This window comes from Lissotriton helveticus, chromosome 12 (genome assembly GCF_964261635.1).
Source record: "Lissotriton helveticus chromosome 12, aLisHel1.1, whole genome shotgun sequence".
Classification (NCBI taxonomy): Eukaryota; Metazoa; Chordata; class Amphibia; order Caudata; family Salamandridae; genus Lissotriton; species Lissotriton helveticus.
Genome location: NC_136073.1, coordinates 88,296,876 through 88,407,206, shown reverse-complemented (window position 1 = coordinate 88,407,206; position 110,331 = coordinate 88,296,876). Strand labels below are relative to the sequence as shown.

The 110,331-nt window shown below is 43.8% G+C and overlaps 1 protein-coding gene across 1 annotated transcript; it reads left to right on the top strand.

Moving 5' to 3' along the window:
• The first annotated feature begins 33,264 nt into the window (after positions 1-33,264).
• On the top strand, positions 33,265-106,063 carry LOC144797897 (extracellular calcium-sensing receptor-like). The gene is given in 6 exon segments (XM_078668699.1): positions 33,265-33,551; positions 51,550-51,841; positions 60,029-60,850; positions 63,114-63,341; positions 77,335-77,458; positions 105,123-106,063. Coding segments are annotated over 6 exon segments (2,694 nt in total).
• The last annotated feature ends 4,268 nt before the right edge of the window (positions 106,064-110,331 follow it).

Below are 110,331 nucleotides of genomic sequence, written 5' to 3'. Positions count from 1 at the left end.
GACCTCACACATCACATCACTCATGAAATGTTCTTTGACATCATAAATAACATTTATTTTATTTTATTTTATTTTACTGGCTTGTATAGCGCTGGTCTCGACTCCCTAGGGAGCATCTCCGCGCTTTTGACATCCGCCACATTTGGAAAGGGAGCACGTATGCTGTCTATTGGCTGAAAAGAAAGGTCTTTAGCATTTTCCTGAATGGAAGATATTCTGTACACAGCCTACATAACAGCTGTACATAACTAATGACATCTGAAGTGACATCATTGATGACAATTCTGTGAATGGCTGGGGTACTAATGCACCTACTGCAAGGATCTGTTTTTTACCTCATTGAGACTCGTTCAAATCCCAGCTGATCCACTTAGCCCTTCAGTGTTTTTAGGTTTATAAGTTGAGCACCAATAAACATCTATTATTTCTGTGCCAAGATACACTTAAAATGTTTTAATAATGTGCATGTATTGTTATGTCTAAAGATTCCTGTCTGCCGGTCTAAGATGGATCTCTGTCTCAAGCAAACCACCTTGTTGAGATAATCTCTTCTGCATTCTGTTTTGTTCTGCAGAAGGAAAGCCCTAAAGCAAGGGCTTTCTTTCTGAATACCAAAATAATCAAAGTGTCCCTGATGGCAGAGACATTATACACTTTTCCTACTATGGCTCAAAATGCATTTCCGTGCTGGAAAATCAGTGGCAGATGTTCCATTTCAATACTGGATGAATTTAAGCCACCAGCAGGGGTGTGGTAAACAAGCTGCCAGTTCAACTTTTTCAGCTTATGAACACAGAGGTTGGTCTACAGGCATAAATCATGGTTTTATAATGGTACATAAAGTGGCATTGTGGCGCCTGCCACAGAGTTGTTAATGGGAAATGGGCATTGGATTCCCTGTAAACACTGGAGCATTATTTATTTTTTATTCAGGGGCAATATTTGCTTTCATTCAGAATTCAAGACTTCCTTTCATTTGATGTATGGCAAACAGCAGGGGTGACTGAAGTTCTAAATTGAATGGGGAAGTTGGGAGAAGACGACAATGTTTGCAATTTATGAAGTTCAAAGTTGGCATACTTCTTGTCACAGCGATGCTGGCAATACTTGGTGTGCTACAAAGGAACATTTACCTTTATGAGAGTGTTTGCAGACATTGTCTATAAACCCACAAGCGTTATTTAGAGATGTTTACAGCTTGTAAAGTTCACAAACTCTTTTCTGAGCAAAACCGCCATTTTTGCCACGTTCTTCTGACTTCTCTCACAAATTACTCAAGGATGAGGCAACTAATGTTAGGAGTCGGACTGATTGGGGTTCTGGCAGTTTAATTAGTCAATTAACTTAAGGAGTGCGCTGTCCTTGTGCTGTATGCTATATTTTGCATGTAAAGATGACACTTATCCAAATTGTTAGGAATCCTCTGGTATATCTACAGTACAACAGCAGAGACAGACGAGAACGTCTAAAATGGCACAGGAGATCCACAAAACTCACACTGGTTTAAAACATTGCACCATCACATTCCATAGCAGAACATTATATTAACCAATAGCAGAACACAAGAGAACTACATCACACACCGAAAGAAAGTAAGGACATCCACAGCAGCAGATGCCACAGTTCCTTGTACATCTCCCACCAACCTAAGAAAGAGGAGGCAATTATTGTGAGGAGCTAATTTGGCTCATGGCAGTTTAATTTGTTAATTAACGTCAGCTGTGCGCTGTCTGGGGCTGTACACTAAGGGTCAGATTTACAAGCCCCTTGCGCCACCTTTGCGTCACTTTTAACATGGCAAAAGTGACGCAAAAGTGGTGCAAGGGGCTTATAAATCTACCCTTATGTGTTAAATATGTCGACTTAGCTGCACTCTTTAAGAATTTTTACAGCATTTCAATTACTTGTTTCATTTGCTGAGTCATTATTTTAAGCAAGCCTTAACATGACTTTCCACGTAATAATCTTTGAGTTATAAAACCATATACACTTCAAAGTATTTTGAGATTTTTTTACCCTTCACCAGGAAGATAGGTTTCTCGGAATTTAAAAATATTCTGCAGTTCAATGACCACAATTGTATGTCTCAACTGTAGTGATTAGAAGTCTCTTCTGTAAATCGGCTGTAGTTCGAAGTTGCCCGGTGAAGCCAGAAGAAAGTTGATGTACATGAACAAATGCCATTAAAAACACCTGTCATGTTACAGCTTGCATCAATACCATGACCTGGCTGCCCATAGCTTAGCAACTTGATTTCCTAAACTAACGAATGTAAAAACCCCATAAAGCTGGCACTACTAACTTCTCAAGAAACAGACAATGCGTATGCCATTTGTGTGTAAAAGGTTCCCTAAATTTTAAAGTTACAAGTGGGTCTCAATGCTCGTCTCCTTCGTCTGTTCTTTGCCTTCACTGTTCAAAGTGAAGGATTGTGTCATCTTTATTTTGTCTACATTATTTGGTGATGGAAGCTCTGTATGCAGGCTCAGCAAGACTGCTCTCCAGTTTCTCTACAAGCATTCCCCATTGTCTCACAAGATCTTCAAGGCTATGGATGTTCTGTAAATTCTTCACTTCATGGGGCTCCAAAAGTGTCCAACCTTTGATGGAAGTCTTGTTATGCAATGGCCCATGCACTCAAGTTGCCAGAAGGCTTCTCACAATTCAGTCCTATCCAGAGCAAATTGTCCAGGCGCAACCTACTCTACGGTTTCCTTGACAGCAGCTCCAACGCCCTCACTCTACAGGGGCTTCTACATTTCCCAGACATACTTGAGATGTTTTGAAAAAGCTTGCAGAAGAAATGTCTAGTAAAAACTGGTATTTTCGGGTAGATACAGCTTCCTTTGTCTCCAGGATATTGTCCACTCTCTTGCCATGTGAGAAAAGCTCTAACAAGTAAGAAGGTTCCCCTTGAGAGGACTTGGGGCCCCCTTGTACAGCAGCAAAATCATATTTAATCATCTCTTGCAACTGGTCAGTCCTAGAAATGAAAGATAAAGCTAGGAACAATCATCTTCAGATATAAATATTTGAGTCAGCTCTCCCCATTGGAGTTTCATTACAATAGCTTTTGTAAGGCAAGCTCAGCTGTGATTGGCAACAACGCCTAAACAGAGCAAACTCTGAGTCTTGCAGTTTTCTGTTACATTTTCCAACAGTGTTACAAAGTTCATGTTTTCGAGAGATGTTTCATTGTAAAACCTATCTCAGTGGGCTTTGCCATCTATAACTCCAAAAAAGTAGAAAGGTGCTTCCCATAATCTCATTTCTAACTGTCCACTAACTTTACCCAATGGTCGACTAGTTGTGCCTTCAATTTACCTAAAAATATCCCGCAGAACACATCTTCTCCTAAACCATGCTGGGAAGGCAGGTGGGGGGTCCTTTTAGACAGTGAGATGAAGAACTATATCCCCTGTTAGGCCTGTCAGCCTTTGGGTGGTCTTCCCTGAAACCTTTGCCTTTACCCCTCAGACTTTTTTTATTCTTTTTTTTTAACCTTAGGACTCTGCACACTTTGCCACTGCTAACCAGTGCTAAAGTGTTTGTGCTCACTCCCTAAAACATGGTAAAATTGGCTTACACCTGATTGGCATATTTCATTTACTTGTAGGTCCCTAGTAAAATGGTATGCCGTCTATAGAGGTCTAGTCAATTAAATGTTACTTTTGGGCCTGCAGCACTCATCGCGCCACTCACTCAAGGAAATCCTTAAAACATGTTCCAGCTCTGAAAATGGCAGCCACCAATGTTTTAAATCAAAAATGTTTTTTCTTTTATTTTAAACACAGGTTAATAGCATTTTGCACCACATATGTGCAGTTTAGGCCGTGTTACCTTTTTTTGAGATAGAGGTGATGATAAAGCGCCTTTTTTTACATACATTTGTGCACTATACGGACAAACTGACTTGCAAAACAGACAACTATGTCAATTTATACCCTAATAGGTCTTTGAATTTAAGGCAGCACATTTAGTTTTTTTTATCAGCACCCAGTTGTGTAGCACTTAGCACCAAAGCCCAGAGTATGAGGGGACCAATGAATCCAAACTAGTGGCTATTTTTACTACAAAACAAGAGGATGGAGAACCCAATTTAATTTGTTGCCTTAGGGCCTATGGCACTTTTGAAGCAGCACTGGTTGCACAAGGCTCACATGGCTAGATGTTCAGAGCTCAAAAATCAAAACAGATTGGGGAGCAAGGACAAATGATGTACTCCATAAGGCTATTTAGTAGCCTGTGGCTAAGGCTGACTGCCTTTCAGACGGGCTTAGGTTCGAATTCAGACTTTAAGTGTCTGAGAGGATGGCATATATTACATTTAAAGGTGTAATATCACACGTTGAAGTTGAAGTTGAAAGGTTTTGTATAGCGCTCGATCACCATGCGGTTTCTTGGCGCTGCAGACGGACGGAACTGAGAAGAGCAGGAGGACTACTGTAGTGTGAATGCATGAGAAAAAGGTAAGTTTTGAGAGCTTTACGGAAATCCATGTAGATGGGAGTGGACCTGATAGCAAAGGGAAGGGCATTCCAAAAAGGGGGGGCAATGGTGGAAAACCTCATGCCTCCAATTTTTTCCTCCTAAAGCGGGGAACACTTAGGAGAACCTGAGTGGAAGAGCGCAGATCTCTATTGGGGACGTAAGCTCTGATCTTAGAGTTGATGAAGGCTGGGGCAGTGCCAGCCAAAGCCAAAAAGATCAGGCAGCCCACCTTGAATAGAGAACGCTCCAAGATGGGCAGCCAATGAAGAGTTTTTAACAGGGGGTAACATGATGAGACCTGGGGAGTCGATGGATTAGGCGGGCCGCCTGGTTTTGGATTAATTGCAGACGCCAGACGTTCTACAACAAAATGCATGCCACTGTTACATCTCATAGCAGGATGCCCGAGGTGCAGTATGTCACCTGGCCTTACATTATGTAAGAAAAATTTACTGCATTTTGTTTCTCATGCACTCTCTGTGGTGGAAGTTGTTTCCTTGCTCTACAAGGCTGGTATTTGTGTCCCTTCAGTTGTAGCATTACAGAACATGGAGAGCAGAACACAATTTGCAGAAGGCAGTTTGTGCAGTGTTAAGGCACGAGGGATATCTAACATGGGGTTCTTCTTCCTTCACCTACCATGTTGGCAAAACAGCATGACTAGCCTTATATCTATGCCTATCTTAGCTGGTCACCACTTCAATATTTCCGGCCTCAAGTGCCCAATTCAATTTGACAGCCTTTTTTCCTCTGATATCATTTCCTGCAGAGATCAGTTTTGGTCAGTTCCAGAGTCTGTTCAATACCACTCCCTGCCTAATGGGGGGCATACATCAAACCGGAGAAGTGCAGGAATGCTAGGTGGTATGATTTTGGCCAATGGCTGTCTGACTTTTTTGTCACAGAAATATGGAAGAAATAGCATTCTTTTAACTAATAGTGTTATATTTGCAGAACATTCTTGGTAAGAAAACATTCTAGGCACCACGTTGATGCTTTTAGGTTTATAGGTTTCAGAAATGTCCAGAATTGATAGGGCTCCTTGGTTGCTGGCTGAGCCAGATCCCTAACAATCCAGTCATTCTCCTTGCAAGTGAGTGGAAATTATGATTTTCCCCCTGTCTGCTGGTCCATTTGTCAAGATGTCCTGTTGCATGCCATGGGGATGCTTTAGACCACCAGTGGACTGCTGAGGCTTTTGGGATGGGGGTGCAGTTTCATGTAAGGATGGGCTGGGTCCCTCTCTATTACTTTCTAAAATATGCCCCGGATGTTTTACTATTCATACTTTCTCAGTAAAACTGTGCATTTGTTGGACAACATAAACATCAAATCTGTGCAAGGCTGATTCCACACACACCATCAGCATATGCTGGCCTGAGTCGTGGCTAGCACACAGTGCACCATCGCTATGCCTAACATAGCAAAGTAACAGATGGTATGTGCAACCTGAGAACATGACAATCCTGACTCCCCAAGGAAATTGTGGAAACAGATATCGAACCCTTTCGTTTGGTAACTCATGCTTGCCCAAAGATTGACAAAAGAAATACTCCAACAGGCATTACAATATTTATCGAAGCAATAGGATTTTTGTGTAAAATACGTGTGCTGCAATAATCAATAGAAGGAAGCAAAACAAAGTTATCAGTATCACAAGAATGGAAAAGAAATTGAACAATCCAACCATTGTGCTGTTACATAGAATATATGCTTGCACATGCGTGTAGTGATAGTTCTTTAGCCCACTCTGCAACCCCAGTTCAGACATGGCTATATTCAAATGTAAATGTAGCCGTACTTGTAAAGAGCACTGATACTCCTGAGTGTCCTGGCGCTGTACTCATACCGCTAGGGAACCCTTCCTGGTTTTTCCCCGTGAAATGTCCACTCCTGGGCATCCCCAGGGTGCAACCAGGCATCCCTAGCGCTGTAGGGGGCTGTTGTGGAGACTAAGCAAGCTGTTGCCCAGAGTTGCAGCGTGGGACCCATGCTTAGAGTAGGCACCGAGGCAAGAAATCAGGTCCGAGGAATTCTGAGCCCAAGATCTGCCGAGACCAGCCAAGGCAGGAATTGAACCATGGTCCCGGGCCAGACCTCTGCATCAGGGTCTGCCGCTCTAACCATTGAGCCACACTTCTCCACATAATCAGTCTGACCCTGTGCCTCATGGGAACAGTCCAGCCCGAACTGCCAAGCCATGCCTTCCCTGGACCGGAAACAAGCTTCCGAGGACCGGTTTCTGGCATTCCAGCCGTCTTCAGCCCGGCTTGCTTGAATCCAGTGGCAAAGTGAGCAAGGGACTCACGTCTGAGCATACCCTGCCACACTTATGGCGGCCAAAGCGGTACAAAAAGGGGTGGTGATGGACGGAGCATCAGAACCAATCAAACACTCACACCCAGTCAAAAGATCTGGGTTTGATCCATCACAGTTCTTTAGCCCACTCTGCCACTCCAGTTCAGACATGGCTATATGCAAATCAGTCTGACCCTGTGCCTCATGGGAACAGTCCAGCCCGAACTGCCAAGCCATGCCTTCCCTGGACCGGAAACAAGCTTCCGAGGAGCGGTTTCTGGCATTCCAGCCGTCTTCAGCCCGGCTTGCTTGAATCCAGTGGCAAAGTGAGCAAGGGACTCACGTCTGAGCATACCCTGCCACACTTATGGCGGCCAAAGCAGTACAAAAAGGGGTGGTGATGGACGGAGCATCAGAACCATTCAAACACTCACACCCAGTCAAAAGATCGGGGTTTGATCCATCACCGTTCTTTAGCTCACTCTGCCACCCCAGTTCAGACATGGCTATATGCAAATCAGTCTGACCCTGTCCCTCATGGGAACAGTCCAGCCCGAACTGCCAAGCCATGCCTTCCCTGGACCGGAAACAAGCTTCCGAGGACCGGTTTCTGGCATTCCAGCCATCTTCAGCCCAGCTTGCTTGAATCCAGTGGCAAAGTGAGCAAGGGACTCACGTCTGAGCATACCCTGCCACACTTATGGCGGCCAAAGCGGTACAAAAGGGGGTGGTGATGGACGGAGCATCAGAACCAATCAAACACTCACACCCAGTCAAACGATCTGGGTTTGATCCATCACCGTTCTTTAGCCCACTCTGCCACCCCAGTTCAGACATGGCTATATGCAAATCAGTCTCACCCTGTGCCTCATGGGAACAGTCCAGCCCGAACTGCCAAGCCATGCCTTCCCTGGACCGGAAACAAGCTTCCGAGGACCGGTTTCTGGCATTCCAGCCGTCTTCAGCCCGGCTTGCTTGAATCCAGTGGCAAAGTGAGCAAGGGACTCACGTCTGAGCATACCCTGCCACACTTATGGCGGCCAAAGCGGTACAAAAGGGGGTGGTGATGGACGGAGCATCAGAACCAATCAAACACTCACACCCAGTCAAAAGATCTGGGTTTGATCCATCACTGTTCTTTAGCCCACTCTGCCACCCCAGTTCAGACATGGCTATATGCAAATCAGTCTGACCCTGTGCCTCATGGGAACAGTCCAGCCCGAACTGCCAAGCCATGCCTTCCCTGGACCGGAAACAAGCTTCCGAGGACCGGTTTCTGGCATTCCAGCCGTCTTCAGCCCGGCTTGCTTGAATCCAGTGGCAAAGTGAGCACGGGACTCACGTCTGAGCATACCCTGCCACACTTATGGCGGCCAAAGCGGTAGAAAAGGGGGTGGTGATGGACGGAGCATCAGAACCAATCAAACACTCACACTCAGTCAAAAGATCTGGGTTTGATCCATCACCGTTCTTTAGCCCACTCTGCCACCCCAGTTCAGACATGGCTATATGCAAATCAGTCTGACCCTGTCCCTCATGGGAACAGTCCAGCCCGAACTGCCAAGCCATGCCTTCCCTGGACCGGAAACAAGCTTCCGAGGACCGGTTTCTGGCATTCCAGCCGTCTTCAGCCCAGCTTGCTTGAATCCAGTGGCAAAGTGAGCAAGGGACTCACGTCTGAGCATACCCTGCCACACTTATGGCGGCCAAAGCGGTACAAAAGGGGGTGGTGATGGACGGAGCATCAGAACCAATCAAACACTCACACCCAGTCAAAAGATCTGGGTTTGATCCATCACTGTTCTTTAGCCCACTCTGCCACCCCAGTTCAGACATGGCTATATGCAAATCAGTCTGACCCTGTGCCTCATGGGAACAGTCCAGCCCGAACTGCCAAGCCATGCCTTCCCTGGACCGGAAACAAGCTTCCGAGGACCGGTTTCTGGCATTCCAGCCGTCTTCAGCCCGGCTTGCTTGAATCCAGTGGCAAAGTGAGCACGGGACTCACGTCTGAGCATACCCTGCCACACTTATGGCGGCCAAAGCGGTAGAAAAGGGGGTGGTGATGGACGGAGCATCAGAACCAATCAAACACTCACACTCAGTCAAAAGATCTGGGTTTGATCCATCACCGTTCTTTAGCCCACTCTGCCACCCCAGTTCAGACATGGCTATATGCAAATCAGTCTGACCCTGTGCCTCATGGTAACAGTCCAGCCCGAACTGCCAAGCCATGCCTTCCCTGGACTGGAAACAAGCTTCCGAGGACCTGTTTCTGGCATTCCAGCCGTCTTCAGCCCGGCTTGCTTGAATCCAGTGGCAAAGTGAACAAGGGACTCACGTCTGAGCATACCCTGCCACACTTATGGCGGCCAAAGCGGTAGAAAAGGGGGTGGTGATGGACAGAGCATCAGAACCAATCAAACACTCACACCCAGTCAAAAGATCTGGGTTTGATCCATCACTGTTCTTTAGCCCACTCTGCCACCCCAGTTCAGACATGGCTATATGCAAATCAGTCTGACCCTGTGCCTCATGGGAACAGTCCAGCCCGAACTGCCAAGCCATGCCTTCCCTGGACCGGAAACAAGCTTCCGAGGACCGGTTTCTGGCATTCCAGCCGTCTTCAGCCCGGCTTGCTTGAATCCAGTGGCAAAGTGAGCAAGGGACTCACGTCTGAGCATACCCTGCCACACTTATGGCTCCTATCTAGTGTTCCTTATCCTAGTGTGCCTAAGATGGGTGAATCTACCAGAATCCCTGTAGGGTGATCTAACTCCCCAATTACCAGTGGGTATCTTTCATGTGGAGGCCATCTCAGTGAAGAACTGAACAGCATCATTCTAATGCGGTAACCGGATTCAGATGGTCTGGAAATCTGGCATGGGGCAACCTCAGCAGTGTCAGCAAAATCCTTCTCTAACTAGACAAAGGAGTGATGTTGGCTATATAATAAACTTCACCCATGTTGCCATGCCAATTTCCCAGTCAGGCTGTCATTATTGATTTCATCCTGTCAAAGCTGTCGCTGAGCAAATAATAATAAACAACAACATTTTGCACAGTGAAATTTAGCTTTTGTGCAGAATGTTCAAGGCTCTGATATTATACCAATGCAGAAGTGTAAATGTTAGCAAAGGTATTTCAATGAACGTTATTAATTCAAGCATGAAAAAAAAGGAAAATCCACACTTTTAACTACGCAGAAAACCTTCCAACTAGTGTTCTCTATCAGTAACTCTCCTACACCTGTCCATGAATTCTATACTACGATGCTGTTCATCCGTGACTGGATGAACGGCAGCCATCTGAAGTTAAATTCAGATAAGACGGAAGTGATTCTTACAGGAGGTCGCTAAAATCCCTGGAGTTCCCGGTTCGGGCCTGAAGAGCAGGGACAGCCTCCTACTCCTTCCATATCTGCCAAAACTTTGGGGGTCATAATTAATAATGATCACACAATGAAAACTCAAATAGGATCCGTAATCTCAACATGCTTTTTCCAACTAAGAAAAATAGGGAAAATTAGCATGTTCCTTACACAGGAAGCAAAAATACAGGCAGTACTTGCTATGGTGATATCCCATATAATTATGCCAATTCTCTAAACTTCGGCAGCCCCGCTTATCTTACTCACCATCTTCAACTAGTACAGAACCAGGCAGCCAGACTGATTCTTCAGGAGAACAGGCGTCCACATGTCACTCCTCTTCTAAAGAAGCTGCACTGGCTCCCCATAACTCAGAGATGTGCCTTCAAGGTGATATGCATTATCTTTAAGTCCCTAAATGGTAGAAATCCCAAATTCATCAACAGCCTTATTGAAAGATACATTCTGACTCACAATTTGCGATCTGCCCATATGCATTTTCGGACTATACCTCCCTTCAAACTGAAACGTTTTGGTGGAACATGGTTCTCCACACTAGGCCCCAGATTCTGGAACTCTCTGTCTCTAGAAATCAAACCCTGCACAGACCTCATGAGTTTTCGTGGACTCCTAAAAACATGGCTATTTAGACAGGCATACAAGTAACATCTCAGACCAGCACCCTTAGAGTAGCGCCATGAAACCAATCTGGTGTTGGGAAATTTAGCTCACTTCTGTACCTGGAGCTGGGTCGCATATGCCTCCCTTTACTTTATTTGACTTGGATGCACTCGGACCCGATTGCTAATTGCAGGACTGTTTGTAAATCACAATGCAGCGCCTCAGAGGCCTACTATGTCCATGTATCTGACAATTGAAGCATTACTGCAGCAATATAGTAGAGGAATATGTATGTGCATGGTGCCGTTTGCAGAAATGTAACGGGGAAAAAAATGCCAATAAACAGATTTGACGAAAATGAAACCAATCTGGTGTACATGCGCTCTATAAATAAAGTATAACATAACAGCAAATGTGTGTAAAATGTCAAAGTTCAAGAAAAGATGTCAACTCTGAACATTTGCATGTAAAATGGTGGTGTTTTTGCCCCGGCCTAATGTAACCATATGGTTCTCTTGCATCTAGTTTGTTTTATGCCCCTCCAAAGCCCAATTGGGGCTAAATCCGGCAAACTGCCTCCTGAGGGCACCCCGAAAAATTGTTGGGGCTTTAGGTGTGGGGCAAGGTCCATTGCCTGGGCAGGCTGCCCAGACCCCATTTTTTGCTTTCTTAAAAATATATATCCTTAAAGTCTTTTGGGCTGTCTTCCTCCCAACGGGGGCAGAAAAACTGTGGGTGCTTCTATGAGTGGGATCAGGCCCAAAGCCTGGTGGAGCACCCCATTGTTTTCAAACTAAAAAATATCTCTGGTGTCTTGTGGGTTTTCTCTGGGTGTGGGGTATGTTGGCACCCAAAGCACTGAGGGGCCATTTCAGGGGATAAACCTGATTTGTTTTAAAACATGGATCCAGTTGCGACTAATTAACTTTATCACTCCATATTTTGTTATGACCATTGGGCTTTCTGCCTCCCCCAAGGGAGCAGAAAGGCTGTTGTTGCTGCCAAATGCCCCTTCTTTTTTATTACCCAGATTTCCTTGGTGTCTAGTTAGTTTTCTCCCTCTCTTTGAGGCACCTGCAATTTACTCTTCAGCGTTGGAAAGACTGCTGTTGACTTTTTGGGATTGATGCATGCACGATGCCAGGGCAGGCAGCTACCATACCTTCTTTTTAAAAAAAAACAAATGCCATCACTGGAGCTTGCAAGCTTTCTGCCCCCAGGTGGTAAAAATAGGTATTTCTTGCCTATTGCCAACTGGGCATACACCCCCAAAAACAAAATCCCTTGTCACTTGTAGGGAGCCCTACTTGGGGATCACCCTTTGAGTATGATCACCATGCAGGGAACCACAATGGAGAGGTATTGGTGAAAGGGTGTACAGAACGCTTTAAAGTGACACCTCTTCCACACCGATCAATGTTTGAGGGCAGAGTTATCCCACCCTGTGCAACAATCAAATTTAAAGCAGGAGGAGATTAATGGCACTCTGCTGCTTTCACTGACACACTGTGATGTCAGCAGGTTGTGCACACGGATATGTCCAGTGACAATAAAACTGTTTAGGATGAGATGGAAGTTCTTCCCTCATGCTTTTGAGAAAGAAAATCCATCTGGCTTGCACAATAATCATTTTATTCTGCTATGCAGTGGACAAGCTGTTTGCAAACTCTTATTTGTGGAGGTAGTGTGGTGGATGTGAACTGTTCATCCACAGCGCTTAAGCGGTTTTGGAGATACTTGACACCTTTCGTATGTATAATACAGTGAAGGTGGTACAGTGGCTACTATCAAACATTTCCCTTTTGCCCGGCAATCAAGAAGGGAATTAGTGAGACCTTCACAGCATCCAGTTTTTGAGAGCCATGTAGCGTCTACTAGTTAACCAGATATCCAGGAATCACTAGTAGAAAAGTATCATACTTATCAGAAGCAATGTGTAAAATGGGTTCTATCCTCCCAACCGGCTTCTCCACAGAAGACAGGGTGTAATGGTCTGAAGTGCCAATTTTGTTCAATTTGTAGTGCCATTAATTACCTCCATGTCTAGTTTGACAGTTTAGTATCTTAGGTGTTATATAATTTATGAACGGCTTTTAAAGGTTCCAATAAAGTCCTTGGTAGGAAGTCACTGTTCTCTTGATCATTTACAAGTGCTTGCCTTCAACCATTAAAATAGTTGCAAATATGTTGGAAAAGTTGTGGAGTTGGATTTGTGGAATAAAAAGCATAGAATGTCACTGCTGTGTATATTGTTATGTGCTGACTGATAATCAGGCCTCTGAACTTTCCTGGGAATAAATATTTCTAAATCTAGATGACTTTTCTGTTTTTATGTTCAGATAATCGTTTGTCACTGCTATTTTGGCACCCAGGTATATTCTTTGTAAACATCCAAAATTAACAAAAATATACAAAGTTTCCATAGCTTAAATTATCACAATCTTTCTCAGGGAAGCAAAATAAAGTTGCTTACTCGAGCTTCTCCCTGGAAAAAGAAAATCTCCAAACATTGCACACGAAAACTGTGGGTAACCAAGATCAAAATTAGCTTCATAACTCATTTGGGATAAAACCCAACAGCAGCGGTAACAATGGAAGGAAGTACAAATTCTTGGAGGTAAAATGTTGGTGAGGGAAATGTAATTACCTCCAATAATTTTAGTGTAATGGGCAGTCCAAAGAGATATTTTAAGGAACAAAGGGGCATATTACCAAGGGCCTTATCGCCGCTTTAGCGGGAATTTTTCCCGCTAAAGCGGCGATAATTTAATCGCCCTATTATCTAGCTGTCGCTAACACCAGTTAGCGACAGCTAATAGGCGATAGCGGGCATTTAGGGTCCCACTTTGCATGTCAGCGATAATTATGGCTAATGACATGCAAAGTGGGTGTGCCAAGATGTTAGCGTCTGAAAACAGTCGCTAACATCGCTATCCCCTATTACCAACTTTTGGAAATAATCTCGGTAAGCGTGATTATCTCCAAAAGCTAACGCCTGCCCAGAGCAGTTCTTAGCCATGTTATCCAATGGTAGGTGGATAACATGGCTAAGAGCATTTGTTCGCTAATGCATGAATATCGCTGACTTTTCAGCGATATTCATGCATTTCGGCCGATTTTTATCTCTTAGGAGATAAACCATGATAATATCAAGGCTCCTAAGCGATAAAAATCGTTGGAGTGTGACGTTATAATTTTGCCCGCTAACCAATTTTAGCGATAATTATCGCTATAGCTTGGTAATATGCCCCAAAATACCTTGCAAATATTCATTATGGGGTAAATACTTCACCCTCCAAAAAATAGATTTTAGTTCATATTAAGACATGCATCAAAATCAGCGCTGAGTCTGCATTGGCATCCTAATCGAATGAATGGGATTATGGCAGGATCAACGTGTGAGCTAAAATATTAGGGTGTATTATATAGAATCATGACTCATGTGTCGATTTTGTTCGATGTGTAGTGCAAATAATTATCTCAATTTTTAGTTCCACATTTTAGTATCTGAAGTGTAATGTTATTAATGACCTAATGTCAAGGTTCCAAATAAGTCAGCAGTAGGCAGTTGTTCTATCAATTAGACATCCTTGCCTTGCAGCCATTAGAAATAGTCACAAATGTGTTGGAAGAGTTGCGGAGTTGGATTTGTAGCAGTACAAGCAAAGTGTTTCACCACTGTGTGCATTTTATGGGCTAGCATACTACCAGCCCTTTGAACTTTGCTGACAATAATGCATTCTAGGAGCTGATGCTGGAAAAGATCAACTCAAAAAAAGTGTTTTGTTCAGAGGATTAGCTAGGCAAAGCAGTTAACAAGGTAATGCATTCGCAAAATGGCCAGTGCAATGTATCGAGAACAAAATGCCAAATTTGTGGAACAATATTTGGAACTGCTTGTTGACTCACTCTTGGGAAACTCTGATGCTTAATTTGGTGCACAATTCCATTGTACATGTTTGCACATTAAAAACAGTATCAAAGAGATGATCCTGCAAAACATAAATGACATAAACACTAACACACCCCTCGTAACTGATATTAAAAAGGATGGCATTACGTGCACAAGAAAGTACGCGAAGATTATAACAAGGCAACGCTGCAAGTTAAAGGAACATGTTGTGGGCATTCATTAGAGTTCAACCCTAATAATGTTGAATTGAATGTGTTATCTACTATGGACTGTATTACTTTGGAAGAACTGTATGGAATTCATACCAATCTGAAACGTACAGAAAAAGAACAGTCAGGTAAGATTTTTCCCCTTATACTTTCATTAAAATAAATATAGGCCCAGGTGACATTTTTACTACGTGGGTGTAATCTCGTGTAGTTTGGGTAAAAATTGTGTTAAGCAAAATTCCCAAAATTAACCAATTACTCCATGTGAAGTAGTTAAGAAACACATGCTGAAAATATTTAGTGCAAACACACGGAATAACTTGAACAATCAGAACACAAGTGGATGCTGTATGCTGTGATTATTTTTTTCAGTTATTTTAGCACAAAATGCATCCTTTCATCCATAATGGACAAAGGACACATTTTGTGCTAATATACATCGACAAATGCCAGTTTTGCATTTTGTGTAATTATGCATAATTCCATGTAATTTTTCAGAAATTGTACTCTGCGCAGAGAGAGTAGTGAGAAGAAGAGGGACAGCATGAGAGGCACAAGAAGAAGAGGGCAGAATGAGAGAGAGGTAATGGATATCTGGTAAATCAAAGATTATGGGGTCCATTAGGATGGCGGGCGGACTTTGTCCACCCGCCACCCTAACGGAGATTGGGACCACCCGCCATAAGGGCGGGAGTCCCGTTGTGGGTATTAGGATGTGCCCGCCACAGTGGCGGGCACATCCTATATGTTTTACATTGAGGCGGGCGGTGCTCTCTGCACCACCCGCCACAATGCAAAACATATGTTGACGCTTTTCAAGATGCAAAGCGGCAGGCACCGCGCGGTGCCTGCCGCTTTGCATATGGGCATGTGGGGAGGTACCATAGGTACCCCCCCATGTGCCCCCCGATGGTGGTGGCAACCTGGGGGCCCTGCAGGGGGCCCCCGCAGCAATCTCCGCCTGCCTTTCCATGGCGGTATTGCCGCCGCGGAAAGGTCTCCTACTTTGTGCCATCGTAATATGGCTGGCGGTGTCCATTGGACACCGCCACCATATTAATCTATTACCGCCGCACGGTCTTTCCGTCCACCGCTGTCCCCTCCGCCATCCTAATCTGGTGGAGGGGAAAACAAGAGTGCTTGTCGGGCGGATTGCCTCCGCCAGGGTGGCGGTGGCCACCGCCACCCTGGCGGAGGCAATCCGCCCGACATCCTAATGGACCCCTATGTGTGGTAAGGAAGTGAGCAGGACTGACTTTAATTAGAAATGCACAACACAGTTTGAATCAATATGTGAGCTGATGCAAGACTAAAAAGACCTGGTCCACTGAACGTCCTTTGTAATGTCTCTAGAAGGATGCTTAATCTTCAACCACACTGGACATGTGACTATGAGAGAGGCACTCTTTCATGCAGTTATCCCAGACAATGGGATCACTGTGAACCATGTATTTTCCTATGGCCAATAGATCCAGAGAGCCTGGTTGACTTGGAGCAATGGATTTGTTGAACCTCAAGCTGACATTGCACTGAACATTGTACTGTTACTATAGGATGGCGAGAAGCTATCTCACACCTATGTGGTTCTCTCCTGGAATACGTGGGTTGCCCTCTTGCAGACCTGAAGGCAAAATGGGAGGAGATGTTACGGGAAGAAATAAGTGAACAAAATTGGGAACAGTATAATCGCACTCCTCGAGGAACAAAATATTTAATTATACAATTTAATTATCTTCACCAGACCTATTTCATACCCATCGTACTATAAAGGATATTTGGCACTAACTCCAACTGTTGCCACAGATGGCACACTGCAGACACCAGTTACATTCACATGGTACAGAACTGTCAACTTCGCCAGCGTATGTCAAGGAGTACAACTCAGGAATGACGGGGGAAGAACAGGCAGACCACAAGTGTCGACAATCAGGCATGTCAGACATATCGAAACGGAAAGGAGAAGCTCATCACTAGAATCAGGTGAAGAGGAAAAAGAAGAAAAGATGGAACGATTATATCACATGTCAGACGTCCACATAGAATCAACTGAAGGCGTCCACACAGAATCAACTGAAGAAAATGAAAATGAAGAAAGAACATGCCTGGCAGACAGAAGCAAAATGAAGAAGACAGATTCTGTGACCATAGGAGTAGGATCACACAAAACAAAGTTCGTCCTGGACAGCGGCACAACACGCAACATTATGTGCGTATCGGAATACGGAAAGATGAAGACAAAGCCGGCACTGAGGCTGTCCTGATTAGAAGTGTTCACTTGGGGGTCAAAGAAACCAGTGATTAACATGGGAAAATTCACAGATGAGATAGCATATAAGGACAAAAAGATAAAAGAGGACATTCATGTGCTGCAGGGTGACGTCCCAGCACCGTGCCTGCTGAGCAACATCACAACGTAAATGATGGGTCTCATGGCCATGACATACAACATGTCAGAGCATATTGAAGACAGGGCACAACATAAGTGAAAAGCTGGAAAAAGATGATGCCGCCACAAGCACCCCACTGAGGGAGCTAACAAACAAAGATAAAAGTTTCACATGGACCGAAGAGCACCACAAAGCATCAAAAGAGATCAGATTTGCTATGACGGCAGATGACGATCTAGTAAATGCAGGCCAGAGTCTGCACATGGAACTAAATTCAGATGGCAACCAAGTGGGATTGGAAGCAAGTTTGGCACAACACCAACAAGGAAAAGATCACAGAAGACAGGTGGTGGCACAAGAAAGCGGAAATGGAACGGTGATGAGGGAGTCAAGAAGAATGAGACTACCACACACAAGAAGGGTAGAAAGAGTGGAACAAGAAGACATTGCTGCAAGAGACCAAACAGCGAACGCAACACCAAAGGCCCATGAGAACCAAGGAAGACATGCGACAAACCGGAGAAGAAATAAAGGAGGCACCGCGATGGTCAAACAAGGACAAGTGAGGAAATATGGCAATGAGTTCCCCGGAGGCAAGTTGAGGATGACAAAGGCGGTAGTTTGGCCAGTGTCACATCACTGGGCACCTTTCGCATGTCAGAAAGGTTGAAGCAAGAGAAGCGGAGAGGCCAAAGCAAGAACTGTAGGAAGACACACAAAAGGAAGAAGCTCAAGCGGATATCAGAAAACAGCGACCACGAAGGAAACACATGGAAACAAAGAGACTAAGTGAGGAGATGTAAAATGAAGGGACCTATGGGCCAGCGTATATCATCAGCTCTCTCTCTCTCTCTCTCTCTCTCTCTCTCGATCTCTCTCTCTCTCTTTCTCTCTCTCTCTCTCTCTTTCTCTCTCTCTCTCTCTCTTTTAAAAAAATGTTTGTTTGCATCAAGGGGGGAGATGTCGTGCCCAGAACAAGGGCACTAGGACCCTGGGACAGGACAGAGGCGAGGGGACACCGGACACCACATCCGGTCAAGGGGTGGGGACAAGGGACACTCGGCTGCTGGACCTCGGGGCAAGAGGTCATGATATGTACATGCTGTGACAGTAAGAATAAAGAAGTACCTGGTAACCAAATCCTCGTTCTGTGTGGCTTTTTTGGGTCCAACGACACAACAACTTGTACATGCATAATGGACGAGAATAATGGAAGACATTAATGAAGCAATGATGGGTCACTTGACTAGGTTGCCCCAAATGTGCTTGCTGGGGAAATTCCTCTGCACTACAAAAAAGAATTCTGAAGGTAGATTCACAAACCTTCTTGCCTACTGACAAAAGGCAGGATAATGCTGGGGTGGAAAACGATACCCATCCCTTCCAGTTATCATTAGTGATCAGATATGATCCATTGGGCATCTGCCAAAAAAGCGTTCCTAATTGAAAAAGAGAAAGAAAGACATAAAAGGCTTACCCTTGGGATTTGGGAATTGTTCCTAGATATGTTTGACAACAAATCTGAGAATATGCCTCCATGAATCTATGGCCTCCTCCCTTCCACCCTCCAGTGTGATGAATAAGACGAGCCTCAGTGTACAATGTGTGGCACATCGAGATGCAGTGTCACAGTGCCAGGCGTAGACGTAATGGGCTCCTGAAGCCCATAATATCAGAGCTCCCATGAAAGATTAAGGTAAAGACAGCAATATAAAATGATTCACATTATGGGGATCCTTAATGTATTGATGAGATTAAGTGTAAACACCAGGGGATGACTTCCACCACTGTGCATGGGGCACCTGCTTCATACCCCTAGACTCTCAACACTAATCATAGACAATATAATTATACCATATCTCATATAGCCTCACTGCCCGCAAGAAGACATGGACCACCTGCAAACCTATTTATTGACATATAACCTTAGCAACATATTGTTGAATGGAATATATTGTTTATATGAGTGTTTTGATTATTTAAAAATAATGTGTATGTATTTGTGTTTAACTGAGCTGCTAATTTGTATTGCTGTTTCTTTGCTTGGTTGCTCTGAAATTCATTTTAAAGTAGCAGAATAAAATGCGGTTTTGAAAGTTTCAGTTTCTCTTCTGTGATTTCCATTTCATAAAATAGTAGAAATGGCTACTTTCTTGCACTGTATCTCTCCATGTGCCCTTTAGGACTCACTTGGCCATGAATCTGCCCATCTGCCCTTTCAATTCAATTCAATTCATAAAGCGTTATTTGGGTACATGATACATGACCATAAAAGCACACAGTGAACAACAAACAGATTTACAAATTTAAAAATAAACACATGATTCTAAATAACAGTAAAACAGATTTTAGTAGAGATACAGTCCATACGATTAAAAAAGCATATTCTTTCTAGCAAAAATGCATTTGTTTAAAAAAGAGGCAGTATAAAAACAAATATCAGCAGAATTCATGTTACACAACAGGCTCATGGCCTGGTTAACTGTACATGCACCATATTTCAAAAACATTGGTTTCAGATAGGCGATTCTAAAGTTCTTGTACAGTTTACAAAATACTAAAAAGTGCATAGTGCTCTGTTTGGACACACCATCACACGGGCATGGTCCTGTTGGGTGTTTTTTAAGAATTGGTAGGGCCACTAAATGGTGTGCTACTCCAAACCTCAATCTTGTCAGCACAAACTTGTGGGATGGCCTTGTCACCATTGATAGATAAGATGGTGAACCTTCCGAGACAATATATTTATTATAAAACCGCACCGTGGTCATAGAGCCTGCTGCTGACCACCGTTTCCTGGCTCTACTGGCCAAGAATTTACCTTTAAGTTCCGCTTTAGGAATCAGGCATGCGGCTCTGGGATTAAGCACAACATTTAGGTTGAAAATTTCAGAGTAACAGTCAATAACATAGTTTAACCAGGGAATTTTCTTGTAGTGATCCAATGATAAACAATCCTCAATAATTGTTCTATTCAATGCCTTCTCCTCCTGAAGCCAAATGGAGCGCCAGATCAGGAGTGGCCTTAAGGATAATAGATCACTTAGGTAATAAATATACAATTCCCGGTGGATCAACACAGTTGAGGCACTCTGGGGTAGACACAAAAGTTTTTTCAAGAAACAATTTTCCTCTGTTTGTAGGATTTGGGAATATCTATGACCCCACACACCTGCCCCATATAATGCTATTGTAGTACATCTTGCCTGGTAAATTTGTAGCATATCCTTGGTGCGCCTATCTCCAACTTTGGCCGCAAATCTGAAAACACCGTAGGCGTTTTTTGCCATTTTATTTCCTACGTTGCTAAATTCATTGTCCCATTTTCTATTACTTGAGAAGGTAATGCCAAGATAACAAATTTTTTTCCACATGAAGCACTTTTTCATGTTCAATAAAAAAGGCATTTGAAGATTTCTTACTAGCCCCACAGGTCATAGTGTGCGTTTTCCCCTTATTAATAGACAGTTTCCTGTCTTGGATAAACTTACAGAATCTGTCAATTAGGCGCTGTAGCCCTAGAGGAGTTCTTGAGAGCAAAACGGCGTCATCAGCATATAATAACACCGGAACGGAAACGCCATTCATCTGGGGGGCATCGGCCTTTACATTCTTTAAAATTGCATCAACCTCATTAATAAATAATATAAAAAGAAGAGGGGCCAGGACACAGCCCTGTCGAATCCCACGTTTCACATTGAATTTGGGGGTACACTCTCCTTTAGTGCCATATCGCACACAGGTTTCAAGCTTTTCATACAACCTGGCTAAGAAGAAAATTATACCCTCCGGGGCTCCTAACTTGAACAGAGTTGGCCATAAAATAGCATGGTTGACCATATCAAAAGCACTGCTTAGGTCAGCAAAACAGAGGTATAACGGACCAGGTTTTGCTTCAGTGTATTTACTAATCATTATGTCTAAGTTTAAACACTGGTCCATGGTACCCCTGCCCTTCCTAAAGCCATACTGGCTGTCAGCCAAGATGTTCTCTTGCTCAACCCATTCTTCTAATCTTATTAGCATTACTTTACTCATGATCTTTACAGAGGAGTCAAGAAGAGAAATAGGGCGGTAGTTTTTTGCATCCGCCCTACTGCCCTTCTTGTGGATTGGGATGATTATAGATTCTCCCCAAGTTTTAGGGGGCTCATTACAGACTGCGGCATTAAATGCAATAGTCAAGAGAGGGCTCTACAGCTCTGGGGCTGATTTATAAACATCAATAGGGACCCCTTACTAGCATGTATTTCCTGATCGACCTCTTGGACAGTGATGTGAAGTGGTAAAAGCGGCCAACTAGTATGATTCAAATCATCACAGTTATCCGGGCTAAAGATTTTGGAGTAATGTATAACCCAGTCATCACTGGTGACGTTAGAGGATAACTCCGGTAAATGATCTTCTTTAAGAAAGGGAGAGTTAACTGTAGCCCAAAAAAGAGTATTATTAGATGTCTCAGAAGCTTGGTTCAAAGAATCCCAAGCCTCCTGCTGTAACTCACTCTTCCTACGCTTCAATGCTAACTTATACAAAAGTCGGGATTTGATAATTTGGTCCGTGTCTCTAGGTCTTTTTGTAAGGGCACCTTTTAGTTCTGTTAGTAAGTTGGTGCATGCATGATCAAACCACCCTGGCCCATTACGATGCTGATCTCTACTAGGTCTGGTGAACCTAACATTAATTAATCTATTCATTTCATTAAAAGCAAATAAAACCTGTTCGGCGTTGGTAGTATTATCAAATATAAACGAAATGTCTGTCATGCAGTCCTTAACAATAGAGCTGGTTAAGTCCTTGGCTTTTTCTCCCTTCCATCTCATTCTAACACCGTTTGGTCTGTGAGGTTCAATATTAGCGATAGTTTTATCAGCTTCCTCGGTGCTTCCCTTCCACAATGTACATTCTAATAAAATACAATTATGGTCACTTAATGAGGTGACTTCAATCCTAGAGGAGACACAATAGGGGATAATATTGGTAGAAACTATAACATGATCAATAACTGAACTAGTAAAACGGTTCTTAAATGTAGGAATGATTTGACCATTTTCGTCTTTGGAGAAACCCAATATTTCTAGATCGTAACAGCTCATAAATTTATGCAGTGTTTCTCCATAAACATTATGTTTAAAGTGTAAGACATCTATACCACCATCATCTGTAACCCCACAGACTTTCTGGGTTGACAACTCACATAACGGGGTATTGAAATCACCCACCCAAATGAAATCGAAGACAACGTTCATTTCAGTGCTTAAAATTTCCAACACGCTGGCCAAGTTATTAACTACTACCGATCTAGAATTATCAAAAACATTATTATAGTAGTTTAACAACAAAATATTACGGCCCTGCTCATCAAGGAGCCAAAGAATTTGCGCGTACACACCCACAGTTGTATATTTTTTTACTGTAATTCGCCGATTGATGGAGACTAATGTTAAAAGACCACCTTTTGCTCTTCCTGACGCAGAAGCCTGCGCCTGTAAGTTATAAGACACAAACCCCGCATAGTTGATATCTTCCCTACACCAAGTTTCCTGGAAACAAAAAATATCATGAGTATTTATAAAACTTGCCCAGCCCAGAGCGTCACCCTTAGATTTTATTCCGGAGATATTCCAGCTGACGATGGTTATACCTTTGGAGCTTTTGGGACCCATCATGCCAGTTTTCTCCAATGGTACTGTTATAATTGGGCCATCTGCTAAACTTGTGTTTCTGTTTAAGGTCGCCCTGGTTTCCTTTATATTAGAGTGGACCGGCAGGTTTGGTTCCAGGACTAACGGTTTGTTGTTGGGCACTATATCCTCACAATTAGTAGTCTCACCCAGCTGGGGCCCTCCCAACCCAGGGAGTCAATCATTAGCGTCCAGATTGCTCAGGGCTTGATATCTGTTTACTATGGGGACATCAAAGACTGGGTGATACGTAGCTGTTAACGGTCTGGCTCTAAAATTATCTGGGGGTACCGTGCTAAGATGGCTATAGAAATACCCAAGTGGGCGAGTGCATATGCTGTTCTCATCCTGTTTTAGAGAGGCAGCTCTTAGCAGAACGGTCGCGACGTGTTGAGAGTGTTTAAAATTTACAATAACACAGTCGCCTCTACACTTCTTCCTAGCATTACCTATCCAAGTAACCCTCCTCGTAGCCAAAATTTGGTCAGAATAAGCCGGTGGGAAACCACACTGCTTATGCAACCAAGAGACTGTCTTGTTTTTAAGTGATGCATTTGACTCGAATTGGTGTCGATTCAGAGGGTTTTCTACTGGTGGTACATTGGTTAGGACCACTGTGTATGGAACACAGTCGGGGGGGAGATTAATAGACCCTCTATATCTCGATTCAGATGTGCCCTTATTGTTCGCTGAAGCTGGTACTGTTACTGCCTGTTTTTCTTGGCAGACTGATGGAACTTTAACAGGTATGGGGATTATCGGCATAGACACAGCCAAGCCTCCATGAGATGGTTCTGCTGCTTCTTTGCTAACTTCAGGGCCCTTTTCCACTACCCTAGGCCTCTCTGCCATTGCTATATGGGTATCTAGAAGACCACCTAATCTAGCCACTTCTGCTGTCATCATATCAAGTTTTGTGACCAGGGGTTGAATGATATTTTCGATCTTGGTATTGATGATACTAGTTAAAAGATCGAATTGCTCAGTGTTCATTCTGACCGCTCCCTGCTTCTCCCTTGGCTCTACCCCGGCCGTCGTGTTTTTGAGGGGTGATTCAGCCTTTTTGTTATTACGGATACTATGAGTGCCCCCTCGTTTGGCTTGAGCTTTCCTACATGCCCTCTGTGCTCTCTGGGCCGGCTGGCGCTGCACTGGCGAGTCACAGGGCACAATCTCAGTATTCTCAGTAATGTTCACTAGGTCGAGCTCACTTATAGGTGGGATTTCGGGGTTGTTTAGCATGCTACTATCATCGAGAGAGCTCAGTTGGTTAATTGGCGGAATAGCCTGTGGGGGTGAAGTAACTTGGGGAGTGTCACAACCTAAGGATAAACGTCGTTCTTTATTAATCTTATGAACCACTTTCACAAGATAATTGTCAAGTGTAGCTCCCGCCAACGTGGTGTTAACGGCTTTCTGTTTAGACATGGTTCAACCTAACAACCGTACAGTCGCAAATAAAATACCAGTAACAACAACTACAATAAAATAAATTAAGCTATCATGAATTGAACACACAATGATTATAAAATATTGGGGGCCTTATTACAGGCAGTACATACGCAATAGGTCTTACATCCTCGCTTTGGGGTTTTAAATGACTGGGCCAAGGTCCGTAGCCCTGCCCTGCCTCCTCCTGCCCCGGACGGCCACAGACGGCCCGCCCTTTGCCCGGGCTTCGCCCGGCACCGCCCGTGCGCATCCGCGACGCGGAGGGAGCGTCTTGTCTTTAAGCGCCTCCTGGCGCCAAAGTAGCAGGAAGTGGGCGGGGATGCCGCCGGGCGCCCTGGGACCTGTAGTGCTCCCGGTCCGTGGCCACGAGCTGAAAGCGGCAGTGAAGCGCCTGGAAAACGCCCGGTGTCCTTGTCCCCACCGTGGCGCTCAGGTAATGCCATGTTGTCCGTTGGTTTGCCCCCGCTCCACCGAGGGAGCGTCTTGTCTTTAAACGCCTCCTGGCGCCAAAGTAGCAGGAAGTGGGCGGGGATGCCGCCGGGCGCCCTGGGACCTGTAGTGCTCCCGGTCCGTGGCCGCGAGCTGAAAGCGGCAGTGAAGCGCCTGGAAAACGCCCGGTGTCCTTGTCCCCACCGTGGCACTCAGGTAATGCCCTGTTGTCCGGTAGTTTGCCCTTTCAATTTATTAGTGCAAAGCATCAGCATCTGTTTCTCTCCCATTTCATGTTTATTTATGAAATTACAACACAGTTTGAGCCAATATCTGAGCTGAGGCAAGACTAAATTGGCCGTCACTACTTAACTTCCTTTGCAATGTCCCTAGAAGGATGCATACTCCAACTTCATGGGACATTTCACTTTTTCATGTAGTGATCACTGTGAGACATGTATTTTCCTATGGCCAGTTGACCCAGGCAGCCTGACTGACTTGGAGCAATGGATTGTTAAACCTCAAGCTGACGTTGTGCTGAACATTGGGAGGAAGCAATGTTGAGATGCTCTTATGTGTTGCAATAATTAAGGCTGATGATGCCTGAGCCACAACTGTATTTATATTAATTTCAAAAACTTACTTATTGTTTAGTTGGCTTTAAGAGTGCACTTTCATTTCCCTTGTTTGTATAGTAAAGTTGATTATTATTTATCAATGATTTAGGCATTTCTTCTTTTTGTAGCATGATTTCTACCCTGTTGATTGGTTTATGTCGTGCACCTTTGTTAGTACACTGTGAGCTCTTTTTCACTTCTCTGAAACTATAAAATGCGCCTATTCTCAGATGTGTGCCAGACCTTCTACAAAGACAGACTCTATAGTTGCTTGCTTCTTTGATTTATAGAACGATCCTTGCTTTCTTTATGAGTTATCGTTATGCCTGACTGCTTTCACTGATGTATTAATACGACTCTCCAGTTACCTATGAACGAGTAGTTTTATGTCAGCTCATTACTGGGCTATATTTTGATTATGGATAATTTCCTTATGTTAAGACCTCTCATAATTGACTTTATTTTTTCAGCATTGTTGGTGCTGAGTTGAATCTTTTTTTTTTTTTTTTTTTTTTTTTTATTGAACATAGCAATGGTTAATCAGTGGTACAATGCATCTTTACAGTTTTAAATAAATAAATAAAGAAGAAAGACATCTATATACAGATATATATCAGACATGAGAATTAGGAAAAGGGGAAGAGATTCATCGAGCACAGCAAAAAGGGAATACAGATAACGATTTAATCTAGAAGGGACTGTGCAAAATCCGCAATTTATAAAGTGACGTTGTAAAAAAGTGCAAAAGCCTACAATAAAGTGCTACTGCATGTGCAAAAAACTATGATACAGCGATATCCAAAAAAAGTGCGAGTGCTTTTAATTGTACTAACCCTTTCTTTATCTTTATTCTTCCTTTGCTGCTCATCCCTCCTTCAGTTGAACCAAATCCCCAAAATATTTCCAATTCCTTTCAAATCTCTTAATAGAACCTACTCTGCCCGCATATGCTTTTTCAAAAAGACAGGTTCTCCTCATCTTATTGAACCACTTTATAAGTGATGGAATTTCCCTTGATTTCCAGTTTTGTAATATTAAAGAGCGGGCAATCGCACATGATATAAATATAAATACCTCCTCCGATTTGTTGATATTGCTTCTATCCTTGCTTATTCCAAACAAGACTACTTCTACCGTTGGCGGAAATGGTTTTCCAATGGCAAATTCAATTTGCGCGAATATCTCTTTCCAGAATGGCTCCAACATCGGGCAGGCAAAAAAAATATGATACCATCCCCCCTGGCCATGTGCTAAACATCTAAAACACTTATTTTCTGTTCCAGGAAAAAAAAATTCCAAAGCCTCTGGCGTATAATAGGCTAGCCAACGAGACAGAAAGGCCATCCTCTTATAGTTGGCAGCACGCAAGGATTTGTTTCCCAGTAAACAGAGAGCCTCCCAATCTTTGAAGGAAAAAAAGCACTGGGTCGAGAGACTTACTTTGTTCAGATGTTTAACAATGAGTGGGGATTGGCCAGAGCCATGGAGCAATTTATACCACTGCCCTATCCCGCTGCTCTTCCTACCATAAAGGTTGTTTAGTAAATTATCAGGGGTATTCAACAAGCCACTTCCTTCCTTTTTAATAAAATGAGTGATCTGAAGATATTCAAAAAAGGACAGTCGCCTTAAAATGTTGGATCTAGTTATCGCCTCTTGCCAACTAATAACCCTATTTTGGACTAGCAAGTCTCTCAATTCCCGAAACCCACACAATTCCCATTTTTTAATCTTCGAGAAACTTAACGGAAGTCCTATTTTACTACATTCAAACAAACTTAGATATTGGGAACCATCCGAACCATGTTTTTTAAAAAGCAGCAATAAGCGCGTAGTATATTCTTTCAGCGTCTTATACATCGATTTTTTGGGGAGTTTTGCGGTCTTTAAAAAAATAGGGATTTGAGACCCTGCTTCTTGGACCATCTTCTCCAAAAAGAAATTGTCTCTTGTCTGATACATCCTTAAAAGACCTGCCGCTATATCAAAGAATGCAGCTTCATAGTATGTTTTTAAGTGGGGTAGCGCTAGCCCTCCTTGATCTATTGTGAGTTGCACCACCGGGAGTTTAACTCTAGGAGTTTTATTACCCCAAATAAATCCTCTTAACATTGTTTCTAATTCTTTAAAGAAAGACACATTAATTTTTAACGGTACATTAGTAAACAAAAATATAAGTAGAGGCAGAACTGACATTTTAACCATTGACACCCTACCAATCACTGTCAGGGGTAACAAGAGCCATTTATCTAACATATGCTTGATTTTATTTTTCATTCTTATGTAGTTTAGTTCTAGAAGCTTATCATACTCTGCAGTTACAAAAATACCCAGATATCTTATTGGGTCTCTTTTTGCAGCTTGAGCTTGCAAGAAATTAGGGAGAAATCCTGTATCTGTATTTAAAGCAAGAACTTCAGTTTTTTTAGCATTTATCTTATATCCCCCTATCTTTTCATAAGCTTTAAACTCTTTCAATAAGTTCTCAACCACCCCCTTTTCAGGAGCAAGATAAAGAATAATGTCGTCAGCAAAAAGTTTTAGTTTAGACATGCCGAGGATGGGGGGTGTAATTGCTACATTATCCCTAATCCTTGCCACCAAGGGCTCAATGAAAAAAGTAAAAAGCAGGGGAGATAAAGGGCAGCCTTGCCTAGTGCCCCTGGTTACATTAATCCTGCCGGCCTGTTGTGCATTAATTATTACCTGAGCAGAGGCTCCAGAATATATATTATGTAACATCTTAATTATCTGAACCGGGAATCCAAATTGTCCAAGGGAATAAAATAGGGCGTCCCAATTTACCAAGTCGAATGCTTTTTCGGCATCAACCATTAAAATACAAGCTGGCAGCGAATTGGTGTTCAGATAGTCCAAGGCCTGAATTAGGTATTCCGTATTTGTGGCCATATAACGTCCTGCAATAAACCCGGTCTGGTCATGATGGATTACTTCCTGAGCTGCCAGAACAAATCTTTCTGCCCATATTTTCATAAGTATTTTGTAATCAGAGTTCAAGAGGCTAATTGGCCTGTATGAATTTACATCATCCTTTTTTTTATCTTTTTTTAAAAAGCATATAATTGTCGATTCTTTGAAAGCCCCAGGAACCGAACCTCCTAATTTTATATGGTTAAATAATTTTAATAGAGGTTGTTCTAATTCAGCAAGAAATACTTTGTAGAACTCTATAGGGTACCCATCCTGACCACAAGCCTTTCCCCCAGAGGTCGCCTTGATACTTGTACGAATTTCTAATACAGTTAATTCCCTATCTATTTGTATCTTCCGGGATTCCGAGATTTTAGGAATCTCTAAATTCGCAAAATATTCGTGAATCTTTTCTTCCTCTACCTGGTAGTTTGTGGAATAGATTCTCTCAAAGTGATCTAGGAAAATCCCAGAGATCTTCTCATTTTCCACCACTTCGATCCCACTCAGAGGATCCTGGATTTTAAGTATATGGGAAGATTCCTGTTTTTTTTTTGCAGAGTTGGCTAGTAATTTCCCAACCATCTGACTATCTTCATAGATTCTTTGCTGGAAAGTTTTTGAGTTATTTATTTCTTCGAGAGTAAAAAAATCCCTTAAACATGCTTTAGCTTGCTCCAAGTGGTTTGGTTGAGACTGGAGCTGTAATAAATACTGCTCCTCGACAGTAGATTGTAATTTAGCTATTTTTAGTTTCCTTTCCTTCGCCTGAGCACTTGTGAACGCGATTATCTTACCCCGTGCTGCTGCTTTAAACCCACCCCAAACTGAGAAGGGTTCAGCTGAGTCTTGATTTATTTCGAAATATTCCACAATCCATGATCTAAATCCAGATACCCAGGTTTGGTCCTGAAGCAAAGTGCGATCTAACTGCCATCTTGGGCGCACCCTATCGGTCCCTCCCAAAACAAGATCCAGTTCAATTCTGCCATGGTCGGAGAAAGGATTGCATCCAATTAGATTATTTGAGATCTGCAAAGATCTTGATATCAAGAAAAAATCTATTCTGGATGCAGTCCGGAAACGATGAGAATAGCATGTGAACAGCTCCCTCTCTACATTCTTGGAGCGCCAGGGATCCCGAAGTTGGTATTCATCTACAAAAGTTCCGAGAAAGCCTTTAGTTCTGGGCTTCAACTGTTTTTTATTTTTATTTGAAGTATCCCTTTTCAGATCTTGAATAAAGTTAAAATCCCCTCCACAAATAATTTGTCCTGGGACACCTCTTAACACCTCATGAATTTCTTTTAAAGAAGAAACATCGTCAAGAATTGGGCCGTAGTAGTTCACGAAGTTTAAGGGCTTCCCGTGAAGTTTAACTGTAACCCAAAGCCACCTTCCTTAGGAGTCCCTTCTGGTCTGAATAAACTCCCAGGGTAGATTCCTAGAGAAATAAATTGCTACCCCTCTCTGGGCAACTCCCGCAGATGAAAAAGCAGCTTGACTAAAGTATCTCGGAATAAATAAGTTAGGGTCGTTGGTTTTCAGATGTGTCTCTTGAAAGTATACTACTTGAGGATTTAGTGAGATTACCCACTTTAAGAGAGCCCCATACTTTTGTTTGTTCAGCATACCATTAGCATTGATTGACAGTATCTTACATAAATCATGATTCATTTAAACTGAAATATCTTATCCTTGTCAAGTAGCAAATACTGAGAAAATAACTATTACATCCATTGCTTATGTATCTTTTTACTGCGTTTCTCACCCCCTGCTCCCCCCCACCCCAGGAATGTGGCAACACCCCGCACTTCCATGCTGACCACATTCCTCCCTCCCTTCCTTTTCAACTGGGTGTCTTCTTCCTACACCCTGGGTGACCCGACTGACTGGACCCACCCTATTTTTTACCCAAGAAATGTGTTTTCCCCTTTTATAAAACGCTAGCTCACCCTTTTGCCCCCTCCTTCCCTACACGGAGCCCACAGGATTCCAAGAGAGGACAAAGAGAGAGAAAAACCATTGAGGTAGGAGGGGAAGGGGAAAAGAGAAAAAAAATAAAATAAAATAAATAAAAATAAAAATAAAAAAAAAACGCCAAAGAAAGAAGAAAGAAAGCAAATTCTTCTCGATCCATTTCACTCCCTACCCCCTGATATCTCTTTCAAGAGAGACTGTGCCTCATCTAAATCTGAAAATAAGAAAAACTTCCCCTTGACCAAAACTTTCAGCTTCGATTGCTGAGCAATCGAGGCTTGTGCCCCATTTGCTTTGAATAGCTGTAAAAGTTTTACAAATTCTTTCCTTCTTTTTGCAGCTGCCGCTGTCATATCGGAAAAGATCCTGCATTTTGTAGTCTCAGTCACTGCAAATTGGCGTTGCTGATAGGCCTTTGAAAGAATCCTTTCCTTGATCCTGTAGTCTGCAAAGTTCAGTAGAATAGTTCTTGGGAATGGTGAGTTTGCAAACCTCTGAGCTGGAACTCGATGGGCCCTAGTTATGGTCAGGTCTCCTTCAAAATCGGGTAGAACTGACTTCTGGATGAATGAGTTGACCCACTGGACAGTATCAGAGCCTTCTGTTCCTTCCGGAACTCCCACAATTCTCAGATTTGATCTTCGAGAGTGATTTTCAAGCTCCTCGAGCTTGTTCTCCATGATGATCCTCTTCTTTACTGCTTCCTTGGCACCCTCCGAGGCTAGATTCATACGATCCTCGAGGATAGAAATCCTCCCCTCTGCCTCTTGAATCCTGCTCGGGAGCACCATGTATAGCTCTTCAAATGTGCTGAGTTGAATCTGACTAACTACATTTGCCCCTTTGTAATGTTTCTTGATTTTGAATAGACATTTATGGATTTGACTTTATACATTGCCCTGTGAAGGTTTTCCTTATTTGCTCTCGGGCTCCAGTCCTTTGGGACTCACTTGTCCCTGGTCCTGCTCATTTGCCCTTTCAATTTATTAGTGCAAAGCGCCAGTATCACATTTCTCGCACATTTCATGTTTTTTTCTGAAATGGCAAACAATCATACAAATTGTGTTAAAATGAATAAAGATAGTACAACGCACAGAACATCTCAGTTATTAACAAGTAAATGAACAAGCCTTTTGAAGTTACCACCGTAGGTGCTGGTGTCTTTTGGTTTTGGGGAGGTATTTCATGGTGGACGACTTGTTGGCTGCTAGAGCGTACCCAGGATGCTGTAGCCCAGCTCAGACCATGTCTCAGAATCTTTGACAAATGTCCCACTCTTTTCCAGTGACAACGTAAGGCACATTCAAGGCCATGATTATAGTCCACAAGGTTCTCCGCCTTTCCCACCATCACACCACCAATCACATGCCTTCTAACAACAACTCTGAACTTTTGTCAGGAGGCTAGTGATTGACTTGCATTTCTGTAGAGTCAATTCTCTAAAAAGTAGGGGGCATATTACCAAGGGTGGCGATAGGCAATTATCGCCGGTTTAGCGGCCGTTTTCAGCCGCTAAGCGGCGATAATTCTATTGCTCTATTAGCAAGCTGTCGCCAACTGATGTTAGCGACAGCTTTTAGGCGATAGCGAGTGGTTTGGGGCCCGTTTTGCATGTCAGCGATATTTATCGCTAATGACATGCAAAGTGGGCGTACCCAACCTGTTAGCGACTGAAAGGAGTCGCTAACGTCGCTATCGCCTATTAGCAAGGCAGGCGTAGCGATGGAAATATTCCCGCTATCACCAAAAACCAACGCCTGCTCAGACCAGTTCTTAGCCATGTTATCCAATGGTAGGTGGATAACATGGCTAAGAGCATTTCATCGCTAATGCATGAATATCGCTGTTTTCTCAGCGATATTCACGCATTTCGCCGCTATCGCTGGATATTTTAGCACAATGGAGAAAAATGTTGCTAATAGCATGTTTTCTCCGCTAACATATCCAGCGATAGGCAGCGATAAAAAAATCGTCGCTAAGCCTATTTAGCGATAAATATCGCTACTTTTTGGTAATATGCCCCTAGGTTCCTTTTCTGAGACTCTCCCTACCACATGCATACCACTAAGACGTCTAATCAGGAAATTCCTGACTGCAGTTAAAGGGCACAAGCAGATGTTAGCCTTGTCAATAGTTTGTATTGGAATAACAATATTTAGGGCCAAAGAATTGAGCAAAAATCAGGCCCACATCGTACTGTGTCAGTGACTGTAAACTGTGTAGCAGGTTTCATGCTCCTAGTATCAAACAGTTTCAAAATTAAGGAAATACGAAACTGTGAAATGCACGAGGTGTGCAGGGATAGCCTGGATGCTTTGCTCTTGGCATTTTGGAGGGAATGGTTTCCGATTTGTTTCAGGTCCGGAGTGCTCATATATGACAGGGTGGACACACAAACCTTTTGCGTTAAGTTGATCCTAAGCAAAACGTAACAACTTGGACAAATGAGCATCTTTTGTCGCTGAAACTAAATGTAATTGAAAAATTGCAGGCAATTACTTTAATTAGAGCCTCCATCTGCATGCCACCCTCCTTTCTGCAAACACCGCAGGGGCAGATGCTTGGAGGCAGGAAAATCATATAAAGCCATCATCAAGGAGGCGCATTTATCAGCCAGATGTGGGCAACAGTAGGTCCCTTCTAGAGGGGCTGTGAAAGGCTCACGGATAGACAGTCATGACAGCTGTCTACTGCCCACGCGGAGGGCAGATCCCGAGGTCTCTCAGCCAATGTTGGGGGTTCACTCCTGAATAACACTCCTATTTCAAGTCTGCATTTTATTTGCACCTTTTCTGTTAAGATTCGGTCCTAGGCAGTGATTTGTCAGTTTTGTGTTCATGGTGGGAGGAGACAAGGTTCTGAAACCCTCTAGTTCTGGTGCCATGGAGCACGTCTTATTGGCAGCCATTGCAAGCCTCTCAATAGGACCATCCATCCCACCACCCTCCTACCACAAGGCTGCCTTATTCCTGGCTCTGTCGTGCCTGCTGCCGCCCTCGGTTGGCCATCTCACAACACCAGGGTGCCAGCTCCACCGACCAGCAGTCACTGGGTTCTCCAGAGGTGGTGATATCCTGGTGGGTGGAGTCTTCCCCGTCCACGTGTACCGGGTATATTCTGAAACAGCTCTGACTTTTACAGAACAGCCTGCACCGATCCGCTGTCAAAGGTAAGGGGGCGAGGGGGGTGATGGTCCTATTTCCTAAAGGCATTGCAAGCTGGTGGTCGTAGAGCTCACAAGTCAGTACACTTTGGCAAATTATTCATAGAATGTTTTAACCAATGATAGGTAATATGTTCAGAAAGCTTATAATAATGTTAAAACCCTATGTAAGTCATTCAAGAGAAGTCACTCTTTTAGAATTGTTTGGGTGCCCCATGAGATCCTCAGACCCCTCATTTTGTACATTGTATGTGTATGTACCTATGTAGCTAGAATGCAGCTGAGCACATGATAAGCCACACTACAGTTCACTAGTGAAACAGTATCTGCTGCTGTGAATGTGTGAGATGTTTCTTTGTGTGGATAAGACGTCCACTGGTGCAGCGGGGCTTTAGTTCCTTCCTGGAGCGGAGATGTGTAGATGCTACTTGGATTTTCATAGGGATGCAAGTCTGTGATGTAGTGATAGAAAGCTGCTCTTCTTGGTCCCTCCATGCTTAACTACTTGGACTCTGGATGCTCGTTTTCAAGTTAGAAGTGTGCTTGACTGTCCTCACGGGGTGGTCCACCTCAGAGGGTTGCGTGTTGGATGTAACTGCAAACGAGTTAGACCTTGAAGATGAGGCTGCTCGGCGGGGAGACCCTGTGGAATGATCCAGACCTTCAATGAGCCTGACAGCAATGTGCAGGGAGTTTTTTGTTGCCGTCTAAGATGCCAGGTGGCAGGGATGTTCTGCTGTCCCTGTGCCAGAGTGCCAGGGCATGAGTGGTAGTGCTGAAAGCTATGTCTCGCTTCTGTCAGGAGTGAGAGCGGGTGCCAGGCTGTCTGTGTCTCCTAAGCTGCGTGGCCCTTAAATGGGTGTTTTCTACCAAAGTGGGATTCTGGTGATTGCCTCCCGTTCATGAGTTGGGTGGGATTCTCTCATGGTGGAGCCCAGAGCCCCTGGAGCACCTGCGGGCATTCAGCATTCGCGATGGAAATGGACGCAGTGTTCAGTCTGTCCAGCTTCGAGTGTGCCCTTGGCCTCTTGGCCTGAATGATGAAGAGGTCATGTTTCAGGTGTTTGATGTACGTGCTCGATGGGTTCTTCAGATGTCGCTGCTGGCCATCAGTCTGCTGGTGCATAATTGCTCTCGTCAGCCTGGAGCGCGCCAGGAGGTTCCATGCAGAAAGTGAAGATGGATGAACAATGAAAGAGGAAATCCAGCACGGGACATTTCCGCATGAATAAATGTGATGCATCATTCGGTTACCACTGAATACTTTTTTTCCAGGGTCGTATATTTTTGCCACTGGCCAAGCACCTTTCCCCTCTAATGATTGACGGTGTCCCTTTCATTCCCCAACCAGAAAACACATGTAATCCTGCCTTTTCCAGGCGCCCGCCCTGCGAGATTTAATAGCACGTACATTTACACCATTGTTGAATAAATGCACATAAAGTATGCTATTTGATCACCTAAGTGTCATTTAGTTGAGCAAATAGAATAAATCGTGCCCGTAATCAAAATATATTCCAAGGAGCGCATTTATGAAGACGTCACGCAGTGCAGCGCTGCAAGTCAGGGGCAAGGGCAGGAATGCAGGGGCAGATTTATGAGGCCCTTGCGCCACGTTTACGCCGCTGTTGCGTCACGCAAGGCGGCGTAAACGTGGCGCATCCCTACGAACGATTTACAACGTGACGCATCTAGGCAGATGCGTCACGTTGTAAAGCCCTGCGCCGCTTGTGGGCGTTCCGGCGCAGGGTGGGCGTTCCGGGGCAGGTGCGCCTCGCAAAAGTGGCTGAGTGAAATCTATAAGATTTCACTCAGTCACTTTCAGGCCAATGCTGCGTCAAAAGCCTGCGCCTGCTTGAAGCAGGCGTAGGTCTTGATGCAGCATTGGTCAGATAGGGCACCCCCGAGCCTTGCTGGAGCTGCGTCGCGCTTGCGACGCAACTCCAGCAATGCGCCGCCTTTACGGCACAGATGCGTGACGCATCTGTGCCGTTTTTGCCCCATGGTGCGCCGCATTGTAAATGCGGCGCACCATGGGTGGCGGAGCTGTGGCGCACTGTGGCGCACATTAACTGGCGCATCCCTGGGGATGCGCCAGTTAACATAAATCTGCCCCTGCGCAATTTATTTGAGGCAATATGACACATTTCTGCCATTTCACTTGCATTGGCACTTTTTTAGCAGCCTAGTACCTATACAGGTACCCTTGCACCCGGGTACAAGGGTGCCTGAGTTGCATGCAGATTTGTTTTTGTACAGGAAGGCAGTGTTAGAAGTGGAGGGGATCGGAAGGGCACGCGTGCCCCTACTTTTTTAATTTAACTAAGTCCGTTCCCCTACTTTATTATTTTTAAAATGCGTCCCAGGACGGCGGGAATGGTCCGCACTTGAAAAATATTAGAGCCCTGTTTGGTGCACATTGAGAACGGCCTCGGCAGTTGTGGGGCCTCCTCCCCCTTCCCATCTGTGTCTGTGGGAAGGGGCCTGCCCAGCAACACTGTAGGAGCCGTCCAGCAGCATGAGCAAGTGGCTTCCAATGATGCCCCTGCTGCTGCAATGATTTACATCTCAATTAGACGATGCTACCTGCCTGCAAACCACTGTGACTAATACAATTTGTCACCTCAGGATGCATCGGCGGCCCGCCCTCACCCAGACTGACGACGCCAAAAGAAAAAGAAGACGACTCCAGGGTGGAATTTGTGGCAGACTGTTCCCTAACCTTGGTGCTTTAAAAAAAAAAAAAAAGCTGTAAAAAACGTTTAATGTCTTCCTTATTTTATCTGATAGATTGTGTACTGCTGCTCTGTTTTTAGTGATGTGGTAATTTTAAAAATACTGTTTACCATTTTTAAGGATACAACTTTAAAGCAACCCGAGGTGTCCTGTTCTGAGACACCCAAGCACCAGACCCCCTTGTGGACCCCATCCAGGGTCAGACTGTGAAAACAAATAGGCCCAGGCACCAAGGCCTGACTGGCTTAATGGGCATCAGGATGGAGGCTGGAGGAGTGGGAGGCTGGTTTTGTTACTGGGGCTGCAAAACTGTCCCCCAGTAACAAAACCAGCCGGGTGGTCCAGCACACTAAGGGGGAGATTTACAAAGATTTTGAACTGCGTTTGCATCACAAAAGTGACGCAATTTTTTTTTTCTCCCAAATTTACTTTTTAGCGCTAAACTTGCTTAGCGCTGTAAATAACAGAAAAGTTATGCGAAGCTGCGCATTGCGCTTCTTCGCATTACTTAGCACCATGGTTGCGTATCAAGGATGGAGCATGGGTGTTCACAGGCCTCCACCCAGGGTTTCTCACGCTACACCCAATTTACTAAATGAATTAGATTGGGTTTAGCTTGAGAAAACGGCGCCTTTTTCAAGTAGGCGTACGGAAGGAGAAATGCTTTAATTTCTCCCTCCTTTTCCGACTTTGTATGCGTGCTGCACTGTGCAGCACACATACAAAGTGGGAAAAAGGTTGCATGTGTCTTGGCATCGTATTTTGTACAGGAAGGGTACCCTTCCTGTACAAAACCTATGCTGCACTCACTCACACACCCTAGCGCTATGGTGCTAAGGTGTGTGTGTGGCGCAGGGCAGCTGTAATGAACGCCGGCGCAGGGGAAAGGGAAGGAGTGAGCCATATCTCAGAAAATATGGCGTTCTCTTGCTCCCTCCCTCTCGCGCAAAGCTACACTGTTATGAGAGGCGCTACATAAAACAAATTAAATACATGTGAGAGAGGCTATGGAGAGATGAGGGGCAGTGTTTGAGGGTGATAGTGAGGGAAACATTGAAGAGCCCCATCAAGATTGTCGTATCCTGGTTCACTGTAAGATTATCATTTACTGTGCTCTAAATGCCAATACAATTGAATATATAATAAAATGTGTTGTAGAATGCACACTTTATGTAATTTTTTCTAAATTTTCTTGGCTAGAGAACACACTCTTCCCCTGTCCCCTTTATAGTGGTCAGGCTCGCGACACACCGTACAGGGGATGGACAAAGTGCCAGGGCTGCTTTGGGTTCCCAGTTCAGCCTTGTGTGGCACCAAATTAAAAGTGCCCCATTTAACAAATGAGATATAAAAACAAGCAGTGGCAAAGCCAATTGGTCTTGTCTTTCGGACCTCTTTGCTAGGACTGCTTTGGGTTTCCAGTTCAGCCCTGTCTGGCACCAAATTAAAAGTGAAGAAAAACCAAAGGTGGTGATGGACGGAGCGTTGACAATACAAACACTCACCCCCAGTCAACTGATCTGGGTTTAATCCATCACCGTTCTTTAGCTCACTCCGCCACCCCAGTTCAGATATGGCCATGTGCAAAGCAGTCTGACCCTGTGCCTCATGGGAACAGTCCAGCCCGAACTGCCAAGCCATGTGTTCCCTGGACCGGAATCAAGCTTCCTGGGACCGGTTTCTGGCATTACAGCCGTCTTCAGCCGGGCTTGCTTGACTCCAGTGGCAAAGTGAGCAAGGGACTCACGTCTGAGCATACCCTGCCACACTTAGGAAGGTGACTTTCCAGTGCAAAAAGGAAACAAGGAGAACGAGATATTTCTCCTCGTTACACCCCCCTTGGGAAAGCGTAACTTGTTGGTGCATTTCCAGGTTTGCCAATTCTGAAAAATCTTTGAATGCGCTAAAAACCATGAGAGCTGCATGGGAACACCCAAGCAATGCCCACGGAATGCCTGCCAAGGGTAGAGTTCAACGCAGCGATTTGCACTGTTTCCTTAGTCCAGATTTATGAGGCCACTCAGGACCATACAAGGTAAATCTCATTTTGGGTTTGCATTGCTTTTGCACCACATTGTGTGGTGTGACTGCGACACAAACCCCTACATAAATATGCCCCTCAGTTTATATTTGTTAGAATTTTTCTGTACAATAAATGAGCTGTGATATCTTTTAGATCAGTGGTCTCCACGGCAGGTCCAGGAGAGCCAGCTGTTTGCTAGTCTTTAGTAAATGCAATGGGGTTGACTTAATGACTTGTGACTCTGCATTTGAGAGCAAGATCATCACCCTCACACTGGTGGCAGCGTTCCTTTCACAATCGGGATCTGTGGAAAGTGAAGGACCAGCCATGGGACCAGGTAGGGTTTCTGCAGCTTCAGGTAACATCTGTAAGCTGGGCCTAGTGCAGAGTTGGCTAAAGCGCCCCCTGTAGGAATCTGTGTTAGATCTAATTGTTGCGAGCTGGATTCTACTGCTCATCCATCAGGGATCTAAAAATGGAGTACCGTTGCGTTTGGTAAACATAAACATCTACTGTTCAGTGCCACACACCTGTTATCTGAAAGGAAGCAGTGGAGCGCGCCCCCTGCTCTATTATGCATTGTCTTCTACAAACCATATGCTTTAATAAGGATAGCATACAGGACACAAGTCGGGGTACACGTAAGTACACGGCGTCCACCCACTCTTTTCACAGGGTGGAGGCCGTCCCCCCTGCCAAGAAGTTGGGCTCCACAGAAATATGTTGAACTTGTCCCGGTGTAATTTTCAGACACCATGACACGTTCAGCAGCGCATGTACGTTGTCTGTTTTCGATTCCCAGCAGCAACGTACAGGCAGTGAGGGAGCTTTTTTTCACCTTCAGCTGGGCCAAAGTTAAGGGACCATCAGGCCTCCTTTTGTTTGAATATCCTGACTGGAGATGGCCTAGAACCTCACACTTACATGTAAATACCACAGAGGGGAAACAAAGGCACACAGCTTGTTATCCCTTCACAAGTACTTTAGAGAGGCATGATTTGCCTTTGTTCAGTCCCTGTATATAAGAGATGCATGCACTGTAGGATTGTTAGGTGTGTTGGTCTGTCCCAGTATTTACATAAATAACAATTTGCAACCCAATGCAGGGTGCAGACTAGAGCCCTTTACATAACATACACATTATACTTTGACAATAAATCATGTACATATGTAAATCAATGTATAAGATGAGTTGCATGAGACAGTGAGGGTTACAAGGTGTAGGAGTCACACGTCCTTCATACCTCACTGTGGTCTATTAGAAGGATTGCAATTTATGAACTGCAGGTAACAAAAGGATCCCTGTGTTAAAAGCAGTAACCCACTTTTTTTTTCAGAGTTTTATATAGCGTGAACTAGACCCAAGAAATTGGATAGCTTGAGCACCAGTTTCGTTACATGAGGTCACCTTCATTTATGTTAGGCACGGGGAGATTACGTGATTTGCCCAGAATCACAGAATGATAAGCGTTGTTGCCGAGACTCGAACCCAGTTCCCCAGCTTCGAGGTCAACCGCTCTAGGCATAAGGTAACATCCTCTCCCCACTTTACTATCTACATAAGGTAAAAGGCTGTCCTCTGCATGTTAGATGATGTGATTTGCAGGAGACACATTTACCTTCTCTACTACTTTGATTCAAATCTGGGACTTCACAAAACACAGATGCTTTAACCACCAGAGTTATCTCACCATTATTACGATGCCCTGAGATTTACTGGACACCTTCACAGCAGATGCCTTAACCCAATCAAATATTTTAAAATGTAGACTTTGCAACCAATTAAGCATAACTGATCTACTACCATGCTTTTCCTTGTTGCCAATTTCTTTGTGGCAGGTTTAAAAAATGTTATGTATTAGATGAGGTCCAGATATTGCGTCAGGATTGCACCACTTTTTTTTGGGCACAAACCCAACACCATGTCTCATTTGCATGTTCAGCACCTAACAATGGGAACAGGAGGTAAGCCTGGCACAGATGTGAGTGCTTCCACCTGAGAAGAGTGAATGTGCTTGAGCGTGCACCACACCACCCCCTGGGAGGCGCGTGAGAACATTTCTCACCAGTGACCAATGAGTGTGCTCAGTGCAGTTTCTTTATAACCTTTATGAGTTTCCAAATACACCAAAATGAAACTCATTTCCATTGTTAGTATTAGTTCTGAAACTCTGGCATCTACGTTGGACACTCTGGTTTCAATGGAGGTTTCATCCTCCCACCGGTATATGTTCAGCTGCCTGATTATGTCTCCAATGTCCACATTTTAAGCCGATCGCCCTGTTAGGCATCTTTAGTTCCCTGTCAGCCAAGTCACCCCTCAGGCACTACAGAAAGAGTTACACAATGTATTCACTGGTCAGTGGTGATCTTAATGAGAATCTTCCATGTTTTTCTATGGTGATTAGGGTTGGACAAAGGTTACCCACTTCCCTGAGGTGAAGTGTCATGTCCTCTGGCTCTCTCTGCTGGGCTTTGCACCCCGGCCGGATTTCCCACCTATGATGTACAGCAAATACTGCTAGCTGGAAAATAGCTAAAAGGTCTGTGCAGTGCTTAATTTGTAAACGAATAAGTGCTGGTGCCAAAGCGCTGCTGAGACGTCCGCGAACTACGCTATTAAATGTCACATCGCAAATGCGATCTGCACTATTAAATATCACAGCGCTGAATGCCAAGGCCGCAAAGTCCAGATTCAACCTCCGGCTTCTTTAATTCACCGCCAGATTCTCGCTGTCCATTTATATCACTCTTGCAGGTTCCTGCTTTCATTGTTTTTGAAGCATTTCTCGTCCTCCTTTTTTTTTTTTTTTACAGTTTTTTGTGTTTTTCCCCCTCTTGCTCTCGCAAATGTCTAATGAGGAAAACTAAGGTCCCCATGAATGAGCTGCGGTGGCCCCATAGTAATCCTATGATGGAGAGTGTGCACTCTCACAGGGGTCAAGGCAAAGTGTAATGGTAAGTGGGCTGAGAGCTGCTTGGGTGTGGGAAGGGACGGTTGTATGACGTTACAACGCATACTTTTACAACGCATACCTTTACATCGCATTTTTTACAACGCAACATCCATTACAACGCATTCCATTACAACGCATGCCATTACAACAAATTTTTAAAAACTACCTTTACAACGCATTCCATTACAACGCATACTACCTTTACAACGCAAACCATTACAACGCATAACATTACATTGCATGTATGGTAAGTATTGAATAGTGTAGGGGTAAACATTACTATTCTAACTCCAGGGGGTGCAACCGTAGGGTAAGTGTTGGATACTGTAGGGGTAAAAATTACTATTCTAACTTCAGGGGGTGCAACAGTAGGGTAAGTGTTGGATGGTAATCGTATGCGTTGTAATGGTATGTGTTGTAATGACTGCGTTGTAATGACATGCGTTGTAGTGGTATGCGTTGTAGTGTCATGCGTTGTAATGGTTGCGTTGTAATGGCATGCGATGTAATGGATGCTGCGTTGTAAAAGTTGCGTTGTAAATGTTGTTTCCCGGAAGGGACATGCCAGTGTGGGGCTGCGATGCAGAGAGGTGGGAAGAGGCATGCAACTCTTGCCGCGGCTGGAACAGTTTTTCACTACTGAGACCGGTCACTGATTCTTCACACTTTTTAAAGCTTTTGAGCTTCAAATTTACTTGTTGTGAATCGAACTTGAATCTCAAATACCTTTATGAGGGAGATTTAAAAAGAATGCTTTTTTACATTGGCACATCGAAAGTACCCAGGGATGTGATTCCATGTCCGTTTTTGTCAAGTTGGCATTTTGTTTGGTTTGTACCAGCCAGAGATTGCTTAGAAGGCTGGTTGGGATGCGAGAGCAGTGGTTAATTGTAGTGTCTATGTAAGGCAGGCTTGCTTCACCTTCAAGAATCCATGTTCACATTTCCTCCTGATCAGTCGGAATTACACAACATAAATGCAAATTCCCATTGTGATGTAAAATAGTCAGCAGTTCTAATAGTCTGAATTTAGCAGCTTCCTCAGAAATTAAAGGATATTCCATTGCAACTCAATATAAATCAGTATAAGTCTTAGCATATAGAAGTTAATGGATTTTTCACTTTTTTATCACATGGTTTTTAACATTTTACTGTGGGAGAGCCTCATAACCTGTTACTCACGCACGATAAACCCATGGTAAAATGGATGACGCATGTTTACCACCAGTGTCCCCCTTTTTAGATAAGGCTGCTGCAACGCTGCCAGGGTAAAGGGCACTTTTCTGATTACACATGAACAGGTGTGCACATACATAAGGGCTGTGCGTGGGAGCCTTTAGTCACACACAGCTCCGGAACTACACACAGGTAGCCTATCACAGAAGGGACTCTGCAGGGTTGGGTATTGACCTGGGATAGGAATTATAATACTGGTGTACACTTATGGGGAAAGTCAGTGTGCTTTACTGTCTGGGCTGCAGTGACACTCAATTATACACGATGAGAGTACTCCCTTAGAGTGCAGCTCCTGTCCCCTTCGGTCTACACACACTAGAGTGATAGAAATGTACACTGTGACCCATTTGAAAAGAACAACCCTGTAAAGTTCAATGTCATAACTGTACAGCGTATGGGTCATCCAGGAATGTGATATTTTTCTGGCTCAGCTCAGGATCAGAGCCCAGAACTGTTGTAACCCTGCTGAACTGGTTTAATTACGTTTCTGTCCAGCTGCAGGACCAAAGGAAATCCACCACAAAAGGATCAAATACCCTTGATTAGGGCATCTCCTCAGAATAAAGGGATGTGGTCCACTGCTCTACATCAATCAGCGAGCTGTCATCCTGCAGCAGGAAGAGGCCTGGCCCAGCCTATTGAATAAGGGTAGGGAGCACAGCCTCTGGAACCTCTGCTACCAAACCAGCAGGAGGGCTCCCTTGAAGTTTTGCCGAGAAAGAACCTGGCAGTGATGTCAGTGAGGGGTGGAGCTGAGACCTCCTGAGCAGATATGGCAAAGGACTCCCGGGTGACACCTCTTGAAGTATCCCAGAAGGCTGTGCAGGAAGGTTGAAAAAAGGGGAGAGATGTGACGTGGCACCTCAGCATAGACCAGAAATGCAACCATGCTGGCACCTCCCACCCCCACTTAAATGCTCTTGCGCAGGGAAGAAAGCTCTTTTTTGGCTGTGTTTGCTGCAGAGCACTGGGACTGGAGGCTGATGCCATGGACAAATTGAAGGAGGAACCCCCTGACTTTATCTGGACTAAGGACTCTGCCTCTGATTGACCCCAGGACCAGTGGGGCACTACCCTAGGACTAGAGACGCTGGCCCCCTTATGCCCCCTGAGGATCAGTTGGGGGAAAGACTGGGCTTCTGTGTCAGGTGATAGGGAAAGGCTGGTGCAGGGAGCCAGTGAAAAAAAATCCTGCCAAATTTGTCCTTTTGGAGCCAGGAGGCTGGAAGAAAGTGTTCGGGCGGATATGACTCTCCACCAGGAGCAAACAAATCCATAATTGTTAAAAAACGGCCCCACAGGGCTCGAGTTATGACCGTTGGCAGTTTGGCGCCCTTTGACACTGTTTCCAGGGATGAAGCGTGGGGCTTCGCCGCCAATTCTAGTTCGGCCCCTGAAATGGGCTGGGGCCCGGGAGTTGCCCCAAGAAGCTAGAGAACAAATGGGAAGTGTTGTTGCGCTTTCCCCCGACTCAGAGAAGAGGCCCAGGACCCCACGAATACCGCGGATCAAGCGTGATGTCTGCAGCGCAAGGATGCCTGAGGGTAGCTACCGCGCTATATAAATGGTCTTTTCATTTCATTTTATTTCATCCTTGGTGCCCGAGAATATCGCCATTGCAAGGGAGTGCAATCACGCTCTCCCGTTGGAGGGCAGAAGGGGCCTAGGAGTAAATCCCTGGGCCCGATGCCACCAAAGTGGATGGGGAGAGCTGTCGCACTCCCCTGTGCCGCCCATCTTCCTCACTCACCCTGTCTGTGTCTGGAGGGAGCAGGAAGGCCTGCCAGCCAGCAAGAATGCATCTTCCCGGCAGACTAGAAGGCAGGCACTGGCTCCCGCAGCAGTACATGATGGTGTTCGCCAGTAAGGAAAGCCCGGGGTGGGCTCCCTGGGCAACAAAAAAGATACCCACGAGGTGCCCGGTGGGACCTGGCACCCCAAGAAAAAGTAAAGTGCGACAAGAGGCAACTTGAAAAGAAAAATAAAGCAAGGAGGAAAAGTGAAGCACCTCTCCCCAGCACAATGGGTACCAATCACAACACCCAATACAGCGTTGGAAAGGGCAGTTGCAGCAAAAGGACATAGGCTATGCAGACGGCCACCATATTTTTTTAATTTTTTTTTTGCAGAGTTTTATATAGCGTGAACTTGACCCGAACTGAATCAGGTATCAGAGCGCTTTACATAGCACCAGTTACGTTACATGAGGACACACATTCATTTTTGTTAGGCACGGGGAGATTAAGTGATTTGCCCAGAATCACAGGATGTTTGGCGTCGTTAGCTAGACTCGAACCCAGATCCCCAGTTCCGAGGTCGAGCGCCTTAGCCGTTAGGCCAACTCCTCTATACATTTAAAAGGTAAAAGAACCGTGCCAGCAAAGTAGTCCCTTGTGGGCGTGTCTGCGATGTGCTGTGGGCTAGGGCTGGGGGCGTGACTAACGCTGGGGCGTGTGGTACGGCCATCACATCGTGGGCTGTGGGCGTGACAAACGCTGGGGGGGTGTGTCCGCCCTTCATGCCATATGAGTCATACATACAAGCGCCAATTACGTTGCTGCGCAGCTTCAAGGGGCACGCTGGGGGCGTGACACACTGGGGGCGTGACACACTGGGGGCGTGACACACTGGGGGCGTGAGAAACGCTGGGGGCGTGTGTCCGGCCTTCATGCCCTGTGAACGCAATTGCGCTGCATCAAGGGGCACGCTGGGGGCGTGAGAAACGCTGGGGGCGTGTGCTACGTTCCGCCCTTCATGCCATGTGGGTCGTACATTAATCAGAAGATCGTCTGCTGTGGCCGTGTGCTGGGGGCGTGACAAACGCGTTCACCTGGAGGCCTGGTAAGTAACGTTACTGCAGCATCTCCTGTGCGCTGGTACTGAACTCTCTCATTCAACAAAATTACTCGTGCCTGCTACCATCAACCAGGGTTCTATCCGGGCTCAGGCGGCGGATCAGTACACTAATTACACGCGCCTGATAACATCAGCCAGGGCGGCAACTGGGCCTCAAGCGGTGGAACACGCAAATGAGCGTGTCTGCTGGGACAATTACTGCAGCCTCTCCTACTCGCTGTTACTCAACACTCTCATGAAACAGATTTACCCGCGGCTGATAACTCTCTCATTCAACGACATTACACGTGCCTGCTAACATCAACCAGGGCTGTAGCCGGGCTCGGGCGGCGGATCACTACACCAATTACACGCGCCTGCTAACATCAACCAGGGCTGCAGCTGGGCCTTCTCCGTCCCTATTCTAATGAAACAAAAAATGTTGTCTACCGCGAGATTTAAAAAAAAATTGCCCTTGCCAAATACACACATTCTATTTCATACCCGGACAACGTCGGGACGGGCTGCTAGTGAAATTATAAAGGTGATGCCCTCTAGAGGCTGTGATTAACTTGTGTTATTCATTCTAACTCATGAAGACTATACAGCACTCCAAGTCATGCTTAGACATTTACTCTTGCTAATGCTTTATTTAAAAAATGAGACTGACGGGCACTCTTGATCAACGTTTACATGCCTTATTGCCCGTAGGCTCTCAGTCATGGCTATATGTAAATTTTCCAATATCCCATTTGTTCCTATAATAAAATGCTTGTTGAGGAAATGCGGTTAACAGCCCCTCACACTGGTGCCAGTATTCAGTTCTCTTACTCCAAGCTATGTTCAACCCTTGCATAAAGGGACAAGATAATGTTTAGACATGTGAATGGTGCTAGACCACCATCCCCGTTGGCAGGATTAGGAATGATTACGCAATGTCATCAAGAAGTATTTCCATCCGCTTGTGTATATTTGTGAATTGCTGCATAGTTTTGAGTAGCGTGTGTGTAATAAATGTACTTTTTCCTTTTTCAAATAAAAAAACACAGAGTGGACAATCATTTATTAAGTGTTATTTATTTTATTTTTATTTTTTTTGCAGAATACATGAATTAGTCGGTAAAGAGTCATAATTTACACAGTACATATACACTGTTAAAAATCATAGCATAAATAGGCCAGGAGCGAAATAAATGAAACACAGGAAAATCAATAGCGGTACATACATAAGCATATCAAGAAATGAATTAACCATACAGTAAAATAGCCAAGATTCAACAAATATCAATAAAACTGCATGGAAAAGCGCATATAGACTATACTCCATATTATGTACTGCAAAGAAGCGTGCCCTCCATAATTCAAAAGAAGGCGGTTCCTGCTGTAGCCACCAGGAAGCTATTACAAGCCGATATACAGCTGTAACTAAAAATATTAACTTTGCATGTTGTTGTAATAGATCTGGCGCTGCCGGCCCCATTTCTACACCTAATAATATCTGCTTAGCACTTAATTGTAATGGCATACCCAGAATGGCCGATAAATAATTCCCCATCTGTGTTAATAAAGATGTTAGCCGCGGGCACCCAAAAAAAATATGAAGGTCATCCGCAGATGGATATCCACACCGAAAACATTTCCCTATAATATCGCCCTGCCATTTGGAGATCTTATCGGGTGTATAATATAAATTAAAGATGGATGTATAATGCTGTGCAGATAACTTTGCCAAAAGAAATAAATTCATGGCCATCTCCAGAGAAATTTCTATCCGTATATCCTGCCTCCCTAGTTTATTCCCCCATTTAGAATTTTGTTGATCTAAATCATTTGCCTTAGTACCTAACATGTGGCCATATAATACTCCTATTTTTGCAGCTTTTATATTGTCTTCTATCAAGGGGTTAGCTTGAAGATTTGTTGCTTTCTGAGACAGAAAATTCCTGATTTGCAAGTACTTCGCGAAATTCTCCCTGGGAAGCTGGTATTGCTCACGGAGTTGCTCAAAGGATTTAAAGCAGCCATCGCTATAAAAATCCCCCAACAACCTTAATCCTTTTTGCCACCATACATGCACCACCCCATCCCATAGGTCGATTGGCAGTTATATAGGAGATGTCAATGGTGTATACCAAGAAATTTTCTCTATACCAAGCATTCTCCTTAGTGTTCTCCAAATCTTGTATGCAGCGATCATGACCTTAAAACGTGTACGTTTATAATAACTTCATTCCTGGTGTAACAACAGACAGTTTTTAGCCTTCACGCCCAATAGCATCTGGTAGATTGACGGGCTCTCTGCCAAATTCGAAGGACCTATCCCTGTTAACAGAACATTCATGCCTTGAAGCATACAGGCATAATAATAAAGAGTAAAGTCTGGTACCGACCAACCTCCTAAATTTCTTGGTAAGATCATATAGCGCCCGGCACGGCGGGCCTTGCCCCCAGCCCACATAAAGCGCATACAAAGAGCCTGAAGCTGTGCCAAGCTTGCTGTAGAAACTTCTAAAGGGACACACCTGAAAAAATATAATATTTGTGGCAATATCATCATTTTTAGTAGACTACAGCGCCCAACTAACGAGAGATGTAGACATTCTGCCTGATCCAACTGTTTCCGCACCCCTAATAATAGATCCTCCCCGTTAGACTTGACCAGGGCCATTGAAGATACTCTTAACTTAATCCCCAAATAAGTAGCCTCTTTACAAACCCGCGAATCAGAGTACTTTGGCAGATTGGCACATAATAACTGGGTTTTGGCTGCATTCAACTTATAGCCGACAACTGCACCGTAATTCGTGGCTAAACATTGGATCTCCTCCATTGCGGCTGCCGGGCATGGCTTGACAATTGCAACATCGTCCACATAAGCAAGGACCTTAAACTGATAATTTTGCATAGCCACCGAAGAAATCCTAGAACTAGATTCCAACATTCTTAAAAAGGGCTCAATATACAATGAAAATAAAAGAGGCGAACAAGGGCAACCTTGTCTGGTACCCCTCTGTATTTGAACCAAATCGGACACGAGTCCCATGGTACTGATACGGGCAGTAGGTTGAAAATAAAGTGTCTGAAGTGATGTTATAAATTCAGGGCCAAACCCCCTTCGCCTCATTACGTCCCATAAAAAGCACCATGAGACCCGGTCAAAAGCCTTTTCGGCATCCAATAAAATTAAACATAATGGCTCCTGAGTAACATTGACAAAATCAAATAAAGTGATCACCCGGTGGACATGATCCGCCGTTCCACAATGCGGGATAAACCCATGCTCTATGGTGGAGACTAAATTAGTGACCACACCAGACAGCCTATTCGCCAGGATCTTCGAATAAATTTTCCCATCCGCATTCAAAAGCGAAATTGGGCGGTAGGACCCAGGAAGGTTCGCAGGTTTTCCTTTTTTATGAAAGACTACTATACATGCCTCACTCCAGATCCCCGGAGGTGCACCTTTCTGGGCAATTCTCATTGTCGCAAGGAGATCAGTTTTTAGGACAGAAAAAAAAGTCTTGTAAATTTAGAGGGGTAACTTATCTGGACCTGCGGCCTTGCCCCTGGCTAACCCATTAACTGCCAATTCTAGTCCTTCTAATGAAATAGGTGCCTCTAGACTTTCTCTTTCATCTACAGGAAGATCTGCCGTACAATATTGACCGATGAGAGTAGCAGCCCTATCCTTGTCATACTCATCTCCTTGGTATAGTGATTCATAAAATTGCCTAAATGCCTCTAATATACCGGTTTCATTATCTGCTACATTCCCTCTTGAGTCTACTATATTATCTATCCGCTGTGCTGCTTCCCTTAACCTTAATTTCTGGGCAAGACATCTGCCACTTGCCTCCCCGTACTCATACTGGATTTGTTGTTTAATAAAAACATTTTTTGCACTTTCCTGCGACCATTTAAGGTTTAGCTTTGCTTTAAGTCTAGCCACTACCGGCATCTGATCCATTATATCCGCCCCAGAGCGTATACCCTACACCAATAGTTCCTCAGCCTTTATTAGTTCTTGATAAAGCTCTTGAAGTATTGCCGACTGTTGTTTTTGATTGTATAAACCAAAGCTCAGGGCCTCCCCCCTAAATGCAGCTTTAAAACAATCCCAGACATTGCCCACACTGCTAGTCTCCCGATTAATATTAAAAAATGTTACAATCCACTGTTTCATGTATTCAGTGAATTGCTGCTCTAATAATAACTTGCGATCAAAAGAGAACGCCCTTGGTCTAATAGGGGTTACTATATCCGCTATAGAAAGAACCACATGTCCATGATCGGACGTGATTCTAGGGTAAACCTAAATGACGGCCGATTGCAACAATGACATAGGAATAAAAAAAGAATCAAGCCAAACTAACTTGCGATGAGGAAAGGAAAAAAAGGTGTACCCCGGAGTCACCCCCCTTAAGAAAGCCCATGCAGCCACCAACCCATGTACCATCATTAATGCCTGCAATGCCTTGAACACCCATGGCTTCCGACCACTGTATCTTTCTTCTTTATTACATAGAATATTCGGGGCTAAATTTATATTTAAGTCTCCACAAAGAATCAGTGGTGTAGGCCAAGTAGCTAACTCAACATTCAAAAACTCTAAGGTTGATGCTTCGTCAAGATTTGCCCCATAAACGGCACAAACCGTAAAAGTTAGCAGACCCACAACACATTCTGCAATTGCCCATCTTCCTAAATCATCAACTAGAATTTTACTTGTTTTGCCTACATGCTTCTTTCCCAAAATTGCCACCCCTCTCGACGTACCCCAGTACTTAGTACAAGCAATAAGATTAAATCCCAACTCTTCGAGCAATCGGCGTTTTGACCATACAATATGAGTCTCTTGGAGACAGATTATATCACAGTAAAGGGCACGTAATTCCTGTGCAACCCGGCGTCTTTTATCTATTGAGTTCAGCCCCTTAACATTCAATGTACGTATCTTAATACCCCTACCAGCCATTTAACTGTATCATATTTGACTAAACTAGCTCCATATACCAACTGAAAGGAAAAAATATTTTTACCAAAGTGACTCATTTCCGACCAATATTCATGTATTATTTTGTGTTTTCCCCCTCTCCTGCCAACAGCACCCCCCCAACTCCACCCCAGAACCCCCTTCCCCCCCTTCCCCTGACCCTCCCACCCAATGTGAGGCTTAAGGACCAAGTCCTCAGGGTATACAACCTTTACCACGCATTTTTTACCACGCAATACCATTACAACGCTGGCATTACAACGCAAACCATTACAACGCATTGCGCTGGGGGGCGCTCTAGGATAAGGAATAAGTTTAATTTTCTATCCAACACCTTCCCTAGTGTCCACGGGGACTGGAGTTGGAATAGAAAATTATACTTACCACTATCCAGCACCTCTAAGCGCTATGCGTTGTAAAGGTATGCGTGGTAAAAACCGCGTTGTAAAAGTATGCGTGGTAAAAGTATGCGTTGTAACATCCTACATCCGTCCTCAGCGATGTCGAGGTGCTTTGACCAACCCCCCCTATTGACTCTCCCCGCCACCCTCATGTGTCCCTCTTTCCCTGTATATTTGTGAATTGCTGCATAGTTTTGAGTAGCGTGTGTGTAATAAATGTACTTTTTCCTTTTTCAAATAAAAAAACACAGAGTGGACAATCATTTATTAAGTGTTATTACTGCATATCTGTAAATGGTGATTACTAGCCCACACCATCTCCTTTGAGTAGGCCTTGGACTGCTCTGATTGGCTACCGTATGAGAGACAAACACTACAATTGGGTGTTTGGTTCCCAGTGAAGGACAAATGTAGGCCCATTACCTGTGCAGTCCACATGACTAATGACTCATTTTTTAAGAATTCTCATGTAGTGGGGATTTTCCAATAGGAAATGATTCTTGTTTATGTGTGGTCTGGTGGTACTTCAGTTCTTAAGAAAATTCTGTAAGAAGGGAGAGTTGAGAGCCACGTGCATTACCTTTGTAAATGTGATGTTAGTTGGTGAGAAATGGAAACATCTCAATCATTCAGCATTAAAATGATCCCTTTTAGCTGTTGGTGTTCTGGTGAATATTTGACCATAGGAGACAAACAGAAAAAGCTGTTAGACATCTGTGAAATTATAGCTTGCTTTGTGAAGATGGTTTTGTATTAGAATTGCTGTAACCAATTCTTATAATCTGTCTGCTTTGTAACATCAAATGTCTCACTTCACTTCCTAGGCTTGTTGTTCAGATATACCAGTGGATCCATGCAATGATATTCGCCATTGAGGAGGTAAACAGAAGCACACAACTCTTACCCAACATCACCCTCGGCTTCCAGATTTTTGACTCTTGCACACTGCTTCAGCGGGCTCTCCAGGGAACCATGTGGATGCTCACAGGACAAAATGAGCCAATGCCCAACTATCGATGCAGAAAGCAGCCTTCTCTTGTGGGCATTGTCGGAGACTCTGGATCAGCAGCTACCATTCCAATGGCAAGAATGCTTGGCCTTTACAGGTTTCCACAGGTTAGAAACAGGTGACATCCTGAGTGATGAAAAGTGAATTAGTTAATTCAAAGTAGTCGGAAGTGCACCACAATCAGATGAAATGAGGTATGTCATGCAGTAAGGGGTTGGGTCACAGGTGTAATAAAGAAGCAATAAGACATAGATCATTTATGTTTAACATGAAGCTTGAAGGAAAAATATAGTAATATGAGGTGGGTTTCATGTAAAGAGGTTTAGGCAGTTGCCGATTTTAACCTAAAGTGAGGATTGATATGTCTCTTGGTAAGAACTGAGACAAAAGGTTTGAGGTGAGCCAGAAAGAAGTGGTAAGGTGTAGGTGTAGGTGTAGTTCTTATAGACAGATGTTTCTGTAGTGATTGGATAGAGGCTGTACCAGGATTTGGATATCTCAAGGAAAGTAGAGACACTAATGGCTTGAGGCATAGATAGTAGAGATAAAGTAAGTATTATGAGCAGAAATATGTTTTATGAAAGAGGTACACCTCAGGGAGAGAGCTTTCAATAGTAGCAGGATGCAAGCCGTAGTACAATAATGTACGGGTCATGGAGGAGGGGATACCAGAAATATTGAAAGTAGAATGCTTCATGAAAGAGGCATGTCTAATGGAACGACATATAACATAACATGAGGAGAAAAGTAGAGAAAGGAGGTAAGTCTTAAGTGAGGGTATTGCTAGTGTGTGACAGGAGGTATCATGTAAAAATATGTGACTTTAGGTTGGGCGTGTGCTGTAGTACATTTTTATATATCTCATAGAAAAAGTGAGAATGGCAATTGAAAGTTTATTATAGTGAGCGAAGTTAAAACTAATTAAAGGAGCTGTAATTAGTAAAAGAAAAGTCTTTGTGACATCAGTAGAGCTTCAACGTTTAATACAAATGGAGCACATATGCAGATCTCTTGGAGTTTAAAACCTCAGTCCGTAGAATTCCCCATTCCCTCCTTGAGATCCAAACCAAAGGCAGGCAATTCTGCAAACTCTTCAAAACTGTAAGAAATTGGAGTATTAATTGATTGGGTAATAACAAATCCCAAATAATATTCAAAATCATTGTCTTGGTTAATCACAGAAGGCATTAAACAAACCAGCGTTCAACCACATGCCAGTAATGGCACAAAGAGAATCAATTCTTCATTTAGAGGCAATATGTAAAGTATTTATGGACCACTCAAACAATAATACAGTGACAACACAGCACAAGAAACACCTCAAACCTATTTAGAAAAATAGAGTAAAAAATAATAAATAAAATGACACCAAAATTACAAATACCCAATAAGTACAACCAGGGAAAAGATTTGTTTATATTTGAGTTAAGCATAACACCAAAAGAACCAACTGTGGGTATCTGTTAACGCTAGATCAAGTCAAAAGTTAACCTCAATGGAACGCCGGTAAGACAAAGGGGCAAGGTACATCCAGGTGGAAAGTTAACTGTCTGGCTGTAAGAAATTGGGTTAATTTTTTAGGGCAGTTGCAGGTGGTGATTTTTTATTTTTAGTAGGTGCAATACCTGCCTGGAGTTTACCCCTTTTTTCCTAAATTTGCTTTACTTAGGCTCACTCCTGTTTCCATTTACTCTCTTTCCCCTCACTCACTCACTCTAACTCTCTTTCTCACACTTGCTCATTCTCACATATACTCACTCCCACCCACTGTTACACACACACACAAGCCTACTTATACTCACTGGTTCTCATTCTCACTTACTAACACACTTATACACACTCACTGACTCTGGCCCTGGTGCAACTGCAACAGCTGAACCATTGATAGCTACACCCCTGATTCACTTCCACTCCCTCTCCCAGATGACACCCTCAACACCGCCGAACACCTGCACTTCCAGATCCACATCCAACACCACCCTCAGAGGAACACTCATCTACAGACCCCGCGGACCCTGGGCTCAGTTCAGCGACTCCATCGACGACCTCGCCAGCACCTATGCACTCGCCTCCACAGACTACATCCTCCTCGGGGACCTGAACTTCCACCTCAAGAACAACAACGCCAACTCCGCCACCCTGATCGACAACCTCGCCAACCTTGGCCTCAGACAACTCGTCATCGCACCCACCCATGCCTCCGGCCACATGCTGGACCCCATCTTCTCCACAGGCTCCCACGTCACCTTCGACCACACCACCTTACTCCACTGGACTGACCACCGCTGCATCCATTTCACCTTCAAGAAACCAACCACGCACCACCGCACCCAACAGCAGCCACGCCGTTGCTGGAACAAAGTCACTGAAGATCAGCTGATCACCTCCCTCTCCAAGAACCCACCCACTGACCCCACGAACCCAGACGCCGCAGCCCGCAACCTCAGATAGTGGATCAACGACTGCGCCAAAACCCTCGCCCCACTCAAGAAACCCTCCAACAGCCACGCCAACTAGAGAGCCACCTGGTTCACCGACGAGCTCCAGACCTCCAAACGCACATGCCAGAAACTGGAGAAGACATGGCTCCACGAACGCACACCGGACAACCATGCAGCCCACAAGGACGCCACCCGCAGACATCACCACCTCATCAGATTAGCCAAGAGATCCTCCTTCAAAGACCGCTTGGATAACAATGCACACAACAGCGAAGAGCTCTTCAGCATCGTAAAGGAACTCTCTAACCCCAGTGCCAATGCCAACGACATCCCTCCCTCACAAGAACTGTGCTACTCACTAGCCATCTTCTTCCACCGCAAGATCGTGGACATCCATGACAGCTTCAACACCACGACTGCCCCGACTACGCCAGACTCCACCTCCCCTGTGAACACCAACAGCGCCAACCGCCTGACCTTCTGGTCCAACGTCAACGACGATGAGACACGCAAGGTCATGAACTCCATCCACTCAGGGTCTCCATCAGACCCGTGCCCATACCACGTATTCAACAAAGCAGACGCAGCCATCGCACCCCAACTATGGAAGGTCATCTCCTTCGAAACAGCGACATTTCCAGAAAGCTGGATGCATGCAAGAACTTCCGGCCCATCTCCCTGCTCCCGTTCCCGGCAAAAGTAATGGAGAAAATCATCAACATGCAACTGGCCCGCCACCAGGAAGATAACAACGTCTTGGACCCGTCCAAGTCCGGATTCAGATGAAACCACAGCACAGAGACAGCCCTCATCGCCGCCACAGACGACCTCAGGCGCCAACTAGACAACGGCGAAACATCAGCCCTCATCCTCCTGGACCTGTCAGCCGCCTTCGACACAGTATGCCTTCGCACTCTAACGACACGCCTCCTAAGAGCCTCCTAGGAGCCGGAATCCAAGAGAAGTCCCTTGACTGAATCACGTCCTTTCTCTCCGGCAGAAACCAGAGCGTCCGCCTCCCACCCTTCCGATCCGAAGCCACCCCATCATCAGCGGTGTCCTCCTGGGCTCATCCCTCAGGCCAACGCTGTTCAACGTCTACGTGGCCCCCCTCGCACAAGTGGCCCGCCATCACAACCTCAACATCATATCCAACGCTGACGACACCCAGCTAATCCTCTCCCTCACCAAGGACCCACACACCGCCAAAACCAACATCCACGAGGGAATGAAGGCTGTCGCTGACTGGATGTGGGGAAGCCATCTGAAGCTGAACTCAGACAAGACGGAGGCCCTCCTTCTCGGATCCACCCCCTCAGCCTGGGCCGACTCATGGTGGCCGACTACACTGGGAACAGCACCAACACCCACCGACAATGCACGCAATCTAGGATTCATCCTCGACTCTTCCCTCTCCATGTCTAAATAGGTCAACGCCGTCTCCTCCTCCTGCTACAACACCCTCCGCATGCTTCACAGGATCTACAAGTGGATCCTGACCGAAACAAGAAGAACGGTGACACAAGCCCTGGTCAGCAGCATACTGGACTATGGCAACACACTCTACGCAGGAATCCCAGCCAAACACCTACGACTACTACAACGCATCCAAAATGCCTCCGCCCGACTGATCGTCAACGTCCCCCGCAGCAACCACATCACCCCCCACCTGAGAGACCTACACTGGCTCCCCGTCGACAAGAGGATCACCTTCAAGCTCCTCACCCATGCACACAAAGCACTCCACAAAGCCAGACCAGCCTAACTGAACAGCAGACTCAGCTTCCACACCCCCACCCGCCAGCTCTGCTCTGCCAGCCTCGCCCTCGCAGCTGTCCCCAGCATCCAACGAATGACCTCCGGTGGCAGATCCTTCTCCTACCTCGCCGCCAAGACCTAGAACACCCTCCCTACCCACATACGGCAGACCCAAGACCTACTCACCTTCAGAAGACTCCTCAAGACCTGGCTCTTTGAGCAGTAGCAGCACCTACCCTGCCCCTCCCCTCTGCGCCTTGGCGCTGTACAAGTACTCTGATTGATTGAATCAATCACTCCTTCTAGCACACTCATAATCCTATGCACTCCCTCATACTCATGTGCACTCATTCATTTACATTCTCAAACTCAGATTTTCTCTCACTTCTACTGTCATTGTCACTCTTACACACACACACACTTTAACTCAATCCCATTCACTCTCAATCACTCACAAACACACTCACAAACACCTGCATGCATGCTTAGAGAAATAACATTCTTTTTACTTACCTTGTTTTCTTAGGTGACAACTCTGAGGCTCCATGGTTGCAGCAAAACAGGAATCTGGTGCTGTGTATTGGAACCAATAAGCCATGCGTGAGGAAACCAGAGTTGAACTACTCCCCACGGATATGCGGAATCCAAACATCCACCTACATGGTCTTTTATTTTGATGAAACCCTTTGTACTACTTTTTAAATACCATGCACCCTGCCCTATGAGCCATTATGGCTTCCTTAGTGGTGATTTATAAATATTAAAAAGGAAGGTGTAATACCTAGCAAAAGATTTATTTTGCTAGGTCAAAATGGCAGTTCAAAACTGCACCATTGGCTTGAGACATGATTTAAAAGTCTACTTAATTGGGTGGCACAATGCTTGTTGCAGGCTCACTAATAGCATTTCATTTACAGGTCCTGGGTACATGTAGTTCTATTTACTAGGGACTTCGAAGTAAATTAAATGAGAAAATTAGGGTTAGGCCAATTTTACCTTGTTTTAGGAAGAGAGCAAAAGCGCTTTACCACTGATTAGAAGGAAAAAGGTGCACAGAGTCCCAATGCCAACAGAAGTTGGTGCAGTAACAAAAGGAAAAATCTGGGGGAGACCACGCAAAAAGGACCAGGTCCAGGCTAACTTAAAAACTATTATAGGGAAAGTGGTTGCAATCAGTCATCAACGGGGCAAGTTAGATCCAAAGTGGGGCATAACGATGAAATCAGGAAAGCTTTAAGTGGGCGGCGGTTTCAGGGAAGCCCTGTACCATATATTTAGACTTTGAAACTTCTCTGGAATTAAGATCTACAATAGTGGTTGTCTCTGCTAGCAGATTCTTCGAGTGCACCATCCTGATCACGGTCACAAGAAGCCAAAACTTAAAGATTTTGCCTTCTCTTGAAGAGGAGTATACTCAGATGCAAGACAAATGTCCTGTACCTCGTGAAGTGCCTCATTGGGATCAGGCACTCACTCCAGCAGAGGCCATCAGGGCTTAGGCAGGTCCAGGCAGGTCCAGTTGTATCCGGTTAGCTGGCCTTTTGCAGGGAGTCTTCTGAAGCTTGTTGTCTTTTTCTAGATTGACAGAAGGTCAGCCAACTGAACTTTGGAGTCAGTCTAGTTAGCCTGGGATGACCACAAGGAGGTCCAGTCTTCCTTCTGAGACAGCAAGTCAATCCTTCAAGCAGCAGGGCAGTTCTCTGGCAGTCAGGAAGTCCTTCTTCTGTATTTTTCACAGGTCTAGGAGTGTTCTGATGAGTGGCTCTTGGGGTTCAATATTAATACCTGGTGCCAGCCTTTATGGGGGGTGACTCCATGTCCTAACCCCACAGCTGGTTCTGGAAGGGTCTTTGCCTTCCCTTGGCTAAGCTGAAAACTCTGTGGGTGACAAAAGACAGGGTAGGCCTGGTGTCTGGTTTCTTTGTGTGTTCAGGAGGCAAAGTCCTGTGAAGTGTAAGTGGGACTGGGCACAACTCCTCCCCAAGACATCCTTCCAAGAAAGTCCATCCTGTCCACATCTAAGCCTCTTTTGTTTTACTGTCTGGAAACAATACACAAGCCCAAACAGCAGGGTCATTCACAATCAAGTAACCCAAGACACCAGCAGAAAGCACAAATGGTTGTGACAAGAAAATGCCAATGTGTGCTATTTTTAGAATTGTGACTTAAAATTTGACGGTGCTATTAAAGACAACTTTAAATGTCAATCATTTGAGTGTACGGTAAACCAGTATTAGTCAGTGGGACAGATAGGCCTTACAGTGAAAAACAACTTTAGGAGTTTTACACTGCCAGGATATGTCAAACATAAGTACACAGGTACTACTTGTTAAATGCCATGCACCCTGCCCTATGAGCCATTATGGCTTCCTTAGTGGTGATTTATAAATATTAAAAAGGAAGGTTTAATACCTAGCTAAAGATTTATTTTGCTAGGTCAAAATGGCAGTTCAAAACTGCACCATTGGCTTGAGACATGATTTAAAAGTCTACTTAATTGGGTGGCACAATGCTTGTTGCAAGCTCACTAATAGCATTTCATTTACAGGTCCTGGGTACATGTAGTTCCATTTACTAGGGACTTCGAAGTAAATTAAATGAGAAAATTAGGGTTAGGCCAATTTCACCTTGTTTTAGGAAGAGAGCAAAAGCGCTTTACCACTAATTAGAAGAAAAAAGGTGCACAGAGTCCCAATGCCAACAGAAGTTGGTGCAGCAACAGAAGGAAAAATCTGGGGGAGACCCCGCAAAAAGGACCAGGTCCAGGCTAACTTAAAAACTATTATAGGGAAAGTGGTTGGCAATCAGTCATCAACGGGGCAAGTTAGATCCAAAGTGGGGCATAACGATGAAAGCAGGAAAGCTTTGAGTGGGCGACGGTTTCAGGGACGCCCTGTACCCTATGTTTAGACTTTGAAACTTCTCTGGAATTAAGATCTACTTTAGATGTGGGTGCTGAACTCTGCCCCATTTGCGGAGTTTGCAGAGATTTCAACACTCCGCGGCACACGCAGAGTTCTGAAAAACCCTGCTCCACATAACAGAGCAGAGTTTTTTCATTGTTTGCACTCGCCAACATCAAGTTGAAGAGTGCAGAAGAGAGAAATCCACCTTCTAGTGACATTTCGCAACGCGGGCAGTTGGACTTCTCAATGCAGGCAGTCACGCATGGTCACGACCCCTTGCATTGAGAAAACTTCTGTTCGTGTTGAGAAAAGAAGTGCCTTCATGCACTACGCGTGGTGCTATTTGCGCTGATTTTACAGTGCAGGACAGACACTCAGCACTGAAAATCAACGTGAATGGCATGACCACATGCAGTCCACTGCTTGTGGAACTCTGCTTAGCTCGGCGGAGATTTTTTATCACTTTGTGGAGTTCTGTGTAGCGTATCTCCGCGAACTTTGCTCAGGCCTGACCTCCTTTAATGGTGCAAACCAGCACAGAGTCACTACAGCAGAGGGAAGCAGCAAGGTCGAGGGAAGGCCCAGTTGCAACCTACAGCTTAAACAGGAGGTCAGCCACTAACGCTTGGAGTCACTTCTGGAGTCCTGGGTTCAAGGCAAACAAATCCCAGTGCATTTATTTTTTGTTTAAAAAAAAAACGACTTTTCCAATGTTGTGGGTAATTTTAAATGAACACAAAAGTTTGTCAAGTGGGTCCTTTCACCATGGAGCCCACTCAGCAAAATTCAGTTCTGTGAAGGGAGCCAATGGGAGAGATGAGAGCTGAGAGATCCCAGCTAGGGTGGTGAAGTTCTCTAAATATGGTGTGTAGCCTCAGCCAGGACACACTCCAAGGTCTAAATGACATCAATAGGTATAGTGTTAATTATGTTTGGATAAAACATGTTTTGCAGAACTGGGTGCATTTCATGAGGAATATGCTTGATATGGTGATATAAATAAGTTACCTACCGGGGACAGAGATTTTAACAGTGGTATTGTAGTCTTGTAGTGATTGGCAAAATGGTTCACAGTAGCGGTGGTGTAATAAACAATGAAGGACTTGCTTCAATGAAAATTATTTGTGTATGAGCCAGAGGTATCCTTATCTTTGCTGATTTTTAATTCTTGGAATTCTCATTTTTACAGATCAGTTACTTTTCAACGAGTCCACTCCTAAATGACAAGTATCAGTTTCCCTCTTTCTTTCGTACAATTCCCAGTGATGACTTCCAATCCCGTGGGCTTGGTGAGCTCATCATACACTTTGGCTGGACATGGGTGGGTCTCCTGGCTGAAGACACAGACTATGGACAGCAAGGAATTCAGATCCTGAGGCAGGAGATTGATAAGGCTGGTGTTTGTGTTGCCTTCTCAGAAACTATTCTCACAGGACGAGCTGACAGAAATGCCTTACAGATTGTCCAAGTGATCAGAGACTCAACAGCAAAAGCTGTTGTCATATTCTCTAGTGGAACAAGCTTAAACCCAGTCATGGATGAGATCTTGAGACAAAACGTGACCGGGAAGATTTGGATTGCGAGCGAGTCATGGTCTACCACTGCTCTCCTTACCACAGTGAAGTACTCTGATTTACTCACTGGCACCATTGGCTTTGCAATCAACAGTGGAGAGATGCCAGGGTTCAAGGAGCACCTTAGCAACATCAGCCTTTCAAGGTTCACTGATGATATATTTATAAGAGAATTCTGGGAAGAAGCTTTTGGTTGCAAATGGCCTATACACCAGAACACAGTAGGTCCAGAAGGTAACCAAATGAAAACATGCAAAGGAGATGAAAGACTAGACAGCGTCTTCACTGATTTCACCAATTTACGAATCACATTCAACGTCTATACAGCAGTTCATGCCATAGCATTGGCTCTACAGGATCTGATATCCTGCAGACCAGGAGAAGGCCCTTTCCAAAATGCTATCTGTGCAGATAGAGATCATTTGCACCTGTGGCAGGTAAGACTTTTCCACAGTTACTATTGAAAAGCATTAACAACATCACTTAGCCTACTTTTAGAAAATGGCTTTCCCTTGTTAGCCTACTATGACTGGAGCCATATCAATAATATATTGATCGCCATTTAAGATTCATTCTGTGGAAATTGATCCTATATTGGATGGACTGAAAATCTAGCATGGTTTCTTCACTCGGGAACCAATGTTCCTCAATGAAGGATTCTAACTTCAGGAAAAATGTGACATTTAGAAAACAAAATATGGCCATTAAGAGTACAAAATGTTATGGCAAGTTAGGCTGTCAGGAATGAGCAGTGGGCTGCGGAATTAATTCAAGTTGGGAGGATTTCTCCTAGAAAGCTACGACTTGAGGTGCATCTCTGATCGGAGCTCTAGACAGATTTCTTCACTCTCAATGGCCAGCTAGACCTGATATTCTTAGTTACATTAACACGTCAATTTCTGAAGATTATGACAAACAGAATAAGATTTCAGACCAAATAGTACGACCCCCCAAAAAGTTGAGTGATCTCAATCCATGCCTTGAAAAATCCCCAGGCTTGCGTGCCAGCAGGGTGATGAAACATGGGTTGTCTGTATCCAGGAATGGCTGTATATCAGGGGCGGATTGGCACTGCGGGCACTCAGGCATGGGCCGAAGGGCTGGTGTCTCAGTGCACTCTGTGGGCCGGTTTTTTCCCCCTTGACCAGTTCACAGAGAGCACTGACAGGGAGAGGAAAGCAGCTTCGATGTGCGGTTGGCCGTTCAGCGAAGATCATCTGTGGCCTCTCCTTGACCCCCTGCCCTGCCATGCAATCATGCTGATGGTGGGCTGGGGAGAGGTGATTGTGTGCCAAGTCGGCCTCCCAGGGGGCCAGGTGTTGCTCAGGCCTATGAGCCATTTTCACCTTTTCACCTCGGCCCCCCTAGGGCCCATGCAGCCCAGAAACAGTGCTTTCATTAGTTCTCACCCACAGCCCTTCTCATTCAGGGCATAGTGGGCGAGGAAGAATGGTTCTCACTATGGGGTACAGGTGATGTGGAGAACTAGCACCATCTTCACCTTAGCCTCCCCCACCCCCAAGGATGGCCCAGAAGCTGTGTTTTTGCTTTAGCCCCTCTCCTGCCATGCCATTGCTCTGAGGCAGTGAAGGGCTGGTGAGGGCTGTATAATTTACAAATAGCTGGGGCCTCGCTGTTTTTCAGATGCTCCTGCGCTGGAGGGCTGGGGAATAATGTTTTAATAGAAAGGGGCCTCGCTGTTTTCAGATGCTCCTGCACTGCAGGGCTGGGGAGTTATTTGTTAATAGAAAAGGGCCTCGCTGTTTTCAGATGCTCCTGCACTGGAGGGCTGGGGAATAATTTGTTAATAGAAAGGGGCCTCGCTGTTTTCAGGTGCTCCTGCGCTGGAGGGCTGGGGAACGTTTTTTTAAGAGAAAGGGGCCTCGCTGTTTTTCAGGTGCTCAGCTTGTAGGACATCGTCACCTTGGCCCTGTGTCATTCCCAAAAACAATATCCTCCCACTTACATTCCTTGTGTGTTTCATGAAAGGGCACACCCGTGAATGTGGGCCACGCCCGCGAATGTGGGCCACGCCCCACGAATATGGACCATGCCCCGCAAATGTGGGCCTTGCCCCGCAAATGTGGGCCACGCCCCACGAATATGGGCCATGCCCCGCAAATGTGGGCCTTGCCATGCAAATGTGGGCCACGCCCCACAAATCTGGGTCACTTTTATTGTCAGTGCCCAGGCCAAATTGTGATCCTGATCCGACCCTGCTGTATATCATGAAACAGTAACTGGCACAAACAAAACAAAAATACATTTTGCTTAGCAGTCTTTCTTCATTCCTGTATAAATACATTTGAAGTAGATATTGCTTGTATATATTGAATGTGAACATTCAAAAACCTCTGTATATAATGTTTACCTCTTTGGTGGGCAAGGGAGACTAACCCATACCATGGAAATGTAAAAGCACAACCTTAATCACTAGAGCATTGAGGGTATGTGGCTCCAAGGGTCCCTCCTGTCTTCACTTGGCATATTCCAGTGTGAGGCCTGGAGCTTCTTCAGGTCTAGATAAGTTACAAGTCACGGATGTTACCTGTGGATAGTGGCATCATATGCAAATGCAGTTCTGCTTCCCAGTTAGGCACATTCTTTTTAGAGGAAAAATGTCTACTCTGCCGTTGAATATTCCTTTATGGTGGAAATCCACTAACATGTCTCTTATTTTCCTTGTTTCTGCACTTCTAGCTTCTCCACTACATTAAAAAGGTGCATTTCCAGAATCTTGTTGGCACAGAAGCATTCTTTGATAGAAGTGGCAACCCTCCTGCACGCTATGACATTGTCAATTGGCAGCTGGGTCCCTCAGGCACCGTCAGACACGTGAAGGTGGGCAGCTATGACCCTACAGCCTTCCAGGAGCAGCACCTCCTCATCAATATCAGTGCAGTCCAGTGGGCAACTGGTGGCAGGCAGGTAAAGACTTCACGGTTGTACAGGTTATCACACCTAAGCAGATGAATGACAATAATGCATAGATATAAAGACAATAAAAAATATCTGTCTTTTAGGGACACGCAAATAAGTACCATAAATATACTTACAAGTAGAGCACCAAAAAAGAATGTGGTTTGAGTGTTGGAGCGTTAAAAAAAGATAAAAAGCACAACATGATATTGTTTGTATGAATGCCTACCAAACAAAGGGTGCCATTGGAGTTATGCAGTATAAATGATTCTCCTGAACTCAAATTGCGCACCAAGTCCATCAACAAGGTCTGCAAGTACACTCTTGGCATTGCAATATTTAACTATGGGGGGTACCAGAAGCAGCTGTGCCTCAGAAATGCAGGAGTATCGATACTGAGACAATCTCAGATAGACAAGGCAAGGAAATGGATAAGACACATATATCATAAATTAAAGAAACATTGTATTCTTGACAAACATTCAATTTTGAGTTTCTTCAGTGATTGTGCTCATGCATGTCTTAGAATAAGTAAAAATGCACAACTATGGCAGCCTAGCCCTGGCTAAACTGTTAGTCATATCAAGCAGCAAGGGTCCTTAATATAATACGATAATCATAAACAATAATAAATTATAGACAACGATCTGTACTATAAGAAAACATGTGTCCAGCCAGACACTAATTTAATCAATGTGGAGATATACATAGGATAAGGTGAACTATTATACAGTGGGATACAGTCCTGTATCCAGTACATATAACACATACGAGACACAACAAGGGATAGAAAGGAGATATTTTACAGGTAATTAAGTGAAGAGGGAGGCGCTAGTACAAAAGTATAAGTTAGCCTAGCTGACCTCATGTACTATACACAATTGAGTAACACAATGGGAAACTTGTGTGTGACTACATAAACTGTCGACGGCATTTCGATCCTACATAAAATAAGGGATCATCATCAGGACTAACAATACATTGCCTGAATATGCAAGCCTGTTGAGAAAGGAAGCAAAAGACAAGGGACTAGATTCAAGATTTAACCTGTAACCTGTATAGCAATGCATTACTAATTGACCATGCCATACTTAATGTGAAACCTTCCATACGTGCGTGAATTGGGTTGTCAGTGACACGCACTCCTAATAAAATTGTGAAAATTGTGACATAATTGTGAATACAACCACAGTACAAGGGTGGTGTAGGAAATCAAGTGGTGAGTAAGTGGTGAAGGAGTACGGATTCGGGGGGACTGGGGGAATTAAGGTGGATCTGGTGCAGGGGATCTCACATAATGATGGCTGTAGTCGAAGGGTAAGGGTACCGCGGACTGTGTGGGCGTCCAGGGGGCCTTGGCCGCTGGATCTGTAAGGAGGGTGAAGGGATAAGTGCGAGTCGAGGATGAGGACTGCTCATTAGGTCATTAATACAGGAGGGAGCCTGTTTACCTGGGTAACGGAAGACGGAACTCTCATCCAAGCATATTCGTCGATTAGATGGGGCCAGTCTGGCGCATTGTGCAGATAATGCGCGGGGCCTTGGAGGTCTAAGGGAACCAAGGGGATGCGTTAGAATTGGGTGGGTAAGGGTAAGTAACCGGGTGTGGGGAGTGTGAGTGCAAGGCTTACCCGGTTCTGAGGTTTTCCGAGTTGCGAGCGGAAGCTCGCGGGGGAATGTAATTAGAATTAGAAGCGAGTCGAATCCCATCAATCACGGTAATTGCCGCCAAGGAAACTAGGAGGAAGGTGGAAGGGGTGGTAAGGAGCACTCCAAAATTAGAGGAGGCAGCGCTGGTTAAAGAAGTGATAGGCTTACCAGTTCGGAAGATTTCCGAGTTGCGAGCAGAAGCTCCTGGAGGAATATAATTAGAAGCGAGGCGAGTCCCATCAATCACGGGAAAGGCCGCCAAGGAAACTAGGAGGAAGGTGGAAGGGTTGTTAGGGAGCACTCCGTCAATTGGAGGAGGCGGCGCTGGTTACAGAAGTAGCCAAGGCGGGAGAAGGGTAGAACGGCAAGGCTTACCTTAGTGTTCCAAGTGGAACATCCTAATTCCGCCTCCGGGCTCGATGACTCATGTCAGGGAACTGAGCATAGAGTCGTGCGGTGGTTATAGTCGGCGTAGTGATTCCAGCCATCTTGGTTGTGGGGGAAGCTGCACGTCAGGCGTGCATGGCAACCACGGCGGCCATCTTGAAGGTGGCACGGTGAGCTGGCGTCGTGCTATTACTAACCTTATGACCCAATGGGGCCTGTCAGTGTTTTGCGGGCTTGGTGAGTTATAGAGGGGGCCTCGCGAACCTTCTGGCCAAAATCATGCATTTCTGGGCATAAGGCAACCGATTGTGGCGGCCATGTTGGAACAGGTAGTGCAGGGGTATTGGCTGTGCAAGGGATTGTGTGTGAGAGGCAAGTTTGACCTCTGGGAGGGGAATAGGGAGTGGGACGGGCAAGGATTAGGTGTGAGAGACAAGTGTAACCCTTATGCAAAGGGAATAGGGCGGGTTTAAAATTTCATAAGAGTTGGATAAGAGGGGTAGATGACCAAACCACCAAAATACATGTGTATTTATGCAGTAAAAATGACTCATTATTAACAGAAAGCCAAACTGTACAGTACTGAAAGGAATCATTTTCCGATGTTACAACAGGGATGTCCAGTCTTCATTTCGGTTGAGTCCACTTTTTATACTGTCCATAAGTATGAGCAGTCTTAGTTCCTCTTTGTTCAGTAGGAGAGACACGTCGCCTCCACGTGGGGTTAATTTCATGTCATTTTCAGTATGACCCTCTTGCATGTAGTGATCAACCAAGGGGGCATTTTGGGTCTTGCAACGGACCCTGCTAGGAGGTTGCCCAATTCTGGTTTTAATCTTTTGTTTGGTTTGGCCAATATATATTTTTGGACAAGGGCATTGAATAAGATAAATAACATCACTGGTATTACAGTTGGTAAAGGATTGGCAATTTATCTGTACATTGTTGAAATTGAAGGATTTGCCTTCCATAGTGTAATCACAGACATTACATGAACCACATTTTGCATGCCCTACAAGTGGGGTTTGATTCCAATGTGAGTCTAATGTTAGGCGCTGTGGAGTGCTTGGGAGTGCTGCCCTAACTAGATGATCCTTGAGGTTGGAACTTTTGCGGAACGCAAATATTGGACGCTCAAACTATTAGTCAGGCAGCTAACTTTTCCAGAAAGGTTTCTCTCTGCTACAGTATAAGTAGGCCTCTACCAGTGTGCTTGTGTTCCTCTCTTGTCTTTTATGGAACTAGTATTTGGCACATCCTACATGTTTTATTGCATTTTACGCTGTATTGACTGTTGTGTTCATGGGGAAGAACGTTTTTTTGTTGGATGTTTATTGTTTTTAGAAGGGGTAATTGCTAAACTTCGATTGGTTTTATGGAAGGGTTTCTAAAACGTAGGTGAGCAGAGTACTTTTCTTGTACAGACTAGGAGCATTCCAACAATGTTTGGAGTGTTATTAATGTGATAGTTTAACTATACTTGGTCGCTTCTTTAGAACTAAGGGTCAAGATCAGCCTGACAGACATTATTTCTGGTCAGCGCAGGCCGCCGTGCACTGTACATGCTGTAGAGGCGCAGGTGCCTGGACGCCTGAACCAAGCTTTGCCGAGATTAGGATTTCACAGCCTGACGGCGTGACTTCATTAGCTAGGCAAAGTCCTTTGAGAGCTTCCCCCTCATGGCGAGTGGGAGGTCTAAATTTTAATCTCTGAAGTGCCTAGGGCTGAATGTCTATCATGAGGACTCTCATAGAGTAGAGTCAGGTCAGCAACTCCCACTGACCCCATCAAACTTATAGGCAGGGAAGGTCATCCTCTCGTTGACTGATCCATGACAAGGTCAGCCAAAGAGAGATGACAGAGGGATCATCCTGTTTTGCCCATCACAGACTGCACCAAGGATCCACTCAGGCATTCCGCTGGGACCTTGATTAGAAACAAGGAGTCGAGATTCACTCGGACTTCCCAAACACGGAGATCACGCACGCGGCTCAGCTCCAATTCCCACCCTCTTGACCTAGAAGGTTTCAAATCTACAATATATAATTAACGGTCCCCGCAGCCATTGTGCTGATTACAGCCGTGTTGGGCACGTATCAGGCCTGCCAGACGGGTCCCCTACAACTCGCCCTTGGCTCGCTGGCTCAGCTACTCTGGTAGAGCTTTATGTATACAGCTATGTCACCTCAATGTCCTTGAGAAGATTACACTATTTATTAAAGGGATCGAAACGTCGTTGACAAATTGTACACCATATACAATGACTATAATGCAATGTTGAACTTGTAATGGTGTGCTCACAGTATCCTGTCTGTTGTATTTATATCTAACGTAAATACAGACATGTTTCCTTGCCTGAACCCCTCACTCAATGTTGTTTGTGTGTTTATGTCAGTAGGACGCAGGTTGTGTCCCACTTGGAATTTTTTCCCTCACTTTGTGTTATACGTTTATTGTATATTAAAAACCTTTCCGGCTGGACAGAGAATATAGTACGGATTGGGACTATATTAATTTACACTTTATCTGACTGTCTATGGACCATTGTCTTTAGAAATAGTAACGCACGCGAGGTCCCAGACCAATAGCATATTGGGTTCCCTTGTGTTTTGTAACAAATTAACAAAATCCCTGACATAACAGAGACCCACCCGTGGCATATGAAGGCTTTCTTAATGATATTATACCTTTTCCTGGCATTACAGATCACAATCGCTGGCATTCGTCCAGCATTCTAGTCAACCTTGCAATGATCGTTCCTATCCTTGACATACCTTAGGCTCTGCTTGTGACATTCTGATTGTCTCTCATGGACTTCACATTTGATGTGTATTCTTAGGGATATTCTGGTTGCCAATGACACATACGAGGCCCACTCTTGACACACAATGGGAACTCTGTGCAATAACTGGCCTGTTCTGTTATAAGACAAGCTCATCTTTGAAATCTAGTAGGCATTCACAGCAATATCATTACAACGCCTCACAAATACTGTCCCATCTTTGTCAGACTGTGTGCATCCTTATTAGCATTCTAGTGATCTCGTCATTAAATAGGAAACAATCAGGCTATCTGTGGAATAATAGTTGTCATCCTTAGCATATCATTCCCACATTTTGCAACAATGTGACTATCATGTACCCCATTGTTGACATATTAAGAGCATTCTTGACGTCATTGTGTCTGTCAGATGTATAAAGTTAATAGTGGCACATGATGCCAGTTTTTGATTTCATGTAACCATTTCTGACTTAATTCTGGCTATCACTGGCACAATTGTGGTGAAAATCCAGCCTGTATAATAATAGGAATCTGATGTTAATAATGAGCATGAAAGGCATAATCTGTACATGTGTGACAATAGTGTTCTCTGCGAAGTGTTCTCTACTAGGTTCTGCTGGTATTTTGATTATGTGCATTGAGAGATCATTAACTGCTTTTTCAGTGCCTAGATTCCTCTTAAAACATGAAAAGAAAGGGATTGCATGATCCACCATAAGAATGCCTATAGATGTATGTAATTGCACTGTGTGTGGTTGCTAAGCTTCAGGCAAATCGCCTATGTTCCGCATTCTGGTAGCTGAGCTGAGTGCTGGCGAGAGAGCTTTAAAGGACCAATCAAATTGAAGTGAATAGCATGAGAAACAGAAGTAAGATTCACATCTGCTATTCTAGTTGCAAAAGGATCATAGGTCATCAAACCAGTTTGGGTGGGACCAGCATTGCTTACCATGGGGTGGATCAAATGCAAATTGGCTTTTCTTGGAGCATAGTTTCTTTCCTATTAGTTCTGTGATATGAGTTCTGTGAGAGGCAGTGCCTGCCAGCCTCTCACTTTGACAGGACCTGTGTGTGGTTCTGAAAGAGTATTAGATTGAGCTCATCACCTGGAGGTCCGCAAGGTACACAAAAAGAGCAGCAAAGAGAGCTCTGTTTGTGAGTTTGTATGCCCGACTGTCAGCAACAAAATTGTTTTGTTATAATATAAATATCTTGTAGCAAGTATAGTAACAACAGAAATGTTGTGAAGGTAAGTATGTACAGGTAATACGAGATTTGGTATTTGAAATTCCACATCTCGGTTCCTACATATTGTGAAGATATATATGACTTAGTGTACTTAGTTTCACAATGTTTTGGTCTTAAATATATTGCTACTATATTTGAATAGCTTGATATTTAGGACTTGATATTCTGGTAATATACCTCTTGTGAAGCATACTAGGTGACCATTTGTAACTGGCTTTTCACGGGTTCTTTTGAAGATAAATGTTTGTATCCTGGAAGCGAGTGACAAAGCCAACTTCCACTCATTGAGTGTTTCTTCCCTTAAGGAGAACATTCAGCGGGCTTAGGGGTATCAGTGGCTAGAACAGAAAATGTACCTGGCAAGATAATTGAAAAAGTAAATTTGGTAGTTGGAAAAGCGGGAACCTATCTTCTGGTTTTGGTAAACACAGAGGGAAAACCACATTGTCGAGACACAAGCCAGAGAAACCATCTGAAGGAAGTCTGTGAAGTTTTTTAGGAAGCCTGTGATGTTTTTTTTAGGTATACAATTATTGCCTTCTTACGAACTAGTTGAATGCTAGGAAGAAAGACTTTTTCCAACTGAGGTAAAAAAGGTTTCCTGTGCTATCAATTTATGTAAGTAATAAGTAATAACTTTATTTCGCATAGTTACTTAAAACCATTGCAATACAAGAATAGGTTAAGAACAGTGAATAATAAAAATACAATTGTAATAAAGGAGAATAAAATATTCACATTTCCTTGGTTCGAATGTGCACGCAGAAACTTTGTAACCAGTAGATAAGTAAATAAATGAATAAAAAGTTCAACTTTATAATTATAACATGTTTCTGCTTTCCTGGTGCCCCCATAAGTTTTTTGAGTCATTAATGTCATTCGACAAGCGGGATTAGGATATAGATTTATTTCAGGCATCTTTTTTCCCACCGCCTTCATAAATTTTACAAAGCTACAGCTCAAGCGAGAGTCATGGGGAGAAAAGCAAGCCAGAACTGCCTTTCTTCGTGTGCGGATTCCTTGCCGATTGAAGTGTTGTTTCAACAAGTGTTTCCATTCATCATGTAATTTCTCGCAAGAGCATATCAAGTGCATCATGTCCTCTTGCCCCAAGCCACATAGCCGACAAAGGGGATCAGCTTTGGTTTTAATCCAGCACGGGAGATTTTGAATACAGGGTGGCAGGCACGGCCTATGCTTTAAGAAGCGCATTTTGACAGATTTGGAATATTCATCGCCAAGGTAGCTCTGTGGTGCCTTAGTAGTGTACGAGTTTAGGGTCATCCAGCCATGTGTTCTTTTGGAGAGAGCTGCCTTATCTTGGGCCCATGATAGCTGTTTGATCGATTTCTTGATCAATTTTTTAAAAGTTATATGATTTACTGGGGTATCCCAGAGCTACTCTAGTCCCGTATTTTTCCGGCTGTCCAGTAGGAACTTGGCAGATGCTGAGGACAGATGTTGTACTAACTCTCTCCACAAATATTCATTTAATGTTCCCTGTTTTGACTTCCTCACTTTGTCCCAGGCTATCATGTAGGCTCCCTGCCTTGCTAGGAGCTGTTGCTGGATGCCAAATTCTAGCCTGATTTGAGCTGGTGAGGTTTGTTTGGGCAGGTTGAAGATGATTCTGTAGGCGGCTGTTATTGTATTATCAAGGATCTTAGCATCCCTTCCTCTAAGTGCCTCGCTCCCATAGGTAATTGTTGGGAGAAGTTTAGCGCGGATTACTTGCATCAGGGGCAGAAGTGAGGGGCCAGAAAGTTTGAGGTTTAGAGTCTTCAGCGAAATTGCCAGAGATAACCCTTTCCCTCGTATACTCGTTCTCTGGGCAGAGAACTGCCCACTGGTGTCAATTTTCACTCCCAAGTATTTATATGTTGGGGTATCTCCAATTCTTGTCTTGTTCCAGTACCATGATGTTGGTTTCCATTTTTTTCCTGCTGATGGTCATTGTCTGTGTTTTCTCAAGGTTTATTGTAAGCTCATTTTTATCTGAGTAACATTGTGTTGCATTCAGGAGATGTTGAAGTCCTACCTTGGTATAGCTTATAAGGACGATATCATCAGCATATAGTAGACAAGGTAGATGCAGTCCCCCTAGCTTCGGAGCATGGGAGTTACAACCGTTTAAAATGGGGACCAGGTCGCTTAGGAACAAGTTAAATAGGGTAGGGGCCAGGATGCAGCCCTGTTTCAGGCCCTTGTTGGTCTGTATGCGCCTGGACAAGACGGATCCATCCCCCACCTTTATCTATACCCAGGTCTCTGTGTGGAGGTTAATTAGCAGGTCCAAAAGTGGTCTCGATATCCCCCAGTTGTTCAGTTTAGACCATAAGAGGTTCCGGTTTATATGGTCGAAAGCGGCCTTATAGTCAATGAAGCAGAAATGAATGGGCATTTTGTTAGATTCTGCCTTGTCTATGAGCATGCCTATGCTCAAAATATTCTTCATTGTGCCTACTGATTCGGCAAAGCCTGTCTGGTTCGCCGGGATTAAGGATCTCTCTGTTGCCCAGGCCCTCAGCTCTTCTAGAAGGATGCCTGCAAAATATTTTGCCTCGTTGTCGATTAAAGCCACCAATTGATAATTTTGAGGGGAAGCCTTATCTCCTGCCTTGTAAATTGGGGAGATAATTGAGCCCTTCCAGGAGCTTGGCAGGATGTTGAAATGTCTTATCTCTAAAAAGAGGGGTTCCAGGGCTGCTGCCCAGCCTGCCGCATCTTGTTTGTAAAGAATTGGCGGGATTCCATTCGGCCCTGGAGCTCCCTCTCTTCTTCCCTTCTTGATCAGGCGCTGAATGATGTTTTTCAAGTTGGGCAGATCACCTGTTTCGCTCGGAGAGTGCCATTCTGTGGAGCTTATGTTGTTGCTCGTTGGAGGTTTTTTGTAGGTAGCAGGCTCCTGGTCCTGGTTATTTCCCTCAGCCTGGTTAAAATGGGTACCAAGATAATTTGCCCATGTGTCCTCTGAGATGTTAGATGAGATCCCATGTTGAGTTTGGCTTATAAATGAGTTTATTGATTTCCAGAACCTTGCCCCATCGTTCCGTTTAATGTCAGCGTGAAGTCTCGCCCATAATTTATCCTCAGCAGATTTGTTTGCTTCCCATTTTGATTTTTTCAAAGTTGATTTTAATTTCCGTAATTCGTCGTGCTTCGCTGTGTCTTTGGGTGCCTGTTGGAGCTCTCTCATTATGCGATAGATTCTGGTTTTTATGCCTCTAATTTTACTTTTATGTTCTTGAGAGAATTTGCCCGATCTTTCATTGCCTGTTTGTGACTGAGGCTAATAAATTGTTCCCATTTCATGGTTTCGCTGGATCCAGAGCAGCTCCCATGGTGCTGTTTTGCTCTTTCCACTAGAGTTTCGTCTATGGCTGCTGAATATTTAATTTTTTTTTAAATTAACTGTGTGGATTCACTCTTTCAGGTCTTTAGATTGCTCAAAGTTGGGCTTTTCGATCTTAAAGATGGATTCTTGGGGGCAGTGATCGCTGTCTCCTCTGCGGCCTATCTGGTATGATTTTAAGAACTGGAATAGTGGTAATGAAATAAAGGTGTAGTCTAGGGTGCTGCTTGTTCTTGTTGAATGAAAAGTTGCGGCTGAGGGGTTGTCTCCAGAGGTCCTTCCATTCAGCGCCCTGATGTTGAAGTATTCCAGATCTTTTAAAGTCTTATTGCCTAGCTTTGTTTGCTTGGAGAGTTGTGGAGTCACTTGTGATGGAATATCCCAGATTGCATTTTGAATTAGTGGTTCATCTTCTTGTGTTGTGCCCATGAGGTTAAGGTTGAAGTCCCCAGGGAGAGCGACATTTGTTATGGGTCTTTCCCTTATGCAAGTCTCCATAAAGCTGCAAAGGTCATTGGCTGCGTTTCTTTTCCTTCTAGGATGGATATAGATGTTGATTAAAGTAAAGTCGGTGTCAACGGTACTTGTTTTAAGTTGTGACAGGTGAATATTGACAGCCAGCGAGGCTGTAGAAGTTGGTCCGACTTCTTTAGCCGTCGAGGTACTTGTGGCCGATATATAAGTTACTAGGCCGCCTTGAGGGTGCCCATATTTAGCTATCCTTTTTGCAGCGGAGTAAAAGCGTAAGTAGCCATGAAGGTGCGGGGGATCTACGAGCCATGTTTCTTGGAATGCCACGACATCAAAGTTTCTAATGTAAGTCAAAAACTCTGTGTCAGTTATTTTAGGTGCCAAACCATTAATATTCCAAGAGCATATTCTCAATAAGTCATGGGCGCTCTCCATTGGCTTGGGGCTGATTTGTCATTCATTATTATTTAAAGTTCTGGCTGTGCATCTTGGGTCGGGCAGTCCAGATAGTTGTGTATATTCACCTGCAGAACGTCTGGTGATCTCGTTATGTTGCTCGGCGTTATTGCCCCCTGGCCCTACCGCTCCTCTCAGGACCGAGTTTCTGAGACTTTTTGTGGTGGCTTGTTCTGCCTCATTTTCCGCCGGGACAAGAATATCAGGATATCTTGGCTTTGTATATGGTTTTATTGTGATCCCCCAGTTTTTAAAGGTTTCAGCTTCGGCATATATTTTTTGTGAAGTTGCCAAGGATGTCAATTTATGTGAAAATTGTCCTGTACAGCACCCTTTAGACTTCTTTTCAAACATTTCCTCGGGAGGTCCCCATTGAGCTCACTAAAAAAACAGAGCTAGGCTTGCTTGCTTTTTTAGCCTAGTTCAAGTTAGGTAATTATCCCCCACCACTGCTGAGCTTGAGCATCACTCATACAGCCAGATTCATCAAGCGAAATGCGCTCGCAAAAGGGCCAGATTCTGAGAATCTGGCCCTTTGCGAGTGCAATTTTTGCATTTGGGATTCATCATCCCAAATGCAAAAATCGCTAATAAAGAATTCACACATTTGCGAGGATTAGCATTTAAGGAATCTCTATTTGAGATTCCTTAAATGCTATTCATGAAACATTTAAAAATTGCGAATTCGCAATTTTGGGCCGCTATTTACCGCAAGGTCAAACCTCGCGGTAAATAGCGAAAACTTAGAAAAATGCATTTAAATGCATTTTTCTAAGTTGCATGTTACACACACACATGTCCTCTGGACATGTGTGTGCACAACATCAGTGTAAATTCACATTTCAGGGGTGCTACAGGGTGTCCTTTGGACACCCCTGCACCCTTGAAATCGCATCCTTATTTGCGATTAGCAAATTGCTAATCGCAAATAAGAAATAACTCCCCATTCATTCCTATGGGCCTTTAGGCCAGGCCCATAGGAATGAATGGGGAGTTTTTCCTTATTTATAAGGAAGCTGTAGGAATCGCAATTTATTTTGCGATTCCTACATGAATCCCGTTTTGCAAGTCCTTAATAGCGATTCCTTAATAATCGCTATTAAGGACTCGCAAAACGGGACAATGATGAATCTGGCTGATAATCTTTTAACATATATCTGGTTGTCAGTCTGATGACAGACAACTCTTTCTTTCCCCAATACTAAGGAAAACATATTACAATTTACATTTCTTGATTGAACATTTGTAATGTACTTCTTGGACATCAAGGTGCTGCTTCAGTGCGTCAAATGGTCTAGGGTGTTGAACATATCGGAGGGGGGGGGAATATGGGTGGGAGTGAAAATTAATGGCCAGAGTGAATCGATTAAAGACAAGTGAGAAGATATGGGGTTTGAGCACCTTTTGAACAGTGCATTAGATTTTCCTCTTTGTTTACCGGACGCCAATCACAATAAAACTGCAGCCACCAAAAAAATCTTCTGAATTTTTGTGCTTCCTGAAATGTGCGTTTTCAAAATCGTAGGTGTTGTGCAGGTGTGTTTTTCATGAGGTTGTTTTGTAAATAGACAGGTAAGAGAAGGAATGTGGGTACTGGTTGTGACCATTTGATTGATTAGCCTTGGTCAAAATAGGATTGATGAGACTATAGGTCAGGTTTATCAAGACTTTATGCTACCGCCAAGACACGCAATCAGCAGAATGCAGCATAAGCTCTTGACAGATAAATACGTTTTTATGCTGGAAAACTATCCTTTTTGAAGTGCAATTAGCATTTAGTGCTAGTTTATGTTAAATTGCCTCAAGACTTTTCTCCATGAGTGGTTCCTGGGCATACCAAAATTAAAACTCATGAATTTTGACGGAAAGCTAGACCTAAAATGATTGTCAGATCCCCTTGCAAACAAAAATAACACCTGCTTGAAGCAGGCGCAAAGTCTAAGAAATGTTTGTATTTCTCCTTACATTTCACCTATTGCAACATTGGTTGCTGCTCTATGTTGCCCTGTTTTTTTTGTCCCTATGTATGGACTAAATAAGCTGCACTATAACATATGGGACCCTTTGATCACATACGTAGGCTTACTCAACTAGGTTTAGGGGTTCCAATGCTTTTGTTTTAATTCTGCTTACATTATTGTTGTCCTTGGTTACATTTTTACAGTGTGTTTCCATTTAGTCAGGGTGAGTTTACCTATGTATGCTGTTGGTTGCTCATTTGTCAGCAAGTTTATGGATTTAATTTATGTAGGTATTACATTCGCCATTAAACGGTTCTTCATGGCTACCTTCTGCTTTTTTTGCAAATCCCCTTTAACAAGAAAAATTACTTTAAAGCAACAGGAGCAGATGTATAAAAAGAAAGCAATAGGCGCAAAATTTGTGAATGTTTTCGACTCTTTAATAAACAAGTCGTTTGTAATAAAACTCATACAAAACTCAAGGAATCGCATTTCAAAGATCTGTCTTCCCTATCTTAAATAAGAATGACGTGCAGACTGTTAGTGGCCTGCCTCTCTTAAATATGTTCTCTTCTCTGGCAACGGTCAGCACTGGTTTTCTCAGAGGCGACCAGGCAAAGTCGTGTTCAACAGAACGTGAACAAGATTAAATATTATCAATCGACAAAATAATTAAAGTGAAAGAGACCTGTTCTTACGTTGTACAGTGGACCAATAGCAAGAAAGTTAATTTTCAACAGCATTTTTCAAAAAGCAAAAATACTTCCCAAGATAAAATGGAGCTTAAGGTTGTTTCGTATCCTGGAAAACTGATCAAATAAAGCACAAAGCCCGAAACACCTTTCTGGTGCATAACTTGCAGTCATCAGGCCACACGCCCTTTGGACGTATGTTTCAATGCGCCCTGTTCATGTGCAGACGTGCATCCATCTCTGTGACAACGTGCAAAGTGAGAGGAATTGAACATACTTTGGCAAGATGCGTCTGAATGACGTATAAAATATGCGCATTCCAAAACTCTATACTAACATGGAAGGTCTCGGTTTGTCCCTACGCATACTGGCAGACACATTTACTTTGCACATACTTACTGACAGGTCAGCCACGTCTTTAATTATGCGACTAGTAACCGCACGTTTCCTGAACTATATAGGCTAGTGTTTCAAAATCTAAATTTTGTGATCCCTTGATGTTTCACACTGCATTTTCAATGCACAATGTGAATCATTATTTTGTGGAGTTTTAAAAATTCCAAAATATTACCTTTACATGTGCAAATCATGAATGAAGTTCCATATCTTTCTACACCCAGTACAAGATGCTTCATTCGTTTTAGCACTGGCTTCAAAATGCTGTGCTCAAGTGTCTCCTGAGGGCCTTTCGTTATGTACCATGCAGTGGATACAACTTGAGTGTTCATATCTTTTTAGGGAAGCAGCCAGAATGGTGCACAAAAGCAATGCTGAAAATGTTCCACAAATGCTTCTAAACTATACATTTCTCTATTAACTTACAATGGGAATACATTGAATTTTGCTGTCAGCTGTGCCGTACCGCAGTATATGTTCAGGTCACCCATTTTCCACCATTTGTAGACATTTTTGCAAGTCCTCCATTGACCAAAATTGATATGTAATTATGCCTGGTGTCAAATTTGCTTCCTACTATCTCCAATATTATTTTTCAATGCATTTAGGTGCCCACCTCGGTGTGCAGTCCCAGCTGCCCTCTGGGTATGAGAAAGGCAGGTAGAGAGGGTGAACCTGCCTGCTGTTTCCAGTGCGTGTCGTGTCCTCCAGGGGAAATATCTAACCAAACAGGTATGGATATAGAAACAATCAAAAACCGTAAAATCAGCATGTCATCTAGTAACTGCACCTTGCCCAGGTAACCAGATTTCCTATAAACGCGTCTAAAAAATATGGATAAACTGATCACCTAACTATGAAATGCCTAATTCACAATTAGCACCATCTTACACAAATCAAACCAAGTATGGTTCAACCCTGACTAAAAAGGGACAATATTGTGGACAGCTTGGGAAACTGCTATCTAGTGCATATTAACTTTATTATCAAAATGTCTTTAAAAACTGTCTGAAATTAAAGGACAAAGCGCTCAGGCACCTACAGGTGGAATGGATACAGACAACTAGGTCCCGAATGGCAAAATAAATTTCTGAAACAGAGGTTTCTGCAGGAGTAAAGCCCCGCTTGTAGGTAGGGAATGGGTGATAGCAAGCGTAAATGACCAGAAATTTAGCAAAGACCCACAAATTCACTTGAATTTGGGTATTCGCAAGCCATTTTCATAAACGGCCTCACTCTGGAAGTGATTGTTCATCTACTTCTGCAAAGGATGAGCATAAATCCCTCGTAGGATGGGAAGAGCAAAACCCTAAAATTGATGTGCATGGTTTCCCTTTTGAGCTCTATTTTTTTTCAAAGGCAGAAATAAATGCATCTTTAGGATTCACGTGTCATGAAGAAATTCACAAAATGATTTAGGCCTACTCCTGAAAAGCTGCAAGGTGCAGACGTTTCAAAGAAGGATCTTGTAAAGGTTTATTTAAACCACCTAGATCTGTATCAAGTGCGGTGAAAAATATTTCGGTGTAGTTTACAACTCTTTTTAATAAATATAGCCGGAGGCAATAGCTTTAAGATCATACTTAAGACCAAGGTTAAAGACAGAGCGGATATATAACAAACTGAATAAATGTGGTGGTCGCATGAGGTGATTTAGGCTTGGACAGTGCAAAGGGTGTAATCACTACACATTTTGTCTGCTGACTATGTACTTGCTTTCAAATGACAGTTTCATCCTTCTTGTGGGTGCTCAAGAGAAATGAAGTAAGCCCACACAACCACAAATCATGGGTCAGATCTTATTTATTAACCATTAGTCACAAGAGCTCCCAGGAACTGACAACCAGGAATCCTAGGAACAGTATTCAAAGCCCAACATTCTGTATCCATAGAAATGATCATGACATAGTAATATTCTGATATGCAATAGACATGAAAGATGAAACCAGATTACTACATTATCTCCCTTCTTTCATAAAACCCCAAATTTATAAGAAGAATAAAACATTAGAAAAAGAATAGAAGAATCATACATTCTCTAAAGAGCAACAAGAATTAGAAGTTGCCAAAAGAATACATAAAATAGCAAAAGAGACATCAGAGAAATGTATAATTAAAAACAACATTACATTTTTGCGAAAGGACTAGAATACTTGAATTATAAGTCCATGCGTTTAGGAGTAACCCTAATCCTACTGCTCCTCCTTGGAGGAACTTAAACCATCTTAGAATCATTTTTACTAGCAGTTTCAATTTCAGAGTTTCTCCCTCTATTAGCACATCCCAATTGAAAAACAACCTTCTGAGGCAGTTTATAGACACGAGCAAGATTCCACCAGTTTTTACCATTAACGCTCACTGCAAATTTAGTAACGGCATCAACTTGAACTGGTGAACCAAATTTCGACAACCCCTTAGGTGCATTATGTGGTGACTTAATCTTAACCCAGTCACCTATTTTTATGTTAGACACAAAATCTCTCTTTGTGTTTTCCTTTTGATGACATTTGGTAACCTCACCTCCTTGATAACTTTTTACATTCACATTAGTTTGAGATTGATTATTTTCAAGACACCCTCTTGCGTGGACTCATCGCGCACAAGTGAACCCCATTTTTTCATCCACGCTGGACACAGTTGGAATGAAGCTTCTCTTCCTCTTAAAAGTTTGAACGGACTTGAGCCTGTAGTTGCATTAGGAGTTGTTCTATGTGCCCATAACATACTCTGGACAGCCTCCTTAATATTTAAATCAGAAGTCACTGCCCATTGTATACATTCTACCAAAATTCGGTTATTCCTCTCAATAAAACCATTTGCTTGAGGATGATAAAGAGCCACCCTCTTGTGAACAATACCCGATTGAGACAAGAAAAGAGACATTTCTTTTGAAGTAAACTGTACTCCATTATCCGAAACGATTTCTTTCGGAAACCCCTCCCTTACAAACAGACTTTGAAAGAATTTGATAACCTCATTTGAATTAGGATCAGTCATGAAATGGACCTCCCACCACTTGCTAAAGTAATCAGCCACAACCAATGCAAATTTACATTTGTTTGGTAAGATGTTAAATGGACCCACAAAATCCACTGCCAATTTCAACCATGGACCATCCGGCAAGACCACCTGTTGAATTGGAGGAGAAACAATCTTGACAACTTTGTCACTTGAATTACAAATTATACAATCCTGCACAACAGAAGTAATCTGTTGGTCCATGGAAGGCCACCAATAAAAGTTACGAACTCTTTTCTTTGTATTGGTTTGTCCCAAATGCCCATCCTGTCCAAAATTAATTATGGTTGTTCTTAATTTCTCAGGTGGTACACATTTCTCCCCCCTCATAATCATACCATCTCCTTCTACAGTTAGCTCATCACAAACTTTCGCAAAGGGATGAAATTCTTTCTCCAACAAATTCTCTTTAGGCCAACCAGTGACAATATAGTGCTTGACTCTTTTCAAAACATTATCTTGCTCAACAGCAGCAAACCATTCATTCTCAGAGAAACAGCCAATTAAACATGCATCCACTGCAGCAATCAAACAGTCTTCCTCTATGTCTTAAAATCATTTTTAGACATGGGTAGAGGGAATCTTGATAGAAAATCTGCCCGGGTATTTTTCCCACCCGGAATGTGCGCAACTTGAAAACTGTACTGTAATAGTTTGCTACTAAGCCTTGCTATACGTGGTGTATGATCTTTTACAACCTTCCCTTGCTGAATGGGAATAAGAGGTTTATGATCCGTGAGAAGGTTAAAACTTCTACCCCACAAAAAACACTTAAACCTCTCAATCGCCCAACAACATGCTAAAAGTTCTCGCTCAATTACAGAATAATTCTTCTCACTAGGTCTCAAAGCCCGTGACGCGAAACCAACAGTAAATTCCTTCCCATCTTTCACTTGTGAAATCATACCACCTAGGCCATACAAACTTGCATCAACTGACACAGTACATTTAATATCAGGATCAAATGGTGTCAAAATGTTACATGAGCCCAAATCTTTTTTCAAGTTTTTGAACTCTCTTTCACAAATGTCATCCCAACCAAAGATTGCCCTTTTTTTTAGCAAATCCCTCATGTGTGCAGTCTTCATAGCGAAGCTAGGAACAAATTTTGAATAAAATTCACATATTCCCAGAAAAGAGGAAACCATATCTTTTGTAGTAGGACTAGGAGCATCTACTATTGCTTGTATGAGACCTTCCCTTGGTACTATACCAGCTCCCGAAATCTGATGACCTAAATACTCAATAGATTGTACTCCAAAGATACATTTCAACTTATTAGCCACAATGCCATTCTGCTCTAGTCTTTCTAACACTTTAGACACATTACTATCATGTTGAATTTTAGTTTTGCCAGCTACCAATATGTCATCCTGATAAACAACAGTCTGTACAACACCTTGCAAAACTTTCTCCATCACTCGTTGAAAGACTGAGGCCGCACTGGCTAAACCAAATAGCATTCTCCGAAATTGAAATGTTCCTATTGGAGATACAAAAGCTGTGATGTGTTTACAAGTGGGATCTAATTGCACCTGGTGATAAGCCGAAGCTAGATCAATTTTTGTAAAGTATCTAGAACCCGCAAACTTGGAAAGAATGTCATCTATGTGAGGCAAAGGATGAGAATCTATCCAGATCTCACTATTTACACTGCGAAGATCAATACAGACTCTCAAACTACCATTGGGTTTGCGTCTGACAACCAAGGGAGACAACCAAAGAGATGACTCAATCGGTTCAATAGCTCCAGATTCACACATTTTCCTGAGCTCATTGGCTAAATCATCCCTGACACTATGAGGTACTGTACGTGTTTTATGTTTAATAGGGATGGCATCTTCTTTTAGACTTATCAAATGTTTGAAACCCGAAATGCATCCTAAACCATCCCCAAACACTTTTGGAAACTTTTCAAACCATGAACAAGATGTATCCTCCAACTCAAAATCCTCAACTACAGAAACCTGATCTTTTGTGCCAGGTCTAAGCTCCATTTTGAATAATCCTTGATGGTACCAACCTAGGATATTGATTCCTCTTTTAGCCACATAGACCTTACCTTCAATAGATCTATGTCTAAACACTAGAGTAGCCTCAAAGAATCCTGACAATTCTATTCGCCTTCCCTCAAAAGAAAGCGGTCTCCTGTCAGGTGGAAACAATGACCTTTCTTTCCATGTCTTCTCAAATAACTCGTCAGTAATCAACGTTATGCATGCACCTGAATCAACCAATAGATCTAAAGGTTTATCATCCACCAAAACTTCTACAATAGGGTCTTCACAATTTTCACTTTCATCCTTCACAACCACTACCAAATCAGATAATGAACTCACCACTTCCACATCACTTTCATCATCTTGTGTTTTTTCCCTATAAACTGTATTCACAGTGTTCTTTGAAATGCAAACTTTCGCAAAATGCCCTTGTTTACCACACTTATGGCAAACCGCATTCTTTCTGGGTACATTTTTGCATTTGGAAAATGTTCAGCAAACCCACACTTTGTACATACATTTCTTTGTTTGATTTTACTCTGAACATATTTAGTACCTTTTGACTCATTAATCCCTTTTTGTTCTATCTTAAAAGGCACCTTTGCTTGACTTTTTGAAGTTTTCAAATTTCCTGAGTCTTTTACAACACTGACAGAATCTCTTTCTGGTTTCAACTCTTTTTTAGATTTTTGCGAAAGTTCATTACTTTTCACAATTGAAATGGTCTCATCTAATGATGGATTCTTAAGTGTTAATAACTTCTCTTGAACTTTCCCACAATTAGTATGGACAACAATTTGATCTCTTATTAATTGTTCAGTAAATTGTTCAAATTCACACTCTGACGCTAGAATTCTTAAGGCAGCGACATAAGCAATTATGCTTTCACTTTCCTCTTGTTTCCTAGTAAAAAACGTATGTCTTGCGACAACCAAACTACTTTCGACATCAAATTGTTTTTGTAAAGACCTTACAGTTTTCTCAAACTCATCTAGTTCCTCCCCATTATCACCTAATTGCGTTGTAGGCAAATGTTCTAACACCGCTTGTCCTTCGAAACCAAGTTTATGTTCCAAAATGAAACATTTTCTTTGTGCACTAAACCTACTGCCACCAATTGCCCCTAAATATTTTTCAAAAGCCCTAAACCATGCCTTCCATTTCACCGGAGGGTCACCTGGGAGCTGCAAAAATGGAGGAGGGGCTTGTACATTCTGCATGTTTCCCAATATATGTAAATATCAAAAATGTCAAAATTAACTTATTTGTAGCCTATTGTTGTTAACTTGTACCACAAATAACATGAATTACTTTACCACACCTTAAACTGTACTGAATGTATTACATAGAAATACAGATAATGCAAATCAAGTCATACAAAAAATGACAAGAAATGTCAATGTGCCACAAAACCACTAGATGGCACTGTTAGAAAAGAATTATCTGATTAGGGCTTCATTGTTGACCTCGAAGTTCTTATAGTTGCCAACAATAATTAAGAAGGTGGGATTTGTGCTATTTTGAAATACACAAAGGAGGAAATGGCTTTTACATGGTAAAGGAAAATGGTCCAAAGGAGAGGACCAACTACTTCAAAGCAATGGAAACTTGAGGGGACACAATCAGACATTTGTGGAGTTAGGAAACTAAAGTGAAATGCCTAATAGAGCAGGTAGGGGTGCGAATGGGTGATTAAGGCATGGAAATTAGTGTTGTGTCATGGATGAGCCTAGGTGCAGGGTGAGAAGCTTGCACTAGGTTTTGTATTTGGTTAACAGCTGTCCTGATTAGCGCCAGTAGTAAGGAATGTCCTATTACTTACCGGTAATCTTCATTACTCCGGGTCCCGTTGTCCTCGTCCCCTTCATTACTAACAAGTGAGATATGTCCATCTCACGACAGAAAAAAGAAAGAAGGAATGCTGGTACGCCCCTCCCTCTCCCTATAGGGAGTACATAAGGGTACAGTACCCAGCATGCCTCCTGAACCACCAAGCCCAAGATGAGGGCCGGAAAGCCCAGGAGGGAGGGAGGGATGCAATGAAGGGGACGAGGACAACGGGACTCGGAGTAATGAAGATTACCGGTAAGTAATAGGACATTACCCCCAGGTCCCTCCTGTCCTCGTCCCCTTCATTACTAACAAGTGAGAATACCCAAGCAGCAACCGGCCATCATCAAACAACAAACCACCAGGACACAGCAGAACAGCAAAAACCCAGCAATTTATTGAAAAAACAGCACAGCACAAAGGAAAACAAGGGCAATCAGGAACATACCGCCCGAAGAACCCCCAAACCAAAGTTAGTGTCATCCCCCAGAACATTCTGGATACGTTAATGCCTAACAAAGGTATTAGCAGAAGCCCAAGTGGCGGCCCTACAAATTTCAGAAAGGGACACCCCACGAACCTCCGCCCAGGAAGCAGCCATCCCCCTAGTAGAACGCCCCTGAACCCCAGCCTGGGGAGGGGAACCAGAAAGGGAATAGGCTAGAACAATAACCTGCTTCAACCAACGCCCAATGGAAGAAGATGAAGCACGGTTACCCCTGTAGCCAGCACCAAAAGAGACAAACAAGGAGTCAGAAAGCCAAAAAGCACGGGTCCGATCAACATAGACCCTCAAAGCCCGGCAAACATCAAGCAGAGACCAGGGAAGATCACCGACGTCCACCTGATCAGAAACCAAAGCCGGAAGGACCAGCTCCTGAGAACGATGAAACTGGGAGGAGACCTTGGGCACGAAAGAGGGATCCAACCGAAGAACCACCCCATCAGCAGAAAAGGACAGAAAGGGCTCCCGAGCCATCAGGGCACCCAGCTCCCCCTGGCGACGAGCTGAGGTGATAGCCACCACAAAAACCACCTTCAAGGTGACAAATTTCATATCCACCTCTTCCAACGGCTCAAAGGGCGCAGCCACCAAAACCTTCAAAACCAAGGGAAGATCCCAGAGAGGAAAGGAAGGACGCACCACAGGGTGGGACAACGCAAAACTGCGCAACAAGCGAGAAACCAACCCATCAACATCAGGAAGGTTACCCCAAGGCTCCCTAAAAGCCCTGATAGCAGCCCATTGAGCCCGGAGAGTAGAGACAGACAAACGCTTCTCAAACCCATCCCAAAGGAATTGTAGAACATCCGGCAAAGGACAAACCAAAGGGGACAAGGCCAGGCCAAGACACCAACGCTCAAAGTTACCCCAATGCCGTCCATAAGACTGAAGGGTAGAAGGCTTCCGAGACTGTTGAACAGCCAAGGCTAAATGGTCAGGGAGGCCCCTATTACGCCACCCCTGCCTCTCAACTGCCAGACCGACAGCCGAAGCCGACGCAGGGGCAACATCGGAGAGGACCTCAACGGAGACGGATGGAACGGAAAGAACCACGGACCCCGAACAGCCAACAGGCGGAGAGTGGGAAACCAAGACCTGCGGGACCAGAAAGGCACCACCACCACCACCTCCCGATCCTCCACCATCAGGCGAGCCAGGAACCGAAGAATCAGAACCAGAGGGGGAAAGGCGTACAACAGGCGAGCCGGCCACGGCAGGGACAGGGCATCCACCCCCCAAGACCCCTCCTGTGGAACCCGGGAGAAGAACCGGGGAAGCTGCGCATTGAGCCGGGAAGCAAAGAGGTCCAGAAAAGGAAGACCAAACCTCTCGCACACCAAAAGAAAGGCCGCCGGTGTCAAGGCCAACTCCAGGGAGGCAGGAAAAAAACGACTGAGGGCATCCGCCACCCCATTGTCCACCCCCCGGACATGAACAGCCGCCAGGGACAAAAGATGGACCTCGGCCCAGCAAAACAAGGGGGACACCACCGCGTTCAGGGACCGAGAACGGATACCTCCCTGGTGATTTAAATACGCCACAGTCACTGAGTTGTCCGACCGAACCAACACATGCTGGCCCAGCAGAAGGAGCCGAAACCCCTGGACAGCTCGACACACCGCAGACAACTCCCGCCAGTTCGAAGACTGACGACCCTCCAAGAGGGACCACCTCCCCTGAAGGCATTCCGACCCCAAATCGCCCCCCAGCCCAGAGCGCTGGCATCCGTCGTAAGGACCACCGGAGGAGGATACTGCAGAGGCAAGCCCTTGTCCAGACTGGACGGCAGAGACCACCAGCGCAGGGCCGGAAGGATCGACAGGGACACAGGAACAAAAATGGACAAGTCCCCCGACAAGGGATTCCACCGAGCCAACAGGTAGGACCAAAGAGGACGAAGATGGAAACGCGCCCAAGGCACCGTGAACACAGTCGCCGCCATCAACCCCAGAAGGCGCAACCACAGACGGACCGGAAAGGACCGACCCAACAGAAACCGCTGAGCCAGCGCACACAGGGTCACAGCCCGAGCAACGGGCAGGAACACACGATTCAAGTCCGTGCGAAAACGGGCCCCTATAAACTGCAAGTCCTGAGAAGGCAGCAGCTGACACTTGGGGAGGTTGATCAGGAACCCATGGTCCCGCAAGGCCGCACACACCAACCGCTGATCCATCAACAACTGTTCCTCGGAGGGAGCATGCAGGAGCCAGTCGTCTAGATAAGGATAAACCAACATCCCCTGGAGGTGCAAGAATCCCACCAAGGGAGCCACCACCTTGGTAAATACCCTCGGAGCTGATTTCAGGCCGAAAGGACGAACAACAAACTGGTAATGGACCCCCAGAAGACAGAATCGGAGGTAGGGACTGGAGAGAGGATGGACAGGCACGTGATAATATGCGTCCTGAAGGTCCAGAGTGCACATGTAATGACCCCGGAGAACCAGGGGAATAACCTTCTGAAGGGTCTCCATCTTGAAAGGAACGTTCAGCACAAATTTGTTCAGGGCCTTGAGATCCAGAACTAGGCGAAACCCCCCAGTCACCTTGGGCACCAGAAAAATGATGGAGTAAAACCCCAGGCCGCGCTCCCCCGGAGGAACCACCTGAACTGCCCCTTTGTCCAACAGCGACTGAACCCCCAGAGACAGTTCCGCACGTTTGGATGGGCAGGACGGCCAAGGAGTCGGACGTATCCCGGAGTCCGGAGGCAGGCAGGAGAACTCCACACGGTACCCCAAGCGGATCACGTCCAGGACCCATAAGTCTGAACAGGAGGACATCAAAGCTGGAAGAAACAACCGAAGCTGACCACCCACCAAGGATCCGACCTCGGACCCCAGATAGTCAGGAACGAGGCTTCGCAGGAGGGGACTTCGCCTTCTTGTCCTGTCCCCGACCAGGCTGAAAACGGCCACGACCCCGGGAAAACTGCCTGCGAGAAGAGGGCCGAAAAAAGGGCTTAGGCTTAGAAAAAGCAGGAGCAGCCGAGGGCATCTTGAAAGAAGAGGAATGTTTCTTCTCCTTAAAAAGACGATGAAGCTTCCCCTCCAACTCCGCCCCAAACAACATGGAACCCTGAAATGGCAGACGCAGGGCAGCAGTCTTCTGGGCAGAATCGGTCTTCCAATCCTTGAGGACCACATTCCGACGAGCCGCTATACAAGCACCCCCAGACAGAGCAGAGGCACGAACCACATCAAAGGAAATGTCAGACAAAAACGCCACCTGACGTTCGATGTGTGCCAGAATGTCAGCGCAGTCAGTGGTATTATCCATAGAGCCATATAAAGTCTTCAAGTCAGACAGAAGAGACTGCGCCACATAGGTCCCATAAATACCCGCCCTCAGGGCCAAATGGGAGCCAGAATAAACCTTACGAAGAGAGGCGTCAACCCTCTTATCCACAGGGTCACGCACCACAGCATCCTCGGCCAAAGAAGTGCGACCAACCAGACTAGCCACCACAGAATCCACAGGGACCGAGTCCGGCAAGTCCTTCTCCATATCCTGAAGAGGATACAGCTTCGCCATGAAGCGGGGCAGCAGAATGCGATCAGGATCCTTCCACTCCCGATCCAACACCTCCCTCACACAAGGATGCACAGGCATGACCGCAGGAGCAGAATACTGGAACTGGCGAAGGAGAGAACCTCCAGACGTACCAGGGACAACATCCGCAGGAAACCCCATATTCTCCTTGACATGGCTCAGCAAATCCGGTAACATGTCCTTGTCAACATACTTGCCCTTGACCAAATCAGCGTCCAAATCACCATCCTCAGAGCCAGAGGACGAAGAAGAGGAGGGAGAAGGAGGAGGCACACCCCTGGACCGCGACTTGGACTTAGCCGTAGAACCCCCAGGCCTGGAACCACCCATCTCCATCAAGGTCTCCTGGATGAGAGCCTTCAACTAAGCATCACCCCTCGAGCGACGCCTGGAGCGACTGGAAACAGGAGAAGAGGAGGAGGAGGAAGCCGAGGAAGCGGAGGACTCCTCGACATGCCTGCGCTTATGTGAACGCTTCCCCATCAGAGAAAGCCCCAGCAAGCAGGACAAACCAGCAGGCAGGAAAACCTGCAAAAAATGAGGAGCCCAGGCAGCAGCAGGGGAAACAGCAACAAATCTCCTGCAGCAGCACAAACCAGCACAGCGACCGTGTTCCACAAGAAAAAAGGACGAAATGCAGGGAACAAAGAACACCCAGTCTATTTAAATGCCCCCAAACCGCTATGCGGTACTTACGCCAGGAACCGGCAAACAAGCCACTCTCCGCCCGCAGCCGGGAACCACAAACGCCTGACTCCCGCTTCCAAATCCAGGAAGTCAGGCAAGGGCCGGAAGGAAGCGCCCCAGCAACCACAGAGCCGCCGCACCTCCCGGAGCCACACACGAGAATGGCCGCGTCTCGCACAGCCCGGCAGCACAGAGACGCGGCCCGACACTGCCTCCATGCCTCCAGAGCCTCACCCCGCCGTAACAGACCATGACTCCAACGAGCAGGGACAGAGGCGGCAGACAGCGTCACGGGAGACTCCCCAAGCCCGGCAGGAGGAGTCAGCCCGGAAGATCCAGCACCCACCCGGGGCCAAGCCACAGGTGAGACTCCAGGAGCCCACCGGCTCCTGGATCCAAAAACAGAAAAATGTCGTCAGACAGAAAAAAAAACAGGAGGCATGCTGGGTACTGTACCCTTATGTACTCCCTATAGGGAGAGGGAGGGGCGTACCAGCATTCCTTCTTTCTTTTTTCTGTCGTGAGATGGACATATCTCACTTGTTAGTAATGAAGGGGACGAGGACAGGAGGGACCTGGGGGTAATGGGCAACAATCTGGGTAATTTTGATTTGTGGTAAGGATAATGACCTTGTTCATGGGAGAAAATAGATGTTGAGGAAACTCACCAACAAGCTATTGCAGTACTGGGAAGATGGATGTTTCCTGTAACAGCTGAATAGTCCACAAATTGTCCTGGGGGAGATCATGGTATAAATGACAGGCGTGTGGGGCCCCAAGTAGCAGGCAAATCAAATATTATGTCTTGCAGAAGTTGAGCTTCGGGAATTGTAGTGCCATAAATTGTGTGATGGCTTTGAAATACTTAAAGATATTAATTTTAAGGAGAGGACTTTAGTGTCTCATTGGTGTATGGATGGTGGGAAAGTCTGTAGGAGGAGATGATGTGACTGAGGAAGGTAGCATAGAAGTGTGGAGACAAAAAAGTAAAACTCCTTGGACTTAGCCTTGGCGTGCACCACCAGATTATTGAGTCAGTGGTGAGGTGAATGACCACCAGAAACCAAGAAAAGGCAGCAACAGAGATTGAGAGAGAAGAATTCTTATTCCAGATGTCTGTGGATTTTCATGTTATGTAAATTTGTAGAGTGTGACTAATCACCTGTGAGGGTATCCAGGTGCTCAGTAGGGCAGGACTGAGGGGGGAGTAAGAGAGCATGACTATTTTATCTGAAAGAGCCATGTCTTGAGGTACCTTCAGAAGTTCATAAGGGAGGAGGAGATTCTTTTTTTATTTTTTTTTATTTATTTATGCAAAAACACATGAGTCGGTTGGTACAAAATCACAGAGAGGAAAAAAAAGAAAGACAAGAAAGACAAGAGGGAGACATTTTGTTGAGCAAGTACATATTCAGATCGTATCATTTTGATACATACAATAGAAAAATATAAAAAAAGAATTGAACAAACACAAGAAGAAAGAAAACCAGTTGTTAGACATACATTTCATTTCATGAGGGCAGTCTCAATTAGATCCAGCAAAACATTATATACGTTCCCCTCAAATCCCGCCTTACATCTCCAAATAATTAGTAACTAATCCCCAAATCTGTTCCCCGATCTTCCTTCTGCGGGAGCCCTTTAAAGCATAAAGGCTGTGCTCCATATTGTGTATCGAAAAAAACCGAGCCTGCCAAGCTTCAAAAGCAGGCGGTTCCTGTTGCAACCATGCAGATGCAATACACAGCCTATACACTGCAGTTACCAAGAAAATTAATTTGACGTGTTTCTTCGTAATGTTAATAATCAATGTGCCCATTTCAACACCCAATAATATCTGCGTTGCTGATAATTGTATCTGAGCACCCACAATTGTCGAAACACATTTTTCTATCTGAGACAGCAAGGGGGCTAATGCAGTGCATGTATAAAAAATGTGAACATCATCCGCTGAGGCAAACCCACGGGAGGGGGAGAATCTAAGGAGTTTCAGAGGTCATTCCTGGTCTTGGTTGCGAGGCATGAGAAGAAACATGTATTTATAGTATTTATTTATAGTATTGCGAGCGAAGGCCCTTGGGCATCTCGGCGCTAAAATATCTGCCATATTCAGCCAAGGAGGGAAAGTGGGAGTCACTGATTAAAAAGCCAAGTCTTGAGTTGTTTTCAGAAAAAAGACCAAAGGGACGGGCTGGTTTTAATGGCATGTGGCAGAGTATTCCAGAGTCTAGGAGCTGACACGAGGAATCTTCTGTCACCCCAGGACACCAGTTTGGTACGAGGTACCACTAACTCGTGTAAGTTGGAGGATCGAAGGGGTCTGAGGGGACGATAAGGAGTCAGATTTTGGATCAGAAAGGCTGGTCCTTGGTTGTGCAAGGCCTTATAAACAATACAGAGGGTCTTAAATTTAATTCTATTTCTGATAGAAAGCCAGTGGAGTTCTCTGATGGTTCCTGACAGTGAGTGGAATTTGGGGACACCTCCCAAAAGCCTGGCAGCAGCATTTTGAATGGTTTGCATTTTATTGAGAACTCTTTCTTGAGTATTCAGAAATAGTGCATTGCAATAATCCAGGGTGGACAATACCAAGGATGTTATCAAGGTTTTGCCCGCTGTAGCCGGAAGGAAAGGGAGAATTTTTTTTATAAGTCGTAACTTATGGAAAGCAGAGGAGGTGATCTGATTTGCATGTGGGAGAAAGGTAAGATGGTCATCGAACATAACTCCCAGATTCCTCACCCTGCTCACAGGAGTGGGAGGGGGACCCAATGACAGTGGCCACCAGCGGGAAGACCATTCCGGCGTCACATTTCCGAAAATAACAACTTCGGACTTGTCGGAATTCAATTTCAGGCAATTGCAGGCCATCCAATTCCCTATTGCTTCCATGCCCAGATTGAATTCGTCTGATATTTCTTGGCCATTATTCCTAATGGCAAGGACCAGCTGGGTGTGGTCAGCATAGGATGTAAGGCTCATCCCATGGGCTCGGATGACCTTGGCCAGGTCCGACACATATATATTGAAAAGTGTCGGACTCTGGGATGAGCCTTGGGGTACTCCACATGGCAACGATAGGGTGGAAGACTGAAAGGATCCTATGGTGACTGCCTGGGTCCTTTGTGCCAGGAAGGAGGCCAGAAGAGTCTTAGCCTTTTGCTGAACACCCATGCTTTCGACACGGTCGATCAAGATTGTGTGATCGACTGTGTCGAAAGCCGCCGACAGGTCCAGCAATATAAGAACCGCTGTTCCCCCGGCATCCCGAATAGTTCTGATGTCCTCCGTGGCCTTGATCAGTGCCGTCTCCGTCCCATGATATTGACGGAAGCCAAACTGGGAGTCGTCCAGCAAGTGATGTTCCTCTATAAAGGCTGAAAGTTGGAGATTCAGAGCCTTTTCGGCGATCTTGGCCACGGCTGGGAGGCTAGCAATGGGTCGATAGCTCTTAAGTTCGTCCATGTCGAGATTCGGCTTTTTGAGCAATGGTCTTATGAGAGTCCTTTTCAGCGTGAGTGGGTAGATACCTGAAGTGATCATGATATTACAAATGGAGGTGATGATAGGAAGTACCACTTCGATCACCGGAATTAGTACTTTAAGGGGACATGGGTCAAGAGCAGAGCCCGTCTTAATGGAAGACATAATGTCCCTAATCTGGGCTGTAGAGACCTCTGCAAACTGAAGGAGTGAAGGGCTAGTTCTAATGATACAAGCCGAATCAGAGGTGGTTTTAGGGGTGATTTTAACACCATTGGCAAAGGCTGCATAGATGTCATTGACTTTGCTAAAAAAGAAATTAGCCAGTGCATCACAAAGTGGCTGGGAGGGGGGAGGATGTAAATTGGGCGAGTAGCCTGCTAGCTGTTTGGTGGTTTCATACAAGGCCTTGTTGGAATTTTTAGATAGTTCTATTCTCTCACAGTAGAACTTATTCTTGGCCTCAGTAATCATGGTTTTATATTTAGCCACCATTTCTTTGTATTTGATTTTGGCCTCTTCAGAGTAATCTCTACGCCAATACCTTTCTTTCTTCCTACACAGTTGTTTCTGTGTCCTTAAGACGTCAGAGTACCAAGGGGCTGATGGAACCGATCTGTTGCGGGAGCTTCTAGTCTATTTGATGCACAGGAGTTGTGCTCTAGAACGGGATGCAGATTGAAGATGTCTGGTAGGCTATTAAAAGTTGAGGCGGTTGTTGAGTTAAGCTGGACTGGTGTTGTGGAGAGCTTTGTAGGCATGGGTGAGTAGTTTGGGCTTACATCTTTCGTGGACTGGGAGCCAGGGGACACTTTTGAATGTGTGGAAAGATGGGGTTATTTTGTAGGATGTTGGAGATGAGTCTGGTGGCTGCGTTCTTGGTGGTTTGGAATCAGAGTAGGACATGGGCTTGGATTTTTATATAGAGGGCATTTTTGTAATCAAGTCTACTTGTGATAAGAGTTTGAGTGACCGTTCATCTGGTGTTCGTCTGGATTATGTACAGTTAAAACAGACATCTAATGTTAGAGTTGATTGAATAGCAGACACTTAAGGGTTTTGTAGCTAAAGTAATAATGAGTTGCAAGTGGCAATTAGAAGGAGACGATACATTCATGGTCTTCTTTTCAAGCAAACTATTTATTTACAGCATTACTAGCAGAAGACAGAGTTCAAAAGTGGTCAAAGTGGGATGAAAATCAGCTCAAGACACTAGACAATAGTAATAGGTGTTTTATAGCATATTGAAGGGAAGAGTGTCAGATTCAACTAGATTGAGGGAAAGCTGAATGGCGTACGTGGAAGGGATCAACACAATGGAGTCAAGTTACGCACAGTTGGAGGTAGAGGTGGTGGTGGAAAGGGTTTTTAATGTCATCCTTTGCACACCAATTTTGAGTAATAAATAGGTCATAAGAAGACTGATTTTGAATGACACAGTGTTAGACCTGCCATCCTTGGTGTATACCCCCTCAAACTGTTTTGCCTTCACTTCCTTACTTTTCTGAACTTGGTTTTGTTGGAATTAGGTCTATATGCACATTACTCCTTCGATCCAGTGCTAAAGTGTGTGTACTTTCTCCTTAAACATGGTAAAACTGGCCTATTCATAATTGTCTTTAATGATATGCATGCGCACAACCGTTTTCCAACTAGAACAGTGTTAGTGAAGTTTTTAAAATGCATGCCAACACGTTTTTACCTAAAATGTTGACTTGATCGAGTTAACCTTGGTTGCACATTACATGATGTTATGTTACTTTTTTTAGAGTACACTCCCTGATGAAGAGCAAAGTATGCTCGAAATACATTGGAGAACAAAAAAAAATCTTTTTCATGAAGTGATGTGGAAAATATAGTCTCTTAACGGAGTGATGTGAAAAGTAATGTATATATCAAATTGAAAAATGTGCAAAAATTCAAAAGAAATTTCAAAAGAAGAAATGAATGAATAAAATTCAGTTTATATGGAATATTTTGAAGTCTTCATTGATTCACTACAGGAGTGCCCCACTAAGGGATTTGCAACCAAGCTCATTGGAAGCACACAATAGTGTCTATACATAATTGTTACATTTTACAAATTTTTAAGTCCTTAGTAAATAGTACCACATGTACCATGGGTCTGTAAATTAAATGCTACTAGTGGGCTGTAGCACTCAATGAGTCAACCATTAAAATATCCCTATTTTCTTTTTAATAATTCTAATACTCCCCTAAGGTGGGTCATAAAGACTCATAGGGTAGGGTCACTGTATTTAAAAAGTAGGATATAATGCTTTAAGTTTTACATGTCATGGCAGTGAAAAATCTCTAAAGTTGGTTTTCGCTGTTGTATGGCTTTTCTCTGCCATAGACTATCACTGGGTTGCCTTATTGCACTTAATAGGTACTGCTAACTTCAGATTTGGAGCTGAAAGAGATATGTTGTTTACATTTAAATTAATTGTAAGTTAAATCCTCTTTAATGTTAAAGTTGGAATATAGGTACATTTTTGGAAAATGCCACTTTAAGAAAGTTGGTATTTTCCCCCCTAAATTAAGCATGCCTTCCTGTCCTGAAGAAGGAAGACTGGACTTGCTTGCCTTCATCCCAGGCTACAGAGAGCGACTCTAACAGTCAGTAGGCTGACCTCCTGTGTGAGTTACAGGACCAGAACAATCTTCCAGAAGCCTCCCTGAAACTGCCCAGCTAACCATCTTGGACTGGCCCTGCCTGAGCCCTCCTGCAGGCCTGTGCTGGGTGAGTTCTGATCCCCAAGAGGTCCTTCCCAGGTCCTGAATCCTTGGATGGCATCAGTGAGAGCTCCACTTTAAGAAAAGTTGAATATCCCGAAGGTTGGTCTCATCATAATCGCAAAGTGTCCTCTTCGAGCCAAAATCCGTCTGCCCGGGATTACCACCAATACGGAGCTCCAGTGGAACCTATTCACACCAACAGTGACTGTCCCAATGATCAACAACTGTGAAGCTCCAGTGATGACTGGCTCTTTAAGTTACCCGAATGAGCATCAGTACTGCTACACTTGCTCTTCACCCTGAATTCTTCCCCCTCTTGGCCTCCTTCACCACTCTTGGTCCCTGTATCTAACCCACTCTCCATCACGGTTGGCCTGAACCTGGGGCTTTCCCCCAATCTAGCATGTCCAGATAGCCACAAGTGGAATTTTCTGCTTCTTGGTGCTATTTTTACTAAAAAAAATGGAAATCAATATCTCAAATTCTACTGATTACTAATTTTATTTATTACAATTTACTTTATTGTTCCAAATTCGTTTGCAATTCTTTTTCTGTTGTTATGTTATGTTATTTGGTATTTATAAAGCATGTGGTTACTCCCAGGAGTGTCCCGGCCAAAGAGAAAAAAACACGTAACAGATAACAGAACAACACCCAAAGCCGAAAGCCTGCCGGGACCTAAAGTTGGAATAGCCAAGTTTTTAATTTCCTCCTGAAGGTGATGAGGTCCTGTACCTGTCTCAGAGAGAGAGGTAGTCTATTCCACAGATGAGAGGCCACCACTAAAAAGAATCTTTCTCCTACCCGGGACAGCAAGGCCTTAGGAGTAGAGGTCAAAAGCTGTGCAGGTGACCTCAAGGTACGTTGAGGTGTATAGTGTTGAAATCTTTCCGTGAGGGAAGAGGCCCTCATCTTATGAAAGGCTTTAAAGACCAAAACTACTTCTTTGAAATAGATTTGTTTCCGAACCGGAAGCTAGTGTAAGGAAGATAGAAGATGGGTTGTGTATGTCCTACGTCCTGCCAGAAAGATGGCCACACTCTGGACCACCTGCAAATGGCCAAGTAAGTAATGCGGGAGGCCCAGGTACAGGGAGTTAACATAGTCCAATCTCAAAACCACCAAGGCTTTCTGTGAGAGGCTGGGAGCAGGGGAAGAAAGTTCCTCAGCATTCTCAATACCCCAAAACAGGTCCCGGCCACCGATTGAATCTGAACCTTCATAGAGAGGGCAGCATTCAATTTGACTCCAAGATTTTTCACGATGGTTACTGATGATGTGAGGGGAGACATGTCTTGCGGCCACCAATTGTGACATGCTTCACAAGGGCATGAGCCGGAGAAGATAATCTCCGACTTTTCAGAGTTGCACTCCAATTGGTTTTGTCTAAGCCATGAGAATACCACTGAGAGACAAGTGTTGATCACATTGCCTTTGAACTCAGCACCCTTCTCGCAAGTGAACAACAATAGAGTGTCGTCCGCATACAATACTATTTTAGCACCATACTTCTGGGTGAGGAGTGCAAGAGGTGCCATATACAAATTTAACAAAGTTGGTCTCAAGATTGAGCCCTGTTGGACCCCAACATTCATGGGCAGGATGGTTGCGGCAAAAGGAGGGGACCAAATGGTTTGTAGATGGTTGTTTAAGAAGGAGGTGAACCATCTCAATACCCTGCCTCTGATACTGCCCTCCTCAAGTCTTTGCAGTAGTCTGTTTTAGGGCACGGTATCGAAGGCGGCAGAAAGGTCCATCAACACCAAAACCACATTGCCTCCTCTGTCCAGTGTGGCTTTTATAGTTTCAGCAACTTCTAATAAGGCTGTTTCTGTGCTGAAATTAGCTCTAAAGCCCAACTGACTCGGATGCAGAAGATGGCAGGCCTCAACTTAGTCCTTGGTAACTGTGTTGACATATTTCTCCAAAACCTTGGAGAAAAAAGGCAGCAAGGAAATAGGCCTGTAGTTACCATCGACCATGGGGTCTGCTGTGGTTTTTTTTAAGAGTTGGAGAATGTTTGCATTTATCTAGGTTTGTGGCATGTGCCCCTCACGCAGAGCGATGTTCAGGATAAAATTAACCACATGGTTTATCACTTCTGCAATAGATGTTAGTACTTTAGCAGGACAGGGATCAGTTGGTGAGCCAGGCTAGAGAGCCTTCATGAGTGCAAGGGATTTCTCCAAAGTGATAGCAGGAAAATGGGGCAGGGAGAAATCGGTATTACGGCTAGCATCAGGGGGTAAAGCAGTGACTGCTTCTAGTGTTGGCAACTGAGCTTTAAAAGAATCCTGAATATTTCTAATGTTATCATGGAAGAAACAGGCCATAAGATTGGTCCATTCACTCGTATGAGCAAACGGGAAACCAGTTGCTATCGGAGAGGCTAAAGTTCTCTGCTTCTATTACCGGCCTGATCGATTTTTGTGAAAAAGAAAAGTTTCTTTACCTTGCGGACTTTCCTATAATGGTCTTTCAATGGTCTTTCAAAACCTGCTTATAAATGGATTTGTTAATAGGTTTGTAATTTTTCCAGCACTCTCTTTCAAGGCGTTTGCATGCACTTTTACTTTCCCTAAGGGCCTCCGTAAAATAAGGGGCTGGAGCTCGGTTAGTTCTAGCTGCCTTCGAGGTGGGAGGGGCAAGTTCTAAGGCACGGAGTTAAAGCCACTGCTCTAAGGAGTGCACATCCATCTCAAGGGTTTCTACTGAGGGTAATAGGGTAGTGACTCTGTGCACTCTGCATAGCCTCTGGGGAAATCATATGGAAGGGCCTGAAACTGCTGGCGAGGGCCTTACCATGTGGTTGGGGCATGTCTAGCTCCCTACAGAATCAAGCAATGGTCGAACCAGGCTAAGGGGAGGTGGACATCCATTTCTATCAGATTAGATGAAAAAATCTGGCCCAACGTATGCCCGTTTTCATGAGTGGGGAGGCAGACATACGTGGTCAAATTAAGTGTATCAAAGGATTCATGCAACCTCATGGACTCCAGTTCCGAAGCGTTATGCATATGGATATTAAAATCTCCAAGGCCCGGGCAGTGACTATATTTGACAGCTATGGGAGAGATAGCATGGCTAATAGACTCCAAAAACTTTCCTGCCGGCCCCAGAGGGCAGTAGACTAAACTAACCCAGTGATGGACTGATGGGCTGAAACAGTTAGGAGGAAAACCATGCTCTCTGCCTCCTTTATCTCCATTGTTGGTAATGAAACGCAGTTGAAGGAGCTCTGAAAGATTAGAGCTACACCCCCTCCTCTCCTCTCGGGTCGATCCTTCCTTAGGATCTGGTAACCCGGTGGGATCGCACTAGCGATAGTGGGGTTGCAGGCTTCAGTTAACCACGTCTCATTTAGGAACAACTAATTGAGTCGACTAACAGGTTGTGGAGTTGAAGCTCATGTCTTTTTTACTGAGTGTGTATTAAGTAGGAACACCTCAGGTGTATACCTACACTGTCCCCCCTTGGCTCAGTGTGTACCCACGTTAGAATTCGCATATCGTTCCCTAAATTGGGGGAAACGCCCATTGGCAGTGTTTACAAACTGGGTGATCATCGGTCAACTACACAGGGGGGTGGGGTCTACAGCTCATACCTCTACCAATTACTGTTTGTGGGCTGCATAAATGCTTTGCACATTGCCAGTTCCCAGAGGGTTAAGCAAAGGTTAATTTAGTTACTTATATATTCACTCTGACAAGGACTGTGTTTATTAATTTAGTAATTATCCAATGTCTACATCTCAACAATGAGAATAGTATACAATAGGAAATTCCCACATCTGTCTTTGCCTTTGAATGAATGAATAACCCAGCAGCCTAGAACACCATCTAGATCATATACATCAGTTACAAGGTCCTCTATCCTTGGATCACGGTTTACCTAGCTAACAAACTAACAATGTCAAGGTCATCAAGGTCAGGTGAGGAGGTTTTATGTCACCATATTAGAGACTAAACACAGCAGGAAGTCAAAAGCAAGAACGTTTAAGCAACAACTTCTCCAAGATCAGAACAGCATACATTTTTTTACAATTCATGAAAGAAAAGCAAAACTCACATTTTCAAGGAACATCCACACTAATATTATAAAGAGAGAGCCCAAACCTTTGAGGCGGGTAATCTCAGTAACCACAGCCCCTATCACAACACCCAATACAGCGTTGGAAAGGGCAGTTGCAGCAGAAGGATATAAGCTATGCAGACGGCCACCATATTTTTTTTGTGCAGAGTATTATATAGCGCGAACTTGACCCAAACTGAATCTGGTGTCAGAGTGCTTTACATAGCACCAGTTACGTTACATGAGGACACACATTCATTTTTGTTAGGCACGGGGAGATTAGGTGATTTGCCCAGAATCACAGGATGTTTGGCGTCATTACCAAGACTCGAACCCAGATCCCCAGGTCCGAGGTCGAGGGCTTTAGCCGTTAGGCCAACTCCTCTATACATTTAAAAGGCAAAAGAACCGTGCCAGCAAAGTAGTCCCTTGTGGGCGTGTCTGCATTGTGCTGTGGGCGTGGGCTAGGGGCGTGACTAACACTGGGGGTGTGTGGTACGGCCATCACGTCGTGGGCTGTGGGCGTGTGCTGGGGGCGTGACAAACGCTGGGGGCGTGTGTCCGCCCTTCATGCCCTGTGAATCATACATTCAAGCGCCAATTACGTTGCTTTGCAGCATCAAGGAGCACGCTGGGGGCGTGAGAAACACTGGGGGCATGTGTCCGGCCTTCATGCCATGTGAACGCATTTGCGCCGCATCAAGGGGCACGATGGGGGCGTGAGAAACCCTGGGGGCGTGTGCTACGTTCCACCCTTCATGCCATGTGGGTCGTGCATTAATCAGAAGATCGTCTGCTGTGGCCGTGTGCTGGGGCGTGACATTCACCTGGAGGCCTGGTAAGTAACGTTACTTCAACCTCTCCTGTGCGCTGTTACTGAACTCTCTCATTCAACGAAATTACACGGGCCTGCTACCATCAACCAAGGCTCTAGCCGGGCTCAGGCGGCGGATCAGTACACTAATTACACGCGCCTGATAACATCAACCAGGGCTGCAGCTGGGCCTCAAGCGGGGGAACACTCTAATGAGCGTGTCTGTGGGGACAATTACAGCAGCCTCTCCTACTCGCTGTCACTCAACTCTCTCATTAAACGGATTTACCCGCGGCTGATAACTCTCTCATTCAACGACATTACACGCGCCTGCTAACATCAACCAGGGCTGTAGCCGGGCTCAGGCGGCGGACCACTACACCAATTACAAGCGCCTGCTAACATCAACCAGGGCTGCAGCTGGGCCTTCTCCGTCCCTATTCTAATGAAACAAAAAATGTTGTCTACCGCGAGATTTTAAAATAAATTGCCCTTGCCAAATACACACATTACACATGTTCTATTTCATACCCGGACAACGTCGGGACGGGCTGCTAGTTTTCTCATAAAGGAGAAGTTCTCCCCCCTTTCACTACCTCCAACTGCTCCTCTGTCCACTCCCCTCCAAGTGGCCTTCGATTATTATCACTACCATTGGGTTTTCAGATAGGTCAGTTCTACCACCTATTACCCTTCATAAGTAAATATATACACCTGTGACAGTTATTTTCTCAACTCACATTATATTGAAAACAACAATAAAGGTCACTGTAAAATAATGCACTTAAAGCCTCAGAAAGTAAAAAAAGCTAAATGTTATTGCTTCTTTGTTATGTTGCTTTGTTATGTTATTGGTATTTTTATAGTGCGCTAATCACATGTGAGGGTATCCAAATGCTCTGTAGCAGGTGTGTCAGGCCAGCCCTGGAGGGCTTACTCAAAACGCCAGGTCTTTAGCTTCTTGCGAAAGTCAAGAAGAGAGGAAGAGGCTCTCGTGTTGTGGGAAGTCATTTCAGGCTTTAGGGGGCAAGTAAGTGAAGGCGTAGCTTGCTGCTATGCTTTTGTGTATGCGTGAGATGTGTGCTAAGATTGGCAGAGCGGAAGGTTGGTTGAAGTGAATGGGGCTGTTCAGGTAGGGAGGACCTGTGTTCTGGAGTGTTTTGAACTGTGGGTGAGGAGTTTGAAGCATTTGCGCTTGTTTATCTGGAGCCAGTTCAGTTCCATGTGTGGTGTGATGGCGGCTCAGTGTGGGAGGTTGAGGACTTGTCTTGTTGCTGTGCTTTTGATGGTCTGCAGTCTACTCTTAGCTGGTTATTTATCCCTGCATACAGTGTGTTTCTATAATCTAATCTGCTGGTGATGAGTGATTGTTTTCTTGGTGTTGTCCGGTAGTTGCGTGAAGATTTTCTTCAACATACTTAGAATGTTGAAGGAGGACGAGATCACTGCTTTGATTTGGGCAGTCATGTCCAATTTCTTGTCTATGGTGATTCTGAGTTTTTTTGGCTTGTGAGCAAGGTATGGGTTGGGTCCAAAGTCTGTGGGCCACAAGGTGGAGTCCCATGGCAAGACACTTTTCCTGAATATCACCACTTCAGTCTTGTCTGTTTGAGTCAATTGGATTTCATCCAATTGGTCCCTTCTGCCATACATGTGGAGAACTTTGTTTCTGGTGTTTGGTGTTTTGTCCAAGAGGGACAGTATCATTTGTATGTCAATGGCATACATTAGGAGATTTAAGTTGTGAGGCAAGCAGAGTCATGTAAATGTTGAAGAGGGTCGGGCTGAGCAAGGATCCTTGTGGGACTCCACAGATTAGATCTTAAGAGGAGTAGGGAGCATGTTGACAGTTTTAGTTTTTTTCAGTTATGAAGAACCAAATTAATTCAAGGGAGTGTCACTGGATGCCTGCTCTGTGGAGTCGTTGGATTAGAATGGAATCGGAGACGGTGTCAAAGGCTGCTGATGGATCTAAAATGATGAAGCCTTCAGTTTTCCTCTTTCCAGGATCATCCAGATGTCATCTGTTGCAGTTACGAGCCCGATTTCCAAGCTTTGGTGGTCGGTGGTCCTAATTCCTAATTGTGTGGCACTAGACGCTGGTGTTTGGTAAAGAGGTTGGAGAGGTGCTTGTTGATGGCTTTTTCCAAGACTTTGGATGGGTAGGGAAGGAGTGATATCAGTTGCTAACTGGTGAGATTGCTTGGGATGGCCAAGGGTTTCCTTAAGAGGGCATTGACGTCTGCATGTTTCCATAGTTTGAGAACGGTGGCTGTTCTGATGGAGATGTCGAGAATGGGGAAGATATGGATTGCTTCATTGTCAAAAACATGGTGGGGTCAGGGGTCTGCCGAGGCCCCAGAGTGAATGGTCTTCATGATGTTGGAGTATCCTCTATGCTAATGGTGTCCCATGTGGTGATAGTGTTGCTTCCAGTACAAGAATACCTACATTACCAAACATATTTACATGGCAGAATATGACCTTGCATCATATTATACTATAATGAGTATTTTTAGCATTAATAGATGGTGAAGTGCACTCTAAACTTTGTAAGTGTTTTGTGGTTGGTGATGTGCATGGGAGAGTGTCTAGGGGATTCTCTAGTATAATGAAACAGACTTGGCATTGTGGGACAGCTGATGTTGTTGAGTGTTAAATAACAAGCTGTGGATACAGTTCACAAGAAAGAAGTGTGGCTGTTAATAGTGCAATATTTGATTTATATATTACTCAGTATCACATTCGCATCAACATCAATTATTAATAGTACCCATTTATTGACTATCAGTTTCTCAACCATAGAAAAATTGAGATCTGGGTTGATATCATTGATATTCAATCTCTTGATCTTAGCAAGTGGCTGGCACTACCACCAACATAGATTTTTTTTTAAGCTTAGTCCATCACCTTTAGCTGTGGTTTTGGAAAGGTCCAGATACAGACTGCCTGCTAGCAATGTGCAGCGATATACAGATAATAGTAGTTGGAAAGTGGTTTATTAGCCGTGATAAGTAGTGACCTACCACTTGTAACGAAGGCCACAGACCCAATGAAAAGTGGAATAAAACATTACAGCTTTAATTAGCAAATTCAAATATATGACCTCTAAGGTTTGGGAATTTGGACAAAATATTGATTTTTAAATAACAAGGTCAAAAATATCGGAAACAAATTATTGTGACACAAGAATATTGTGATGCAGGAATATTGTTGGCAAGAATATAAATTTTTTAGGTTAGTAACATAGTTTTAAAAAATATCTATGTTTTTAATATTGTTTTGAATAATATAGTTGGAAAGAATATTGCTTTTTAAATATCTTCTTGTGTTTTAGTTTGTACAATAATTGTATATGTTAAATATTGTATTTATAATTGTTAAATACATTTTTAAACATAATTTGTATTATAATTTTTTATTTGTTTGCTAATAGTACTTTATAGTGTCACAGCAGGTTACGAGTGTGTAGGGGTGCAGTGGGGGAAGCCAATTAGGTATAATTAATTAACAGATAATTATACATTTGTTAGTAACTATTTAAATGATTGATAAATATGCAAATTTTGTAGTTATTTTAAAAGTTATATATTAAAGTTGGGCTGCTGATTTTGTAGAGGTATAGGGTGGAAAATCACTAACTAATAATTAATTAACAAATAATAATACATTTAAATAGTTATGTATTATTTAAATTGTGAAATAGTTATATTTTTTATTTGTTATGTATAAAATGTGGGTTGCTAGGTTTATAGGAGTACAAGGGGGATCATATTTCAGTAATATTGCATTTACAAATATTTATTAATTTATGATTAATTATTTAATTGATTATTATGGAAATTCAAATTACATTTTTAAGCCATATATCAGGTGTGGTCTTCTGTGTTTGTAGGTGCATAGGTGGAAAGTATTTTAAGTAATACTTAATTATCAATTAATTATTAGTTTTTAAATAATTATTTTAGTGATTTCTAATTATGTTAATTGGGTAATAATTATTTACTATAGTTTTGTATGTGGGCTGCTAGATTTGTGTTGCATATTGTGGCAAGTTAATTAAATAATACATTCTAGACATTCTTAATTGCTAATTATTACATCTTGTTAATAATCATCTCAATTGTTTTCACATAGAAAGACATGCTAGTAAGAGTTTTATATTTCTTGTAAACTAATGGAGTTCTGCTTGTTTTGAAGTGGGCTCTTCCCCTATACATCTTCCTTCATGAAAGATGCCTGTCACATCAAGTACAACTTTTAAGCTGACTGCCAGCAACACAATTCATGGGAGAGACCAGAGTTCACACATGGATGTTGGCCACAGTGATATATGCATCAACATATTAATCCCAGCCATACTCTTTATGGTTCTTGTATCAGCCCCATCTCCCTTTCTGAGATGTGCCATGCCCCCTCTTGTGATTCATCACTGATCCAAAGAGTGGTCTTTTCAAATGTAAAATTATGTCTCTTCCTTTTCCCTCCAGTGTACCCCCACCCACCTCATAGGAATGCAGCAATAAACAATATTGTTTGGGTGGATTCCTCTCCTTTTCATGTCTTTTCCAGGCAGGCCTAGGTTTCTGAAAATGGAACCCATGGTCTTCCATACAATGTACCATTGCAAGCAGGCTCACTCAGTGTACTTTCACAGCACACTTTCAGTCCAGCTCTGTTACCTCCATGCATTGTACCATTACAAGTACGCATTCATCCATCATGCACATACAGTCTGTGTGCACTTTTCAGCACTGAAGCTTTTCTATACTTAACCAGGGTATGCTCTTTACAAACACACACACTGCCAGTACACACACTCACTTTGAGATCTGTACAATACTTCATCCTTCATGTATTGAACTCCACACAAGCACACATACACTCAGTACATGTTTTATCCACACATGCATTCCACAGCACTACATTTCTAATGTAATGTATTCCTCCCAGTCACACATATACACAGTACATTTACTAACCACACATGCACAGCGCAGTACTGCACCATCCTTGTGCAGTCCCTTTTTCAGGCACATATACAACTAATACAGAGTCACTATGCCTATATTGTGCAGTACTCCACGACTTACCTGATGTAGGACAAGGGTGAATTAAGCACACAGTAGTGGAAGTTTTAAAAAGGTGGGTGAGCCTGTAGGCCTCACTCAAGTGACACAAAGTGTAGAGGTACTGTTCACTACAACTGATCACTATGAGGATAGCGCTTTGGGCTCCACTCCCGGCCCAACAAGACCACAATACCTGACACAAGTTTATCTTTTGATGCACGCGCATGATGCTGCTATGACAAAAAAAATCAGTATTTGGAACCCAGATAGCAGTACAGTTGGGCAAACATGGCAGGGGTACACATCTTTTACAGTGCATAGGATGTTTCCATTGCAACTAGGTGAAGAATATTTCCCTGGATCTTGATACAGAGTAAGGACCTCCCTGCCAAACATTTTCAGGGAAAAAAATCCTGAAATTAAAAAGACTTTCTATGAACATGCTTTTAGCCACATATGCAAATCCACATTTAAATAAAGCAAATAATAAGACATACAATTAACTACTATACCAGAAAACAACTTCAGCTGATAAATGAAACCAGAAATGTAAGGCCTAATTTTGTTCTGCCTGTGCTGTTATCAGACCCTAAGTGACAATCCTGTTGGCTTTCTGTTTTCAGATTCTGTTGAGTGTTCCAAATGCCCATGGGACCAATGGCCCAACAAACAGCAAGACAGATGCATCAAGAAGACCACTGAATTTCTTTCCTTTGAGGAGCCTTTAGGAGCTACATTAACTGCAACCAGCATTTGTTCTTCAGCAATTCCTGTTATCATCCTAGCACTCTTTGTCCATCATAGGCACACTCCAATTGTCAAAGCCAACAACCGCTCACTCAGCTATCTCCTGCTCATATCCCTCAGTTTGTGTTTTCTCTGTTCATTGACTTTTATTGGTTACCCAACCCCACAGAAATGCCTTTTCCGCCAGGCTGGGTTTGGTGTCATCTTTTCCCTTTGTGTCTCTTGCATAATGGCCAAAACCATCACGGTAGTCATTGCATTCAATGCCACCAAACCAAACAGCAACTTAAGGAGGTGGATAGGACCGCAAATCTCCTATACAGTCATCAGTATCTGTACACTCATTCAAGTTCTTCTGTGCGTTTCTTGGCTAGTTATATCTCCTCCTTTCTCTGAAATTAATACTTATTCTCAGCCTGGAAAAATTATAATTGAATGTAATGAAGGTTCTTCCTTAGCTTTCTGGTGCATGCTGGCATACCTCGGATTTTTGGCTACTGTGAGTTTCATAGTGGCCTTCCTAGCAAGAAAATTGCCTGACAGCTTTAATGAGGCTAAATTTATCACTTTCAGCATGCTCGCTTTTCTCAGTGTTTGGATATCATTTATTCCAGCCTATCTCAGCACCAAGGGCAAGTACATGGTGGCCATGGAGATTTTTGCCATTCTGTCTTCCAGTTGTTCCCTTGTGTTCTGCATATTTTTCATCAAATGCTACATTATCCTGTTGAGGCCTGAGATGAATTCTAAAGCATATATGATGAGCAAGTGAACAAATAGCCAACAAAACCATCATGGATGTTGTACTTCAATGTAAATGCTATATGTTTAAAGCTATCATACCAATATCTAATATACCCACCGGACATATATGTATAAATCATCTGCAGCCATGATTTGTATATCATCTTTCAGTTTATCTCCTGAGTTGGAGCCACAAGTAAAGCTACAGTAAAAACACTTAATGCTCTTAAATGTGTTATAGAAAATGTTCCCTCTTTATATCGATTATATTGTACTTAACTTATAAATACCAGAAACATAAACATATTTATACATTGCATGCTTTTATTAGAAGTGGGTCAATATATTAGTTAGTTTTTCTGATACAGACATTGTTATTGTTTTAGGTAAATTATTGATTAGGACAAGAAATTGCAGAATAGCCAAACAGTTGAAGTACTTTTCAAGAATCACAATTCCATTATTTTCAACAGCACATTTGACCTTCATTCATGCGTCTGGGAAATATGAGCCATATTCCCCATATTGTGGTGCATCCCAAATAAGTGCAAAGTATAAAGAAGGCATCTGTTGTGCAAGCTTGTAGTCACAAGCTCATTTTGATCATGTGTTAAATGTGCTGCATTTAAGAAATATTATGCTGTTTTTTCACTAAGAGAGCATGCTCAAATATTGGGAAAGGGGAATAAAAAGGTGCAGTGGGCACATATGCAGGTGCACCTCTAATTTACATAGTATTGTGCTTGCATATGCATGGACACAGGACTTGACCCCCCCGCCTGTTGAAGGTGTGCTCTATGATAAGGTACACCACAATGCAGACAGAGGATACATATGTTTTCGGAATGATTTGGCCATTACCTCAACATCATTACTTCTAGAGAGGCAGCACAAGTGCTTGTTGAACCAAGTAAGTAAGTAAGTAAACTTTATTGTTCTGTTAATAAAAACTTACAATATATCATAATATAATTATCAAATAAAACATCACCAATTACACATCATCATCAAATCTGTCTTCAATCAATTAGAACCTCTCAAGGATTACTTCATTAGGCCACAAGTGAAAAATTGTTTACCTAAGTTGTGTCCTGTTATAGTGATCCACAGCTGTAGGCCACCAACTATGAAATAAAATCCAAATATCTTTACCCAATTAGAAGTTATGAGGGGCTTCAATATTGAAATATTGCAGAGCATGGACCTTATTGCACATACTTAGTATGATTGCATTTAAAGAGTTCCTTAAAAAAATGTTATAATACTGAGTGATTAATCGGTCCAACGGTGGCAAAACATAGTGCTACATGCCTTTAATAAATTACCTATTTCATTTTAAATGTATCTTATGATACCAGTAAAAAATCAAACCTGATTTAGCATAATCAATCATATGCAACTACAATGTTGAGGGCAATACCATTAAAATTCATACTTATTAAGACCACTTCAGATCATCATTTTTTCTTTGTTCTTTATTTTCCCTTTTTCCTAATTCAATTTATATAATCATCTTGTCCTCTAGTTATTCCACTGGATATAACCTTTATAGCTCACTCTTTGCTAATTTGGACTTAGCAATTGACATGAATTTGTGGAATTTTCCACAAAATATCAAATTGTCTCCTTGGAGATAGGCTGTTACTGTTTCTTTACATATTTGTATAGAATTTATAATAAAAACTGTCTCAACAGCTGTTTGTGCTCTGCCATTAGGGCTGGGCAGCAACAGACAATATGAAACATGTCTTCCGTAAAATAATTAAAAAGATGATGTGATGTCTCTTTGGTCAATCTCCTCCAAGAGGGTGAATTAAATGAGTTTGCAAAACTCCAAGTCGGAGGTAAAACAGCTTTAATTTTGGCATTAATCCATTCAGCCCTTCTACGTATGGCTGATATTTTAAGGGACCATATGTACCAATAACCATCCATGCAGGGGCTCTTTTAGACACCACATCTCTATCCTTTCAGGATGAAATCATGTTTACTAATCCATTTATAACTATGTTAAATGCAGCTTGAAAAAAGGGATACAGCCCAAAGCTCCTCTGCCTTAAAAGTGGATTGGGCCAAGTTAAAATATTCATGTTCTGTGTTGTTTCTGTGGTCACTTATTGCCTACCACACAATTGTGCTGAGTGTCGAGCTTGGATAGTTTTTGAGCTCATGGTAGAATTTCAGGTATGCTCCAAGCCTACGTATGCACTGCTGCCTAAGGCCAAACTCTAAACGGATTTGAACTAATGAGGCCTGCCTAGGAAAATTAAACAGGTGGCGATAGGTTCCTACAATTGCATTGTCTAATATTTCATCCGCTTTGCCTCTCAATATCTCACCATCATATTTCAGTGAAGGGGCATGTTTAACGTCCATTGCTTGCAGGAGTGGCTAGTGAGATATGCCTTTTAAAGAGTTCTGCATTGAAGAAAATGCAACAGCTAGTGCGTTATTTCTTCTTAAAATTGCAGTACTCTGGTTTATAAATGAGCTTCTTGAGTTAAAAATCACCAGAAGTATTCATACTCAGACATAGATTCAGGAGCCACTCCTTGTATATAAAATATTGGTGGTGAAGATCTTTACCTTAATACAAAACTAGTTTTAGATTTATTAAGCTTGACTCCTAACCGATGATCCACATCATACTGAACAGTTGTATTAATTGAACCGGAAGTATTCATACTCAGACATAGATTCAGGAGCCACTCCTTGTATATAAAATATTGGTGGTGAAGATCTTTACCTTAATACAAAACTAGTTTTAGATTTATTAAGCTTGACTCCTAACCGATGATCCACATCATACTGAACAGTTGTATTAATTGAATGCTGAAGCTCAACCTTTGTATAGCTAATCAGCACTACATCATCAGCATACAATATATGAGAAACATTAAAACCAGCCACCGTAGGCGAGTGGAAGTTCACAATCTTTAGGGCAGGTGGCATTCTGGCCAGATATAAATTAAAGAAAAGAGGTGCAAATACACAGCACAGTTTTAGGCCATTTCTTTTTGCTATTGTTTTGGAGACGGTTATACAATTGCCCAACCTAACCCTCGTCCAAGTGTCTGAGTACAGCTATTGGATATCTCTCAGGAGTAGAGGAGTTAAAAAAATTTAAACATAGGATGTTTCTCGGCCTTGCATCAAATGCTGAGCGAAAGTCTATGTAACACAAATGTAGCTTAAAGGAACAGTAACTTACCTGTTCAATTGTTAAGGCCAGCATCTGAATGTTGCCAGTTGTACCAATTCACTTTGTAAACCCTGTCTGGTTCTTCGACACAAATAAATTGGTCTCAGCGCAGTCCGTTAATTAAGTAAGCAGACATTTAGCTACATTTTTTGCCTCCACATCCATTAGATCAATCAACGTATAATTGGAAAGTAAGGAGGTTTGACCAGCTATGTAAATTAGTGTTAATGTTGACCCCCTCCAGCTATCTTCAATTTATAGATTGTGAAGGATATGCTTGAATAAAGTGAAAAGTTTATCTGTCCAAAATTGTGGATTCTGTTCGTAAATCGACAGTGGCAGATCATTAGGGCCCTGGTCCCCATATTGGTGACCCTTGGAAATAATGTTTTTCACTTTACCCAATGAGATTGCTTTAGAGTAAGACTTTAACCAAAAATCTGGTAAAAACTTTTTTAGAGAACCCTTTATTGAGACAGAACCCTGTACATTTCCTTTAAAAAGATGTCCAGGAGGCTTCTGAGATAATTGAGGTAGAATAAGATATCCTCGGACCAAAGGGGGATTCACCAGCCTCCAAAATGTGCTGGTATTATTTTGCTTGGAGACAAAGAGGATTTTACATAAGTATAGGTCTACCTGAAATTTCGCTGAGTCCCTTTTTTTATTTAACGATGTTACTTTGGGAAGTATCTCATTTTGTTTGCAAAAGTTTTAGTTATTTCTCTGCACCCTCAAGGCATTGTTCAGCTTTTTCTTGCTGTTATAAGTTGAATGGAAATTCACAGATTTCCACAGAGTCAGATTCCTTGAGTTCCACCCAACTTTAGTCTTTTTTTTTTCCTTCCATTTTTCAATTGCAGTGAAAGAGAAAATACAATACAATGGAGACATACCAAGTGCCAATTCTTGAAAAGTAGCTGTGGTAGTTTCTTATATAAAAATATGAGTATCAAAATCAGTAGCATGTATAAACAACTGTATCACATTGCTGCAAATCGAATAAAGAGAAAAAAAATAATTTGATCAATTTTGCTAAAAATGATAGATAAAGTAATCAGTGCAACAGTACATCACTGGAATAATAAAGCAACCCTGCAGGTTAAATATTATAAAATATTGATAAAAGGATATATACA